The sequence below is a fragment of the Pholcus phalangioides genome, unplaced genomic scaffold, assembly GCF_987345545.1.
Source record: "Pholcus phalangioides strain wild (caught in Gottingen) unplaced genomic scaffold, Ppha-v1.0 ptg000009l_1, whole genome shotgun sequence".
NCBI classification, from domain to species: domain Eukaryota; kingdom Metazoa; phylum Arthropoda; class Arachnida; order Araneae; family Pholcidae; genus Pholcus; species Pholcus phalangioides.
Window position 1 is genome coordinate 21,367,852 of NW_028301602.1, and position 108,191 is coordinate 21,476,042.

At 42.6% G+C, this 108,191-nt stretch overlaps 263 non-coding genes across 263 annotated transcripts; all 263 read left to right on the forward strand.

The window, feature by feature from the left end:
* Positions 1-23,183: 23,183 nt before the first annotated feature.
* TRNAT-UGU (transfer RNA threonine (anticodon UGU)) lies at positions 23,184-23,256 on the forward strand. Its single transcript has one exon. It is a non-coding gene; the product is annotated as a tRNA-Thr (tRNA).
* A 71-nt stretch (positions 23,257-23,327) lies between these two features.
* On the forward strand, positions 23,328-23,400 carry TRNAT-UGU (transfer RNA threonine (anticodon UGU)). The gene has a single exon. It is a non-coding gene; the product is annotated as a tRNA-Thr (tRNA).
* A 217-nt stretch (positions 23,401-23,617) lies between these two features.
* On the forward strand, positions 23,618-23,690 carry TRNAT-UGU (transfer RNA threonine (anticodon UGU)). The gene has a single exon. It is a non-coding gene; the product is annotated as a tRNA-Thr (tRNA).
* Positions 23,691-23,753: 63 nt separating this feature from the next.
* Positions 23,754-23,826, forward strand: TRNAI-UAU (transfer RNA isoleucine (anticodon UAU)). Its single transcript has one exon. It is a non-coding gene; the product is annotated as a tRNA-Ile (tRNA).
* A 343-nt stretch (positions 23,827-24,169) lies between these two features.
* On the forward strand, positions 24,170-24,238 carry TRNAT-CGU (transfer RNA threonine (anticodon CGU)). Its single transcript has one exon. It is a non-coding gene; the product is annotated as a tRNA-Thr (tRNA).
* A 73-nt stretch (positions 24,239-24,311) lies between these two features.
* TRNAT-UGU (transfer RNA threonine (anticodon UGU)) lies at positions 24,312-24,384 on the forward strand. Its single transcript has one exon. It is a non-coding gene; the product is annotated as a tRNA-Thr (tRNA).
* A 61-nt stretch (positions 24,385-24,445) lies between these two features.
* Positions 24,446-24,518, forward strand: TRNAT-UGU (transfer RNA threonine (anticodon UGU)). The gene has a single exon. It is a non-coding gene; the product is annotated as a tRNA-Thr (tRNA).
* Positions 24,519-24,722: 204 nt separating this feature from the next.
* Positions 24,723-24,795, forward strand: TRNAT-UGU (transfer RNA threonine (anticodon UGU)). The gene has a single exon. It is a non-coding gene; the product is annotated as a tRNA-Thr (tRNA).
* Positions 24,796-24,866: 71 nt separating this feature from the next.
* On the forward strand, positions 24,867-24,939 carry TRNAT-UGU (transfer RNA threonine (anticodon UGU)). Its single transcript has one exon. It is a non-coding gene; the product is annotated as a tRNA-Thr (tRNA).
* A 469-nt stretch (positions 24,940-25,408) lies between these two features.
* Positions 25,409-25,481, forward strand: TRNAT-UGU (transfer RNA threonine (anticodon UGU)). The gene has a single exon. It is a non-coding gene; the product is annotated as a tRNA-Thr (tRNA).
* A 205-nt stretch (positions 25,482-25,686) lies between these two features.
* TRNAT-UGU (transfer RNA threonine (anticodon UGU)) lies at positions 25,687-25,759 on the forward strand. The gene has a single exon. It is a non-coding gene; the product is annotated as a tRNA-Thr (tRNA).
* Positions 25,760-25,976: 217 nt separating this feature from the next.
* TRNAT-UGU (transfer RNA threonine (anticodon UGU)) lies at positions 25,977-26,049 on the forward strand. The gene has a single exon. It is a non-coding gene; the product is annotated as a tRNA-Thr (tRNA).
* Positions 26,050-26,112: 63 nt separating this feature from the next.
* Positions 26,113-26,185, forward strand: TRNAI-UAU (transfer RNA isoleucine (anticodon UAU)). Its single transcript has one exon. It is a non-coding gene; the product is annotated as a tRNA-Ile (tRNA).
* A 343-nt stretch (positions 26,186-26,528) lies between these two features.
* On the forward strand, positions 26,529-26,597 carry TRNAT-CGU (transfer RNA threonine (anticodon CGU)). The gene has a single exon. It is a non-coding gene; the product is annotated as a tRNA-Thr (tRNA).
* A 73-nt stretch (positions 26,598-26,670) lies between these two features.
* Positions 26,671-26,743, forward strand: TRNAT-UGU (transfer RNA threonine (anticodon UGU)). Its single transcript has one exon. It is a non-coding gene; the product is annotated as a tRNA-Thr (tRNA).
* A 61-nt stretch (positions 26,744-26,804) lies between these two features.
* Positions 26,805-26,877, forward strand: TRNAT-UGU (transfer RNA threonine (anticodon UGU)). The gene has a single exon. It is a non-coding gene; the product is annotated as a tRNA-Thr (tRNA).
* A 204-nt stretch (positions 26,878-27,081) lies between these two features.
* On the forward strand, positions 27,082-27,154 carry TRNAT-UGU (transfer RNA threonine (anticodon UGU)). Its single transcript has one exon. It is a non-coding gene; the product is annotated as a tRNA-Thr (tRNA).
* Positions 27,155-27,225: 71 nt separating this feature from the next.
* TRNAT-UGU (transfer RNA threonine (anticodon UGU)) lies at positions 27,226-27,298 on the forward strand. The gene has a single exon. It is a non-coding gene; the product is annotated as a tRNA-Thr (tRNA).
* Positions 27,299-27,767: 469 nt separating this feature from the next.
* On the forward strand, positions 27,768-27,840 carry TRNAT-UGU (transfer RNA threonine (anticodon UGU)). The gene has a single exon. It is a non-coding gene; the product is annotated as a tRNA-Thr (tRNA).
* Positions 27,841-28,183: 343 nt separating this feature from the next.
* Positions 28,184-28,256, forward strand: TRNAT-UGU (transfer RNA threonine (anticodon UGU)). Its single transcript has one exon. It is a non-coding gene; the product is annotated as a tRNA-Thr (tRNA).
* A 208-nt stretch (positions 28,257-28,464) lies between these two features.
* On the forward strand, positions 28,465-28,537 carry TRNAT-UGU (transfer RNA threonine (anticodon UGU)). The gene has a single exon. It is a non-coding gene; the product is annotated as a tRNA-Thr (tRNA).
* Positions 28,538-29,152: 615 nt separating this feature from the next.
* Positions 29,153-29,225, forward strand: TRNAT-UGU (transfer RNA threonine (anticodon UGU)). Its single transcript has one exon. It is a non-coding gene; the product is annotated as a tRNA-Thr (tRNA).
* Positions 29,226-29,293: 68 nt separating this feature from the next.
* Positions 29,294-29,366, forward strand: TRNAT-UGU (transfer RNA threonine (anticodon UGU)). The gene has a single exon. It is a non-coding gene; the product is annotated as a tRNA-Thr (tRNA).
* A 198-nt stretch (positions 29,367-29,564) lies between these two features.
* TRNAK-UUU (transfer RNA lysine (anticodon UUU)) lies at positions 29,565-29,637 on the forward strand. Its single transcript has one exon. It is a non-coding gene; the product is annotated as a tRNA-Lys (tRNA).
* A 208-nt stretch (positions 29,638-29,845) lies between these two features.
* On the forward strand, positions 29,846-29,918 carry TRNAT-UGU (transfer RNA threonine (anticodon UGU)). The gene has a single exon. It is a non-coding gene; the product is annotated as a tRNA-Thr (tRNA).
* A 210-nt stretch (positions 29,919-30,128) lies between these two features.
* Positions 30,129-30,201, forward strand: TRNAT-UGU (transfer RNA threonine (anticodon UGU)). The gene has a single exon. It is a non-coding gene; the product is annotated as a tRNA-Thr (tRNA).
* Positions 30,202-30,410: 209 nt separating this feature from the next.
* On the forward strand, positions 30,411-30,483 carry TRNAT-AGU (transfer RNA threonine (anticodon AGU)). Its single transcript has one exon. It is a non-coding gene; the product is annotated as a tRNA-Thr (tRNA).
* Positions 30,484-30,550: 67 nt separating this feature from the next.
* On the forward strand, positions 30,551-30,623 carry TRNAA-UGC (transfer RNA alanine (anticodon UGC)). The gene has a single exon. It is a non-coding gene; the product is annotated as a tRNA-Ala (tRNA).
* Positions 30,624-30,695: 72 nt separating this feature from the next.
* TRNAK-UUU (transfer RNA lysine (anticodon UUU)) lies at positions 30,696-30,768 on the forward strand. The gene has a single exon. It is a non-coding gene; the product is annotated as a tRNA-Lys (tRNA).
* Positions 30,769-30,840: 72 nt separating this feature from the next.
* Positions 30,841-30,913, forward strand: TRNAT-AGU (transfer RNA threonine (anticodon AGU)). The gene has a single exon. It is a non-coding gene; the product is annotated as a tRNA-Thr (tRNA).
* Positions 30,914-31,125: 212 nt separating this feature from the next.
* On the forward strand, positions 31,126-31,198 carry TRNAT-UGU (transfer RNA threonine (anticodon UGU)). The gene has a single exon. It is a non-coding gene; the product is annotated as a tRNA-Thr (tRNA).
* A 208-nt stretch (positions 31,199-31,406) lies between these two features.
* On the forward strand, positions 31,407-31,479 carry TRNAT-UGU (transfer RNA threonine (anticodon UGU)). Its single transcript has one exon. It is a non-coding gene; the product is annotated as a tRNA-Thr (tRNA).
* Positions 31,480-31,689: 210 nt separating this feature from the next.
* Positions 31,690-31,762, forward strand: TRNAT-UGU (transfer RNA threonine (anticodon UGU)). Its single transcript has one exon. It is a non-coding gene; the product is annotated as a tRNA-Thr (tRNA).
* Positions 31,763-31,823: 61 nt separating this feature from the next.
* Positions 31,824-31,896, forward strand: TRNAT-UGU (transfer RNA threonine (anticodon UGU)). The gene has a single exon. It is a non-coding gene; the product is annotated as a tRNA-Thr (tRNA).
* A 208-nt stretch (positions 31,897-32,104) lies between these two features.
* Positions 32,105-32,177, forward strand: TRNAT-UGU (transfer RNA threonine (anticodon UGU)). Its single transcript has one exon. It is a non-coding gene; the product is annotated as a tRNA-Thr (tRNA).
* A 63-nt stretch (positions 32,178-32,240) lies between these two features.
* TRNAT-UGU (transfer RNA threonine (anticodon UGU)) lies at positions 32,241-32,313 on the forward strand. Its single transcript has one exon. It is a non-coding gene; the product is annotated as a tRNA-Thr (tRNA).
* A 347-nt stretch (positions 32,314-32,660) lies between these two features.
* Positions 32,661-32,733, forward strand: TRNAT-UGU (transfer RNA threonine (anticodon UGU)). The gene has a single exon. It is a non-coding gene; the product is annotated as a tRNA-Thr (tRNA).
* A 210-nt stretch (positions 32,734-32,943) lies between these two features.
* On the forward strand, positions 32,944-33,016 carry TRNAT-UGU (transfer RNA threonine (anticodon UGU)). The gene has a single exon. It is a non-coding gene; the product is annotated as a tRNA-Thr (tRNA).
* A 64-nt stretch (positions 33,017-33,080) lies between these two features.
* On the forward strand, positions 33,081-33,153 carry TRNAT-UGU (transfer RNA threonine (anticodon UGU)). The gene has a single exon. It is a non-coding gene; the product is annotated as a tRNA-Thr (tRNA).
* Positions 33,154-33,504: 351 nt separating this feature from the next.
* TRNAT-UGU (transfer RNA threonine (anticodon UGU)) lies at positions 33,505-33,577 on the forward strand. The gene has a single exon. It is a non-coding gene; the product is annotated as a tRNA-Thr (tRNA).
* Positions 33,578-33,786: 209 nt separating this feature from the next.
* TRNAT-AGU (transfer RNA threonine (anticodon AGU)) lies at positions 33,787-33,859 on the forward strand. Its single transcript has one exon. It is a non-coding gene; the product is annotated as a tRNA-Thr (tRNA).
* Positions 33,860-34,071: 212 nt separating this feature from the next.
* On the forward strand, positions 34,072-34,144 carry TRNAK-UUU (transfer RNA lysine (anticodon UUU)). The gene has a single exon. It is a non-coding gene; the product is annotated as a tRNA-Lys (tRNA).
* Positions 34,145-34,216: 72 nt separating this feature from the next.
* TRNAT-AGU (transfer RNA threonine (anticodon AGU)) lies at positions 34,217-34,289 on the forward strand. Its single transcript has one exon. It is a non-coding gene; the product is annotated as a tRNA-Thr (tRNA).
* Positions 34,290-34,501: 212 nt separating this feature from the next.
* TRNAT-UGU (transfer RNA threonine (anticodon UGU)) lies at positions 34,502-34,574 on the forward strand. Its single transcript has one exon. It is a non-coding gene; the product is annotated as a tRNA-Thr (tRNA).
* Positions 34,575-34,782: 208 nt separating this feature from the next.
* On the forward strand, positions 34,783-34,855 carry TRNAT-UGU (transfer RNA threonine (anticodon UGU)). The gene has a single exon. It is a non-coding gene; the product is annotated as a tRNA-Thr (tRNA).
* Positions 34,856-35,065: 210 nt separating this feature from the next.
* TRNAT-UGU (transfer RNA threonine (anticodon UGU)) lies at positions 35,066-35,138 on the forward strand. Its single transcript has one exon. It is a non-coding gene; the product is annotated as a tRNA-Thr (tRNA).
* A 61-nt stretch (positions 35,139-35,199) lies between these two features.
* On the forward strand, positions 35,200-35,272 carry TRNAT-UGU (transfer RNA threonine (anticodon UGU)). Its single transcript has one exon. It is a non-coding gene; the product is annotated as a tRNA-Thr (tRNA).
* Positions 35,273-35,480: 208 nt separating this feature from the next.
* TRNAT-UGU (transfer RNA threonine (anticodon UGU)) lies at positions 35,481-35,553 on the forward strand. The gene has a single exon. It is a non-coding gene; the product is annotated as a tRNA-Thr (tRNA).
* Positions 35,554-35,616: 63 nt separating this feature from the next.
* TRNAT-UGU (transfer RNA threonine (anticodon UGU)) lies at positions 35,617-35,689 on the forward strand. The gene has a single exon. It is a non-coding gene; the product is annotated as a tRNA-Thr (tRNA).
* Positions 35,690-36,036: 347 nt separating this feature from the next.
* Positions 36,037-36,109, forward strand: TRNAT-UGU (transfer RNA threonine (anticodon UGU)). Its single transcript has one exon. It is a non-coding gene; the product is annotated as a tRNA-Thr (tRNA).
* A 64-nt stretch (positions 36,110-36,173) lies between these two features.
* TRNAT-UGU (transfer RNA threonine (anticodon UGU)) lies at positions 36,174-36,246 on the forward strand. The gene has a single exon. It is a non-coding gene; the product is annotated as a tRNA-Thr (tRNA).
* A 70-nt stretch (positions 36,247-36,316) lies between these two features.
* Positions 36,317-36,389, forward strand: TRNAT-UGU (transfer RNA threonine (anticodon UGU)). The gene has a single exon. It is a non-coding gene; the product is annotated as a tRNA-Thr (tRNA).
* Positions 36,390-36,598: 209 nt separating this feature from the next.
* Positions 36,599-36,671, forward strand: TRNAT-UGU (transfer RNA threonine (anticodon UGU)). The gene has a single exon. It is a non-coding gene; the product is annotated as a tRNA-Thr (tRNA).
* Positions 36,672-36,736: 65 nt separating this feature from the next.
* TRNAT-UGU (transfer RNA threonine (anticodon UGU)) lies at positions 36,737-36,809 on the forward strand. The gene has a single exon. It is a non-coding gene; the product is annotated as a tRNA-Thr (tRNA).
* Positions 36,810-36,873: 64 nt separating this feature from the next.
* Positions 36,874-36,946, forward strand: TRNAT-UGU (transfer RNA threonine (anticodon UGU)). Its single transcript has one exon. It is a non-coding gene; the product is annotated as a tRNA-Thr (tRNA).
* A 488-nt stretch (positions 36,947-37,434) lies between these two features.
* On the forward strand, positions 37,435-37,507 carry TRNAT-UGU (transfer RNA threonine (anticodon UGU)). The gene has a single exon. It is a non-coding gene; the product is annotated as a tRNA-Thr (tRNA).
* A 71-nt stretch (positions 37,508-37,578) lies between these two features.
* Positions 37,579-37,651, forward strand: TRNAT-UGU (transfer RNA threonine (anticodon UGU)). The gene has a single exon. It is a non-coding gene; the product is annotated as a tRNA-Thr (tRNA).
* A 217-nt stretch (positions 37,652-37,868) lies between these two features.
* On the forward strand, positions 37,869-37,941 carry TRNAT-UGU (transfer RNA threonine (anticodon UGU)). The gene has a single exon. It is a non-coding gene; the product is annotated as a tRNA-Thr (tRNA).
* A 193-nt stretch (positions 37,942-38,134) lies between these two features.
* TRNAT-UGU (transfer RNA threonine (anticodon UGU)) lies at positions 38,135-38,206 on the forward strand. The gene has a single exon. It is a non-coding gene; the product is annotated as a tRNA-Thr (tRNA).
* A 65-nt stretch (positions 38,207-38,271) lies between these two features.
* Positions 38,272-38,344, forward strand: TRNAT-UGU (transfer RNA threonine (anticodon UGU)). The gene has a single exon. It is a non-coding gene; the product is annotated as a tRNA-Thr (tRNA).
* A 71-nt stretch (positions 38,345-38,415) lies between these two features.
* On the forward strand, positions 38,416-38,488 carry TRNAT-UGU (transfer RNA threonine (anticodon UGU)). The gene has a single exon. It is a non-coding gene; the product is annotated as a tRNA-Thr (tRNA).
* Positions 38,489-38,705: 217 nt separating this feature from the next.
* Positions 38,706-38,778, forward strand: TRNAT-UGU (transfer RNA threonine (anticodon UGU)). Its single transcript has one exon. It is a non-coding gene; the product is annotated as a tRNA-Thr (tRNA).
* Positions 38,779-39,123: 345 nt separating this feature from the next.
* Positions 39,124-39,196, forward strand: TRNAT-AGU (transfer RNA threonine (anticodon AGU)). The gene has a single exon. It is a non-coding gene; the product is annotated as a tRNA-Thr (tRNA).
* Positions 39,197-39,408: 212 nt separating this feature from the next.
* Positions 39,409-39,481, forward strand: TRNAK-UUU (transfer RNA lysine (anticodon UUU)). The gene has a single exon. It is a non-coding gene; the product is annotated as a tRNA-Lys (tRNA).
* Positions 39,482-39,553: 72 nt separating this feature from the next.
* On the forward strand, positions 39,554-39,626 carry TRNAT-AGU (transfer RNA threonine (anticodon AGU)). The gene has a single exon. It is a non-coding gene; the product is annotated as a tRNA-Thr (tRNA).
* A 212-nt stretch (positions 39,627-39,838) lies between these two features.
* On the forward strand, positions 39,839-39,911 carry TRNAT-UGU (transfer RNA threonine (anticodon UGU)). The gene has a single exon. It is a non-coding gene; the product is annotated as a tRNA-Thr (tRNA).
* A 208-nt stretch (positions 39,912-40,119) lies between these two features.
* Positions 40,120-40,192, forward strand: TRNAT-UGU (transfer RNA threonine (anticodon UGU)). Its single transcript has one exon. It is a non-coding gene; the product is annotated as a tRNA-Thr (tRNA).
* Positions 40,193-40,402: 210 nt separating this feature from the next.
* TRNAT-UGU (transfer RNA threonine (anticodon UGU)) lies at positions 40,403-40,475 on the forward strand. Its single transcript has one exon. It is a non-coding gene; the product is annotated as a tRNA-Thr (tRNA).
* Positions 40,476-40,536: 61 nt separating this feature from the next.
* TRNAT-UGU (transfer RNA threonine (anticodon UGU)) lies at positions 40,537-40,609 on the forward strand. Its single transcript has one exon. It is a non-coding gene; the product is annotated as a tRNA-Thr (tRNA).
* A 208-nt stretch (positions 40,610-40,817) lies between these two features.
* TRNAT-UGU (transfer RNA threonine (anticodon UGU)) lies at positions 40,818-40,890 on the forward strand. The gene has a single exon. It is a non-coding gene; the product is annotated as a tRNA-Thr (tRNA).
* Positions 40,891-41,237: 347 nt separating this feature from the next.
* Positions 41,238-41,310, forward strand: TRNAT-UGU (transfer RNA threonine (anticodon UGU)). The gene has a single exon. It is a non-coding gene; the product is annotated as a tRNA-Thr (tRNA).
* A 64-nt stretch (positions 41,311-41,374) lies between these two features.
* Positions 41,375-41,447, forward strand: TRNAT-UGU (transfer RNA threonine (anticodon UGU)). Its single transcript has one exon. It is a non-coding gene; the product is annotated as a tRNA-Thr (tRNA).
* Positions 41,448-41,517: 70 nt separating this feature from the next.
* Positions 41,518-41,590, forward strand: TRNAT-UGU (transfer RNA threonine (anticodon UGU)). The gene has a single exon. It is a non-coding gene; the product is annotated as a tRNA-Thr (tRNA).
* A 209-nt stretch (positions 41,591-41,799) lies between these two features.
* Positions 41,800-41,872, forward strand: TRNAT-UGU (transfer RNA threonine (anticodon UGU)). Its single transcript has one exon. It is a non-coding gene; the product is annotated as a tRNA-Thr (tRNA).
* Positions 41,873-41,936: 64 nt separating this feature from the next.
* On the forward strand, positions 41,937-42,009 carry TRNAT-UGU (transfer RNA threonine (anticodon UGU)). Its single transcript has one exon. It is a non-coding gene; the product is annotated as a tRNA-Thr (tRNA).
* A 488-nt stretch (positions 42,010-42,497) lies between these two features.
* On the forward strand, positions 42,498-42,570 carry TRNAT-UGU (transfer RNA threonine (anticodon UGU)). The gene has a single exon. It is a non-coding gene; the product is annotated as a tRNA-Thr (tRNA).
* A 64-nt stretch (positions 42,571-42,634) lies between these two features.
* TRNAT-UGU (transfer RNA threonine (anticodon UGU)) lies at positions 42,635-42,707 on the forward strand. The gene has a single exon. It is a non-coding gene; the product is annotated as a tRNA-Thr (tRNA).
* Positions 42,708-42,778: 71 nt separating this feature from the next.
* Positions 42,779-42,851, forward strand: TRNAT-UGU (transfer RNA threonine (anticodon UGU)). Its single transcript has one exon. It is a non-coding gene; the product is annotated as a tRNA-Thr (tRNA).
* A 217-nt stretch (positions 42,852-43,068) lies between these two features.
* On the forward strand, positions 43,069-43,141 carry TRNAT-UGU (transfer RNA threonine (anticodon UGU)). Its single transcript has one exon. It is a non-coding gene; the product is annotated as a tRNA-Thr (tRNA).
* Positions 43,142-43,334: 193 nt separating this feature from the next.
* TRNAT-UGU (transfer RNA threonine (anticodon UGU)) lies at positions 43,335-43,406 on the forward strand. Its single transcript has one exon. It is a non-coding gene; the product is annotated as a tRNA-Thr (tRNA).
* A 65-nt stretch (positions 43,407-43,471) lies between these two features.
* TRNAT-UGU (transfer RNA threonine (anticodon UGU)) lies at positions 43,472-43,544 on the forward strand. The gene has a single exon. It is a non-coding gene; the product is annotated as a tRNA-Thr (tRNA).
* A 71-nt stretch (positions 43,545-43,615) lies between these two features.
* On the forward strand, positions 43,616-43,688 carry TRNAT-UGU (transfer RNA threonine (anticodon UGU)). The gene has a single exon. It is a non-coding gene; the product is annotated as a tRNA-Thr (tRNA).
* A 346-nt stretch (positions 43,689-44,034) lies between these two features.
* TRNAT-UGU (transfer RNA threonine (anticodon UGU)) lies at positions 44,035-44,107 on the forward strand. Its single transcript has one exon. It is a non-coding gene; the product is annotated as a tRNA-Thr (tRNA).
* A 65-nt stretch (positions 44,108-44,172) lies between these two features.
* On the forward strand, positions 44,173-44,245 carry TRNAT-UGU (transfer RNA threonine (anticodon UGU)). The gene has a single exon. It is a non-coding gene; the product is annotated as a tRNA-Thr (tRNA).
* A 205-nt stretch (positions 44,246-44,450) lies between these two features.
* TRNAT-UGU (transfer RNA threonine (anticodon UGU)) lies at positions 44,451-44,523 on the forward strand. Its single transcript has one exon. It is a non-coding gene; the product is annotated as a tRNA-Thr (tRNA).
* A 484-nt stretch (positions 44,524-45,007) lies between these two features.
* On the forward strand, positions 45,008-45,080 carry TRNAT-UGU (transfer RNA threonine (anticodon UGU)). The gene has a single exon. It is a non-coding gene; the product is annotated as a tRNA-Thr (tRNA).
* Positions 45,081-45,151: 71 nt separating this feature from the next.
* Positions 45,152-45,224, forward strand: TRNAT-UGU (transfer RNA threonine (anticodon UGU)). Its single transcript has one exon. It is a non-coding gene; the product is annotated as a tRNA-Thr (tRNA).
* A 217-nt stretch (positions 45,225-45,441) lies between these two features.
* TRNAT-UGU (transfer RNA threonine (anticodon UGU)) lies at positions 45,442-45,514 on the forward strand. Its single transcript has one exon. It is a non-coding gene; the product is annotated as a tRNA-Thr (tRNA).
* A 201-nt stretch (positions 45,515-45,715) lies between these two features.
* TRNAT-UGU (transfer RNA threonine (anticodon UGU)) lies at positions 45,716-45,787 on the forward strand. Its single transcript has one exon. It is a non-coding gene; the product is annotated as a tRNA-Thr (tRNA).
* Positions 45,788-46,133: 346 nt separating this feature from the next.
* TRNAT-UGU (transfer RNA threonine (anticodon UGU)) lies at positions 46,134-46,206 on the forward strand. The gene has a single exon. It is a non-coding gene; the product is annotated as a tRNA-Thr (tRNA).
* A 499-nt stretch (positions 46,207-46,705) lies between these two features.
* TRNAT-UGU (transfer RNA threonine (anticodon UGU)) lies at positions 46,706-46,778 on the forward strand. The gene has a single exon. It is a non-coding gene; the product is annotated as a tRNA-Thr (tRNA).
* Positions 46,779-47,124: 346 nt separating this feature from the next.
* On the forward strand, positions 47,125-47,197 carry TRNAT-UGU (transfer RNA threonine (anticodon UGU)). Its single transcript has one exon. It is a non-coding gene; the product is annotated as a tRNA-Thr (tRNA).
* A 201-nt stretch (positions 47,198-47,398) lies between these two features.
* On the forward strand, positions 47,399-47,471 carry TRNAT-UGU (transfer RNA threonine (anticodon UGU)). The gene has a single exon. It is a non-coding gene; the product is annotated as a tRNA-Thr (tRNA).
* Positions 47,472-47,824: 353 nt separating this feature from the next.
* TRNAT-UGU (transfer RNA threonine (anticodon UGU)) lies at positions 47,825-47,897 on the forward strand. Its single transcript has one exon. It is a non-coding gene; the product is annotated as a tRNA-Thr (tRNA).
* A 63-nt stretch (positions 47,898-47,960) lies between these two features.
* TRNAT-UGU (transfer RNA threonine (anticodon UGU)) lies at positions 47,961-48,033 on the forward strand. The gene has a single exon. It is a non-coding gene; the product is annotated as a tRNA-Thr (tRNA).
* Positions 48,034-48,241: 208 nt separating this feature from the next.
* TRNAT-UGU (transfer RNA threonine (anticodon UGU)) lies at positions 48,242-48,314 on the forward strand. The gene has a single exon. It is a non-coding gene; the product is annotated as a tRNA-Thr (tRNA).
* Positions 48,315-48,386: 72 nt separating this feature from the next.
* On the forward strand, positions 48,387-48,459 carry TRNAT-UGU (transfer RNA threonine (anticodon UGU)). The gene has a single exon. It is a non-coding gene; the product is annotated as a tRNA-Thr (tRNA).
* A 201-nt stretch (positions 48,460-48,660) lies between these two features.
* On the forward strand, positions 48,661-48,733 carry TRNAT-UGU (transfer RNA threonine (anticodon UGU)). Its single transcript has one exon. It is a non-coding gene; the product is annotated as a tRNA-Thr (tRNA).
* A 499-nt stretch (positions 48,734-49,232) lies between these two features.
* TRNAT-UGU (transfer RNA threonine (anticodon UGU)) lies at positions 49,233-49,305 on the forward strand. Its single transcript has one exon. It is a non-coding gene; the product is annotated as a tRNA-Thr (tRNA).
* Positions 49,306-49,366: 61 nt separating this feature from the next.
* On the forward strand, positions 49,367-49,439 carry TRNAT-UGU (transfer RNA threonine (anticodon UGU)). The gene has a single exon. It is a non-coding gene; the product is annotated as a tRNA-Thr (tRNA).
* Positions 49,440-49,647: 208 nt separating this feature from the next.
* TRNAT-UGU (transfer RNA threonine (anticodon UGU)) lies at positions 49,648-49,720 on the forward strand. The gene has a single exon. It is a non-coding gene; the product is annotated as a tRNA-Thr (tRNA).
* A 347-nt stretch (positions 49,721-50,067) lies between these two features.
* Positions 50,068-50,140, forward strand: TRNAT-UGU (transfer RNA threonine (anticodon UGU)). The gene has a single exon. It is a non-coding gene; the product is annotated as a tRNA-Thr (tRNA).
* Positions 50,141-50,630: 490 nt separating this feature from the next.
* On the forward strand, positions 50,631-50,703 carry TRNAT-UGU (transfer RNA threonine (anticodon UGU)). The gene has a single exon. It is a non-coding gene; the product is annotated as a tRNA-Thr (tRNA).
* Positions 50,704-50,767: 64 nt separating this feature from the next.
* On the forward strand, positions 50,768-50,840 carry TRNAT-UGU (transfer RNA threonine (anticodon UGU)). Its single transcript has one exon. It is a non-coding gene; the product is annotated as a tRNA-Thr (tRNA).
* A 71-nt stretch (positions 50,841-50,911) lies between these two features.
* On the forward strand, positions 50,912-50,984 carry TRNAT-UGU (transfer RNA threonine (anticodon UGU)). Its single transcript has one exon. It is a non-coding gene; the product is annotated as a tRNA-Thr (tRNA).
* Positions 50,985-51,201: 217 nt separating this feature from the next.
* Positions 51,202-51,274, forward strand: TRNAT-UGU (transfer RNA threonine (anticodon UGU)). Its single transcript has one exon. It is a non-coding gene; the product is annotated as a tRNA-Thr (tRNA).
* A 193-nt stretch (positions 51,275-51,467) lies between these two features.
* On the forward strand, positions 51,468-51,539 carry TRNAT-UGU (transfer RNA threonine (anticodon UGU)). Its single transcript has one exon. It is a non-coding gene; the product is annotated as a tRNA-Thr (tRNA).
* Positions 51,540-51,604: 65 nt separating this feature from the next.
* Positions 51,605-51,677, forward strand: TRNAT-UGU (transfer RNA threonine (anticodon UGU)). Its single transcript has one exon. It is a non-coding gene; the product is annotated as a tRNA-Thr (tRNA).
* A 71-nt stretch (positions 51,678-51,748) lies between these two features.
* On the forward strand, positions 51,749-51,821 carry TRNAT-UGU (transfer RNA threonine (anticodon UGU)). Its single transcript has one exon. It is a non-coding gene; the product is annotated as a tRNA-Thr (tRNA).
* A 346-nt stretch (positions 51,822-52,167) lies between these two features.
* On the forward strand, positions 52,168-52,240 carry TRNAT-UGU (transfer RNA threonine (anticodon UGU)). Its single transcript has one exon. It is a non-coding gene; the product is annotated as a tRNA-Thr (tRNA).
* A 65-nt stretch (positions 52,241-52,305) lies between these two features.
* On the forward strand, positions 52,306-52,378 carry TRNAT-UGU (transfer RNA threonine (anticodon UGU)). Its single transcript has one exon. It is a non-coding gene; the product is annotated as a tRNA-Thr (tRNA).
* A 205-nt stretch (positions 52,379-52,583) lies between these two features.
* On the forward strand, positions 52,584-52,656 carry TRNAT-UGU (transfer RNA threonine (anticodon UGU)). Its single transcript has one exon. It is a non-coding gene; the product is annotated as a tRNA-Thr (tRNA).
* A 484-nt stretch (positions 52,657-53,140) lies between these two features.
* Positions 53,141-53,213, forward strand: TRNAT-UGU (transfer RNA threonine (anticodon UGU)). Its single transcript has one exon. It is a non-coding gene; the product is annotated as a tRNA-Thr (tRNA).
* Positions 53,214-53,284: 71 nt separating this feature from the next.
* Positions 53,285-53,357, forward strand: TRNAT-UGU (transfer RNA threonine (anticodon UGU)). Its single transcript has one exon. It is a non-coding gene; the product is annotated as a tRNA-Thr (tRNA).
* A 217-nt stretch (positions 53,358-53,574) lies between these two features.
* TRNAT-UGU (transfer RNA threonine (anticodon UGU)) lies at positions 53,575-53,647 on the forward strand. The gene has a single exon. It is a non-coding gene; the product is annotated as a tRNA-Thr (tRNA).
* A 201-nt stretch (positions 53,648-53,848) lies between these two features.
* TRNAT-UGU (transfer RNA threonine (anticodon UGU)) lies at positions 53,849-53,920 on the forward strand. The gene has a single exon. It is a non-coding gene; the product is annotated as a tRNA-Thr (tRNA).
* Positions 53,921-54,266: 346 nt separating this feature from the next.
* Positions 54,267-54,339, forward strand: TRNAT-UGU (transfer RNA threonine (anticodon UGU)). Its single transcript has one exon. It is a non-coding gene; the product is annotated as a tRNA-Thr (tRNA).
* A 499-nt stretch (positions 54,340-54,838) lies between these two features.
* TRNAT-UGU (transfer RNA threonine (anticodon UGU)) lies at positions 54,839-54,911 on the forward strand. The gene has a single exon. It is a non-coding gene; the product is annotated as a tRNA-Thr (tRNA).
* Positions 54,912-55,257: 346 nt separating this feature from the next.
* TRNAT-UGU (transfer RNA threonine (anticodon UGU)) lies at positions 55,258-55,330 on the forward strand. The gene has a single exon. It is a non-coding gene; the product is annotated as a tRNA-Thr (tRNA).
* A 201-nt stretch (positions 55,331-55,531) lies between these two features.
* TRNAT-UGU (transfer RNA threonine (anticodon UGU)) lies at positions 55,532-55,604 on the forward strand. The gene has a single exon. It is a non-coding gene; the product is annotated as a tRNA-Thr (tRNA).
* Positions 55,605-55,957: 353 nt separating this feature from the next.
* On the forward strand, positions 55,958-56,030 carry TRNAT-UGU (transfer RNA threonine (anticodon UGU)). The gene has a single exon. It is a non-coding gene; the product is annotated as a tRNA-Thr (tRNA).
* A 63-nt stretch (positions 56,031-56,093) lies between these two features.
* Positions 56,094-56,166, forward strand: TRNAT-UGU (transfer RNA threonine (anticodon UGU)). The gene has a single exon. It is a non-coding gene; the product is annotated as a tRNA-Thr (tRNA).
* Positions 56,167-56,374: 208 nt separating this feature from the next.
* TRNAT-UGU (transfer RNA threonine (anticodon UGU)) lies at positions 56,375-56,447 on the forward strand. The gene has a single exon. It is a non-coding gene; the product is annotated as a tRNA-Thr (tRNA).
* Positions 56,448-56,519: 72 nt separating this feature from the next.
* On the forward strand, positions 56,520-56,592 carry TRNAT-UGU (transfer RNA threonine (anticodon UGU)). The gene has a single exon. It is a non-coding gene; the product is annotated as a tRNA-Thr (tRNA).
* Positions 56,593-56,793: 201 nt separating this feature from the next.
* Positions 56,794-56,866, forward strand: TRNAT-UGU (transfer RNA threonine (anticodon UGU)). Its single transcript has one exon. It is a non-coding gene; the product is annotated as a tRNA-Thr (tRNA).
* Positions 56,867-57,227: 361 nt separating this feature from the next.
* Positions 57,228-57,300, forward strand: TRNAT-UGU (transfer RNA threonine (anticodon UGU)). Its single transcript has one exon. It is a non-coding gene; the product is annotated as a tRNA-Thr (tRNA).
* A 338-nt stretch (positions 57,301-57,638) lies between these two features.
* TRNAT-UGU (transfer RNA threonine (anticodon UGU)) lies at positions 57,639-57,711 on the forward strand. Its single transcript has one exon. It is a non-coding gene; the product is annotated as a tRNA-Thr (tRNA).
* Positions 57,712-57,782: 71 nt separating this feature from the next.
* Positions 57,783-57,855, forward strand: TRNAT-UGU (transfer RNA threonine (anticodon UGU)). Its single transcript has one exon. It is a non-coding gene; the product is annotated as a tRNA-Thr (tRNA).
* Positions 57,856-58,636: 781 nt separating this feature from the next.
* Positions 58,637-58,709, forward strand: TRNAT-UGU (transfer RNA threonine (anticodon UGU)). The gene has a single exon. It is a non-coding gene; the product is annotated as a tRNA-Thr (tRNA).
* A 65-nt stretch (positions 58,710-58,774) lies between these two features.
* Positions 58,775-58,847, forward strand: TRNAT-UGU (transfer RNA threonine (anticodon UGU)). The gene has a single exon. It is a non-coding gene; the product is annotated as a tRNA-Thr (tRNA).
* A 71-nt stretch (positions 58,848-58,918) lies between these two features.
* Positions 58,919-58,991, forward strand: TRNAT-UGU (transfer RNA threonine (anticodon UGU)). The gene has a single exon. It is a non-coding gene; the product is annotated as a tRNA-Thr (tRNA).
* A 919-nt stretch (positions 58,992-59,910) lies between these two features.
* On the forward strand, positions 59,911-59,983 carry TRNAT-UGU (transfer RNA threonine (anticodon UGU)). The gene has a single exon. It is a non-coding gene; the product is annotated as a tRNA-Thr (tRNA).
* A 71-nt stretch (positions 59,984-60,054) lies between these two features.
* Positions 60,055-60,127, forward strand: TRNAT-UGU (transfer RNA threonine (anticodon UGU)). The gene has a single exon. It is a non-coding gene; the product is annotated as a tRNA-Thr (tRNA).
* Positions 60,128-60,617: 490 nt separating this feature from the next.
* On the forward strand, positions 60,618-60,690 carry TRNAT-UGU (transfer RNA threonine (anticodon UGU)). Its single transcript has one exon. It is a non-coding gene; the product is annotated as a tRNA-Thr (tRNA).
* A 208-nt stretch (positions 60,691-60,898) lies between these two features.
* On the forward strand, positions 60,899-60,971 carry TRNAT-UGU (transfer RNA threonine (anticodon UGU)). The gene has a single exon. It is a non-coding gene; the product is annotated as a tRNA-Thr (tRNA).
* A 209-nt stretch (positions 60,972-61,180) lies between these two features.
* TRNAT-UGU (transfer RNA threonine (anticodon UGU)) lies at positions 61,181-61,253 on the forward strand. The gene has a single exon. It is a non-coding gene; the product is annotated as a tRNA-Thr (tRNA).
* A 65-nt stretch (positions 61,254-61,318) lies between these two features.
* Positions 61,319-61,391, forward strand: TRNAT-UGU (transfer RNA threonine (anticodon UGU)). The gene has a single exon. It is a non-coding gene; the product is annotated as a tRNA-Thr (tRNA).
* Positions 61,392-61,462: 71 nt separating this feature from the next.
* On the forward strand, positions 61,463-61,535 carry TRNAT-UGU (transfer RNA threonine (anticodon UGU)). Its single transcript has one exon. It is a non-coding gene; the product is annotated as a tRNA-Thr (tRNA).
* Positions 61,536-62,454: 919 nt separating this feature from the next.
* On the forward strand, positions 62,455-62,527 carry TRNAT-UGU (transfer RNA threonine (anticodon UGU)). Its single transcript has one exon. It is a non-coding gene; the product is annotated as a tRNA-Thr (tRNA).
* A 71-nt stretch (positions 62,528-62,598) lies between these two features.
* On the forward strand, positions 62,599-62,671 carry TRNAT-UGU (transfer RNA threonine (anticodon UGU)). The gene has a single exon. It is a non-coding gene; the product is annotated as a tRNA-Thr (tRNA).
* Positions 62,672-63,161: 490 nt separating this feature from the next.
* Positions 63,162-63,234, forward strand: TRNAT-UGU (transfer RNA threonine (anticodon UGU)). Its single transcript has one exon. It is a non-coding gene; the product is annotated as a tRNA-Thr (tRNA).
* Positions 63,235-63,442: 208 nt separating this feature from the next.
* On the forward strand, positions 63,443-63,515 carry TRNAT-UGU (transfer RNA threonine (anticodon UGU)). Its single transcript has one exon. It is a non-coding gene; the product is annotated as a tRNA-Thr (tRNA).
* A 209-nt stretch (positions 63,516-63,724) lies between these two features.
* On the forward strand, positions 63,725-63,797 carry TRNAT-UGU (transfer RNA threonine (anticodon UGU)). Its single transcript has one exon. It is a non-coding gene; the product is annotated as a tRNA-Thr (tRNA).
* A 65-nt stretch (positions 63,798-63,862) lies between these two features.
* On the forward strand, positions 63,863-63,935 carry TRNAT-UGU (transfer RNA threonine (anticodon UGU)). The gene has a single exon. It is a non-coding gene; the product is annotated as a tRNA-Thr (tRNA).
* A 71-nt stretch (positions 63,936-64,006) lies between these two features.
* TRNAT-UGU (transfer RNA threonine (anticodon UGU)) lies at positions 64,007-64,079 on the forward strand. Its single transcript has one exon. It is a non-coding gene; the product is annotated as a tRNA-Thr (tRNA).
* Positions 64,080-64,425: 346 nt separating this feature from the next.
* Positions 64,426-64,498, forward strand: TRNAT-UGU (transfer RNA threonine (anticodon UGU)). Its single transcript has one exon. It is a non-coding gene; the product is annotated as a tRNA-Thr (tRNA).
* A 65-nt stretch (positions 64,499-64,563) lies between these two features.
* TRNAT-UGU (transfer RNA threonine (anticodon UGU)) lies at positions 64,564-64,636 on the forward strand. Its single transcript has one exon. It is a non-coding gene; the product is annotated as a tRNA-Thr (tRNA).
* Positions 64,637-64,707: 71 nt separating this feature from the next.
* TRNAT-UGU (transfer RNA threonine (anticodon UGU)) lies at positions 64,708-64,780 on the forward strand. Its single transcript has one exon. It is a non-coding gene; the product is annotated as a tRNA-Thr (tRNA).
* A 919-nt stretch (positions 64,781-65,699) lies between these two features.
* On the forward strand, positions 65,700-65,772 carry TRNAT-UGU (transfer RNA threonine (anticodon UGU)). Its single transcript has one exon. It is a non-coding gene; the product is annotated as a tRNA-Thr (tRNA).
* A 71-nt stretch (positions 65,773-65,843) lies between these two features.
* Positions 65,844-65,916, forward strand: TRNAT-UGU (transfer RNA threonine (anticodon UGU)). Its single transcript has one exon. It is a non-coding gene; the product is annotated as a tRNA-Thr (tRNA).
* Positions 65,917-66,406: 490 nt separating this feature from the next.
* TRNAT-UGU (transfer RNA threonine (anticodon UGU)) lies at positions 66,407-66,479 on the forward strand. The gene has a single exon. It is a non-coding gene; the product is annotated as a tRNA-Thr (tRNA).
* A 208-nt stretch (positions 66,480-66,687) lies between these two features.
* TRNAT-UGU (transfer RNA threonine (anticodon UGU)) lies at positions 66,688-66,760 on the forward strand. The gene has a single exon. It is a non-coding gene; the product is annotated as a tRNA-Thr (tRNA).
* A 209-nt stretch (positions 66,761-66,969) lies between these two features.
* Positions 66,970-67,042, forward strand: TRNAT-UGU (transfer RNA threonine (anticodon UGU)). Its single transcript has one exon. It is a non-coding gene; the product is annotated as a tRNA-Thr (tRNA).
* A 65-nt stretch (positions 67,043-67,107) lies between these two features.
* On the forward strand, positions 67,108-67,180 carry TRNAT-UGU (transfer RNA threonine (anticodon UGU)). Its single transcript has one exon. It is a non-coding gene; the product is annotated as a tRNA-Thr (tRNA).
* A 71-nt stretch (positions 67,181-67,251) lies between these two features.
* On the forward strand, positions 67,252-67,324 carry TRNAT-UGU (transfer RNA threonine (anticodon UGU)). Its single transcript has one exon. It is a non-coding gene; the product is annotated as a tRNA-Thr (tRNA).
* A 346-nt stretch (positions 67,325-67,670) lies between these two features.
* On the forward strand, positions 67,671-67,743 carry TRNAT-UGU (transfer RNA threonine (anticodon UGU)). Its single transcript has one exon. It is a non-coding gene; the product is annotated as a tRNA-Thr (tRNA).
* Positions 67,744-67,808: 65 nt separating this feature from the next.
* On the forward strand, positions 67,809-67,881 carry TRNAT-UGU (transfer RNA threonine (anticodon UGU)). Its single transcript has one exon. It is a non-coding gene; the product is annotated as a tRNA-Thr (tRNA).
* A 71-nt stretch (positions 67,882-67,952) lies between these two features.
* On the forward strand, positions 67,953-68,025 carry TRNAT-UGU (transfer RNA threonine (anticodon UGU)). The gene has a single exon. It is a non-coding gene; the product is annotated as a tRNA-Thr (tRNA).
* Positions 68,026-68,944: 919 nt separating this feature from the next.
* Positions 68,945-69,017, forward strand: TRNAT-UGU (transfer RNA threonine (anticodon UGU)). The gene has a single exon. It is a non-coding gene; the product is annotated as a tRNA-Thr (tRNA).
* A 71-nt stretch (positions 69,018-69,088) lies between these two features.
* TRNAT-UGU (transfer RNA threonine (anticodon UGU)) lies at positions 69,089-69,161 on the forward strand. Its single transcript has one exon. It is a non-coding gene; the product is annotated as a tRNA-Thr (tRNA).
* A 489-nt stretch (positions 69,162-69,650) lies between these two features.
* Positions 69,651-69,723, forward strand: TRNAT-UGU (transfer RNA threonine (anticodon UGU)). Its single transcript has one exon. It is a non-coding gene; the product is annotated as a tRNA-Thr (tRNA).
* A 208-nt stretch (positions 69,724-69,931) lies between these two features.
* On the forward strand, positions 69,932-70,004 carry TRNAT-UGU (transfer RNA threonine (anticodon UGU)). Its single transcript has one exon. It is a non-coding gene; the product is annotated as a tRNA-Thr (tRNA).
* A 209-nt stretch (positions 70,005-70,213) lies between these two features.
* Positions 70,214-70,286, forward strand: TRNAT-UGU (transfer RNA threonine (anticodon UGU)). The gene has a single exon. It is a non-coding gene; the product is annotated as a tRNA-Thr (tRNA).
* Positions 70,287-70,351: 65 nt separating this feature from the next.
* TRNAT-UGU (transfer RNA threonine (anticodon UGU)) lies at positions 70,352-70,424 on the forward strand. Its single transcript has one exon. It is a non-coding gene; the product is annotated as a tRNA-Thr (tRNA).
* Positions 70,425-70,495: 71 nt separating this feature from the next.
* TRNAT-UGU (transfer RNA threonine (anticodon UGU)) lies at positions 70,496-70,568 on the forward strand. The gene has a single exon. It is a non-coding gene; the product is annotated as a tRNA-Thr (tRNA).
* A 346-nt stretch (positions 70,569-70,914) lies between these two features.
* Positions 70,915-70,987, forward strand: TRNAT-UGU (transfer RNA threonine (anticodon UGU)). Its single transcript has one exon. It is a non-coding gene; the product is annotated as a tRNA-Thr (tRNA).
* A 65-nt stretch (positions 70,988-71,052) lies between these two features.
* Positions 71,053-71,125, forward strand: TRNAT-UGU (transfer RNA threonine (anticodon UGU)). The gene has a single exon. It is a non-coding gene; the product is annotated as a tRNA-Thr (tRNA).
* A 71-nt stretch (positions 71,126-71,196) lies between these two features.
* On the forward strand, positions 71,197-71,269 carry TRNAT-UGU (transfer RNA threonine (anticodon UGU)). The gene has a single exon. It is a non-coding gene; the product is annotated as a tRNA-Thr (tRNA).
* Positions 71,270-72,188: 919 nt separating this feature from the next.
* On the forward strand, positions 72,189-72,261 carry TRNAT-UGU (transfer RNA threonine (anticodon UGU)). Its single transcript has one exon. It is a non-coding gene; the product is annotated as a tRNA-Thr (tRNA).
* Positions 72,262-72,332: 71 nt separating this feature from the next.
* TRNAT-UGU (transfer RNA threonine (anticodon UGU)) lies at positions 72,333-72,405 on the forward strand. Its single transcript has one exon. It is a non-coding gene; the product is annotated as a tRNA-Thr (tRNA).
* A 490-nt stretch (positions 72,406-72,895) lies between these two features.
* Positions 72,896-72,968, forward strand: TRNAT-UGU (transfer RNA threonine (anticodon UGU)). The gene has a single exon. It is a non-coding gene; the product is annotated as a tRNA-Thr (tRNA).
* Positions 72,969-73,176: 208 nt separating this feature from the next.
* TRNAT-UGU (transfer RNA threonine (anticodon UGU)) lies at positions 73,177-73,249 on the forward strand. The gene has a single exon. It is a non-coding gene; the product is annotated as a tRNA-Thr (tRNA).
* A 354-nt stretch (positions 73,250-73,603) lies between these two features.
* On the forward strand, positions 73,604-73,676 carry TRNAT-UGU (transfer RNA threonine (anticodon UGU)). The gene has a single exon. It is a non-coding gene; the product is annotated as a tRNA-Thr (tRNA).
* Positions 73,677-74,457: 781 nt separating this feature from the next.
* Positions 74,458-74,530, forward strand: TRNAT-UGU (transfer RNA threonine (anticodon UGU)). The gene has a single exon. It is a non-coding gene; the product is annotated as a tRNA-Thr (tRNA).
* Positions 74,531-74,595: 65 nt separating this feature from the next.
* On the forward strand, positions 74,596-74,668 carry TRNAT-UGU (transfer RNA threonine (anticodon UGU)). The gene has a single exon. It is a non-coding gene; the product is annotated as a tRNA-Thr (tRNA).
* A 63-nt stretch (positions 74,669-74,731) lies between these two features.
* TRNAT-UGU (transfer RNA threonine (anticodon UGU)) lies at positions 74,732-74,804 on the forward strand. Its single transcript has one exon. It is a non-coding gene; the product is annotated as a tRNA-Thr (tRNA).
* A 64-nt stretch (positions 74,805-74,868) lies between these two features.
* TRNAT-UGU (transfer RNA threonine (anticodon UGU)) lies at positions 74,869-74,941 on the forward strand. The gene has a single exon. It is a non-coding gene; the product is annotated as a tRNA-Thr (tRNA).
* Positions 74,942-75,294: 353 nt separating this feature from the next.
* Positions 75,295-75,367, forward strand: TRNAT-UGU (transfer RNA threonine (anticodon UGU)). Its single transcript has one exon. It is a non-coding gene; the product is annotated as a tRNA-Thr (tRNA).
* A 65-nt stretch (positions 75,368-75,432) lies between these two features.
* On the forward strand, positions 75,433-75,505 carry TRNAT-UGU (transfer RNA threonine (anticodon UGU)). The gene has a single exon. It is a non-coding gene; the product is annotated as a tRNA-Thr (tRNA).
* A 64-nt stretch (positions 75,506-75,569) lies between these two features.
* On the forward strand, positions 75,570-75,642 carry TRNAT-UGU (transfer RNA threonine (anticodon UGU)). Its single transcript has one exon. It is a non-coding gene; the product is annotated as a tRNA-Thr (tRNA).
* Positions 75,643-75,995: 353 nt separating this feature from the next.
* Positions 75,996-76,068, forward strand: TRNAT-UGU (transfer RNA threonine (anticodon UGU)). The gene has a single exon. It is a non-coding gene; the product is annotated as a tRNA-Thr (tRNA).
* Positions 76,069-76,132: 64 nt separating this feature from the next.
* TRNAT-UGU (transfer RNA threonine (anticodon UGU)) lies at positions 76,133-76,205 on the forward strand. Its single transcript has one exon. It is a non-coding gene; the product is annotated as a tRNA-Thr (tRNA).
* A 71-nt stretch (positions 76,206-76,276) lies between these two features.
* On the forward strand, positions 76,277-76,349 carry TRNAT-UGU (transfer RNA threonine (anticodon UGU)). Its single transcript has one exon. It is a non-coding gene; the product is annotated as a tRNA-Thr (tRNA).
* Positions 76,350-76,566: 217 nt separating this feature from the next.
* On the forward strand, positions 76,567-76,639 carry TRNAT-UGU (transfer RNA threonine (anticodon UGU)). The gene has a single exon. It is a non-coding gene; the product is annotated as a tRNA-Thr (tRNA).
* A 63-nt stretch (positions 76,640-76,702) lies between these two features.
* Positions 76,703-76,775, forward strand: TRNAT-UGU (transfer RNA threonine (anticodon UGU)). The gene has a single exon. It is a non-coding gene; the product is annotated as a tRNA-Thr (tRNA).
* Positions 76,776-76,840: 65 nt separating this feature from the next.
* On the forward strand, positions 76,841-76,913 carry TRNAT-UGU (transfer RNA threonine (anticodon UGU)). Its single transcript has one exon. It is a non-coding gene; the product is annotated as a tRNA-Thr (tRNA).
* A 63-nt stretch (positions 76,914-76,976) lies between these two features.
* On the forward strand, positions 76,977-77,049 carry TRNAT-UGU (transfer RNA threonine (anticodon UGU)). Its single transcript has one exon. It is a non-coding gene; the product is annotated as a tRNA-Thr (tRNA).
* Positions 77,050-77,113: 64 nt separating this feature from the next.
* On the forward strand, positions 77,114-77,186 carry TRNAT-UGU (transfer RNA threonine (anticodon UGU)). Its single transcript has one exon. It is a non-coding gene; the product is annotated as a tRNA-Thr (tRNA).
* A 208-nt stretch (positions 77,187-77,394) lies between these two features.
* TRNAT-UGU (transfer RNA threonine (anticodon UGU)) lies at positions 77,395-77,467 on the forward strand. The gene has a single exon. It is a non-coding gene; the product is annotated as a tRNA-Thr (tRNA).
* Positions 77,468-78,104: 637 nt separating this feature from the next.
* Positions 78,105-78,177, forward strand: TRNAT-UGU (transfer RNA threonine (anticodon UGU)). Its single transcript has one exon. It is a non-coding gene; the product is annotated as a tRNA-Thr (tRNA).
* A 71-nt stretch (positions 78,178-78,248) lies between these two features.
* On the forward strand, positions 78,249-78,321 carry TRNAT-UGU (transfer RNA threonine (anticodon UGU)). Its single transcript has one exon. It is a non-coding gene; the product is annotated as a tRNA-Thr (tRNA).
* Positions 78,322-78,811: 490 nt separating this feature from the next.
* On the forward strand, positions 78,812-78,884 carry TRNAT-UGU (transfer RNA threonine (anticodon UGU)). The gene has a single exon. It is a non-coding gene; the product is annotated as a tRNA-Thr (tRNA).
* Positions 78,885-79,092: 208 nt separating this feature from the next.
* Positions 79,093-79,165, forward strand: TRNAT-UGU (transfer RNA threonine (anticodon UGU)). Its single transcript has one exon. It is a non-coding gene; the product is annotated as a tRNA-Thr (tRNA).
* A 209-nt stretch (positions 79,166-79,374) lies between these two features.
* Positions 79,375-79,447, forward strand: TRNAT-UGU (transfer RNA threonine (anticodon UGU)). The gene has a single exon. It is a non-coding gene; the product is annotated as a tRNA-Thr (tRNA).
* Positions 79,448-79,656: 209 nt separating this feature from the next.
* Positions 79,657-79,729, forward strand: TRNAT-UGU (transfer RNA threonine (anticodon UGU)). Its single transcript has one exon. It is a non-coding gene; the product is annotated as a tRNA-Thr (tRNA).
* Positions 79,730-80,510: 781 nt separating this feature from the next.
* On the forward strand, positions 80,511-80,583 carry TRNAT-UGU (transfer RNA threonine (anticodon UGU)). The gene has a single exon. It is a non-coding gene; the product is annotated as a tRNA-Thr (tRNA).
* A 65-nt stretch (positions 80,584-80,648) lies between these two features.
* On the forward strand, positions 80,649-80,721 carry TRNAT-UGU (transfer RNA threonine (anticodon UGU)). Its single transcript has one exon. It is a non-coding gene; the product is annotated as a tRNA-Thr (tRNA).
* A 63-nt stretch (positions 80,722-80,784) lies between these two features.
* Positions 80,785-80,857, forward strand: TRNAT-UGU (transfer RNA threonine (anticodon UGU)). Its single transcript has one exon. It is a non-coding gene; the product is annotated as a tRNA-Thr (tRNA).
* Positions 80,858-80,921: 64 nt separating this feature from the next.
* Positions 80,922-80,994, forward strand: TRNAT-UGU (transfer RNA threonine (anticodon UGU)). Its single transcript has one exon. It is a non-coding gene; the product is annotated as a tRNA-Thr (tRNA).
* Positions 80,995-81,347: 353 nt separating this feature from the next.
* TRNAT-UGU (transfer RNA threonine (anticodon UGU)) lies at positions 81,348-81,420 on the forward strand. Its single transcript has one exon. It is a non-coding gene; the product is annotated as a tRNA-Thr (tRNA).
* A 65-nt stretch (positions 81,421-81,485) lies between these two features.
* Positions 81,486-81,558, forward strand: TRNAT-UGU (transfer RNA threonine (anticodon UGU)). Its single transcript has one exon. It is a non-coding gene; the product is annotated as a tRNA-Thr (tRNA).
* A 208-nt stretch (positions 81,559-81,766) lies between these two features.
* TRNAT-UGU (transfer RNA threonine (anticodon UGU)) lies at positions 81,767-81,839 on the forward strand. The gene has a single exon. It is a non-coding gene; the product is annotated as a tRNA-Thr (tRNA).
* A 64-nt stretch (positions 81,840-81,903) lies between these two features.
* On the forward strand, positions 81,904-81,976 carry TRNAT-UGU (transfer RNA threonine (anticodon UGU)). The gene has a single exon. It is a non-coding gene; the product is annotated as a tRNA-Thr (tRNA).
* A 64-nt stretch (positions 81,977-82,040) lies between these two features.
* On the forward strand, positions 82,041-82,113 carry TRNAT-UGU (transfer RNA threonine (anticodon UGU)). Its single transcript has one exon. It is a non-coding gene; the product is annotated as a tRNA-Thr (tRNA).
* A 353-nt stretch (positions 82,114-82,466) lies between these two features.
* Positions 82,467-82,539, forward strand: TRNAT-UGU (transfer RNA threonine (anticodon UGU)). The gene has a single exon. It is a non-coding gene; the product is annotated as a tRNA-Thr (tRNA).
* Positions 82,540-82,603: 64 nt separating this feature from the next.
* TRNAT-UGU (transfer RNA threonine (anticodon UGU)) lies at positions 82,604-82,676 on the forward strand. Its single transcript has one exon. It is a non-coding gene; the product is annotated as a tRNA-Thr (tRNA).
* A 71-nt stretch (positions 82,677-82,747) lies between these two features.
* TRNAT-UGU (transfer RNA threonine (anticodon UGU)) lies at positions 82,748-82,820 on the forward strand. Its single transcript has one exon. It is a non-coding gene; the product is annotated as a tRNA-Thr (tRNA).
* A 217-nt stretch (positions 82,821-83,037) lies between these two features.
* TRNAT-UGU (transfer RNA threonine (anticodon UGU)) lies at positions 83,038-83,110 on the forward strand. The gene has a single exon. It is a non-coding gene; the product is annotated as a tRNA-Thr (tRNA).
* Positions 83,111-83,173: 63 nt separating this feature from the next.
* Positions 83,174-83,246, forward strand: TRNAT-UGU (transfer RNA threonine (anticodon UGU)). Its single transcript has one exon. It is a non-coding gene; the product is annotated as a tRNA-Thr (tRNA).
* Positions 83,247-83,311: 65 nt separating this feature from the next.
* On the forward strand, positions 83,312-83,384 carry TRNAT-UGU (transfer RNA threonine (anticodon UGU)). Its single transcript has one exon. It is a non-coding gene; the product is annotated as a tRNA-Thr (tRNA).
* A 63-nt stretch (positions 83,385-83,447) lies between these two features.
* Positions 83,448-83,520, forward strand: TRNAT-UGU (transfer RNA threonine (anticodon UGU)). The gene has a single exon. It is a non-coding gene; the product is annotated as a tRNA-Thr (tRNA).
* A 64-nt stretch (positions 83,521-83,584) lies between these two features.
* Positions 83,585-83,657, forward strand: TRNAT-UGU (transfer RNA threonine (anticodon UGU)). The gene has a single exon. It is a non-coding gene; the product is annotated as a tRNA-Thr (tRNA).
* A 63-nt stretch (positions 83,658-83,720) lies between these two features.
* Positions 83,721-83,793, forward strand: TRNAT-UGU (transfer RNA threonine (anticodon UGU)). Its single transcript has one exon. It is a non-coding gene; the product is annotated as a tRNA-Thr (tRNA).
* Positions 83,794-83,865: 72 nt separating this feature from the next.
* TRNAT-UGU (transfer RNA threonine (anticodon UGU)) lies at positions 83,866-83,938 on the forward strand. The gene has a single exon. It is a non-coding gene; the product is annotated as a tRNA-Thr (tRNA).
* A 64-nt stretch (positions 83,939-84,002) lies between these two features.
* On the forward strand, positions 84,003-84,075 carry TRNAT-UGU (transfer RNA threonine (anticodon UGU)). Its single transcript has one exon. It is a non-coding gene; the product is annotated as a tRNA-Thr (tRNA).
* Positions 84,076-84,146: 71 nt separating this feature from the next.
* Positions 84,147-84,219, forward strand: TRNAT-UGU (transfer RNA threonine (anticodon UGU)). The gene has a single exon. It is a non-coding gene; the product is annotated as a tRNA-Thr (tRNA).
* A 217-nt stretch (positions 84,220-84,436) lies between these two features.
* On the forward strand, positions 84,437-84,509 carry TRNAT-UGU (transfer RNA threonine (anticodon UGU)). The gene has a single exon. It is a non-coding gene; the product is annotated as a tRNA-Thr (tRNA).
* A 490-nt stretch (positions 84,510-84,999) lies between these two features.
* TRNAT-UGU (transfer RNA threonine (anticodon UGU)) lies at positions 85,000-85,072 on the forward strand. Its single transcript has one exon. It is a non-coding gene; the product is annotated as a tRNA-Thr (tRNA).
* Positions 85,073-85,137: 65 nt separating this feature from the next.
* Positions 85,138-85,210, forward strand: TRNAT-UGU (transfer RNA threonine (anticodon UGU)). The gene has a single exon. It is a non-coding gene; the product is annotated as a tRNA-Thr (tRNA).
* A 63-nt stretch (positions 85,211-85,273) lies between these two features.
* TRNAT-UGU (transfer RNA threonine (anticodon UGU)) lies at positions 85,274-85,346 on the forward strand. The gene has a single exon. It is a non-coding gene; the product is annotated as a tRNA-Thr (tRNA).
* Positions 85,347-85,410: 64 nt separating this feature from the next.
* Positions 85,411-85,483, forward strand: TRNAT-UGU (transfer RNA threonine (anticodon UGU)). Its single transcript has one exon. It is a non-coding gene; the product is annotated as a tRNA-Thr (tRNA).
* A 489-nt stretch (positions 85,484-85,972) lies between these two features.
* Positions 85,973-86,045, forward strand: TRNAT-UGU (transfer RNA threonine (anticodon UGU)). The gene has a single exon. It is a non-coding gene; the product is annotated as a tRNA-Thr (tRNA).
* Positions 86,046-86,109: 64 nt separating this feature from the next.
* TRNAT-UGU (transfer RNA threonine (anticodon UGU)) lies at positions 86,110-86,182 on the forward strand. Its single transcript has one exon. It is a non-coding gene; the product is annotated as a tRNA-Thr (tRNA).
* A 71-nt stretch (positions 86,183-86,253) lies between these two features.
* Positions 86,254-86,326, forward strand: TRNAT-UGU (transfer RNA threonine (anticodon UGU)). The gene has a single exon. It is a non-coding gene; the product is annotated as a tRNA-Thr (tRNA).
* A 217-nt stretch (positions 86,327-86,543) lies between these two features.
* On the forward strand, positions 86,544-86,616 carry TRNAT-UGU (transfer RNA threonine (anticodon UGU)). The gene has a single exon. It is a non-coding gene; the product is annotated as a tRNA-Thr (tRNA).
* A 490-nt stretch (positions 86,617-87,106) lies between these two features.
* TRNAT-UGU (transfer RNA threonine (anticodon UGU)) lies at positions 87,107-87,179 on the forward strand. The gene has a single exon. It is a non-coding gene; the product is annotated as a tRNA-Thr (tRNA).
* A 65-nt stretch (positions 87,180-87,244) lies between these two features.
* Positions 87,245-87,317, forward strand: TRNAT-UGU (transfer RNA threonine (anticodon UGU)). The gene has a single exon. It is a non-coding gene; the product is annotated as a tRNA-Thr (tRNA).
* A 63-nt stretch (positions 87,318-87,380) lies between these two features.
* TRNAT-UGU (transfer RNA threonine (anticodon UGU)) lies at positions 87,381-87,453 on the forward strand. Its single transcript has one exon. It is a non-coding gene; the product is annotated as a tRNA-Thr (tRNA).
* Positions 87,454-87,517: 64 nt separating this feature from the next.
* On the forward strand, positions 87,518-87,590 carry TRNAT-UGU (transfer RNA threonine (anticodon UGU)). The gene has a single exon. It is a non-coding gene; the product is annotated as a tRNA-Thr (tRNA).
* Positions 87,591-88,079: 489 nt separating this feature from the next.
* Positions 88,080-88,152, forward strand: TRNAT-UGU (transfer RNA threonine (anticodon UGU)). Its single transcript has one exon. It is a non-coding gene; the product is annotated as a tRNA-Thr (tRNA).
* A 64-nt stretch (positions 88,153-88,216) lies between these two features.
* On the forward strand, positions 88,217-88,289 carry TRNAT-UGU (transfer RNA threonine (anticodon UGU)). The gene has a single exon. It is a non-coding gene; the product is annotated as a tRNA-Thr (tRNA).
* Positions 88,290-88,360: 71 nt separating this feature from the next.
* Positions 88,361-88,433, forward strand: TRNAT-UGU (transfer RNA threonine (anticodon UGU)). The gene has a single exon. It is a non-coding gene; the product is annotated as a tRNA-Thr (tRNA).
* Positions 88,434-88,650: 217 nt separating this feature from the next.
* Positions 88,651-88,723, forward strand: TRNAT-UGU (transfer RNA threonine (anticodon UGU)). Its single transcript has one exon. It is a non-coding gene; the product is annotated as a tRNA-Thr (tRNA).
* A 498-nt stretch (positions 88,724-89,221) lies between these two features.
* Positions 89,222-89,294, forward strand: TRNAT-UGU (transfer RNA threonine (anticodon UGU)). The gene has a single exon. It is a non-coding gene; the product is annotated as a tRNA-Thr (tRNA).
* A 490-nt stretch (positions 89,295-89,784) lies between these two features.
* Positions 89,785-89,857, forward strand: TRNAT-UGU (transfer RNA threonine (anticodon UGU)). Its single transcript has one exon. It is a non-coding gene; the product is annotated as a tRNA-Thr (tRNA).
* A 65-nt stretch (positions 89,858-89,922) lies between these two features.
* On the forward strand, positions 89,923-89,995 carry TRNAT-UGU (transfer RNA threonine (anticodon UGU)). The gene has a single exon. It is a non-coding gene; the product is annotated as a tRNA-Thr (tRNA).
* A 63-nt stretch (positions 89,996-90,058) lies between these two features.
* TRNAT-UGU (transfer RNA threonine (anticodon UGU)) lies at positions 90,059-90,130 on the forward strand. The gene has a single exon. It is a non-coding gene; the product is annotated as a tRNA-Thr (tRNA).
* A 64-nt stretch (positions 90,131-90,194) lies between these two features.
* On the forward strand, positions 90,195-90,267 carry TRNAT-UGU (transfer RNA threonine (anticodon UGU)). The gene has a single exon. It is a non-coding gene; the product is annotated as a tRNA-Thr (tRNA).
* Positions 90,268-90,893: 626 nt separating this feature from the next.
* TRNAT-UGU (transfer RNA threonine (anticodon UGU)) lies at positions 90,894-90,966 on the forward strand. The gene has a single exon. It is a non-coding gene; the product is annotated as a tRNA-Thr (tRNA).
* Positions 90,967-91,037: 71 nt separating this feature from the next.
* On the forward strand, positions 91,038-91,110 carry TRNAT-UGU (transfer RNA threonine (anticodon UGU)). Its single transcript has one exon. It is a non-coding gene; the product is annotated as a tRNA-Thr (tRNA).
* A 217-nt stretch (positions 91,111-91,327) lies between these two features.
* On the forward strand, positions 91,328-91,400 carry TRNAT-UGU (transfer RNA threonine (anticodon UGU)). Its single transcript has one exon. It is a non-coding gene; the product is annotated as a tRNA-Thr (tRNA).
* Positions 91,401-91,890: 490 nt separating this feature from the next.
* On the forward strand, positions 91,891-91,963 carry TRNAT-UGU (transfer RNA threonine (anticodon UGU)). Its single transcript has one exon. It is a non-coding gene; the product is annotated as a tRNA-Thr (tRNA).
* Positions 91,964-92,028: 65 nt separating this feature from the next.
* TRNAT-UGU (transfer RNA threonine (anticodon UGU)) lies at positions 92,029-92,101 on the forward strand. The gene has a single exon. It is a non-coding gene; the product is annotated as a tRNA-Thr (tRNA).
* A 63-nt stretch (positions 92,102-92,164) lies between these two features.
* On the forward strand, positions 92,165-92,237 carry TRNAT-UGU (transfer RNA threonine (anticodon UGU)). The gene has a single exon. It is a non-coding gene; the product is annotated as a tRNA-Thr (tRNA).
* A 64-nt stretch (positions 92,238-92,301) lies between these two features.
* On the forward strand, positions 92,302-92,374 carry TRNAT-UGU (transfer RNA threonine (anticodon UGU)). Its single transcript has one exon. It is a non-coding gene; the product is annotated as a tRNA-Thr (tRNA).
* Positions 92,375-92,863: 489 nt separating this feature from the next.
* Positions 92,864-92,936, forward strand: TRNAT-UGU (transfer RNA threonine (anticodon UGU)). Its single transcript has one exon. It is a non-coding gene; the product is annotated as a tRNA-Thr (tRNA).
* Positions 92,937-93,000: 64 nt separating this feature from the next.
* TRNAT-UGU (transfer RNA threonine (anticodon UGU)) lies at positions 93,001-93,073 on the forward strand. Its single transcript has one exon. It is a non-coding gene; the product is annotated as a tRNA-Thr (tRNA).
* Positions 93,074-93,144: 71 nt separating this feature from the next.
* TRNAT-UGU (transfer RNA threonine (anticodon UGU)) lies at positions 93,145-93,217 on the forward strand. Its single transcript has one exon. It is a non-coding gene; the product is annotated as a tRNA-Thr (tRNA).
* A 217-nt stretch (positions 93,218-93,434) lies between these two features.
* Positions 93,435-93,507, forward strand: TRNAT-UGU (transfer RNA threonine (anticodon UGU)). The gene has a single exon. It is a non-coding gene; the product is annotated as a tRNA-Thr (tRNA).
* Positions 93,508-93,852: 345 nt separating this feature from the next.
* Positions 93,853-93,925, forward strand: TRNAT-UGU (transfer RNA threonine (anticodon UGU)). Its single transcript has one exon. It is a non-coding gene; the product is annotated as a tRNA-Thr (tRNA).
* A 65-nt stretch (positions 93,926-93,990) lies between these two features.
* On the forward strand, positions 93,991-94,063 carry TRNAT-UGU (transfer RNA threonine (anticodon UGU)). The gene has a single exon. It is a non-coding gene; the product is annotated as a tRNA-Thr (tRNA).
* A 64-nt stretch (positions 94,064-94,127) lies between these two features.
* On the forward strand, positions 94,128-94,200 carry TRNAT-UGU (transfer RNA threonine (anticodon UGU)). Its single transcript has one exon. It is a non-coding gene; the product is annotated as a tRNA-Thr (tRNA).
* Positions 94,201-94,547: 347 nt separating this feature from the next.
* TRNAT-UGU (transfer RNA threonine (anticodon UGU)) lies at positions 94,548-94,620 on the forward strand. The gene has a single exon. It is a non-coding gene; the product is annotated as a tRNA-Thr (tRNA).
* A 209-nt stretch (positions 94,621-94,829) lies between these two features.
* On the forward strand, positions 94,830-94,902 carry TRNAA-UGC (transfer RNA alanine (anticodon UGC)). Its single transcript has one exon. It is a non-coding gene; the product is annotated as a tRNA-Ala (tRNA).
* A 64-nt stretch (positions 94,903-94,966) lies between these two features.
* Positions 94,967-95,039, forward strand: TRNAT-UGU (transfer RNA threonine (anticodon UGU)). The gene has a single exon. It is a non-coding gene; the product is annotated as a tRNA-Thr (tRNA).
* A 344-nt stretch (positions 95,040-95,383) lies between these two features.
* On the forward strand, positions 95,384-95,456 carry TRNAT-UGU (transfer RNA threonine (anticodon UGU)). Its single transcript has one exon. It is a non-coding gene; the product is annotated as a tRNA-Thr (tRNA).
* Positions 95,457-95,803: 347 nt separating this feature from the next.
* TRNAT-UGU (transfer RNA threonine (anticodon UGU)) lies at positions 95,804-95,876 on the forward strand. Its single transcript has one exon. It is a non-coding gene; the product is annotated as a tRNA-Thr (tRNA).
* Positions 95,877-96,085: 209 nt separating this feature from the next.
* Positions 96,086-96,158, forward strand: TRNAA-UGC (transfer RNA alanine (anticodon UGC)). Its single transcript has one exon. It is a non-coding gene; the product is annotated as a tRNA-Ala (tRNA).
* A 64-nt stretch (positions 96,159-96,222) lies between these two features.
* TRNAT-UGU (transfer RNA threonine (anticodon UGU)) lies at positions 96,223-96,295 on the forward strand. The gene has a single exon. It is a non-coding gene; the product is annotated as a tRNA-Thr (tRNA).
* A 63-nt stretch (positions 96,296-96,358) lies between these two features.
* TRNAT-UGU (transfer RNA threonine (anticodon UGU)) lies at positions 96,359-96,431 on the forward strand. Its single transcript has one exon. It is a non-coding gene; the product is annotated as a tRNA-Thr (tRNA).
* A 354-nt stretch (positions 96,432-96,785) lies between these two features.
* On the forward strand, positions 96,786-96,858 carry TRNAT-UGU (transfer RNA threonine (anticodon UGU)). The gene has a single exon. It is a non-coding gene; the product is annotated as a tRNA-Thr (tRNA).
* Positions 96,859-96,922: 64 nt separating this feature from the next.
* On the forward strand, positions 96,923-96,995 carry TRNAT-UGU (transfer RNA threonine (anticodon UGU)). Its single transcript has one exon. It is a non-coding gene; the product is annotated as a tRNA-Thr (tRNA).
* Positions 96,996-97,060: 65 nt separating this feature from the next.
* Positions 97,061-97,133, forward strand: TRNAT-UGU (transfer RNA threonine (anticodon UGU)). Its single transcript has one exon. It is a non-coding gene; the product is annotated as a tRNA-Thr (tRNA).
* Positions 97,134-108,191: the final 11,058 nt, after the last annotated feature.

The window sequence follows — 108,191 nt, forward strand, 5'->3', positions numbered from 1 at the left end:
AAAGGATTTCGAATTTTATGGATACCATAACAGAAAAACTACGGGAGTCATGAAATAGAACACCAGAGAATTAACGGAAAAGTTAATGAAAACCAGGATATAGAAAAACCACGGTAATCATAACATACTACGGTAAGTATATCGTAAAAGTATCACGAAAACCTGATATTGAAAGACCACGGAAACCATAACATATAGAGACCACGGGAATCATGACATACAAAGATCACCGCAACTATAATAGAAAATGACCACGAAAACCATAACATGTAGACAGACCACCGGAACTGTATCAGAAAGGATCACGAAAACCAGGATACAGAAAGACCAAAGCAACCATAACATAGAGACCTCCAAAAGGGTATCGGAAAAGGATCACGGAAAATGATTTAAAAAGCCCACGAGAACCATAACATAGAGGTCTTTCTATATATAGAGGGGGGGGGGAACTGTATCAGAAGACCACCGAAACTATGCCAGAAAAAGATCACGAAAACCAGGACAGCATGACCACGGTAAAAGTAACAGAATGACTACCGGAACTACATCAGAAATGCATCACGAAAACCAGGATATAGCGAAACCACGGGAACCATAATATAGAAAGATTACATAGAAAGACCACCGGATACAGCAACAAGATATAGAAAGATCACGGGAACCATAACATAGAGAGTTCACCGGAACTGTATCAGGAAAGGATCACGAAAATTAGGATATAGGGACCAAGGTGATTATAACATAAAGAGACCACCGGTAGTGCATCGGAAAACAATCACGAAAATAATGATTTAAAAAGACCACGTGAAGCATAACATAGACAACTGGAACTATATCAGAAAAGGATTACGAAAACCAGGATATTGAAAGACTACGGGAATCTAAGATATATATATATACATATAGAGAGAGAGAGAGACCACCGGAACTGTATCAGAAAAGGGAGAGAGAGAGAGAGAGAGAGAGAGAGAGAGATAGACGGGAGCCGTATCTCAGAAAATCAGAAAAAGGGCTTTCTATGCCATGGTAACCATGGCATAAAAAGCCCAACGGAAGTATATCGGAAAATTAACAGAAAATACAAGGTTATCGAAAGAGCGCAGTAACGATAACATAGAGACCACTGCAACTGAATCAGAAAAAGGATCACCAACACAATATGTAGAAAGACCACGGCAATCTAACATAGAGAGAGGCCACCGAAGCCATATCGCCAAAGGGACAAGAAAACCAAGATATACGAAGACGACAGAGGAAACCTTACATCGAGAGACCACGGGAATCATAACATAGATATACCACCGGAACTGTATGAGAAAAGTATCATGAAAACCATAATATAGGAAGACCACGGCAACCATAGCATAGAAACTACTGGAAATATATCGGAAAAGGATCACGAAGACCGATATAGAAAGACCACGGGAACTATATCGCAAAAGGATCACGGAAACCAGGATATATAAAGATCACGAGAACCATAACAGAGACACGACCGGAAATACACCGAAGAGCCAAAAAAAACTGGTACACCTGCCTAATATCGTGTAATGGCCCCGCGAGCACGCAGAAGTGTCGCAACACGACGTATCATGGACTCGACTAATGTCTGAAGTAGTGCTGAAGGTAATTGACACCATGAATCCTGCAGGGCTGTCCATAAATCCGTAGGAGTAAGAGAGGGTGGAGATCTCTTCTGAACAGCGCGTTGCAAGGCATCCCAGATATGTTCAATAATGTTCATGTCTGGGGATTTTGGTGGCCAGCGGAAGTGTCTAAAGTCAGAAGAGTGTTCCTGGAGCCACTTTGTAGCAATTCTGGACGTGTGGGGTGTCGCATTGTCCTGCTGAAATTGTCCAAGTCCGTCGGAATGCACAATGGACATGAATGGGTGCAGGTGATCAGACAGGATGCTTACGTACCTGTCACCTGTCAGAGTCGTATCTAGACGTATCAGGGGTCCCATATCACGCCAACTGCACACGCCCCATACCATCACAGAGCCTCCACCAGCTTGAACAGTTCCCTGTTGACATGTAGGGTCCATGGATTCATGAGGTTGTCTCCGTACCCGTACACGTCCATCAGCTCGAAGCAATTGGAACCGAGACTCGTCAGACCAGGCAACGTGTTTCCAGTCCTCAACAGTCCAATGTCGGTGTTGTCGGGCCCAGGCAAGGCATAAAGCTTTGTGCCGTGCAGTCATCAAGGGTACACGAGTGGGCCTTCGGCTCCGAAAGCCCATATCGATGATGTTTCGGTGAATGGTTCGCACGCTGACACTTGTTGATGGCCCAGCATTGAAATCTGCAGCAATTTGCGGAAGATGTGACGTCTGTCACGTTCAATGATTCTCGTTAGTCCCGTTCTTGCATGATCTTTTTCCGGCCGCAGCGATGTCGTAGATTTAATTTTTTACCGGATTCCCGATATTCACGGTACATTCGTGAAATGGTCGTACGTGAAAATCCAAATTTCATCGCTACCTCGGAGATGCTATGTCCCATCTCTCGTGCGCCGACTATAACACCACGTTCAAACTCACTTAAATCTCGATAACCTGCCATTGTAGCAGCAGTAACTGATCTAACAACTATGCCAGACACTTGTTATGTTATATAGGCGTTGCCGACCGTAGCGCCGTACTCTGATTGGTTCCATATCTCTTTATTTGCATACGCATGCCTGTACCAGTTTTTTTGGCTCTTCAGTTTATATCAGAATAGGATCACGAGAACCATAGGTGACAATATAACCGATAGTATAATCAGAGTTGTAGCTCTGATAATTTGATTATTTTTCTACGGTTATTTTCTATACACTAGGGCTAATTAAAATTAAACCGGGACCTACAATTTGTTACCGATTCCGAACGGCAGCCTTTTTTCTTATACACACCGCGAGGTTGGTGCGCTAATCCCTCGGTGTGAGACACCCTGCTGTAGTAATCTTTTCCTGCGGTCACATAACCGTTTCTGTTGTACTCCCGCGTCAAGAGAGAAACCATAACATATAGAAAGAACATGGGAATCATGACATAGGAAGATCACCGGAATTATAACAGAAAATGATCAGCGGAACTATAACATATAGAGAGACCACCGGAACTGTATCAGAAAGTGATCACGAAAACCAGGATACAAAGACGAAATACCATAACATAGAGACACCACGGGAATTGTATCAGAAGACCACCGGAACTATGTCAGAAAAGGATAACGAAAACCTGGATATTAAAATACCATAAGAACCAGAATATAGAGAGACCACCGGAACTGTATCAGAAAAGGATCACGAAAACCAGCGAAGAGAAAGACCACAGCAACCTCAACATAGAAAGACCACGGCAACCTCAACATAGAAAGACCACGGCAACCTCAACATAGAAAGACCACGGTAACCGTAACATAAAAGAGACCACCGGAGCTGTATCAGAAAAGGATCGCGAAAATCATCACATAGAAAGACCATAGTAACCATGACATGAAAAAAGATCACCGGAAGTGTATATGAAAAGGATTACGAAAACAGTAATTCAAAAAGACCACGAGAACCAGATCATAGAAAGACCACCGGAACCATATCGGAAAATGAACAGAAAATAAAAGGTTATCGAAAGACCACGGTGACGCTAATATAGAGAAACCGCTGGAACTGTATCAGAAAAGGATCACGAATACAAGATATAGAACCATATCGCAAAAAGAACACGAAAACCAGGATATAGGTCACCGGAACTATATTGGAAAATGACAAAAATTAGGATATAGAAAGACCACGGTAACCATACCATAGTGAGACCACGGGAACTGTATGAAAAAAGGATCACGGAAACCGGGATATAGAAAGATCACAGGAAACCTCACATAAACCGAGATATAGAAAGACCACGGCAACCATAACATGCAGAGACCACCGAAACTATATCGGAAAAGGATCACGAAAACCATAGGTGACAATATAACTCGATAGTATAATCGGTGTTATAGCTGTAATGATTTGATTATTTTTGTATGGTCATTTTCTGTATACGAAGGCTAATTAGACCGGGACGTACAAGTTATTACGGATTCAGAACGGCAGTATTTTTTCTTATACACGCCGAGAGGTTGGTGCGCTAATCCCTCGGTGTGGCACCCTGCGGCAATCTTTTTCTGTGGCCATATATCATCGTTTCTTTTGTACCCCGCGTCAGAGAAGTTTCTGACAAGGACGAACCCCGGGTATTGAACTCGCGACACCTCTAAAAACATTCTTTGATACTTTAGGAGAGTAACTTATCGACCAGGGCTTCCGCGCCGGTTTTAGCTGTGAAGAAAATATTAAAACTTATGTAAGTTATCGCTATAAATCCATCGAGACTGAACTCGGCCTTTTCGCTCTACCGCAATTTACTGTCATTAACGAATTGGGTTGGAAATGAAGGCGCTATCTATCGGGGGTTGCCTCAAGCTTGTTTTACGGAAAGTATCTTGTTCTATATTCTTCTTCACCCTTTCGTCTTTCAAAGTAGCATTATACGGCAAACGTAATTATACCATCTAAAACAGAGGTGTTAGACTTAATTGGATCTTGGGCCATTTGCTTCAAAATGATCTCTCAACTGGCCACCAATTATTAAAAAATCGGATAATTAATAGCAAAAATTTGATAATTAAAATTTGATTATCAGCAATCAAAAATCAATTATAACCACTAAAAAAACTGTTCAATTGGAATGGAACGGAAGTGAAAGCTTTATAAAATAAACCACATATAAAGTTACTACTACTTCACCACACACCAAAAACTCCGGCCTTTTCGCTCTACCGCAATTTACTGTCATTAACGAATTGGGTTGGAAATGAAGGCGCTATCTATCGGGGGTTGCCTCAAGCTTGTTTTAGGGAAAGTATCTTGTTCTATATTCTTCTCCAGGTTAGAATCTGGGACCTGCAGGAAACCTTCAATGTGATAGACGAGAATCTTACCACCATGCCACTCGGGTGTTAAAATTAATTACTACTACCTACCTGCCAAAAATAATTGAGAATATGTATTCTCTAGATGGTTTTTGAGACAGCCTGTGCAAAGGCTGGGCAGCGACGAAAACGTTCAATTCTGGTCTGGGGGTCAATTATACTCATAAACTTGCAGTGCATGGAAAAATATTCGTTATTAGTAAAATATTAAGCTGATCTTTCCCTTAAAGCTTGACATTTAAGTCATTCAAATGTCTGTAGCAGTTTTACCACATTTAACAGTTAAAAATAAGAGAATTTTTTTTTAACTTTATGAAAAGACAATCAACGAATTTCTGTGTAATAAGGTAGGCCTCAACCCACGAAATTTCTCTTTACGTTTTAGAGAAATAGACGGAATAACAACTATACTTGGGGCCTATGGACTGGATGAAGTTCAAAGTGTTCGTCCCAGGCTTTAGAATACAAAATGCAACTTATTTCCAACTCTTTCCATCAAAGGACTTGCTGATAAATGGCGTGGATACATTCCCTTTTCAAATTCGCTGCAAGTCTTGAAGCAAAATTTGCATTTTTGTCAGACATTGCTGACGAACTATTCGTTCTCACTGCTACGCTCATAAGAGATTGGTATTTTCTCCCAAGTGCATAATCTGATGCAGTTTTGCCGCGACGTCGGAAATACCTTCCTCTTTTGTGGTTTCATTGACGGAAAAGATTTCTGAAAATTCTTCAGTGATGTTCATATTAGAACATAGAAACAGCCATTTTGAGCCACGTCCATGAACACCCGGAATTTCGTCGGGCACTACTGAAAAGCAATGTACATTTGAGGATATTACTTCCAACTGGTTATGCAAATTATCAACATTGCGGCTATTCTTTCGACCTCCAAATAAGCCACACCCACACTCGTGTCAAAATTGGCCCAATAGTCATTCGCAAATATATGTTCCAATATTTGCCTTTACCCAATGCAAAGAAGCAGCAGCGGCATAGACTGAATACACACTAGCCCAGCTTCATATTCCTTGGTGAATATTTATCAAGAACAGAACCTTTTTATCCAGAACACTCTTCATGTTGTGACTGAGGCACCACAATGCGGTGTTTGCATTACATACCCTCAATATCCAGCTTTCACCATCTACTGGTGCAAATGTGCTATTTAAGCCATGACTTTTATGTAAATTTATAAAATTTTGCTTCCATTTTTCAAAGCTCTCACCCAAAAGGGATTAAAGCATTTAAAGTGCACTATGATAGCCATGACAATGTGGGATCATGCCTTCCCAGTATCAACAACTACAAAATTTTTTGTATGTCATCACAGTTTTGTCTACATTTGTACATCTTCTAGATGCTCTGTATTCAATATTATATTCATATCCCAAATTTTTTACTGCGACTATAACTCATATGAGACTCGGAACTCCAGGATCATCCACATTTATCTTATTATTTCCAAGAAAACCGAAAAGAAAGCAGAAGTGTCTTATCAAAGGAATCTTATCAGGGCCAATCGCAATTTGCGATAACATATTTATACATAATCCTAATTTTAATATTATATAAAATATCTTGATATTTGCTAATATATTGTATTTACATATACGTTCATCATATTGCATACACATTTTAATTATATTTTTATTACAATCATATTTCTATTTTGAGAATATCTTTCTATGTACAACCCTAAGAGACTCCCACATCTTGTGGAGGCCTATGCTCTATTTTGTGTAATTATTGTACTTTATCGTCGTTAAGGGAGAAAATTACTATTTACAAGTTGTGTAATTTGTATGTTAGAGGCCGGTAAAATTGGGTCCAGACATCGTGAGTAAATTCGTAGGACTTCTTAGCCTAAGGTATTCTTCACTTCTGTAAGATGATATGTTATTAAGATGTTCTCACTCAGTTGTTAAGTTGTTCAAAGAGGTTTCTTGAAATCTTCTGGATGAAATCGAAAACCATTTCAGTTTTTGTGTCTCTTATATGACGGTTACGTATAAACCAAATTGCTTCAAGCACGTTGCGCAAAAATTTGTTTTGCTCACGCTCTATTTGTATGATGCTTGCATCCGACGTGAAAAATGTTCTTCGACCAATGTATTTCAAGGCGGATTGGAAGTTCAAGAAGAAAGGCTGCACCTTTGACTTGGGTCGGAAGCTGGACCAGCCTTCCACTTCAACACCTTCCAGCCACCAACATTTGATAATCATTGCCAATGGTAGAGCTGCGCATGGAACGTATTGGCCAGATTTGACACGAGTGTAGCCATGGCTATACAAAAATGTCATGAAATGCTTGCACATATTTAAGACAGACATTTTCTGCAGCATTTATCATCCATTCCTTCACCAAGAAACCGTCGCTGAAAGACGGAATGTTCCGCGAAGACGTAGTTTGTATCATATATGTAGAGGTTCTTAATGCCGTTTTTTGGGGTATATTCTTCACAATTTTTAATAACAAAATTGTTTATTTTATAGTTAGTTTTTTCAATTAAAAAAAACAATAATTTTTTTATCTTGTTGAAATTTTATTAGTTTCTTCTGAGGACGCATGCATCCCACAGGACCCAAGTTTGACACCCCCGGTCTAAATGAAACATTACATAGTTTAATGAGGATTAAAATTTAATTAAGGATCTAAATGAAACATTAGATGTTAACTGATTATACTGAAAAGAATGCAACTGAATCAACTGAATATTGATTGAGCTAAATACAACCGATTATACTTAAGTATTCGTGATTTAAAATAGAAGGGGAAAAAACCCCCGAAAAACCTATATTTTATCGTAAAATGATTTGGATCCCTTTTTTATGATCTTTTGTGATGATTACGATCGCTTATAATCGACACGATCCCTGAGACAACTAAGGCTTATGAATTTTTACATCGAGAAAATGTTCATGTTAAAAGACCACATTCATTTCGAACATTTACTATTGACCTAATGATTAATTGAGGCAAATATTATTATCCAGTATGAGACTTACTTCACCCGAGGTTACGAGCCGCGTTCCCCAGACTCATAACGGAACACAGGAAATGAAGTTCAATTCATTATGCATCGCATAATGCTAGTAAACAAGAGCTTAAATAAAGACCGACGTACAGGAAAATCTCTAGGCATCCAATCATCCAAGGAAATCACACATACACGTGGATCCATGTATACATACAAAACACACGGAGAAGCCGGATCATAATAAATTTATCGATACCCTAAAGATATTACGCTTTCCTACTCTTCTGTGGACACGTATTCATAAATAATCCGACGCGACCCATAACTTCGAACGGAAGGAAGGCTGGTACGCAATATTTGCGGCACCACTCTTAGTAACAGATTGGCCGAAATGTCCCGTAATTCTGATGTCACGACGCCGTTACTGTGCTGCAGGCGTTTATAAGATTACGTCGGTGGAACGTCGAGAGTTTCACCTAAAGTGCGTCGGAATTATAATTCGTACACGATTCACGAAATTATATGAGTTTGAAGAGACGTTCAAGTAATGGTATTAAGAAGAAAAATTTGAATTAATATTTTGAGAAACCAAATAATCAGCATATATACAGGGTGAAAAGCTACCAGCACGCACTGCATTTTATAGGCGAACCGTTGATCCTAGAAGCATACTTCCAACTGGAAAAAGTATCCAAATAACATGCAGACTTCAGACACGTCATTCATATTGCAAAACGTTGTATATTTATGAAAAAAAAAATTTTTGTATGATCACCCTGTCTTGAAAAACCCAGTTAGAAAGTTGTTGCCGCCCTGTCTCTTTTGAAGCCACAAAAAAAGTTCCTCGTTTCCAACTCTAATTTAATAAATTTTTCCGAAAACCCTCGAAGTAACCCCCTATTCCACGAATTCTGAAATTGTAACCCCGATATAATTTTCATTTAACAAACTTTACGACCATACCCCGATATGATGAGCTCCTATTTAACAAATTCTTTGATTTAATGAATTTGTTATTTTGTAATGTTTTGTTCGCATGCAACGAGACCCCCCAAAATAACCAATTCTACAATAAGACACCGATATAATTAACACTTATTTGATGGACTCTACAATTGAATCTTGATATAACAAACTCTTATTTATGAATTTTCACGATTGAACCCGATTATAATGAACTTTTTAGTTAACAAATTTCGCTATCATACACCGATATTACAGGTAAGTACCGATATTACTTGTAAGAACCATTTAATCAAATTGTCATTGCGTATAATTTTTTTTAGTATTTCTCGAATTTTTTTAACGACACTTGGGTATTATGCATAATCGCCGGTAAAACTGATAAATTTATCAAACTTACCAAGACGATTGGAGATTATGCATAATAACTAGATTTATCTTATCGTAACGTATATCATGAATTTGTGCCGAGAAGCGTCACATTTTATTTATTTCCGAAAGGAGGCTGAAGGAAATGAATCACAATTTTCTTGGCAGTTCTGACATTCATGGTTTTTCTTTTCCTTTACCCTCTTGGTATTTCTCGTAAATTTTACTTTTTCTTATCCTTAGGAAATGCCGAGAACATGAGCAGCACATTCGTCAATTTCGTCTGACACAACGCATTTTTTTTCTCGTGTAATTGAGTGACGTTTATATGTGAGTGCACACATGTATCTTTCCAACTTTCTAAAGAAAGTGTTAAAGCTATTATTTTTTCGAATATAAATAGCTTAAAAATATTTACTTTCATGGTCGAAAAAAAGATCTTATGCAATAATATATTTTTCGAAGACGTTGAAACAGTGGTGGTTGCTATCAGTGTCGTAACTAGGCAGGTGCAACAGGTGAACCGACAGACCAGTCACGACCCAGGCTCTGTCCCTCCAGGGATATAAGCCTTTTACCCTTGCGGGTTGGGTCGCGCTGGAGAGGGTGCAACAGGTGAACCCGCACAGGACCTACTTGTAAGGGGGGGGGCCCAGAATTGGCCAGAGGGGACCTAAATGCAAATTCTTGCAGCGGGCACATGAATAGCTCGTTACGGCTCTGGTCGCTATTATAGAAAAGGCAGGGATTATGGAATAGTCGGGTAATATAGAATACCGGGGTTTTCGGGCCTTCAGGGGGATTACCGCTAAATGGAATAGTAATACACGACTTCAAAGTGTTCCCCTGATGTTGTAGAGAAGGTGTACTCAACCTTTCGGACACGGTGGGTCAAACTAAAATTCCCACAAAGTCCGCAAGCCGCCAACTCATGTAATTTAGTGACATCTTAATAGAAGGAGTCAGTGGGGTTCCGAGTTGAACAGGGACAAAAATAATTGAAGATTTTATTTGTTCTGAAATTATTTCTTTTATTCATTATCAATTTCGATTAGTTCTTAAATTTTTTTTTTCATTAATTCTTGAATTTTTTTGATCAATTCTTGATTTTTTTGATCAATTCTTGATTTTGTTGATTAATTCTTGATTTTTCTGATTAATTTCGGATTAAACTAATTAATAGTGAGATTAATTTCAATCTGAAGTCACTTTAAAGATGATTCTTTAATTACTTATTTCCGTAAATTCTGAAATTATTTTCTTTCTGAATATATCTTGAAGTAATCTTTTTCAATAATTATTTAATTACTCTTTTATTGATTGTGAAGTAATTTCTATCAGATATAATCTATAATTTACTATCTACATCTACAGTATAGTACTATATTACATCTATAATTTACTATTAGAAGTTACGAAATTACTTCCCTCATTGGGTTATGAGTAATTTTTTCATTAATTCTGTGAATATTGGATTAAAAAATTCAAAAATTATCTACTTTAAGTAACTCGAAATTTTGATTAATTCTGGAATTATTTCATTCATTTATACTGGAATCATTTTACACCTTTTTTCTCAGACGTGACATTTATTTTTAAACACGATGCACTTGAAGAGCTTATTTCAATATTATCAAAAGGAATATTTCCACTTTCACTAAACTTGCAGTAGAAATAAAAAACTTACTCCCGCGGAATAAGTTTGTGGAAAACTTTTTGAATGAAGTTGTTTCATTCTTTTACTTAGTCCAGGACCTTTTACCTTTACACTGCTCTCTCATCATTAACACAAGAAACACGATCATTCTACAGTAGAACCTTCCATAACGGATACTTTTGAATTACGTCGACGGGAATAAATGCAATTTACTATCAATTAACACACACTCCTCGTTAGCGGACAAATTTTCAGTCCCATGGGTGTCCGTCATTGAGAGGTTCTACCAAAAAATACCGAACTGGCTGGACGATGAACGCAGTGGGTATGTTCCCGTTTGGTAGAAACGACTAACTTTACACTGCATATTGTATAATCCGATGGAGCTCATTCCAAAGATTCAGAAACCGTTGAAAAATGAATTTAGAAAATAAGAAAAAAAAATGGAAATTTGTTCCTTTTTGGAAAAAAGGCTGCTCACAAACACATGCAGTATAAAGACAAGATCCCAAAATTTTGTGAAAATAAAGGTTTCAGGTTTCTATCATGTTTTAAATTGTAGTAATCGAAAAAATAATAATAGTATATTCCATGTTACCCACACTTCCTATATATAGACAACTATTTTTTTCCTATGTTGATCTGCTCAATGATTACTATGCGACGAAAGTCCCAGAATCTTGGATAAAACTAAGAAAACGCTTTGGTGACTTGATAGAGTGTTCGGTGATGGTGCGAAATTAATTGGGCGGAAAGCTTTCCCGAGTTATTTGATGACTTCCGGTCTTGAGATAAGTACGACTTTTGTGACCATTAGTTATCAGTTTGGTGAAGAACTAAAGAGAACGAGAAGAAAATAATAATAGGAGTAGCGGAGCGTTTAACCGAGTGACATTCGCCATTTGAATTTACAGCGATGAAATCCGTGCAAAAGTTTGTTTTATTTAGACATGTTTACGAGTTGGTCTTCATTTAAATCTTTTGAGCTGTGCTAATAACTGTCTCTTTACGTGGAATAGACTTACCAGATATTTTTAGGAAACTGTGAGCTCTTATTTTTCTATTTATATCAGGGGGTCTTCAACGCATGGCCATCGGGCCACATTTGGCTCTCGGAGATTTTTTGTCGTGCTCGCCTATCATTTAATGGTTGAAATCATTGAAAGACGACTAATCCCAGAACTAATGAAGGAATTTTATAATTCATGAGAAACACGATGAAAGAAATTATTCTAGAATACATGAGAGGAATACTGTAATTCTAGAACAAATGAAAGAATTCTAGAATAAATGGAGGAAATAAATTTAGAATTATTGAAAGAAATAATTCTAGAATATTGATGGAAATACAGAATTACTGGAAGAAATAATTTTAAAATTTTTGTAACAAATAATTTCAGAATTAGCGAAAAAAAAACTTATCAATCAATGACAGAAACAATTTCACAATAAAAAACTCATAATAAAGCAATAGTTATAACTCTCAGTTATAACGTCATCGGGAATTCCACGAAATACTGTTGTTATAGCCGAAGTGTGGTTATAACTGAATTTGACGTTTCTAAGACATTTTAAGCATGAAAAATATAATCGGATGCAATAAAATATAAGACATGAAGCTGTTTCATTATGATTAGGGGTGACCATATTTTAACTAGAAAAAAAATGGAATTTGGTCAATAGTTTCATTTTATGATGAAAGGGTTCAATAAGAAGGATTTTTTTTCGAAATTTGACTCCTAAGGGGGGTTATAAGGGAGTTCAAGGGTTATGTACAGATATCACGCCGAGCCGAAACTGCTTAAACTATAAATATTAAATTTGGTCAGTAGTTTTATTTCATGATGTATAAACTCAATTCCGCCTAAGGGGTGTCAGAAGGGGTGTTCAAGGTTATGCACAGAAATTATGCTGAGCCGAAACCGCTGAATCAATAAATATGAAATTTGGCCAATAGTTTCATTTTATCCTGACCGTTCCAGAACTTACAAGACACTCTGTATATGAATATGTTATTAAGTTGCACTCCTCTTTACCATAAGTCTTCTATATATTCATCAGTAGTAGAATAGAATACATAGTGTAGAATAGAAGAATACAATAATAAATACAATATAACAATATAGAGAACATCATGCACGCACCAATTTGCGACGGGCCAGCCACAGTCCGAATTGCAGAAATGATTCGAACTTTGGCTGGCCATTTCGCGAAGTGGCTGGAAATCCCTGGTTAAAGATCGATATGCTGATGCGAGACGACCCGGCAAGAGCCAAATTTATATTTTTAATCGCCAACGTGTGATACATGGCTATATGTAGTATCTGTATTGGATTAGCTCCATGTGACGAGAGGGGGAAAAAAAGTGAAACTTTGAGAAAAACTATAAAAATAATTGTACGAACATAAAGTTTTTTCTGCTAAATTTTGCAAGGAAAAAATTATTACCCCATCGGGACTGCGGTCTGATGGGTTGCCATAACTAACGTGGCCATAACTATCACGAAAAACTACGTAAATTTGGCGATGATTCCGAATCACGACTTGGTTATCGGCCAGGAATAAACGACCACTTCTCGAACTGGCCAGCCAGTGTCCGAATTTCAGACGTTGGCTGGGTCAATATTTAACGAAATTTTCCGATTCCCAAAGTGGACGTGCCCGTCTCGAATTGTCCAATTTTGGGCTTTGGCAGTAACATATACGTATAATGAAATGAAGTTTTCAACTTCGTATAGGTACAATTTTTAACTTGAAGAAATTTTTTTCATTAAAAACTACTGCTATTTTAGTGTACATGCACCTCGAAACATTCCTCGGGGAATTTCTAATACAAATTGTAAAAAATTATGAGAATATATAATGAACTGTCCATAAAAAATTATGGTTGTCTTGTCTAAGTATGGATAGCTTCTCAATTCATCCTCTTGGTAAGTTTTTTTTCTCCTACTGTTGTATTTATATAATAATAATCATGTTAATAAAGAATTTGATAATAATTAACATCTACCAGTTCCGTAAATATAATAATAGTAATAATAAATACAATAATTTCCCTTCTTCTAATACAGTTTAAATTTCACGTGATACAGTTTCATGTAGGATATATACTATTTTGAACTAAACTCTCCTCTATATATATATTGAATCCCGTCTGATATACGAGAGATCTCGGATACACTTTTGACCATATAATTAGAATAAAATCATCACTTGAATAGAGAAAGGAACCATTGACTTTATTAGAACTATTGATTGTAAAAATTTCATCCATATTTTCAAACATCCGAATATATCTTTTATCATCAATAGTTCTAATGTTACAGTTTTCGAAGTGTTTCAGCACACGGAAACAAATTTTCATGAAATCCCGAGCGGGGCAATCCCATCGACAGTCACCATGGGTTTATATTGAATATATTTGGCAATAAATGATGAGCGTATGAAGATGTTCAAAGCCAATTTTGTATTTTCTAGACGGTGTTTCATGTAGATCTTCATATCTCTAGTATCCGTGAATTTCAGGACTTAGACATGATCCCTTCCAAATATTGTACATTTCAGGGAAAGAAGCCCACTGAATTCTGTGTAAACAATGCAACACATCGTGCATCTAAGCTGTGTATAGTGAGAATTTTTGAAGCGGAGTTGCATTAAATCCAATTTATATCATGGTCCTTAAGAGTCCTACCATTTCATTCACTGTTATAGAGTGCACGTGGTTGGATGTACGCTTGCTTGAAAGAGAATTTATCCTTAAATCTCAAAATATACTTAAAACATAGAGTACAACAATTTATCGACACGTGACAAATCACATACATAAGTTATGTTTCACGAATGTTGTTTTGTAGTAAAAATGCACTTCAAGATTACATTGTCATTTTTCATGATAAATATGAAGACAGAAAAAACCCAAATATTTGGATGCTGTTTATAACGATAACCGACTTCCAAGAAAAACACGATTTAAAATTGGGAAAATATGGAAACTACAGGAAAAAAGTATGTATTAGAGAATTTTGGTATACTATAGAACTGTTTCTTTAAATATTTTTTTTCTTAAGAAATTTTCTTTTAAATTTTATTATAAATCTTTATTTTCTGGAGCCAACGACTCGGAAATTAATTTTTGGATATCTTTCAATGAATAGTAAACTCTCAGTGAACTTTCAATAGCAAGTAAACTCCGGAAATACTAGAAGCAAAAATTTCTAGCATTTGCTCGTATCAACCGTTGCTCGTAGAACCGACAAAATGATGAAATGAAGTTTTCAACTTCTTCGTAGATAGAATTTTTAATTGGAAATTTTTGTTTTCAGAAAAACCATTACTAGCGATCACACATGCACCTTAACATTGTTGTATAATATAAACATTACTATTATATTAACTTATATAAACATTACTCGGGGAATTTCTAGCAAATTTCTCATGCGAATTGTGGAAGAAATTGTGCGGAACACTGATTGTACTTCTAAAACTGTTTTATATATTGCCAATATTGGAAACCACCGTTGCAGAATATTGCAAACGATATGTTCCACTCCTCCATAATACAACAATGTAATTAATGATTATGAACATTATAATGTTCAATGAAGAAAGGTTTAGTTCCGATCGCTCCTGCAGGACTAGTGTGCAGCGCTTCCTATCGACAAAAATTCGAACAATTCTTTCTGAATAAAAAGAAACCCCTTCAAACCGCATTCAAATACAGTCGAATGCCGTTATAACGAACTCCAGGAGACCAGAGAAATCACTTAGTTGTAACGAAATTTCGTTATTATGAAGGAATTCTAAATTTTTACAGTGTTCCTATGTAAAATTATATGAAGCGTTAGAAAAGTTTTCGTTAAAACGAAATTTTCGCTGTAGCGTTATTCGTTAAAACGAAATTCGACTGTATACCAATTCCTTGAATTTTTTGACATTTTAAACTAACCTCGTCAAACCTCGTTACAATGATACTCGATATAATGATAAATCCCTCTACAACGATATTCTTTCGAATCTTGTTTAGAATAGCAAAATCCTTTCCTCAATCACTTCTGTCCGTTGAATTCCACTCGATACAACGATATCCTTTACTACGATAAATCCTTCTATAACGATATTTTTAGGAGATTTTTGAAAAACTGCCATACACCAACGGTATTTTTTTTATAATTTTCTCAAATTCATTTTGAATTTAATTTAAACTTGGTCCACTAATTTCATTCTTCTTAAGGCGTCTAATAGCATCGGTAAATTTTCACCTTAGGATCAGCGAAATTGTTATGGAAGTTATCGCTATTGTTAATATCTGTGTAAGATACAAAAATGCAATGCGGTCAACAACTTTACAAGGGCGATGCCTCATACGGAATTTTATCAATCAACTAATGAATTAGAATTTCCGCTTCGAGTAAATGCATAAAAACACATTATCTGATGGTGCTAATGACGCCGATTTGGAAAAGATAACAACAATATCATAACTTTGATGACATGCGATGATAATGTTGCCTCTCGATATAACGATAATCCCTCAACATGAATGTTTTCTTGGTCCACAGAGTACCGTTATATCAATGTTTCAGTGTATTTGCGAATTTTGTATTTGCGCAGGGTTTCCATTATGGGAAACCCTGTATATGACATATGGTATCTAGCTGAAAAAAGAGAAATACATTCTGAGTACACTTGGTTGTGCATAACACCGAATGAAGAAAACAAACTGCATTGGATAATTCGATGAAAAAAACGCAATGAAAATGTAAGAAAACTTGAAAAAAAGAGATCAATAGTAAAAAATAAGGAAAGCATGCTATTTTATTTTCTTTCGAAATGTGATTGAAAAAAAAAATAAGAAAGTTTTCTGGGCAAACTATTTGCGTTTAATGAGCCGTAGTATGATTTGATTGATTAAGGAAACTCATGTCGGAGAAATCACGATCACAAAACAGCCAACTTACAGCATTCGTAGTACATTCGGGATTACTCTTTTTGCTCTCCTTTATCCTTTTTATTTATTTTTCCTCTTTCATTCATTTAGTTAGATCCTTGAAGATCAATATTTTTCCCTGCCCAATTCTGGTTATTTTTCTGTTGATGATAGGAAAAAAAGAAATTTTAAGTTAAGGAATTTCGTGTTTTACATCAAGTTACTTGTTTGAAGAAATCGGTTCTTATCTGTTTCATGATTGTTTTTTTTTTGATTTTGAGAAAGATTAAGAGATATTGAAAATTATTCGAAATTTAAAGTTTAAATTTTTAATTCAATTTTTGTTTTCTCTTTGTACAAGGTGTCCGTAAAATTGCAAATAGTTGGAGAATTCATAAAAATTGAAGGAAATGGCATATTTCAATGCAGTTTACGAAAACCTTTCTCACGAAGGGGAAATTATTTGTTTTGTACAGAAAAGAATAGAATTTTTGTCGATAGAGGATGCCTGGCAGAAGTGATTGAACCTGAACTTTTCTTCAATCTCTTCTGTGTTTGAAACGTTCGCGAAGGTTAAGCTGGTGATTCGTGACTGAGGTAAAACAACTTCATCGACAGTGCTTTAACCATAAATGTCAACATCAAAATGAAAAGCTTGTGTAAGCGCCAGTAACAGGAAAATTCAGAAATGAGCTGTTTATGGTACATCTTACATTTTATTTCGCATATTTACAATGATTTGCTTTCATGTAGCGTCCTCTCTTGACAAAAATTGAACGAATTTTTTCCTCACCAAAAATAAAAACCCCTTTCGTAAGAATAACCTTTTTTTTGCAAACCGCACTCAAATATACAAATTTTTTCGATTTTTATGAATTTTTGAACTATTTATGAATTTATGGGCACTGTATATTGGGATATTCAGTTGTCCTGATATTCAGACGTATCAAATCAAAGTATTAACTGATATTAAATTTGATCAATATTTTTGTTGTTATTAAATCAACGGAAATTCCCGGCACTGCCTGGATTTTCTATATAGTACTGTATTTAGAGTCAGATAATGAGGGGAGGGGCTCTGTATTAACAGTGTTAAAGTACAAGGTCATATAAGTAAAATTCCCTGTTCGGAGCTGTGCACAATTATTCGCCAGAGAGAGAGATCCCTACATCTCTGATTATCTTTACGAAGGAGTAGGGAGAGGAAATAAAGTCCCGTCCTTCCGTATTCGCGCGGGTTACGTTCGACAGATGACCGCGAATACGGAAAATGCACAAATTACCCGAGCTCTAAAATTTTGTTCTTAGGCATCTCATTTTTACAGTATTTGCTCTGTATGGAAGTAGAAGTAGGGATGGGGGGGGGGGGTTCAATGTTTCAAACCGATGCTTCTTTGGAAAGAAAAATTCCTTTAAAAAATTTTCTATATGTGAAGAACATGCTACAGACGTGTCTATTTGATGGAAACAATCCATTGCCGATTTAAACTTACAAATCCTTTGCTATATTGCTCATAATGAACGTGTCTTCTGATTCTCAGTATTTGCATATTAAATAATCACAATTATAGTGTACAAGTTGCACTACATAACTTACATATTTTTTTCATCATACCCACGGAAAAATATCACTTTCAGCATGAGAGACATGGGGATTCAGGGCTATATAGTAGCACGTGAAACTACAGCAAGAGCTGATGGAATATGAAGTTCTCATTTCCTGATATATTTGACTGTAGACTCATTAATGACGTAATAACAGGAAACCACATCAATGAAGCTAACCTTTGCCAATATTTCGAATTTTCCTTGCCAGTTTTCACATTTAGAAACATTTAAATAACAGTCTCGTATAAATACTTTCAAAAGCAACAGGGAAACGTTCAAGAAGAATTTTTTAAATGTTTATTTAACACGTACAACTTATATTTTGTTCCAATACGAGAATTACTACCTCAACAGTGTCTTCCAAAAAAACTGTAAATAACAAACTGTAATATAAATAAGAATAAATGTAAATATATGAATACGAAAACTGTAAATAAGAAATCCGCGAATACCGATACCGACTGTTTACAGAAAATAAATAGATTTCTACATTTATCATTTTGTTTTCTATGTGAATTATAGTACAAATGGAAATTTTTTATCGATACGTGAAAAATATGCTCATGCTTCATGACAGGGTATTTGAATATCTCCAGGAGAACCATGTACATTGTACTTTCTTCATTACAGATTGGAGGTCTTCAGCGTATGGCCTCGGAGCTTGTTGCCGTTGCTCTTCCACAAGAAGGCAATTAATTATGAAAATGTTTTAAAACACATTCGTAAAAAATTAATTTGAAAATAATTTGAATGAGTAAGAAATAATTCGCAGAATATTGGTGAGAGAGATAATTTAATAATTAATCTCAGAAATTATTGCCGAATTAATGCGAGAAAAAATTCAAAACTTAATGGAAGAAATAATTTCCTAATTTAAAAAACTCATAACTCATGAAAAAAATTCCATCCAAAAAAAATTATTTCATAATCACTCCTGAAAAAGATTTCAGAATTGATGAAAGAAATATTTATTTTTCAAGAATTAATGGGAGGGAAATAATTCTATAATTTATATAAAATTGATATTCACTACACTAAAAAAATAATTATAGCATAATTAAAATTTATCAATTATTCAAGGAACTGCTGGTCTTAATTAGGGGATCTGAACATGGGCCCACTCTTTGACGAACAGACTGTGAGATTCATTGAGTCTTTTCTGAATCAACATTTCTTAATCAACATACCATGTTACAAATCTAAATAACGGAACATAACTTGTGTGTTGGCCTGCGGGCTTCATGGAATTTTTCAATTTCCATGTTTAAAAGTCATTAACCATTTCAGCAGCAATCACGAGATATCTCGTCAAACGTGATCTGATGTATTTCAGTCACTCCGAAATATCTCAGCTTCTAAAAACGCCTTCAAGTTGATTTTACACTAAAACATGTGTGTTTTCCATTTCCCCCGTGCAATAAATCAACTGCCAGTGGGCAGAGCCAGCTCTTGTTCAAGGTTAGGTAAGAGAAAGTGAGAGAAAAATAAATCGTGTTTTTCCCCCTCCCTTTTTTTCAGCACTGTAAAGAAATATACGCTCAGGACAAATAATATATAAAAGGTTTTTTTTAAAAAAAAAAAATATTTCTTTTCTTAGAAAGCCACATATACCATGACAGTCGTTTTTGTATCATAGTGAGGGAAATAAAAATGATGGGAGGAATAGATTTTTTCTTGTTCGGGGGGGGGGGGGGCAGTTACCAGCTCGCAAGGGGCCGTGCAAGTATTACGTAAGCAAATTTTTAGCCATTTTTGACCCCCCCCCCCCCCCGTCAGCAAAATTTCGTCATCAGCTCTGCCCCTCTCAATCCTAACTCATATTTTCATAAAGGGTGGTTGCTGACGTAAGCATTGTCCTACCCCCTCCCCCCTTGTCATCAAAAGTCAGCAAATCGGAAACCCCCCTCCCTCCCCATTGATGATGACGTAATACTTGAACGGCCCCAATCGGAAAAAACAATCTTTTTGGAAAATAGGTGGCAATTTGTGAAGGTTTCGCAATTTCAAATGTGGCAGTTATAATGCGGATCAGGAAAATTTAAAAACTACTTAAAGGAATAAGAAACTGACCAGTGAAATTAGGTTGATTTCTACTGTCGAACTAAACTATTTCAGTATTTTTTCGGACTTATCGCCACTTTACTGCGAAAAAAAAATCAGGAATTATGGAACTTTGAACATAAAACCCATGCCTATATATAAATCATTCTATTTCTTATCATATATTCGATTTACTTCGTTTTACGGTATTATATGCGACACGAAAATAAAATGCGAAAGAATATTATCTCAAGATTTATTCACCTCTAATTACTATCAAACGTGGGAGGCTGAAAAACAAATGGAAATAAAAATCTTTTCTTCGATTATATTCGTACTTAAATAAGATTTCTAATTTATGCTTCTTTGATATTTTATGAAAAAAAACAATTGGCTATATTTTTGTATTTCAAAGCTTTTTTTTTTTATTTTCAAATATTTTCATCAAAAGATTTATGATTATATGCTTAGAAGAAAATTATTTCTTAAAAAAAAATCTTTAAGAGTGCAGCAGATATATCGCAAATGTTTTTCTTTTCGGTGAATAAAATAGTCAAACTCACCCTCCCACCATTAAAGTATTACGTGATTTTTTTTCCTGTTTGTATTAAATCTTGAATTTATTCATTTTTTAGTGAATTTCTGATGAATATGATATTTAGGGAGTATTTTTTTCGACGCTTTTGTATTATAATCTTTTCCATCTTAAACTTATGATTATAAAAAGGAGGAATTGAAAAGGATTTTTTTAAAATATCATTATATCAAGATTTATTTGAAGCTTTAAAAATTTGAAAATTCTTTTTGGGTTATTGATATTGATATAATTCTCAAAATAATGAAAAACATTTTTCCTAAAAACAATAAAATTAAACAAGACATTTCATAACTGTGAATTATCATTAGTATTCTAATAATGTTGCAGAATAAGATGTTGATAATTTATGAAACAAAGTAAACTTTTATTAGAATAAATGATATGATGATGATAATTCGGGGGTATAAGGATAATACAGTCTGTTTATGATTATGCAAAGTTATTGTTGCGTAAATATATATATCATTCATTAATTTTAGGTTGGTTATAAAATTTCCGGATAACGAGATCTATATATTTTTGGTCACACCTACAGGACGCCTGGTTAACACGAGAGTTCATGATTTTGGCATACAAATATTACATCTGTAGCTAGTTTATTTGTTTCATACTTGATTTTGAAATAATCATCAACAAAAACGGAAATCACAAAGAACTATATTCATCAATGTTTGAACATGTTAGTGGATTTGCTAATGTCTTCAGAAAAATCATGAATTAGAAACAAGGACTTACCGGGCGGTGATTGACTGCGGTCTTATCGTATTTAGCGTTTCACCCGTATCTTCAGAGGTGAAAGTATTCTGAAGATGCTCGATACAGCTTCGACTGACACGTTAGTAATGATTAGAAGACCACGGCAAAATAGTTCGGGAAGTCCCTGTTTTCAATGGGGCACCCACCAGAGAAGCCTGCAACAAAGAAAAAAACGATGTTTATCGTGATGTCTCTCCCACTTTCAGAAATATTATCTCAGATTCAACTTGTGATCACAAACATCCAATTATGTAACTAACTCTTTGACTACCTACCGTGAAATCAAAACCACGAAATTTTGAAATATCCTCTCTCCTAAATCAGTCGAAACTTCGTTAATCTTAAAACCTCCGACTCAGGCATAACTTCCCCCTTGATATTACCTCCGAAATTAATCAGGATTTTGCATATGTTTTCTCCATCAACTACACTTCAATACACTTTTTCTGAACCCAAAATTAATTGAATCCCAATTCTACTTGGACCAGATGGAGTCCCAAAACATACCCTCAAATTCTGCGGACATGAAATTTCTACCTATTCCATTACTTTCTACGTCTCATTGAATGCACCTAACTTGCCCACTGAATGGAACATTAATAAGATAATAACAATACATAAAACCATCCCAATCCCCCCCCCCTAATTTCAGACTAATTGCAATCAGGTCCACATGCTGCAAGCTTTTTGAACTCATAGTTGCAGAGGAAATACGCACGCTTAGATTTGATTAACTTTTTCCGGTCACTGATGTATTCTTTAACGCTACAGAATGTCGCCATTATAGCTCAGTGGTTACAGCTCAAGTCTTGTAACCAAGAGACAAAGTTCGACTTTCACAGCTGGCATTCGTTTACAGATTATTCGTCTCGTTTAGCGGTCAATAATTCGTTCTTGCATGCTGTAAAATGCCACCGTCATAATTGAGCACTATTCATTTAAAACAGGGATCGTGAGTTCGTTTCTCATTATTGGTTTTTAACCGTTTGCAAAATTTACTTCTTTTATAACGGTCACTGATGAGATCCTGTCCGTCGTGCAATATCGCCATCATAGCACAACGGTAAGAGCACTGGTCTTAAAAACCCGGAGTCGGAAGTTCGATGCTCACGAGTAGCTATTTTCGTTTGCAAATTTTTATTCTTTTATAACGGTCACTGATGAGTTTTTGCACATAGTCGACAATTGCCATCGTAGTTCAGCGGTTAGAGCACTGATCTTGTAAACCAGGGGTCGTAAGTTCGATTCTAACTGGTAGCTTTTATTTCTCGTTTGCAAACTTTTCATTTTTTATAAAAGGCATTGATGAGTATCGTGCAATGTCGCCATCGTAGCTCAGCGGTTAGAGCACTGGCCTTGTAAACCAGCGGTCGTGAGTTCGATTCGCACTGGTGGCTTTTTTGCCCGTTTGCTAATATTTCGTATTTCATGAAGGTCATTGATGAGTCCTTGTCATCCGGGCAATGTCGCCATCATAGCTCAGCGGTTAGAGCACTGGTCTTGTAAACCAGGGGTCGTGAGTTCGATTCTCACTGGTGGCTGTTTTTGCCCGTTTGCAAACTTTTCGTATTTTATGAAGGTCATTGATGAGTTCTTGTCCATTGTGCAATGTTGCCATCATAGCTGAGTGGTTGGAGCACTTGTCTTGTTAACCAGTGGTCATGAGTTCGATTCACGCTGTTGGATATTTTTGCCCGTTTGCGAAGTTTTCGTTTTTCATGAAGGTCATTGATGAGTCCTTGTCCTCCGAGCAATGTTGGCATCATAGCTAAATGGTTAAAGCACTGGTCTTGTAAACCAGGGGTCGTGAGTTCGATTCTCACTGGTGGCTTTTTTGCCCGTTCGCTAATTTTTCGTGTTTCATGAAGGTCATTGATGAGTATCGTGCAATGCTGCCATCGTAGCTCAGCGGACATAGCACTGGTCTTATAAACCAGGGGTCGTGAGTTCGATTCTCACTGGTGGCTTTTATGCCCGTTTTCAAATTTTTCGTTTTTCATGAAGGTCATTAATGAATATCGTGTAATATCGCCATCATAGCTCAGCGGTTCGAGCACTGGTCTTGTAAACTACCGGTCGTGAGTTCGATTCTCACTGTTGGCTTTCTGCGTTTGCAAACTTTTTGTTTTTCATGAAGGTCATTGATGAGTCCTTGTCCATTGTGCAATGTTGCCATCATAGTTCAGTGGTTAGAGCACTGGTCTTGTTAACCAAGGGTCGTGAGTTCGAATTTCTCTGGTGGCGTTTATTCCCGTTTGCAAACTGTTCGTTTTTCATGAAGGTCATTGATGAGTATCGTGCAATGTCGCCACCATAGCTCAGCGGTTAGAGCACTGGTCTCGTAAACCAGCGTCGTGAGTTCGAGTCTCGCTGTAGGTTTTTTTTCCCCCGTTTGCAAACTTTTCGTTTTTCATGAAGGTCATTGATGAGTCCTTGTCCTCCGGGCATAGTCGCCATCATAGCTCAGCGGTTAGAGCGCTGGTCTTGTAAACCAGCGGTCGTGAGTTCGATTCACACTGGTGGCTTTTTGCGTTTGCAAGCTTTTCGTTTTTCATGAAGGTCATTGATGAGTACTTGTGCAATGTCGCCATCATAGCTCAGCGGTTCGAGCACTGGTCTTGTAAACTAGCGGTCGTGAGTTCGATTCTCACTGTTGGCTTTCTGCGTTTGCAAGCTTTTCGTTTTTCATGAAGGTCATCGATGAGTCCTTGTACTCCGGGCAATGTTGCCATCATAGTTCAGTGGTTAGAGCTCTTTTCTTGTAAACTAGGGGTCGTGAGTTCGATTCTCACTGGTGGCTTTTTTGCCCGTTTGCTAATTTTTCGTTTTTCATGAAGGCCATTGATGAGTATCGTGCAATTCCGCCATCATAGCTCAACGGTTAGAGTACTGGTCTTGTAAACCAGCAGTCGTGAGTTCGATTCTCACTGGTGGCTTTTTTGCCCGTTTGCTAATATTTCGTCTTTCATGAAGGTCATTGATGAGTCCTTGTCCTCCGGGCAATGTCGCCATCATAGCTCAACGGCTAGAGCACTGGTCTTGTAAACCAGGGGTCGTGAGTTCGATTCTCACTGGTGGCTGTTTTTGCCCGTTTGCAAACTTTTCGTATTTTATGAAGGTCATTGATGAGTCCTTGTCCATTGTGCAATGTTGCCATCATAGCTGAGTGGTTGGAGCACTTGTCTTGTTAACCAGTGGTCATGAGTTCGATTCACGCTGTTGGATTTTTTTGCCCGTTTGCAAAGTTTTCGTTTTTCATGAAGGTCATTGATGAGTCCTTGTCCTCCCAACAATGTTGGCATCATAGCTCAGCGGTTCAGGGGTCGTGAGTTCGATTCTCAGTGGTGGCTTTTTTGCCTGTTCGCTAATTTTTCGTGTTTCATGAAGGTCATTGATGAGTATCGTGCAATGTTGCCATCATAGCTCAGCGGACATAGCACTGGTCTTGTAAACCAGGGGTCGTGAGTTCGTTTCTCATTGGTGGCTTTTATGCCCGTTTGCAAATTTTTCGTTTTTCATGAAGGTCATTGATGAGTATCGTGTAATGTCGCCATCATAGCTCAGCGGTTCGAGCACTGGTCTTGTAAACCAGCGGTCGTGAGTTCGATTCTCACTGGTGGATTTTTGAGTTTGCAAGCTTTTCGTTTTCCATGAAGGTCATTGATGAGTATCGCGCAATGTTGCCGTCGTAGCTCAGCGGTTAGAGCACTGGCCCTGTAAACCTGAGGTCGTGAGTTCGATTCTCGCTGTTGGATTTTTTCGCCTGTTTGCAAACTTTTCGTTTTTCATGAAGGTCATTGATGAGTCCTTGTCCTCCGGGCAATGTCGCCATCATAGCTCAGCGGTTAGAGCACTGGTCTTGTAAACCAGGGGTCGTGAGTTCGATTCTCACTGGTGGCTGTTTTTGCCCGTTTGCAAACTTTTCGTATTTTATGAAGGTCATTGATGAGTTCTTGTCCATTGTGCAATGTTGCCATCATAGCTGAGTGGTTGGAGCACTTGTCTTGTTAACCAGTGGTCATGAGTTCGATTCACGCTGTTGGATATTTTTGCCCGTTTGCGAAGTTTTCGTTTTTCATGAAGGTCATTGATGAGTCCTTGTCCTCCGAGCAATGTTGGCATCATAGCTAAATGGTTAAAGCACTGGTCTTGTAAACCAGGGGTCGTGAGTTCGATTCTCACTGGTGGCTTTTTTGCCCGTTCGCTAATTTTTCGTGTTTCATGAAGGTCATTGATGAGTATCGTGCAATGCTGCCATCATAGCTCAGCGGACATAGCACTGGTCTTATAAACCAGGGGTCGTGAGTTCGATTCTCACTGGTGGCTTTTATGCCCGTTTTCAAATTTTTCGTTTTTCATGAAGGTCATTAATGAATATCGTGTAATATCGCCATCATAGCTCAGCGGTTCGAGCACTGGTCTTGTAAACTACCGGTCGTGAGTTCGATTCTCACTGTTGGCTTTCTGCGTTTGCAAACTTTTTGTTTTTCATGAAGGTCATTGATGAGTCCTTGTCCATTGTGCAATGTTGCCATCATAGTTCAGTGGTTAGAGCACTGGTCTTGTTAACCAAGGGTCGTGAGTTCGAATTTCTCTGGTGGCGTTTATTCCCGTTTGCAAACTGTTCGTTTTTCATGAAGGTCATTGATGAGTATCGTGCAATGTCGCCACCATAGCTCAGCGGTTAGAGCACTGGTCTCGTAAACCAGCGTCGTGAGTTCGAGTCTCGCTGTAGGTTTTTTTTCCCCCGTTTGCAAACTTTTCGTTTTTCATGAAGGTCATTGATGAGTCCTTGTCCTCCGGGCATAGTCGCCATCATAGCTCAGCGGTTAGAGCGCTGGTCTTGTAAACCAGCGGTCGTGAGTTCGATTCTCACTGGTGGCTTTTTGCGTTTGCAAGCTTTTCGTTTTTCATGAAGGTCATTGATGAGTACTTGTGCAATGTCGCCATCATAGCTCAGCGGTTCGAGCACTGGTCTTGTAAACTAGCGGTCGTGAGTTCGATTCTCACTGTTGGCTTTCTGCGTTTGCAAGCTTTTCGTTTTTCATGAAGGTCATCGATGAGTCCTTGTACTCCGGGCAATGTTGCCATCATAGTTCAGTGGTTAGAGCTCTTTTCTTGTAAACTAGGGGTCGTGAGTTCGATTCTCACTGGTGGCTTTTTTGCCCGTTTGCTAATTTTTCGTTTTTCATGAAGGCCATTGATGAGTATCGTGCAATTCCGCCATCATAGCTCAACGGTTAGAGTACTGGTCTTGTAAACCAGCAGTCGTGAGTTCGATTCTCACTGGTGGCTTTTTTGCCCGTTTGCTAATATTTCGTCTTTCATGAAGGTCATTGATGAGTCCTTGTCCTCCGGGCAATGTTGCCATCATAGCTCAACGGCTAGAGCACTGGTCTTGTAAACCAGGGGTCGTGAGTTCGATTCTCACTGGTGGCTGTTTTTGCCCGTTTGCAAACTTTTCGTATTTTATGAAGGTCATTGATGAGTCCTTGTCCATTGTGCAATGTTGCCATCATAGCTGAGTGGTTGGAGCACTTGTCTTGTTAACCAGTGGTCATGAGTTCGATTCACGCTGTTGGATTTTTTTGCCCGTTTGCAAAGTTTTCGTTTTTCATGAAGGTCATTGATGAGTCCTTGTCCTCCCAACAATGTTGGCATCATAGCTCAGCGGTTCAGGGGTCGTGAGTTCGATTCTCAGTGGTGGCTTTTTTGCCTGTTCGCTAATTTTTCGTGTTTCATGAAGGTCATTGATGAGTATCGTGCAATGTTGCCATCATAGCTCAGCGGACATAGCACTGGTCTTGTAAACCAGGGGTCGTGAGTTCGTTTCTCATTGGTGGCTTTTATGCCCGTTTGCAAATTTTTCGTTTTTCATGAAGGTCATTGATGAGTATCGTGTAATGTCGCCATCATAGCTCAGCGGTTCGAGCACTGGTCTTGTAAACCAGCGGTCGTGAGTTCGATTCTCACTGGTGGATTTTTGAGTTTGCAAGCTTTTCGTTTTCCATGAAGGTCATTGATGAGTATCGCGCAATGTTGCCGTCGTAGCTCAGCGGTTAGAGCACTGGCCCTGTAAATCTGAGGTCGTGAGTTCGATTCTCGCTGTTGGATTTTTTCGCCTGTTTGCAAACTTTTCGTTTTTCATGAAGGTCATTGATGAGTCCTTGTCCTCCGGGCAATGTCGCCATCATAGCTCAGCGGACAGAGCACTGGCCCTGTAAACCTGAGGTCGTGAGTTCGATTCTCACTGTTGGATTTTTTTGCCCGTTTGCAAACTTTTCGTTTTTCATGAAGGTCATTGATGAGTCCTCGTGCAACGTCGCCATCATAGCTCAGCGGTTAGAGCACTGGTCTTGTAAACCAGGGGTCGTGAGTTCGATTCTCACTGGTGGCTTTTTTTGCCCGTTTGCAAACTTTTCGTATTTTATGAAGGTCATTGATGAGTATCGTGCAATGCCGCCATCATAGCTCAACGGTTAAAGTACTGGTCTGGTAAACCAGCGGTCGTGAGTTCGATTCATACTGTTGGCTTTTTTGCCGGTTTGCTAATATTTCGTCTTTCATGAAGGTCATTGATGAGTCCTTGTCCTCCGCGTAATGTCGCCATCATAGCTCAGCGGTTAGAGCACTGGTCTTGTAAACCAGGGGTCGTGAGTTCGATTCTCACTGGTGGCTGTTTTTGCCCGTTTGCAAACTTTTCGTATTTTATGAAGGTCATTGATGAGTCCTTGTCCACTGTGCAATGTTGCCATCATAGCTGAGTGGTTGGAGCACTTGTCTTGTAAACCAGGGGTCGTGAGTTCGATTCTGACTGGTAGCTTTTTTTTGCCCGTTTGCAAACTTTTCGTATTTTATGAAGGTCATTGATGAGTCCTTGTCCACTGTGCAATGTTGCCATCATAGCTGAGTGGTTGGAGCACTTGTCTTGTTAACCCGTGGTCATGAGTTCGATTCACGCTGTTGGATTTTTTTGCCCGTTTGCAAAGTTTTCGTTTTTCATGAAGGTCATTGATGAGTCCCTGTCCTCCCAACAATGTTGGCATCATAGCTTAGCGGTTCAGGGGTCGTGAGTTCGATTCTCAGTGGTGGCTTTTTTGCCTGTTCGCTAATTTTTCGTGTTTCATGAAGGTCATTGATGAGTATCGCGCAATGTTGCCATCATAGCTCAGCGGACATAGCACTGGTCTTGTAAACCAGGGGTCGTGAGTTCGATTCTCAGTGGTGGCTTTTATGCCCGTTTGCAAATTTTTCGTTTTTCATGAAGGTCATTGATGAGTATCGTGTAATGTCGCCATCATAGCTCAGCGGTTCGAGCGCTGGTCTTGTAAACTAGCGGTCGTGAGTTCGATTCTCACTGTTGGCTTTCTGCGTTTGCAAACTTTTCGTTTTTCATGAAGGTCATTGATGAGTCCTTGTCCTCCGGGCAATGTCGCCATCATAGCTCAGCGGTTAGAGCGCTGGTCTTGTAAACCAGCGGTCGTGAGTTCAATCCTCACTGGTGGATTTTTGAGTTTGCAAGCTTTTCGTTTTCCATGAAGGTCATTGATGAGTATCGCGCAATGTTGCCGTCATAGCTCAGCGGTTAGAGCACTGGCCCTGTAAACCTTAGGTCGTGAGATCGATTCTCGCTGTTGGATTTTTTTGCCTGTTTGCAAACTTTTCGTTTTTCATGAAGGTCATTGATGAGTCCACGTGCAACGTCGCCATCATAGCTCAGCGGTTAGAGCACTGGTCTTTTAAACCAGGGGTCGTGAGTTCGATTCTCACTGGTGGCTTTTTTTGCCCGTTTGCAAACTTTTCGTATTTTATGAAGGTCATTGATGAGTATCGTGCAATGCCGCCATCATAGCTCAATGGTTAAAGTACTGGTCTGGTAAACCAGCGGTCGTGAGTTCGATTCATACTGGTGGCTTTTTTGCCGGTTTGCTAATATTTCGTCTTTCATGAAGGTCATTGATGAGTCCTTGTCCTCCGCGTAATGTCGCTATCATAGCTCAGCGGTTAGAGCACTGGTCTTGTAAACCAGGGGTCGTGAGTTCGATTCTCACTGGTGGCTGTTTTTGCCCGTTTGCAAACTTTTCGTATTTTATGAAGGTCATTGATGAGTCCTTGTCCACTGTGCAATGTTGCCATCATAGCTGAGTGGTTGGAGCACTTGTCTTGTAAACCAGGGGTCGTGAGTTCGATTCTCACTGGTAGCTTTTTTTTGCCCGTTTGCAAACTTTTCATATTTTATGAAGGTCATTGATGAGTATCGTGTAATGTCGCCATCTTAGCTCAGCGGTTAGAGCACTGGTCTTGTAAACCAGGGGTCGTGAGTTCGATTCTCACTGGTGGCTGTTTTTGCCCGTTTGCAAACTTTTCGTTTTTCATGAAGGTCATTGATGAGTCCTCGTGCAACGTCGCCATCATAGCTCAGCGGTTCGAGCACTGGTCTTGTAAACCACCGGTCGTGAGTTCGATTCATACTGGTGGCTTTTTTGCCCGTTTGCTAATATTTCGTTTTTCATGAAGGTCATTGATGAGTCCTTGTCCTCCGGGTAATGTCGCCATCATAGCTCAGCGGTTAGAGCACAGGTCTAGTAAACCAGGGGTCGTGAGTTCGATTCTCACTGGTGGCTTTTTTTTTGCCCGTTTGCAAACTTTTCGTATTTTATGAAGGTCATTGATGAGTCCTCGTGCAACGTCGCCATCATATCTCAGCGGTTTGAGCACTGGTCTTGCAAACCAGGGGTCGTGAGTTCGATTCTCACTAGTGGCTTTTTTTGCCCGTTTGCAAACTTTTCGTTTTTTATGAAGGTCATTGATGAGTCCTTGTCCATTGTGCAATGTTGCCATCATAGTTCAGTGGTTAGAGCTCTGGTCTTTTAAACCAGTGGTCGTGAGTTCGAGTCTCACTGTTGGTTTTTTTTCCCCGTTTGCAAACTTTTCGTTTTTCATGAAGGTCATTGATGAGTCCTTGTCCATTGCGCAATGTTGCTATCATAGTTCAGTGGTTAGAGCACTGGTCTAGTAAACCTGGAGTCGTGAGTTCGATTCTCACTGGTGGCTTTTTTTTTGCCCGTTTGCAAACTTTTCGTATTTTATGAAGGTCATTGATGAGTCCTCGTGCAACGTCGCCATCATAGCTCAGCGGTTCGAGCACTGGTCTTGTAAACCAGGAATCGTGAGTTCGAGTCTCGCTGTTGGTTTTTTTTCCCCGTTTGCAAACTTTTCTTTTTTCATGAAGGTCATTGATGAGTCCTTGTCCATTGTGCAATGTTGCCATCATAGTTCAGTGGTTAGAGCTCTGGTCTTGTAAACCAGGGGTCGTGAGTTCGATTCTCACTGGTGGTTTTTTTGCCCGTTTGCTAATTTTTCGTTTTTCATGAAGGTCATTGATGATTATCGCGCCATGTTGCCGTCATAGCTCAGCGGTTAGAGCACTGGCCCTGTAATCCAGAGGTCGTGAGTTCGATTCTCACTGTTGGATTTTTTTGCCCGTTTGCAAACTTTTCGTTTTTCATGAAGGTCATTGATAAGTCCTTGTCCTCCGCGCAATGTCGCCATCATAGCTCAGCGGTTAGAGCACTGGCCCTGTAAACCAGAGGTCGTGAGTTCGATTCTCACTGTTGGATTTTTTTGCCCGTTTGCAAACTTTTCGTTTTTCATGAAGGTCATTGATAAGTCCTTGTCCTCCGCGCAATGTCGCCATCATAGCTCAGCGGACAGAGCACTGGTCTTGTAAACCAGAGGTCGTGAGTTCGATTCTCACTCTTGGAATTTTTTGCCCGTTTGCAAACTTTTCGTATTTCATGAAGGTCATTGATGAGTCCCTGCTCAATGTCGCCATCATAGCTCAGCGGTTAGAGCACTGGTCTTGTAAACCAGGGGTCGTGAGTTCGATTCTCACTGGTGGCTTTTTTTGCCCGATTGCAAAATTTTCGTATTTTATGGTCATTGATGATTATCGTGCAATTTCGCCATCATAGCTCAGCGGTTAGAGCACTGGTCTTGTAAACCAGCGGTCGTGAGTTCGATTCTCCATGGTGGCTTTTTTGCCCGTTTGCTAATTTTTCGTTTTTCAAGAAGGTCATTGATGAGCACCGTGCAATGTCGCCATCATTGCTCAGCGGTTAGAGCACTGGTCTTGTAAACCAGCGGTTGTGAGTTCGGTTCTCATTAGTGGCTCCTTTTGCACGTTTGGTAATTTTTCGTTGTTCATGAAGGTCATTGATGAGTCCTTGTCGATCGGGTAATGTCGCCATCATAGCTCAGCGGTTAGAGCACTGGTATTGTAAACCAGGGGTCGTGATTTCGATTCTCACTGGTGGCTTTTTTGCCCGTTTGCTAATTTTTCGTTTTTCATGAAGGTCATTGATGAGTATTGTGCAATGTCGCCATCATAGCTCAGCGGTTAGAGCACTGGTCTTGTAAACCAGCGGTCGTGATTTCGATTCTCACTGGTGGCTTTTTTGCCCGTTTGCTGATTTTTCGTTTTTCATGAAGGTCATTGATGAGTACCGTGCAATGTTGCCATCAAAGCTCAGCGGTTAGAGCACTGGTCCTGTAAACCAGGGGGTCGTGAGTTCGATTCTCACTGTTCGATTTTTTTTGCCCGTTTGCAAACTTTTCGTTTTTCATGAAGGTCATTGATGAGTCCTTGTCCTCCGGGCAATGTTGCCATCTTAGCTCAGCGGACAGACCACTGGTCTTGTAAACCAGGGGTCGTGAGTTCAATTCTCACTGGTGGCTTTTTTGCCAGTTTGCTAATTTTTTGTTTTTCATGAAGGTCATTGATGAGTCCTCGGGCAACGTCGCCATCATAGCTCAGCGGTTAGAGCACTGCTCTTGTAAACCAGGGGTCGTGAGTTCGATTCTCACTGGTGGCTTTTTTTGCCCGTTTGCAAACTTTTCGTATTTTATGAAGGTCATTGATGAGTCCTTGTCCTCCGGGCAATGTTGCCATCTTAGCTCAGCGGTTGGAGCACTTGTCTTGTAAACCAGGGGTCGTGAGTTCGATTCTCACTGGTGGCTGTTTTTGCCCGTTTGCAAACTTTTCGTTTTTCATGAAGGTCATTGATGAGTCCTCCGGCAACGTCGCCATTATAGCTCAGCGGTTTGAGCAGTGGTCTTGTAAACCAGGGGTCGTGAGTTCGATTCTCACTGGTGGCTTTTTTTGCCCGTTTGCAATTTTTACGTATTTTATGAAGGTCATTGATGAGTATTGTGTAATGTCGCCATCATAGCTTAGCGGTTCGAGCACTGGTCTTGTAAACCAGCGGTCGTGAGTTCGATTCTCACTGTTGGCTTTCTGCGTTTGCAAACTTTTCGTTTTTCATGAAGGTCATTGATGAGTCCTTGTCCATTGTGCAATGTTGCCGTCATAGTTCAGTGGTTAGAGCACTGGCCCTGTAAACTAGAGGTCGTGAGTTCGATTCTCACTGTAGGTTTTTTTTCCCCGTTTGCAAACTTTTTGTTTTTCATGAAGGTCATTGATGAGTCCTTGTCCATTGTGGAATGTTGCCATCATAGCTGAGTGGTTGGAGCACTTGTCTTGTAAACCAGGGGTCGTGAGTTCGATTCTCACTGGTAGCTTTTTTTTGCCCGTTTGCAAACTTTTCGTATTTTATGAAGGTCATTGATGAGTATCGTGTAATGTCGCCATCTTAGCTCAGCGGTTAGAGCACTGGTCTTGTAAACCAGGGGTCGTGAGTTCGATTCTCACTGGTGGCTGTTTTTGCCCGTTTGCAAACTTTTCGTTTTTCATGAAGGTCATTGATGAGTCCTCGTGCAACGTCGCCATCATAGCTCAGCGGTTCGAGCACTGGTCTTGTAAACCACCGGTCGTGAGTTCGATTCATACTGGTGGCTTTTTTGCCCGTTTGCTAATATTTCGTTTTTCATGAAGGTCATTGATGAGTCCTTGTCCTCCGGGTAATGTCGCCATCATAGCTCAGCGGTTAGAGCACAGGTCTAGTAAACCAGGGGTCGTGAGTTCGATTCTCACTGGTGGCTTTTTTTTTGCCCGTTTGCAAACTTTTCGTATTTTATGAAGGTCATTGATGAGTCCTCGTGCAACGTCGCCATCATATCTCAGCGGTTTGAGCACTGGTGTTGCAAACCAGGGGTCGTGAGTTCGATTCTCACTAGTGGCTTTTTTTGCCCGTTTGCAAACTTTTCGTTTTTTATGAAGGTCATTGATGAGTCCTTGTCCATTGTGCAATGTTGCCATCATAGTTCAGTGGTTAGAGCTCTGGTCTTTTAAACCAGTGGTCGTGAGTTCGAGTCTCACTGTTGGTTTTTTTTCCCCGTTTGCAAACTTCTCGTTTTTCATGAAGGTCATTGATGAGTCCTTGTCCATTGTGCAATGTTGCTATCATAGTTCAGTGGTTAGAGCACTGGTCTAGTAAACCTGGAGTCGTGAGTTCGATTCTCACTGGTGGCTTTTTTTTTGCCCGTTTGCAAACTTTTCGTATTTTATGAAGGTCATTGATGAGTCCTCGTGCAACGTCGCCATCATAGCTCAGCGGTTCGAGCACTGGTCTTGTAAACCAGGAATCGTGAGTTCGAGTCTCGCTGTTGGTTTTTTTTCCCCGTTTGCAAACTTTTCTTTTTTCATGAAGGTCATTGATGAGTCCTTGTCCATTGTGCAATGTTGCCATCATAGTTCAGTGGTTAGAGCTCTGGTCTTGTAAACCAGGGGTCGTGAGTTCGATTCTCACTGGTGGTTTTTTTGCCCGTTTGCTAATTTTTCGTTTTTCATGAAGGTCATTGATGATTATCGCGCCATGTTGCCGTCATAGCTCAGCGGTTAGAGCACTGGCCCTGTAATCCAGAGGTCGTGAGTTCGATTCTCACTGTTGGATTTTTTTGCCCGTTTGCAAACTTTTCGTTTTTCATGAAGGTCATTTATAAGTCCTTGTCCTCCGCGCAATGTCGCCATCATAGCTCAGCGGTTAGAGCACTGGCCCTGTAAACCAGAGGTCGTGAGTTCGATTCTCACTGTTGGATTTTTTTGCCCGTTTGCAAACTTTTCGTTTTTCATGAAGGTCATTGATAAGTCCTTGTCCTCCGCGCAATGTCGCCATCATAGCTCAGCGGACAGAGCACTGGTCTTGTGAACCAGAGGTCGTGAGTTCGATTCTCACTCTTGGAATTTTTTGCCCGTTTGCAAACTTTTCGTATTTCATGAAGGTCATTGATGAGTCCCTGCTCAATGTCGCCATCATAGCTCAGCGGTTAGAGCACTGGTCTTGTAAACCAGGGGTCGTGAGTTCGATTCTCACTGGTGGCTTTTTTTGCCCGATTGCAAAATTTTCGTATTTTATGGTCATTGATGATTATCGTGCAATTTCGCCATCATAGCTCAGCGGTTAGAGCACTGGTCTTGTAAACCAGCGGTCGTGAGTTCGATTCTCCATGGTGGCTTTTTTGCCCGTTTGCTAATTTTTCGTTTTTCAAGAAGGTCATTGATGAGCACCGTGCAATGTCGCCATCATTGCTCAGCGGTTAGAGCACTGGTCTTGTAAACCAGCGGTTGTGAGTTCGGTTCTCATTAGTGGCTCCTTTTGCACGTTTGGTAATTTTTCGTTGTTCATGAAGGTCATTGATGAGTCCTTGTCGATCGGGTAATGTCGCCATCATAGCTCAGCGGTTAGAGCACTGGTATTGTAAACCAGGGGTCGTGATTTCGATTCTCACTGGTGGCTTTTTTGCCCGTTTGCTAATTTTTCGTTTTTCATGAAGGTCATTGATGAGTATTGTGCAATGTCGCCATCATAGCTCAGCGGTTAGAGCACTGGTCTTGTAAACCAGCGGTCGTGATTTCGATTCTCACTGGTGGCTTTTTTGCCCGTTTGCTGATTTTTCGTTTTTCATGAAGGTCATTGATGAGTACCGTGCAATGTTGCCATCAAAGCTCAGCGGTTAGAGCACTGGTCCTGTAAACCAGGGGGTCGTGAGTTCGATTCTCACTGTTCGATTTTTTTTGCCCGTTTGCAAACTTTTCGTTTTTCATGAAGGTCATTGATGAGTCCTTGTCCTCCGGGCAATGTTGCCATCTTAGCTCAGCGGACAGACCACTGGTCTTGTAAACCAGGGGTCGTGAGTTCAATTCTCACTGGTGGCTTTTTTGCCACTTTGCTAATTTTTTGTTTTTCATGAAGGTCATTGATGAGTCCTCGGGCAACGTCGCCATCATAGCTCAGCGGTTAGAGCACTGCTCTTGTAAACCAGGGGTCGTGAGTTCGATTCTCACTGGTGGCTTTTTTTGCCCGCTTGCAAACTTTTCGTATTTTATGAAGGTCATTGATGAGTAACGTGCACTGCCGCCGTCATAGCTCAGCGGTTAGAGCACTGGTCTTGTAAACCAGGGGTCGTGAGTTCGATTCTCACTGGTGGTTTTATGCCCGTTTGCTAATATTTCGTCTTTCATGAAGGTGATTGATTAGTCCTTGTCCTCCGGGCAATGTCGCCATCATAGCTCAGCGGTTAGAGCACTGGTCTTGTAAACCAGGGGTCGTGAGTTCGATTCTCACTGGTGGCTGTTTTTGCCCGTTTGCAAACTTTTCGTATTTTATGAAGGTCATTGATGAGTTCTTGTCCACTGTGCAACGTTGCCATCATAGCTGAGTGGTTGGAGCACTTGTCTTGTAAACCAGGGGTCGTGAGTTCGATTCTCACTGGTGGCTTTTTTTGCCCGTTTGCAAACTTTTCGTATTTTATGAAGGTCATTGGTGAGTATCGTGTAATGTCGCTATCATAGCTCAGCGGTTAGAGCACTGGTCTTGTAAACCAGGGGTCGTGAGTTCGATTCTCACTGGTGGCTGTTTTTGCCCGTTTGCAAACTTTTCGTTTTTCATGAAGGTCATTGATGAGTCCTCCGGCAACGTCGCCATTATAGCTCAGCGGTTTGAGCAGTGGTCTTGTAAACCAGGGGTCGTGAGTTCGATTCTCACTGGTGGCTTTTTTTGCCCGTTTGCAATTTTTACGTATTTTATGAAGGTCATTGATGAGTATTGTGTAATGTCGCCATCATAGCTTAGCGGTTCGAGCACTGGTCTTGTAAACCAGCGGTCGTGAGTTCGATTCTCACTGTTGGCTTTCTGCGTTTGCAAACTTTTCGTTTTTCATGAAGGTCATTGATGAGTCCTTGTCCATTGTGCAATGTTGCCGTCATAGTTCAGTGGTTAGAGCACTGGCCCTGTAAACTAGAGGTCGTGAGTTCGATTCTCACTGTAGGTTTTTTTTCCCCGTTTGCAAACTTTTTGTTTTTCATGAAGGTCATTGATGAGTCCTTGTCCATGGTGGAATGTTGCCATCATAGTTGAGTGGTTAGAGCTCTGGTCTTGTAAACCAGAGGTCGTGAGTTCGATTCTCACTCTTGGATCTTTTTGCCCGTTTCCAAACTTTTCGTTTTTCATGAAGGTCATTGATGAGTCCTTGCTCAATGTCGCCATCATAGCTGAGCGGTTAGAGCACTGGTCTTGTAAACCAGGGGTCGTGAGTTCGATTCTCACTGGTGGGTTTTTTTGCCCGTTTGCAAACTTTTCGTATTTTATGAAGGTCATTGATGAGTATCGTGCAATGCCGCCATCATAGCTCAACGGTTAGAGTACTGGTCTTGTAAACAAGCGGTCGTGAGTTCGATTCTCACTGGTGGCTTTTTTGCCCGTTTGCTAATATTTCGTCTTTCATGAAGGTCATTGATGAGTCCTTGTCCTCCGGGCAATGTCGCCATCATAGCTCAGCGGTTAGAGCACTGGTCTTGTAAACCAGGGATCGTGAGTTCGATACTTACTGGTGGCTGTTTTTGCCCGTTTGCAAACTTTTCGTATTTTATGAAGGTCATTGATGAGTCCTTGTCCATTGTGCAATGTTGCCATCATAGCTGAGTGGTTGGAGCACTTGTCTTGTTAACCAGTGGTCATGAGTTCGATTCACGCTGTTGGATTTTTTTGCGTGTTTGCAAAGTTTTTGTTTTTCATGAAGGTCATTGATGAGTCCTTGTCCTCCGAACAATGTTGGCATCATAGCTCAGCGGTTAAAGCACTGGTCTTGTAAACCAGGGGTCGTGAGTTCGATTCTCACTGGTGGCATTTTTGCCCCTTTGCTAATTTTTCGATTTTCATGAAGGTCATTGATGAGTATCGCGTAATGTTGCCGTCATAGCTCAGCGGTTGGAGCACTTGTCTTGTAAACGTGAGTTCGATTCTCACTGTTGGATTTTTTTGCCCGTTTGCAAAATTTTCCTTTTTCATGAAGGTCATTGATGAGTCCTCGTGCAACGTCGCCATCATAGCTCAGCGGTTAGAGCACTGGTCTTGTAAACCAGGGGTCGTGAGTTCGATTCTCACTGTGGCTTTTTTTGCCCGTTTGCAAACTTTTCGTATTTTATGAAGGTCAGTGATGAGTCCTCGTGCAACGTCGCCATCATAGCTCAGCGGTTAGAGCACTGGTCTTGTAAACCAGGGGTCGTGAGTTCGATTCTCACTGGTGGCTTTTTTGCCCGTTTGCTAATATTTCGTCTTTCATGAAGGTCATTGATGAGTCCTTGTATTCCGGGCAATGTCGCCATCATAGCTGAGCGGTTAGAGCACTGGTCTTGTAAACCAGGGGTCGTGAGTTCGATTCTCACTGGTGGCTGTTTTTGCCCGTTTGCAAACTTTTCGTATTTTATGAAGGTCATTGATGAGTCCTTGTCCATTGTGCAATGTTGCCATCATAGCTGAGTGGTTGGAGCACTTGTCTTGTTAACCAGTGGTCATGAGTTCGATTCACGCTGTTGGATTTTTTTGCGTGTTTGCAAAGTTTTCGTTTTTCATGAAGGTCATTGATGAGTCCTTGTCCTCCGAACAATGTTGGCATCATAGCTCAGCGGTTAAAGCACTGGTCTTGTAAACCAGGGGTCGTGAGTTCGATTCTCACTGGTGGCTTTTTTGCCCCTTTGCTAATTTTTCGATTTTCATGAAGGTCATTGATGAGTATCGCGCAATGTTGCCGTCATAGCTCAGCGGTTGGAACACTTGTCTTGTAAACCTGAGGTCGTGAGTTCGATTCTCACTGTGTGATTTTTTTGCCCTTTTGCAAACTTTTCTTTTTTCATGAAGGTCATTGATGAGTCCTCGTGCAACGTCGCCATCATAGCTCAGCGGTTCGAGCACTGGTCTTGTAAACCACCGGTCGTGAGTTCGATTCATACTGGTGGCTTTTTTGCCCGTTTGCTAATATTTCGTTTTTCATGAAGGTCATTGATGAGTCCTTGTCCTCCGGGTAATGTCGCCATCATAGCTCAGCGGTTAGAGCACAGGTCTAGTAAACCAGGGGTCGTGAGTTCGATTCTCACTGGTGGCTTTTTTTTTGCCCGTTTGCAAACTTTTCGTATTTTATGAAGGTCATTGATGAGTCCTCGTGCAACGTCGCCATCATCTCTCAGCGGTTTGAGCACTGGTCTTGCAAACCAGGGGTCGTGAGTTCGATTCTCACTAGTGGCTTTTTTTGCCCGTTTGCAAACTTTTCGTTTTTTATGAAGGTCATTGATGAGTCCTTGTCCATTGTGCAATGTTGCCATCATAGTTCAGTGGTTAGAGCTCTGGTCTTTTAAACCAGTGGTCGTGAGTTCGAGTCTCACTGTTGGTTTTTTTTCCCCGTTTGCAAACTTTTCGTTTTTCATGAAGGTCATTGATGAGTCCTTGTCCATTATGCAATGTTGCTATCATAGTTCAGTGGTTAGAGCACTGGTCTAGTAAACCTGGAGTCGTGAGTTCGATTCTCACTGGTGGCTTTTTTTTTGCCCGTTTGCAAACTTTTCGTATTTTATGAAGGTCATTGATGAGTCCTCGTGCAACGTCGCCATCATAGCTCAGCGGTTCGAGCACTGGTGTTGTAAACCAGGAATCGTGAGTTCGAGTCTCGCTGTTGGTTTTTTTTCCCCGTTTGCAAACTTTTCGTTTTTCATGAAGGTCATTGATGAGTCCTTGTCCATTGTGCAATGTTGCCATCATAGTTCAGTGGTTAGAGCTCTGGTCTTGTAAACCAGGGGTCGTGAGTTCGATTCTCAATGGTGGTTTTTTTGCCCGTTTGCTAATTTTTCGTTTTTCATGAAGGTCATTGATGATTATCGCGCCATGTTGCCGTCATAGCTCAGCGGTTAGAGCACTGGCCCTGTAATCCAGAGGTCGTGAGTTCGATTCTCACTGTTGGATTTTTTTGCCCGTTTGCAAAATTTTCGTTTTTCATGAAGGTCATTGATAAGTCCTTGTCCTCCGCGCAATGTCGCCATCATAGCTCAGCGGTTAGAGCACTGGCCCTGTAAACCAGAGGTCGTGAGTTCGATTCTCACTGTTGGATTTTTTTGCCCGTTTGCAAACTTTTCGTTTTTCATGAAGGTCATTGATAAGTCCTTGTCCTCCGCGCAATGTCGCCATCATAGCTCAGCGGACAGAGCACTGGTCTTGTAAACCAGAGGTCGTGAGTTCGATTCTCACTCTTGGAATTTTTTGCCCGTTTGCAAACTTTTCGTATTTCATGAAGGTCATTGATGAGTCCCTGCTCAATGTCGCCATCATAGCTCAGCGGTTAGAGCACTGGTCTTGTAAACCAGGGGTCGTGAGTTCGATTCTCACTGGTGGCTTTTTTTGCCCGATTGCAAAATTTTCGTATTTTATGGTCATTGATGATTATCGTGCAATTTCGCCATCATAGCTCAGCGGTTAGAGCACTGGTCTTGTAAACCAGCGGTCGTGAGTTCGATTCTCCATGGTGGCTTTTTTGCCCGTTTGCTAATTTTTCGTTTTTCAAGAAGGTCATTGACGAGCACCGTGCAATGTCGCCATCATTGCTCAGCGGTTAGAGCACTGGTCTTGTAAACCAGCGGTTGTGAGTTCGGTTCTCATTAGTGGCTCCTTTTGCACGTTTGGTAATTTTTCGTTGTTCATGAAGGGCATTGATGAGTCCTTGTCGATCGGGTAATGTCGCCATCATAGCTCAGCGGTTAGAGCACTGGTATTGTAAACCAGGGGTCGTGATTTCGATTCTCACTGGTGGCTTTTTTGCCCGTTTGCTGATTTTTCGTTTTTCATGAAGGTCATTGATGAGTACCGTGCAATGTTGCCATCAAAGCTCAGCGGTTAGAGCACTGGTCCTGTAAACCAGGGGGTCGTGAGTTCGATTCTCACTGTTCGATTTTTTTTGCCCGTTTGCAAACTTTTCGTTTTTCATGAAGGTCATTGATGAGTCCTTGTCCTCCGGGCAATGTTGCCATCTTAGCTCAGCGGACAGACCACTGGTCTTGTAAACCAGGGGTCGTGAGTTCAATTCTCACTGGTGGCTTTTTTGCCAGTTTGCTAATTTTTTGTTTTTCATGAAGGTCATTGATGAGTCCTCGGGCAACGTCGCCATCATAGCTCAGCGGTTAGAGCACTGCTCTTGTAAACCAGGGGTCGTGAGTTCGATTCTCACTGGTGGCTTTTTTTGCCCGTTTGCAAACTTTTCGTATTTTATGAAGGTCATTGATGAGTAACGTGCACTGCCGCCGTCATAGCTCAGCGGTTAGAGCACTGGTCTTGTAAACCAGGGGTCGTGAGTTCGATTCTCACTGGTGGTTTTTTGCCCGTTTGCTAATATTTCGTCTTTCATGAAGGTCATTGATTAGTCCTTGTCCTCCGGGCAATGTCGCCATCATAGCTCAGCGGTTAGAGCACTGGTCTTGTAAACCAGGGGTCGTGAGTTCGATTCTCACTGGTGGCTGTTTTTGCCCGTTTGCAAACTTTTCGTATTTTATGAAGGTCATTGATGAGTTCTTGTCCACTGTGCAACGTTGCCATCATAGCTGAGTGGTTGGAGCACTTGTCTTGTAAACCAGGGGTCGTGAGTTCGATTCTCACTGGTGGCTTTTTTTGCCCGTTTGCAAACTTTTCGTATTTTATGAAGGTCATTGGTGAGTATTGTGTAAAGTCGCTATCATAGCTCAGCGGTTAGAGCACTGGTCTTGTAAACCAGGGGTCGTGAGTTCGATTCTCACTGGTGGCTTTTTTTGCCCGTTTGCAATTTTTACGTATTTTATGAAGGTCATTGATGAGTATTGTGTAATGTCGCCATCATAGCTTAGCGGTTCGAGCACTGGTCTTGTAAACCAGCGGTCGTGAGTTCGATTCTCACTGTTGGCTTTCTGCGTTTGCAAACTTTTCGTTTTTCATGAAGGTCATTGATGAGTCCTTGTCTATTGTGCAATGTTGCCGTCATAGTTCAGTGGTTAGAGCACTGGCCCTGTAAACTAGAGGTCGTGAGTTCGATTCTCACTGTAGGTTTTTTTTCCCCGTTTGCAAACTTTTTGTTTTTCATGAAGGTCATTGATGAGTCCTTGTCCATTGTGCAATGGTGCCATCATAGTTGAGTGGTTAGAGCTCTGGTCTTGTAAACCAGAGGTCGTGAGTTCGATTCTCACTCTTGGATCTTTTTGCCCGTTTCCAAACTTTTCGTTTTTCATGAAGGTCATTGATGAGTCCTTGCTCAATGTCGCCATCATAGCTGAGCGGTTAGAGCACTGGTCTTGTAAACCAGGGGTCGTGAGTTCGATTCTCACTGGTGGGTTTTTTTGCCCGTTTGCAAACTTTTCGTACTTTATGAAGGTCATTGATGAGTATCGTGCAATGCCGCCATCATAGCTCAACGGTTAGAGTACTGGTCTTGTAAACCAGCGGTCGTGAGTTCGATTCTGACTGGTGGCTTTTTTTGTCCGTTTGCAAACTTTTCGTATTTTATGAAGGTCATTGATGAGTATCGTGCAATTCCGCCATCATAGCTCAACGGTTAGAGTACTGGTCTTGTAAACAAGCGGTCGTGAGTTCGATTCTCACTGGTGGCTTTTTTGCCCGTTTGCTAATATTTCGTCTTTCATGAAGGTCATTGATGAGTCCTTGTCCTCCGGGCAATGTCGCCATCATAGCTCAGCGGTTAGAGCACTGGTCTTGTAAACCAGGGATCGTGAGTTCGATACTTACTGGTGGCTGTTTTTGCCCGTTTGCAATCTTTTCGTATTTTATGAAGGTCATTGATGAGTCCTTGTCCATTGTGCAATGTTGCCATCATAGCTGAGTGGTTGGAGCACTTGTCTTGTTAACCAGTGGTCATGAGTTCGATTCACGCTGTTGGATTTTTTTGCGTGTTTGCAAAGTTTTTGTTTTTCATGAAGGTTATTGATGAGTCCTTGTCCTCCGAACAATGTTGGCATCATAGCTCAGCGGTTAAAGCACTGGTCTTGTAAACCAGGGGTCGTGAGTTCGATTCTCACTGGTGGCATTTTTGCCCCTTTGCTAATTTTTCGATTTTCATGAAGGTCATTGATGAGTATCGCGTAATGTTGCCGTCATAGCTCAGCGGTTGGAGCACTAGTCTTGTAAACGTGAGTTCGATTCTCACTGTTGGATTTTTTTGCCCGTTTGCAAAATTTTCTTTTTTCATGAAGGTCATTGATGAGTCCTCGTGCAACGTCGCCATCATAGCTCAGCGGTTAGAGCACTGGTCTTGTAAACCAGGGGTCGTGAGTTCGATTCTCACTGTGGCTTTTTTTGCCCGTTTGCAAACTTTTCGTATTTTATGAAGGTCAGTGATGAGTCCTCGTGCAACGTCGCCATCATAGCTCAGCGGTTAGAGCACTGGTCTTGTAAACCAGGGGTCGTGAGTTCGATTCTCACTGGTGGCTTTTTTGCCCGTTTGCTAATATTTCATCTTTCATGAAGGTCATTGATGAGTCCTTGTCCTCCGGGCAATGTCGCCATCATAGCTCAGCGGTTAGAGCACTGGTCTTGTAAACCAGGGGTCGTGAGTTCGATTCTCACTGGTGGCTGTTTTTGCCCGTTTGCAAACTTTTCGTATTTTATGAAGGTCATTGATGAGTATTGTGCAATGCCGCCATCATAGCTCAACGGTTAGAGTACTGGTCTTGTAAACCAGCGGTCGTGAGTTCGATTCATACTGGTGGCTGTTTTTGCCCGTTTGCAAACTTTTCGTATTTTATGAAGTTCATTGATGAGTCCTTGTCCATTGTGCAATGTTGCCATCATAGCTGAGTGGTTGGAGCACTTGTCTTGTAAACCAGGGGTCGTGAGTTCGATTCTCACTGGTGGCTTTTTTTGCCCGTTTGCAAACTTTTCGTATTTTATGAAGGTCATTGGTGAGTATCGTGTAATGTCGCCATCATAGCTCAGCGGTTAGAGCACTGGTCTTGTAAACCAGGGGTCGTGAGTTCGATTCTCACTGGTGGCTGTTTTTGCCCGTTTGCAAACTTTTCGTTTTTCATGAAGGTCATTGATGAGTCCTCCGGCAACGTCGCCATTATAGCTCAGCGGTTTGAGCACTGGTCTTGTAAACAAGGGGTCGTGAGTTCGATTCTCACTGGTGGCCTTTTTTGCCCGTTTGCAATTTTTTCGTATTTTATGAAGGTCATTGATGAGTATTGTGTAATGTCGCCATCATAGCTTAGCGGTTCGAGCACTGGTCTTGTAAACCAGCGGTCGTGAGTTCGATTCTAACTGTTGGCTTTCTGCGTTTGCAAACTTTTCGTTTTTCATGAAGGTCATTGATGAGTCCTTGTCCAGTGCGCAATGTTGCCGTCATAGTTCAGTGGTTAGAGCACTGGCCCTGTAAACCAGAGGTCGTGAGTTCGATTCTCACTGTTGGTTTTTTTTCCCCGTTTGCAAACTTTTTGTTTTTCATGAAGGTCATTGATGAGTCCTTGTCCATTGTGCAATGTTGCCATCATAGTTCAGTGGTTAGAGCTCTGGTCTTGTAAACCAGAGGTCGTGAGTTCGATTCTCACTCTTGGATTTTTTTGCCCGTTTGCAAACTTTTCGTTTTTCATGAAGGTCATTGATGAGTCCTTGCTCAGTGTCGCTATCATAGCTGAGCGGTTAGAGCACTGGTCTTTTAAACCAGGGGTCGTGAGTTCGATTCTCACTGGTGGGTTTTTTTGCCCGTTTGCAAACTTTTCGTATTTTATGAAGGTCATTGATGAGTATCGTGCAATGCCGCCATCATAGCTCAACGGTTAGAGTACTGGTCTTTTAAACCAGCGGTCGTGAGTTCGATTCTGACTGGTGGGTTTTTTTGCCCGTTTGCAAACTTTTCGTATTTTATGAAGGTCATTGATGAGTATCGTGCAATGCTGTCATCATAGCTCAACGGTTAGAGTACTGGTCTTGTAAACCAGCGGTCGTGAGTTCGATTCTCACTGGTGGCTTTTTTGCCCGTTTGCTAATATTTCGTCTTTCATGAAGGTCATTGATGAGTCCTTGTCCTCCGGGCAATGTAGCCATCATAGCTCAGCGGTTAGAGCACTGGTCTTGTAAACCAGGGATCGTGAGTTCGATTCTCACTGGTGGATGTTTTTGCCCGTTTGCAAACTTTTCGTATTTTATGAAGGTCATTGATGAGTCCTTGTCCATTGTGCAATGTTGCCATCATAGCTGAGTGGTTGGAGCACTTGTCTTGTTAACCAGTGGTCATGAGTTCGATTCACGCTGTTGGATTTTTTTGCGTGTTTGCAAAGTTTTCGTTTTTCATGAAGGTCATTGATGAGTCCTTGTCCTCCGAACAATGTTGGCATCATAGCTCAGCGGTTAAAGCACTGGTCTTGTAAACCAGGGGTCATGAGTTCGATTCTCACTGGTGGCTTTTTTGCCCCTTTGCTAATTTTTCGATTTTCATGAAGGTCATTGATGAGTATCGCGCAATGTTGCCGTCATAGCTCAGCGGTTGGAGCACTTGTCTTGTAAACCTGAGGTCGTGAGTTCGATTCTCACTGTTGGATTTTTTTGCCCGTTTGCAAACTTTTCTTTTTTCATGAAGGTCATTGATGAGTCCTCGTGCAACGTCGCCATCATAGCTCAGCGGTTAGAGCACTGGTCTTGTAAACCAGGGGTCGTGAGTTCGATTCTCACTGTGGCTGTTTTTGCCCGTTTGCAAACTTTTCGTATTTTATGAAGTTCATTGATGAGTCCTTGTCCACTGTGCAATGTTGCCATCATAGCTGAGTGGTTGGAGCACTTGTCTTGTAAACCAGGGGTCGTGAGTTCGATTCTCACTGGTGGCTTATTTGCCCGTTTGCTAATTTTTGGTTTTTCATGAAGGTCATTGATGAGTATCGCGCTATGTTGCCATCATAGCTCAGCGGTTAGAGCACTGGCCCTGTAAACCAGAGGTCGTGAGCTCAGTTCTCACTGTTGGATTTTTTTGCCCGTTTGCAAACTTTTCGTTTTTCATGAAGGTCATTGATGAGTTCTCGTGCAACGTCGCCATCATAGCTCAGCGGTTAGAGCACTGGTCTTGTAAACCAGGGGTCGTGAGTTCGATTCTCACTGGTGGCTGTTTGTGCCCGTTTGCAAACTTTTCGTATTTTATGAAGGTCATTGATGAGTCCTTGTTTATTGCGCAATGTTGCCATCATAGTTGAGTGGTTGGAGCACTTGTCTTGTTAACCAGTGGTCATGGGTTCGATTCACGCTGTTGGATTTTTTTGCCCGTTTGCAAAGTTTTCGTTTTTCATGAAGGTCATTGATGAGTCCTTGTCCTCCGAACAATGTTGGCATCATAGCTCAGCGGTTAAAGCACTGGTCTTGTAAACCAGGGGTCGTGAGTTCGATTCATACTGGTGGCTGTTTTTGCCCGTTTGCAAACTTTTCGTATTTTATGAAGTTCATTGATGAGTCCTTGTCCACTGTGCAATGTTGCCATCATAGCTGAGTGGTTGGAGCACTTGTCTTGTAAACCAGGGGTCGTGAGTTCGATTCTCACTGGTGGCTTTTTTTGCCCGTTTGCAAACTTTTCGTATTTTATGAAGGTCATTGGTGAGTATCGTGTAATGTCGCCATCATAGCTCAGCGGTTCGAGCACTGGTCTTGTAAATCAGGGGTCGTGAGTTCGATTCTCACTGGTGGCTGTTTTTGCCCGTTTGCAAACTTTTCGTATTTTATGAAGGTCATTGATGAGTCCTTGTTTATTGCGCAATGTTGCCATCATAGCTGAGTGGTTGGAGCACTTGTCTTGTTAACCAGTGGTCATGAGTTCGATTCTCACTGGTGGCTTTTTTGCCCGTTTGCAAAGTTTTCGTTTTTCATGAAGGTCATTGATGAGTATCGCGCTATGTTGCCATCATAGCTCAGCGGTTAGAGCACTGGCCCTGTAAACCAGAGGTCGTGAGCTCAGTTCTCACTGTTGGATTTTTTTGCCCGTTTGCCAACTTTTCGTTTTTCATGAAGGTCATTGATGAGTCCTCGTGCAACGTCGCCATCATAGCTCAGCGGTTAGAGCACTGGTCTTGTAAACCAGGGGTCGTGAGTTCGATTCTCACTGGTGGCTTTTTTTGCCCGTTTGCTAATATTTCGTTTTTCATGAAGGTCATTGATGATTATCGCGCCATGTTGCCGTCATAGCTCATCGGACATAGCACTGGTCTTGTAAACCAGGGGTCGTGAGTTCGTTTCTCACTGGTGGCTTTTATGCCCGTTTGCAAATTTTTCGTTTTTCATGAAATGACATTGATGAGTATCGCGTAATGTCGCCATCATAGCTCAGCGGTTCGAGCCCTGGTCTTGTAAATCAGGGGTCGTGAGTTCGATTCTCACTGGTGGCTTTTTTTGCCCGTTTGCAAACTTTTCGTATTTTATGAAGGTCATTGATGAGTATCATGCAATGCCGCCATCATAGCTCAACGGTTAGAGTACTGGTCTTGTAAACCAGCGGTCCTGAGTTCGATTCATACTGGTGGCTTTTTTGCCCGTTTGCTAATATTTCGTCTTTCATGAAGGTCATTGATGAGTCCTTGTCCACTGTGCAATGTTGCCATCATAGCTGAGTGGTTGGAACACTTGTCTTGTAAACTTGAGGTCATGAGTTCGATTCTCAAAGTTGGATTTTATTGCCCGTTTGCAAACTTTTCGTTTTTCATGAAGGTCATTGATGAGTCCTTGTCCTCCGGGAAATGTCGCCATCATAGCTCAGCGGACAGAGCACTGGTCTTGTAAACCAGGGGTCGTGAGTTCGATTCTCACTGGTGGTTTTTCGGCCCGTTTGCTAATTTTTTGTTTTTTATGAAGGTCATTGATGAGTATCGTGCAATGTTGCCATCATAGCTCAGCGGTTAGAGCACTGGTCTTGTAAATCAGGGGTCGTGAGTTCGATTCTCACTGGTGGCTTTTTTTGCCCGTTTGCAAACTTTTCGTATTTTATGAAGGTCATTGATGAGTATCGTGCAATTCCGCCATTATGGCTCAACGGTTAGAGTACTGGTCTTGTAAACCAGCGGTCGTGAGTTCGATTCATACTGGTGGCTTTTTTGCCCGTTTGCTAATATTTCGTCTTTCATGAAGGTCATTGATGAGTCCTTGTCCTCCGGGTAATGTCGCCATCATAGCTAAGCGGTTAGAGCACTGGTCTTGTAAACCAGGGGTCGTGAGTTCGATTCTCACTGGTGGCTGTTTTTGCCCGTTTGCAAACTTTTCGTTTTTCATGAAGGTCATTGATGAGTCCTTGTCCTCCGGGCAATGTCGCCATCATAGCTCAGCGGACAGAGCACTGGTCTTGTAAACCAGGGGTCGTGAGTTCGATTCTCACTGGTGGCTTATTTGCCCGTTTGCTAATTTTTGGTTTTTCATGAAGGTCATTGATGAGTATCGCGCTATGTTGCCATCATAGCTCAGCGGTTAGAGCACTGGCCCTGTAAACCAGAGGTCGTGAGCTCAGTTCTCACTGTTGAATGTTTTTGCCAGTTTGCAAACTTTTCGTTTTTCATGAAGGTCATTGATGAGTTCTCGAGCAACGTCGCCATCATAGCTCAGCGGTTAGAGCACTGGTCTTGTAAACCAGGGGTCGTGAGTTCGATTCTCACTGGTGGCTTTTTTGCCCGTTTGCTAATATTTCGTCTTTCATGAAGGTCATTGATGAGTCCTTGTCCTCCTGGCAATGTAGCCATCATAGCTCAGCGGTTAGAGCACTGGTCTTGTAAACCACGGATCGTGAGTTCGATTCTCACGGGTGGATGTTTTTGCCCGTTTGCAAACTTTTCGTATTTTATGAAGGTCATTGATGAGTCCTTGTCCATTGTGCAATGTTGCCATCATAGCTGAGTGGTTGGAGCACTTGTCTTGTTAACCAGTGGTCATGAGTTCGATTCACGATGTTGGATTTTTTTGCGTGTTTGCAAAGTTTTCGTTTTTCATGAAGGTCATTGATAAGTCCTTGTCCTCCGCGCAATGTCGCCATCATAGCTCAGCGGACAGAGCACTGGTCTTGTAAACCAGAGGTCGTGAGTTCGATTCTCACTCTTGGAATTTTTTGCCCGTTTGCAAACTTTTCGTATTTCATGAAGGTCATTGATGAGTCCCTGCTCAATGTCGCCATCATAGCTCAGCGGTTAGAGCACTGGTCTTGTAAACCAGGGGTCGTGAGTTCGATTCTCACTGGTGGCTTTTTTTGCCCGATTGCAAAATTTTCGTATTTTATGGTCATTGATGATTATCGTGCAATTTCGCCATCATAGCTCAGCGGTTAGAGCACTGGTCTTGTAAACCAGCGGTCGTGAGTTCGATTCTCCATGGTGGCTTTTTTGCCCGTTTGCTAATTTTTCGTTTTTCAAGAAGGTCATTGACGAGCACCGTGCAATGTCGCCATCATTGCTCATCGGTTAGAGCACTGGTCTTGTAAACCAGCGGTTGTGAGTTCGGTTCTCATTAGTGGCTCCTTTTGCACGTTTGGTAATTTTTCGTTGTTCATGAAGGTCATTGATGAGTCCTTGTCGATCGGGTAATGTCGCCATCATAGCTCAGCGGTTAGAGCACTGGTATTGTAAACCAGGGGTCGTGATTTCGATTCTCACTGGTGGCTTTTTTGCCCGTTTGCTGATTTTTCGTTTTTCATGAAGGTCATTGATGAGTACCGTGCAATGTTGCCATCAAAGCTCAGCGGTTAGAGCACTGGTCCTGTAAACCAGGGGGTCGTGAGTTCGATTCTCACTGTTCGATTTTTTTTGCCCGTTTGCAAACTTTTCGTTTTTCATGAAGGTCATTGATGAGTCCTTGTCCTCCGGGCAATGTTGCCATCTTAGCTCAGCGGAAAGACCACTGGTCTTGTAAACCAGGGGTCGTGAGTTCAATTCTCACTGGTGGCTTTTTTGCCAGTTTGCTAATTTTTTGTTTTTCATGAAGGTCATTGATGAGTCCTCGGGCAACGTCGCCATCATAGCTCAGCGGTTAGAGCACTGCTCTTGTAAACCAGGGGTCGTGAGTTCGATTCTCACTGGTGGTTTTTTGCCCGTTTGCTAATATTTCGTCTTTCATGAAGGTCATTGATTAGTCCTTGTCCTCCGGGCAATGTCGCCATCATAGTTCAGTGGTTAGAGCACTGGCCCTGTAAACTAGAGGTCGTGAGTTCGATTCTCACTGTAGGTTTTTTTTCCCCGTTTGCAAACTTTTTGTTTTTCATGAAGGTCATTGATGAGTCCTTGTCCATTGTGCAATGGTGCCATCATAGTTGAGTGGTTAGAGCTCTGGTCTTGTAAACCAGAGGTCGTGAGTTCGATTCTCACTCTTGGATCTTTTTGCCCGTTTCCAAACTTTTCGTTTTTCATGAAGGTCATTGATGAGTCCTTGCTCAATGTCGCCATCATAGCTGAGCGGTTAGAGCACTGGTCTTGTAAACCAGGGGTCGTGAGTTCGATTCTCACTGGTGGGTTTTTTTGCCCGTTTGCAAACTTTTCGTACTTTATGAAGGTCATTGATGAGTATCGTGCAATGCCGCCATCATAGCTCAACGGTTAGAGTACTGGTCTTGTAAACCAGCGGTCGTGAGTTCGATTCTGACTGGTGGCTTTTTTTGTCCGTTTGCAAACTTTTCGTATTTTATGAAGGTCATTGATGAGTATCGTGCAATTCCGCCATCATAGCTCAACGGTTAGAGTACTGGTCTTGTAAACAAGCGGTCGTGAGTTCGATTCTCACTGGTGGCTTTTTTGCCCGTTTGCTAATATTTCGTCTTTCATGAAGGTCATTGATGAGTCCTTGTCCTCCGGGCAATGTCGCCATCATAGCTCAGCGGTTAGAGCACTGGTCTTGTAAACCAGGGATCGTGAGTTCGATACTTACTGGTGGCTGTTTTTGCCCGTTTGCAATCTTTTCGTATTTTATGAAGGTCATTGATGAGTCCTTGTCCATTGTGCAATGTTGCCATCATAGCTGAGTGGTTGGAGCACTTGTCTTGTTAACCAGTGGTCATGAGTTCGATTCACGCTGTTGGATTTTTTTGCGTGTTTGCAAAGTTTTTGTTTTTCATGAAGGTCATTGATGAGTCCTTGTCCTCCGAACAATGTTGGCATCATAGCTCAGCGGTTAAAGCACTGGTCTTGTAAACCAGGGGTCGTGAGTTCGATTCTCACTGGTGGCATTTTTGCCCCTTTGCTAATTTTTCGATTTTCATGAAGGTCATTGATGAGTATCGCGTAATGTTGCCGTCATAGCTCAGCGGTTGGAGCACTTGTCTTGTAAACGTGAGTTCGATTCTCACTGTTGGATTTTTTTGCCCGTTTGCAAAATTTTCTTTTTTCATGAAGGTCATTGATGAGTCCTCGTGCAACGTCGCCATCATAGCTCAGCGGTTAGAGCACTGGTCTTGTAAACCAGGGGTCGTGAGTTCGATTCTCACTGTGGCTTTTTTTGCCCGTTTGCAAACTTTTCGTATTTTATGAAGGTCAGTGATGAGTCCTCGTGCAACGTCGCCATCATAGCTCAGCGGTTAGAGCACTGGTCTTGTAAACCAGGGGTCGTGAGTTCGATTCTCACTGGTGGCTTTTTTGCCCGTTTGCTAATATTTCATCTTTCATGAAGGTCATTGATGAGTCCTTGTCCTCCGGGCAATGTCGCCATCATAGCTCAGCGGTTAGAGCACTGGTCTTGTAAACCAGGGGTCGTGAGTTCGATTCTCACTGGTGGCTGTTTTTGCCCGTTTGCAAACTTTTCGTATTTTATGAAGGTCATTGATGAGTATTGTGCAATGCCGCCATCATAGCTCAACGGTTAGAGTACTGGTCTTGTAAACCAGCGGTCGTGAGTTCGATTCATACTGGTGGCTGTTTTTGCCCGTTTGCAAACTTTTCGTATTTTATGAAGTTCATTGATGAGTCCTTGTCCGTTGTGCAATGTTGCCATCATAGCTGAGTGGTTGGAGCACTTGTCTTGTAAACCAGGGGTCGTGAGTTCGATTCTCACTGGTGGCTTTTTTTGCCCGTTTGCAAACTTTTCGTATTTTATGAAGGTCATTGGTGAGTATCGTGTAATGTCGCCATCATAGCTCAGCGGTTAGAGCACTGGTCTTGTAAACCAGGGGTCGTGAGTTCGATTCTCACTGGTGGCTGTTTTTGCCCGTTTGCAAACTTTTCGTTTTTCATGAAGGTCATTGATGAGTCCTCCGGCAACGTCGCCATTATAGCTCAGCGGTTTGAGCACTGGTCTTGTAAACAAGGGGTCGTGAGTTCGATTCTCACTGGTGGCCTTTTTTGCCCGTTTGCAATTTTTTCGTATTTTATGAAGGTCATTGATGAGTATTGTGTAATGTCGCCATCATAGCTTAGCGGTTCGAGCACTGGTCTTGTAAACCAGCGGTCGTGAGTTCGATTCTAACTGTTGGCTTTCTGCGTTTGCAAACTTTTCGTTTTTCATGAAGGTCATTGATGAGTCCTTGTCCATTGCGCAATGTTGCCGTCATAGTTCAGTGGTTAGAGCACTGGCCCTGTAAACCAGAGGTCGTGAGTTCGATTCTCACTGTTGGTTTTTTTTCCCCGTTTGCAAACTTTTTGTTTTTCATGAAGGTCATTGATGAGTCCTTGTCCATTGTGCAATGTTGCCATCATAGTTCAGTGGTTAGAGCTCTGGTCTTGTAAACCAGAGGTCGTGAGTTCGATTCTCACTCTTGGATTTTTTTGCCCGTTTGCAAACTTTTCGTTTTTCATGAAGGTCATTGATGAGTCCTTGCTCAGTGTCGCTATCATAGCTGAGCGGTTAGAGCACTGGTCTTTTAAACCAGGGGTCGTGAGTTCGATTCTCACTGGTGGGTTTTTTTGCCCGTTTGCAAACTTTTCGTATTTTATGAAGGTCATTGATGAGTATCGTGCAATGCCGCCATCATAGCTCAACGGTTAGAGTACTGGTCTTTTAAACCAGCGGTCGTGAGTTCGATTCTGACTGGTGGGTTTTTTTGCCCGTTTGCAAACTTTTCGTATTTTATGAAGGTCATTGATGAGTATCGTGCAATGCTGTCATCATAGCTCAACGGTTAGAGTACTGGTCTTGTAAACCAGCGGTCGTGAGTTCGATTCTCACTGGTGGCTTTTTTGCCCGTTTGCTAATATTTCGTCTTTCATGAAGGTCATTGATGAGTCCTTGTCCTCCGGGCAATGTAGCCATCATAGCTCAGCGGTTAGAGCACTGGTCTTGTAAACCAGGGATCGTGAGTTCGATTCTCACTGGTGGATGTTTTTGCCCGTTTGCAAACTTTTCGTATTTTATGAAGGTCATTGATGAGTCCTTGTCCATTGTGCAATGTTGCCATCATAGCTGAGTGGTTGGAGCACTTGTCTTGTTAACCAGTGGTCATGAGTTCGATTCACGCTGTTGGATTTTTTTGCGTGTTTGCAAAGTTTTCGTTTTTCATGAAGGTCATTGATGAGTCCTTGTCCTCCGAACAATGTTGGCATCATAGCTCAGCGGTTAAAGCACTGGTCTTGTAAACCAGGGGTCATGAGTTCGATTCTCACTGGTGGCTTTTTTGCCCCTTTGCTAATTTTTCGATTTTCATGAAGGTCATTGATGAGTATCGCGCAATGTTGCCGTCATAGCTCAGCGGTTGGAGCACTTGTCTTGTAAACCTGAGGTCGTGAGTTCGATTCTCACTGTTGGATTTTTTTGCCCGTTTGCAAACTTTTCTTTTTTCATGAAGGTCATTGATGAGTCCTCGTGCAACGTCGCCATCATAGCTCAGCGGTTAGAGCACTGGTCTTGTAAACCAGGGGTCGTGAGTTCGATTCTCACTGTGGCTGTTTTTGCCCGTTTGCAAACTTTTCGTATTTTATGAAGTTCATTGATGAGTCCTTGTCCACTGTGCAATGTTGCCATCATAGCTGAGTGGTTGGAGCACTTGTCTTGTAAACCAGGGGTCGTGAGTTCGATTCTCACTGGTGGCTTATTTGCCCGTTTGCTAATTTTTGGTTTTTCATGAAGGTCATTGATGAGTATCGCGCTATGTTGCCATCATAGCTCAGCGGTTAGAGCACTGGCCCTGTAAACCAGAGGTCGTGAGCTCAGTTCTCACTGTTGGATTTTTTTGCCCGTTTGCAAACTTTTCGTTTTTCATGAAGGTCATTGATGAGTTCTCGTGCAACGTCGCCATCATAGCTCAGCGGTTAGAGCACTGGTCTTGTAAACCAGGGGTCGTGAGTTCGATTCTCACTGGTGGCTGTTTGTGCCCGTTTGCAAACTTTTCGTATTTTATGAAGGTCATTGATGAGTCCTTGTTTATTGCGCAATGTTGCCATCATAGTTGAGTGGTTGGAGCACTTGTCTTGTTAACCAGTGGTCATGGGTTCGATTCACGCTGTTGGATTTTTTTGCCCGTTTGCAAAGTTTTCGTTTTTCATGAAGGTCATTGATGAGTCCTTGTCCTCCGAACAATGTTGGCATCATAGCTCAGCGGTTAAAGCACTGGTCTTGTAAACCAGGGGTCGTGAGTTCGATTCATACTGGTGGCTGTTTTTGCCCGTTTGCAAACTTTTCGTATTTTATGAAGTTCATTGATGAGTCCTTGTCCACTGTGCAATGTTGCCATCATAGCTGAGTGGTTGGAGCACTTGTCTTGTAAACCAGGGGTCGTGAGTTCGATTCTCACTGGTGGCTTTTTTTGCCCGTTTGCAAACTTTTCGTATTTTATGAAGGTCATTGGTGAGTATCGTGTAATGTCGCCATCATAGCTCAGCGGTTCGAGCACTGGTCTTGTAAATCAGGGGTCGTGAGTTCGATTCTCACTGGTGGCTGTTTTTGCCCGTTTGCAAACTTTTCGTATTTTATGAAGGTCATTGATGAGTCCTTGTTTATTGCGCAATGTTGCCATCATAGCTGAGTGGTTGGAGCACTTGTCTTGTTAACCAGTGGTCATGAGTTCGATTCTCACTGGTGGCTTTTTTGCCCGTTTGCAAAGTTTTCGTTTTTCATGAAGGTCATTGATGAGTATCGCGCTATGTTGCCATCATAGCTCAGCGGTTAGAGCACTGGCCCTGTAAACCAGAGGTCGTGAGCTCAGTTCTCACTGTTGGATTTTTTTGCCCGTTTGCAAACTTTTCGTTTTTCATGAAGGTCATTGATGAGTCCTCGTGCAACGTCGCCATCATAGCTCAGCGGTTAGAGCACTGGTCTTGTAAACCAGGGGTCGTGAGTTCGATTCTCACTGGTGGCTTTTTTTGCCCGTTTGCTAATATTTCGTTTTTCATGAAGGTCATTGATGATTACCGCGCCATGTTGCCGTCATAGCTCATCGGACATAGCACTGGTCTTGTAAACCAGGGGTCGTGAGTTCGTTTCTCACTGGTGGCTTTTATGCCCGTTTGCAAATTTTTCGTTTTTCATGAAATGACATTGATGAGTATCGCGTAATGTCGCCATCATAGCTCAGCGGTTCGAGCCCTGGTCTTGTAAATCAGGGGTCGTGAGTTCGATTCTCACTGGTGGCTTTTTTTGCCCGTTTGCAAACTTTTCGTATTTTATGAAGGTCATTGATGAGTATCATGCAATGCCGCCATCATAGCTCAACGGTTAGAGTACTGGTCTTGTAAACCAGCGGTCCTGAGTTCGATTCATACTGGTGGCTTTTTTGCCCGTTTGCTAATATTTCGTCTTTCATGAAGGTCATTGATGAGTCCTTGTCCACTGTGCAATGTTGCCATCATAGCTGAGTGGTTGGAACACTTGTCTTGTAAACTTGAGGTCATGAGTTCGATTCTCAAAGTTGGATTTTATTGCCCGTTTGCAAACTTTTCGTTTTTCATGAAGGTCATTGATGAGTCCTTGTCCTCCGGGAAATGTCGCCATCATAGCTCAGCGGACAGAGCACTGGTCTTGTAAACCAGGGGTCGTGAGTTCGATTCTCACTGGTGGTTTTTCGGCCCGTTTGCTAATTTTTTGTTTTTTATGAAGGTCATTGATGAGTATCGTGCAATGTTGCCATCATAGCTCAGCGGTTAGAGCACTGGTCTTGTAAATCAGGGGTCGTGAGTTCGATTCTCACTGGTGGCTTTTTTTGCCCGTTTGCAAACTGTTCGTATTTTATGAAGGTCATTGATGAGTATTGTGCAATGCCGCCATTATGGCTCAACGGTTAGAGTACTGGTCTTGTAAACCAGCGGTCGTGAGTTCGATTCATACTGGTGGCTTTTTTGCCCGTTTGCTAATATTTCGTCTTTCATGAAGGTCATTGATGAGTCCTTGTCCTCCGGGTAATGTCGCCATCATAGCTAAGCGGTTAGAGCACTGGTCTTGTAAACCAGGGGTCGTGAGTTCGATTCTCACTGGTGGCTGTTTTTGCCCGTTTGCAAACTTTTCGTTTTTCATGAAGGTCATTGATGAGTCCTTGTCCTCCGGGCAATGTCGCCATCATAGCTCAGCGGACAGAGCACTGGTCTTGTAAACCAGGGGTCGTGAGTTCGATTCTCACTGGTGGCTTATTTGCCCGTTTGCTAATTTTTGGTTTTTCATGAAGGTCATTGATGAGTATCGCGCTATGTTGCCATCATAGCTCAGCGGTTAGAGCACTGGCCCTGTAAACCAGAGGTCGTGAGCTCAGTTCTCACTGTTGAATGTTTTTGCCAGTTTGCAAACTTTTCGTTTTTCATGAAGGTCATTGATGAGTTCTCGAGCAACGTCGCCATCATAGCTCAGCGGTTAGAGCACTGGTCTTGTAAACCAGGGGTCGTGAGTTCGATTCTCACTGGTGGCTTTTTTGCCCGTTTGCTAATATTTCGTCTTTCATGAAGGTCATTGATGAGTCCTTGTCCTCCTGGCAATGTAGCCATCATAGCTCAGCGGTTAGAGCACTGGTCTTGTAAACCACGGATCGTGAGTTCGATTGTCACGGGTGGATGTTTTTGCCCGTTTGCAAACTTTTCGTATTTTATGAAGGTCATTGATGAGTCCTTGTCCATTGTGCAATGTTGCCATCATAGCTGAGTGGTTGGAGCACTTGTCTTGTTAACCAGTGGTCATGAGTTCGATTCACGATGTTGGATTTTTTTGCGTGTTTGCAAAGTTTTCGTTTTTCATGAAGGTCATTGATGAGTCCTTGTCCTCCGAACAATGTTGGCATCATAGCTCAACGGTTAAAGCACTGGTCTTGTAAACCAGGGGTCGTGAGTTCGATTCTCACTGGTGGCTTTTTTGCCCCTTTGCTAATTTTTCGATTTTCATGAAGGTCATTGATGAGTATCGCGCAATGTTGCCGTCATAGCTCAGCGGTTGGAGCACTTGTCTTGTAAACGTGAGGTCGTGAGTTCGATTCTCACTGTTGGAATTTTTTGCCCGTTTGCAAACTTTTCTTTTTTCATGAAGGTCATTGATGAGTCCTCGTGCAACGTCGTCATCATAGCTCAGCGGTTAGAGCACTGGTCTTGTAAACCAGGGGTCGTGAGTTCGATTCTCACTGCTGCTTTTTTTGCCCGTTTGCAAACTTTTCGTATTTTATGAAGGTTAGTGATGAGTCCTCGTGCAACGTCGCCATCATAGCTCAGCGGTTAGAGCACTGGTCTTGTAAACCAGGGGTCGTGAGTTCGATTCTCACTGGTGGCTTTTTTGCCCGTTTGCTAATATTTCGTCTTTCATGAAGGTCATTGATGAGTCCTTGTCCTCCGGGCAATGTCGCCATCATAGCTCAGCGGTTAGAGCACTGGTCTTGTGAACCAGGGGTCGTGAGTTCGATTCTCACTGGTGGCTGTTTTTGCCCGTTTGCAAACTATTCGTATTTTATGAAGGTCATTGATGAGTCCTTGTTTATTGTGCAATGTTGCCATCATAGCTGAGTGGTTGGAGCACTTGTCTTGTTAACCAGTGGTCATGAGTTCGATTCACGCTGTTGGATTTTTTTGCCCGTTTGCAAAGTTTTCGTTTTTCATGAAGGTCATTGATGAGTCCTTGTCCTCCGAACAATGTACACATCATAGCTCAGCGGTTAAAGCACTGCTCTTGTGAACCAGGGGTCGTGAGTTCGATTCATACTGGTGGCTGTTTTTGCCCGTTTGCAAACTTTTCGTATTTTATGAAGTTCATTGATGAGTCCTTGTCCACAGTGCAATGTTGCCATCATAGCTGAGTGGTTGGAGCACTTGTCTTGTAAACCAGGGGTCGTGAGTTCGATTCTCACTGGTGGCTTTTTTTGCCCGTTTGCAAACTGTTCGTATTTTATGAAGGTCATTGATGAGTATTGTGCAATGCCGCCATCATAGCTCAACGGTTAGAGTACTGGTCTTGTAAACCAGCGGTCGTGAGTTGGATTCATACTGGTGGCTGTTTTTGCCAGTTTGCAAACTTTTCGTATTTTATGAAGTTCATTGATGAGTCCTTGTCCATTGTGCAATGTTGCCATCATAGCTGAGTGGTTGGAGCACTTGTCTTGTAAACCAGGTGTCGTGAGTTCGATTCTCACTGGTGGCTTTTTTTGCCCGTTTGCAAACTTTTCGTATTTTATGAAGGTCATTGGTGAGTATCGTGTAATGTCGCCATCATAGCTCAGCGGTTAGAGCACTGGTCTTGTAAACCAGGGGTCGTGAGTTCGATTCTCACTGGTGGCTGTTTTTGCCCGTTTGCAAACTTTTCGTTTTTCATGAAGGTCATTGATGAGTCCTCGTGCAACGTCGCCATCATAGCTTAGCGGTTAGAGCACTGGCCCTGTAAACCTGAGGTCGTGAGTTCGATTCTCACTGGTGGCTTTTTTGCCCGTTTGCTAATATTTCGTCTTTCATGAAGGTCATTGATGAGTCCTTGTCCTCCGGGCAATGTCGCCATCATAGCTCAGCGGTTAGAGCACTGGTCTTGTAAACCAGGGGTCGTGAGTTCGATTCTCACTGGTGGCTGTTTTTGCCCGTTTGCAAACTTTTCGTATTTTATGAAGGTCATTGATGAGTCCTTGTTTATTGTGCAACGTTGCCATCATAGCTGAGTGGTTGGAGCACTTGTCTTGTTAACCAGTGGGCATGAGTTCGATTCACGCTGTTGGATTTTTTTGCCCGTTTGCAAAGTTTTCGTTTTTCATGAAGGTCATTGATGAGTCCTTGTCCTCCGAACAATGTTGGCATCATAGCTCAGCGGTTAAAGCACTGGTCTTGTAAACCAGGGGTCGTGAGTTCGATTCATACTGGTGGCTGTTTTTGCCCGTTTGCAAACTTTTCGTATTTTATGAAGTTCATTGATGAGTCCTTGTCCACTGTGCAATGTTGCCATCATAGCTGAGTGGTTGGAGTACTTGTCTTGTAAACCAGGGGTCGTGAGTTCGATTCTCACTGGTGGCTTTTTTTGCCCGTTTGCAAACTTTTCGTATTTTATGAAGGTCATTGATGAGTATTGTGCAATGCCGCCATCATAGCTCAACGGTTAGAGTACTGGTCTTGTAAACCAGCGGTCGTGAGTTCGATTCATACTGGTGGCTGTTTTTGCCCGTTTGCAAACTTTTCGTATTTTATGAAGTTCATTGATGAGTCCTTGTCCACTGTGCAATGTTGCCATCATAGCTGAGTGGTTGGAGCACTTGTCTTGTAAACCAGGGGTCGTGAGTTCGATTCTCACTGGTGGCTTTTTTTGCCCGTTTGCAAACTTTTCGTATTTTATGAAGGTCATTGGTGAGTATCGTGTAATGTCGCCATCATAGCTTAGCGGTTAGAGCACTGGCCCTGTAAACCTGAGGTCGTGAGCTCAGTTCTCACTGTTGAATTTTTTTGCCCGTTTGCAAACTTTTCGTTTTTCATGAAGGTCATTGATGAGTTCTCGAGCAACGTCGCCATCATAGCTCAGCGGTTAGAGCACTGGTCTTGTAAACCAGGGTTCGTGAGTTCGATTCTCACTGGTGGCTTTTTTGCCCGTTTGCTAATATTTCGTCTTTCATGAAGGTCATTGATGAGTCCTTGTCCTCCGGGCAATGTCGCCATCATAGCTCAGCGGCTAGAGCACTGGTCTTGTAAACCAGGGGTCGTGAGTTCGATTCTCACTGGTGGCTGTTTGTGCCCGTTTGCAAACTTTTCGTATTTTATGAAGGTCATTGATGAGTCCTTGTTTATTGCGCAATGTTGCCATCATAGCTGAGTGGTTGGAGCACTTGTCTTGTTAACCAGTGGTCAGGAGTTCGATTCACGCTGTTGGATTTTTTTGCCCGTTTGCAAAGTTTTCGTTTTTCATGAAGGTCATTGATGAGTCCTTGTCCTCCGAACAATGTTGGCATCATAGCTCAGCGGTTAAAGCACTGGTCTTGTAAACCAGGGGTCGTGAGTTCGATTATCAGTGGTGGCTTTTTTGCCTGTTCGCTAATTTTTCGTGTTTCATGAAGGTCATTGATGAGTATCGTGCAATGTTGCCATCATAGCTCAGCGGACATAGCACTGGTCTTGTAAACCAGGGGTCGTGAGTTCGTTTCTCACTGGTGGCTTTTATGCCAGTTTGCAAATTTTTCGTTTTTCATGAAATGTCATTGATGAGTATCGTGTAATGTCGCCATCATAGCTCAGCGGTTCGAGCCCTGGTCTTGTAAATCAGGGGTCGTGAGTTCGATTCTCACTGGTGGCTTTTTTTGCCCGTTTGCAAACTTTTCGTATTTTATGAAGGTCATTGATGAGTATCATGCAATGCCGCCATCATAGCTCAACGGTTAGAGTACTGGTCTTGTAAACCAGCGGTCGTGAGTTCGATTCATACTGGTGGCTTTTTTGCCCGTTTGCTAATATTTCGTCTTTCATGAAGGTCATTGATGAGTCCTTGTCCTCCGAGTAATGTTGCCATCATAGCTCAGCGGTTAGAGCACCGGTCTTGTATACCAGGGGTCGTGAGTTCGATTCTCACTGGTGGCTGTTTTTGCCAGTTTGCAAACTTTTCGTATTTTATGAAGTTCATTGATGAGTCCTTGTCCATTGTGCAATGTTGCCATCATAGCTGAGTGGTTGGAGCACTTGTCTTGTAAACCAGGGGTCGTGAGTTCGATTCTCACTGGTGGCTTTTTTTGCCCGTTTGCAAACTTTTCGTATTTTATGAAGGTCATTGGTGAGTATCGTGTAATGTCGCCATCATAGCTCAGCGGTTAGAGCACTGGTCTTGTAAACCAGGGGTCGTGAGTTCGATTCTCACTGGTGGCTGTTTTTGCCCGTTTGCAAACTTTTCGTTTTTCATGAAGGTCATTGATGAGTCCTCGTGCAACGTCGCCATCATAGCTTAGCGGTTAGAGCACTGGCCCTGTAAACCTGAGGTCGTGAGTTCGATTCTCACTGGTGGCTTTTTTGCCCGTTTGCTAATATTTCGTCTTTCATGAAGGTCATTGATGAGTCCTTGTCCTCCGGGCAATGTCGCCATCATAGCTCAGCGGTTAGAGCACTGGTCTTGTAAACCAGGGGTCGTGAGTTCGATTCTCACTGGTGGCTGTTTTTGCCCGTTTGCAAACTTTTCGTATTTTATGAAGGTCATTGATGAGTCCTTGTTTATTGTGCAACGTTGCCATCATAGCTGAGTGGTTGGAGCACTTGTCTTGTTAACCAGTGGTCATGAGTTCGATTCACGCTGTTGGATTTTTTTGCCCGTTTGCAAAGTTTTCGTTTTTCATGAAGGTCATTGATGAGTCCTTGTCCTCCGAACAATGTTGGCATCATAGCTCAGCGGTTAAAGCACTGGTCTTGTAAACCAGGGGTCGTGAGTTCGATTCATACTGGTGGCTGTTTTTGCCCGTTTGCAAACTTTTCGTATTTTATGAAGTTCATTGATGAGTCCTTGTCCACTGTGCAATGTTGCCATCATAGCTGAGTGGTTGGAGTACTTGTCTTGTAAACCAGGGGTCGTGAGTTCGATTCTCACTGGTGGCTTTTTTTGCCCGTTTGCAAACTTTTCGTATTTTATGAAGGTCATTGATGAGTATTGTGCAATGCCGCCATCATAGCTCAACGGTTAGAGTACTGGTCTTGTAAACCAGCGGTCGTGAGTTCGATTCATACTGGTGGCTGTTTTTGCCCGTTTGCAAACTTTTCGTATTTTATGAAGTTCATTGATGAGTCCTTGTCCACTGTGCAATGTTGCCATCATAGCTGAGTGGTTGGAGCACTTGTCTTGTAAACCAGGGGTCGTGAGTTCGATTCTCACTGGTGGCTTTTTCTGCCCGTTTGCAAACTTTTCGTATTTTATGAAGGTCATTGGTGAGTATCGTGTAATGTCGCCATCATAGCTTAGCGGTTAGAGCACTGGCCCTTTAAACCTGAGGTCGTGAGCTCAGTTCTCACTGTTGAATTTTTTTGCCCGTTTGCAAACTTTTCGTTTTTCATGAAGGTCATTGATGAGTTCTCGAGAATCGTCGCCATCATAGCTCAGCGGTTAGAGCACTGGTCTTGTAAACCAGGGTTCGTGAGTTCGATTCTCACTGGTGGCTTTTTTGCCCGTTTGCTAATATTTCGTCTTTCATGAAGGTCATTGATGAGTCCTTGTCCTCCGGGCAATGTCGCCATCATAGCTCAGCGGCTAGAGCACTGGTCTTGTAAACCAGGGGTCGTGAGTTCGATTCTCACTGGTGGCTGTTTGTGCCCGTTTGCAAACTTTTCGTATTTTATGAAGGTCATTGATGAGTCCTTGTTTATTGCGCAATGTTGCCATCATAGCTGAGTGGTTGGAGCACTTGTCTTGTTAACCAGTGGTCATGAGTTCGATTCACGCTGTTGGATTTTTTTGCCCGTTTGCAAAGTTTTCGTTTTTCATGAAGGTCATTGATGAGTCCTTGTCCTCCGAACAATGTTGGCATCATAGCTCAGCGGTTAAAGCACTGGTCTTGTAAACCAGGGGTCGTGAGTTCGATTCTCAGTGGTGGCTTTTTTGCGTGTTCGCTAATTTTTCGTGTTTCATGAAGGTCATTGATGAGTATCGTGCAATGTTGCCATCATAGCTCAGCGGACATAGCACTGGTCTTGTAAACCAGGGGTCGTGAGTTCGTTTCTCACTGGTGGCTTTTATGCCCGTTTGCAAATTTTTCGTTTTTCATGAAATGTCATTGATGAGTATCGTGTAATGTCGCCATCATAGCTCAGCGGTTCGAGCCCTGGTCTTGTAAATCAGGGGTCGTGAGTTCGATTCTCACTGGTGGCTTTTTTTGCCCGTTTGCAAACTTTTCGTATTTTATGAAGGTCATTGATGAGTATCATGCAATGCCGCCATCATAGCTCAACGGTTAGAGTACTGGTCTTGTAAACCAGCGGTCGTGAGTTCGATTCATACTGGTGGCTTTTTTGCCCGTTTGCTAATATTTCGTCTTTCATGAAGGTCATTGATGAGTCCTTGTCCTCCGGGTAATGTTGCCATCATAGCTCAGCGGTTAGAGCACCGGTCTTGTAAACCAGGGGTCGTGAGTTCGATTCTCACTGGTGGCTGTTTTTGCCAGTTTGCAAACTTTTCGTATTTTATGAAGTTCATTGATGAGTCCTTGTCCATTGTGCAATGTTGCCATCATAGCTGAGTGGTTGGAGCACTTGTCTTGTAAACCAGGGGTCGTGAGTTCGATTCTCACTGGTGGCTTTTTTTGCCCGTTTGCAAACTTTTCGTATTTTATGAAGGTCATTGGTGAGTATCGTGTAATGTCGCCATCATAGCTCAGCGGTTAGAGCACTGGTCTTGTAAACCAGGGGTCGTGAGTTCGATTCTCACTGGTGGCTGTTTTTGCCCGTTTGCAAACTTTTCGTTTTTCATGAAGGTCATTGATGAGTCCTCGTGCAACGTCGCCATCATAGCTTAGCGGTTAGAGCACTGGCCCTGTAAACCTGAGGTCGTGAGTTCGATTCTCACTGGTGGCTTTTTTGCCCGTTTGCTAATATTTCGTCTTTCATGAAGGTCATTGATGAGTCCTTGTCCTCCGGGCAATGTCGCCATCATAGCTCAGCGGTTAGAGCACTGGTCTTGTAAACCAGGGGTCGTGAGTTCGATTCTCACTGGTGGCTGTTTTTGCCCGTTTGCAAACTTTTCGTATTTTATGAAGGTCATTGATGAGTATTGTGCAATGCCGCCATCATAGCTCAACGGTTAGAGTACTGGTCTTGTAAACCAGCGGTCGTGAGTTGGATTCATACTGGTGGCTGTTTTTGCCCGTTTGCAAACTTTTCGTATTTTATGAAGTTCATTGATGAGTCCTTGTCCATTGTGCAATGTTGCCATCATAGCTGAGTGGTTGGAGCACTTGTCTTGTAAACCAGGTGTCGTGAGTTCGATTCTCACTGGTGGCTTTTTTTGCCCGTTTGCAAACTTTTCGTATTTTATGAAGGTCATTGGTGAGTATCGTGTAATGTCGCCATCATAGCTCAGCGGTTAGAGCACTGGTCTTGTAAACCAGGGGTCGTGAGTTCGATTCTCACTGGTGGCTGTTTTTGCCCGTTTGCAAACTTTTCGTTTTTCATGAAGGTCATTGATGAGTCCTCGTGCAACGTCGCCATCATAGCTTAGCGGTTAGAGCACTGGCCCTGTAAACCTGAGGTCGTGAGTTCGATTCTCACTGGTGGCTTTTTTGCCCGTTTGCTAATATTTCGTCTTTCATGAAGGTCATTGATGAGTCCTTGTCCTCCGGGCAATGTCGCCATCATAGCTCAGCGGTTAGAGCACTGGTCTTGTAAACCAGGGGTCGTGAGTTCGATTCTCACTGGTGGCTGTTTTTGCCCGTTTGCAAACTTTTCGTATTTTATGAAGGTCATTGATGAGTCCTTGTTTATTGTGCAACGTTGCCATCATAGCTGAGTGGTTGGAGCACTTGTCTTGTTAACCAGTGGTCATGAGTTCGATTCACGCTGTTGGATTTTTTTGCCCGTTTGCAAAGTTTTCGTTTTTCATGAAGGTCATTGATGAGTCCTTGTCCTCCGAACAATGTTGGCATCATAGCTCAGCGGTTAAAGCACTGGTCTTGTAAACCAGGGGTCGTGAGTTCGATTCATACTGGTGGCTGTTTTTGCCCGTTTGCAAACTTTTCGTATTTTATGAAGTTCATTGATGAGTCCTTGTCCACTGTGCAATGTTGCCATCATAGCTGAGTGGTTGGAGTACTTGTCTTGTAAACCAGGGGTCGTGAGTTCGATTCTCACTGGTGGCTTTTTTTGCCCGTTTGCAAACTTTTCGTATTTTATGAAGGTCATTGATGAGTATTGTGCAATGCCGCCATCATAGCTCAACGGTTAGAGTACTGGTCTTGTAAACCAGCGGTCGTGAGTTCGATTCATACTGGTGGCTGTTTTTGCCCGTTTGCAAACTTTTCGTATTTTATGAAGTTCATTGATGAGTCCTTGTCCACTGTGCAATGTTGCCATCATAGCTGAGTGGTTGGAGCACTTGTCTTGTAAACCAGGGGTCGTGAGTTCGATTCTCACTGGTGGCTTTTTCTGCCCGTTTGCAAACTTTTCGTATTTTATGAAGGTCATTGGTGAGTATCGTGTAATGTCGCCATCATAGCTTAGCGGTTAGAGCACTGGCCCTTTAAACCTGAGGTCGTGAGCTCAGTTCTCACTGTTGAATTTTTTTGCCCGTTTGCAAACTTTTCGTTTTTCATGAAGGTCATTGATGAGTTCTCGAGCAACGTCGCCATCATAGCTCAGCGGTTAGAGCACTGGTCTTGTAAACCAGGGTTCGTGAGTTCGATTCTCACTGGTGGCTTTTTTGCCCGTTTGCTAATATTTCGTCTTTCATGAAGGTCATTGATGAGTCCTTGTCCTCCGGGCAATGTCGCCATCATAGCTCAGCGGCTAGAGCACTGGTCTTGTAAACCAGGGGTCGTGAGTTCGATTCTCACTGGTGGCTGTTTGTGCCCGTTTGCAAACTTTTCGTATTTTATGAAGGTCATTGATGAGTCCTTGTTTATTGCGCAATGTTGCCATCATAGCTGAGTGGTTGGAGCACTTGTCTTGTTAACCAGTGGTCATGAGTTCGATTCACGCTGTTGGATTTTTTTGCCCGTTTGCAAAGTTTTCGTTTTTCATGAAGGTCATTGATGAGTCCTTGTCCTCCGAACAATGTTGGCATCATAGCTCAGCGGTTAAAGCACTGGTCTTGTAAACCAGGGGTCGTGAGTTCGATTCTCAGTGGTGGCTTTTTTGCGTGTTCGCTAATTTTTCGTGTTTCATGAAGGTCATTGATGAGTATCGTGCAATGTTGCCATCATAGCTCAGCGGACATAGCACTGGTCTTGTAAACCAGGGGTCGTGAGTTCGTTTCTCACTGGTGGCTTTTATGCCCGTTTGCAAATTTTTCGTTTTTCATGAAATGTCATTGATGAGTATCGTGTAATGTCGCCATCATAGCTCAGCGGTTCGAGCCCTGGTCTTGTAAATCAGGGGTCGTGAGTTCGATTCTCACTGGTGGCTTTTTTTGCCCGTTTGCAAACTTTTCGTATTTTATGAAGGTCATTGATGAGTATCATGCAATGCCGCCATCATAGCTCAACGGTTAGAGTACTGGTCTTGTAAACCAGCGGTCGTGAGTTCGATTCATACTGGTGGCTTTTTTGCCCGTTTGCTAATATTTCGTCTTTCATGAAGGTCATTGATGAGTCCTTGTCCTCCGGGTAATGTTGCCATCATAGCTCAGCGGTTAGAGCACCGGTCTTGTAAACCAGGGGTCGTGAGTTCGATTCTCACTGGTGGCTGTTTTTGCCAGTTTGCAAACTTTTCGTATTTTATGAAGTTCATTGATGAGTCCTTGTCCATTGTGCAATGTTGCCATCATAGCTGAGTGGTTGGAGCACTTGTCTTGTAAACCAGGGGTCGTGAGTTCGATTCTCACTGGTGGCTTTTTTTGCCCGTTTGCAAACTTTTCGTATTTTATGAAGGTCATTGGTGAGTATCGTGTAATGTCGCCATCATAGCTCAGCGGTTAGAGCACTGGTCTTGTAAACCAGGGGTCGTGAGTTCGATTCTCACTGGTGGCTGTTTTTGCCCGTTTGCAAACTTTTCGTTTTTCATGAAGGTCATTGATGAGTCCTCGTGCAACGTCGCCATCATAGCTTAGCGGTTAGAGCACTGGCCCTGTAAACCTGAGGTCGTGAGTTCGATTCTCACTGGTGGCTTTTTTGCCCGTTTGCTAATATTTCGTCTTTCATGAAGGTCATTGATGAGTCCTTGTCCTCCGGGCAATGTCGCCATCATAGCTCAGCGGTTAGAGCACTGGTCTTGTAAACCAGGGGTCGTGAGTTCGATTCTCACTGGTGGCTGTTTTTGCCCGTTTGCAAACTTTTCGTATTTTATGAAGGTCATTGATGAGTATTGTGCAATGCCGCCATCATAGCTCAACGGTTAGAGTACTGGTCTTGTAAACCAGCGGTCGTGAGTTGGATTCATACTGGTGGCTGTTTTTGCCCGTTTGCAAACTTTTCGTATTTTATGAAGTTCATTGATGAGTCCTTGTCCATTGTGCAATGTTGCCATCATAGCTGAGTGGTTGGAGCACTTGTCTTGTAAACCAGGTGTCGTGAGTTCGATTCTCACTGGTGGCTTTTTTTGCCCGTTTGCAAACTTTTCGTATTTTATGAAGGTCATTGGTGAGTATCGTGTAATGTCGCCATCATAGCTCAGCGGTTAGAGCACTGGTCTTGTAAACCAGGGGTCGTGAGTTCGATTCTCACTGGTGGCTGTTTTTGCCCGTTTGCAAACTTTTCGTTTTTCATGAAGGTCATTGATGAGTCCTCGTGCAACGTCGCCATCATAGCTTAGCGGTTAGAGCACTGGCCCTGTAAACCTGAGGTCGTGAGTTCGATTCTCACTGGTGGCTTTTTTGCCCGTTTGCTAATATTTCGTCTTTCATGAAGGTCATTGATGAGTCCTTGTCCTCCGGGCAATGTCGCCATCATAGCTCAGCGGTTAGAGCACTGGTCTTGTAAACCAGGGGTCGTGAGTTCGATTCTCACTGGTGGCTGTTTTTGCCCGTTTGCAAACTTTTCGTATTTTATGAAGGTCATTGATGAGTCCTTGTTTATTGTGCAACGTTGCCATCATAGCTGAGTGGTTGGAGCACTTGTCTTGTTAACCAGTGGTCATGAGTTCGATTCACGCTGTTGGATTTTTTTGCCCGTTTGCAAAGTTTTCGTTTTTCATGAAGGTCATTGATGAGTCCTTGTCCTCCGAACAATGTTGGCATCATAGCTCAGCGGTTAAAGCACTGGTCTTGTAAACCAGGGGTCGTGAGTTCGATTCATACTGGTGGCTGTTTTTGCCCGTTTGCAAACTTTTCGTATTTTATGAAGTTCATTGATGAGTCCTTGTCCACTGTGCAATGTTGCCATCATAGCTGAGTGGTTGGAGTACTTGTCTTGTAAACCAGGGGTCGTGAGTTCGATTCTCACTGGTGGCTTTTTTTGCCCGTTTGCAAACTTTTCGTATTTTATGAAGGTCATTGATGAGTATTGTGCAATGCCGCCATCATAGCTCAACGGTTAGAGTACTGGTCTTGTAAACCAGCGGTCGTGAGTTCGATTCATACTGGTGGCTGTTTTTGCCCGTTTGCAAACTTTTCGTATTTTATGAAGTTCATTGATGAGTCCTTGTCCACTGTGCAATGTTGCCATCATAGCTGAGTGGTTGGAGCACTTGTCTTGTAAACCAGGGGTCGTGAGTTCGATTCTCACTGGTGGCTTTTTTTGCCCGTTTGCAAACTTTTCGTATTTTATGAAGGTCATTGGTGAGTATCGTGTAATGTCGCCATCATAGCTTAGCGGTTAGAGCACTGGCCCTGTAAACCTGAGGTCGTGAGCTCAGTTCTCACTGTTGAATTTTTTTGCCCGTTTGCAAACTTTTCGTTTTTCATGAAGGTCATTGATGAGTTCTCGAGCAACGTCGCCATCATAGCTCAGCGGTTAGAGCACTGGTCTTGTAAACCAGGGTTCGTGAGTTCGATTCTCACTGGTGGCTTTTTTGCCCGTTTGCTAATATTTCGTCTTTCATGAAGGTCATTGATGAGTCCTTGTCCTCCGGGCAATGTCGCCATCATAGCTCAGCGGCTAGAGCACTGGTCTTGTAAACCAGGGGTCGTGAGTTCGATTCTCACTGGTGGCTGTTTGTGCCCGTTTGCAAACTTTTCGTATTTTATGAAGGTCATTGATGAGTCCTTGTTTATTGCGCAATGTTGCCATCATAGCTGAGTGGTTGGAGCACTTGTCTTGTTAACCAGTGGTCAGGAGTTCGATTCACGCTGTTGGATTTTTTTGCCCGTTTGCAAAGTTTTCGTTATCATGAAGGTCATTGATGAGTCCTTGTCCTCCGAACAATGTTGGCATCATAGCTCAGCGGTTAAAGCACTGGTCTTGTAAACCAGGGGTCGTGAGTTCGATTCTCAGTGGTGGCTTTTTTGCCTGTTCGCTAATTTTTCGTGTTTCATGAAGGTCATTGATGAGTATCGTGCAATGTTGCCATCATAGCTCAGCGGACATAGCACTGGTCTTGTAAACCAGGGGTCGTGAGTTCGTTTCTCACTGGTGGCTTTTATGCCCGTTTGCAAATTTTTCGTTTTTCATGAAATGTCATTGATGAGTATCGTGTAATGTCGCCATCATAGCTCAGCGGTTCGAGCCCTGGTCTTGTAAATCAGGGGTCGTGAGTTCGATTCTCACTGGTGGCTTTTTTTGCCCGTTTGCAAACTTTTCGTATTTTATGAAGGTCATTGATGAGTATCATGCAATGCCGCCATCATAGCTCAACGGTTAGAGTACTGGTCTTGTAAACCAGCGGTCGTGAGTTCGATTCATACTGGTGGCTTTTTTGCCCGTTTGCTAATATTTCGTCTTTCATGAAGGTCATTGATGAGTCCTTGTCCTCCGAGTAATGTTGCCATCATAGCTCAGCGGTTAGAGCACCGGTCTTGTAAACCAGGGGTCGTGAGTTCGATTCTCACTGGTGGCTGTTTTTGCCAGTTTGCAAACTTTTCGTATTTTATGAAGTTCATTGATGAGTCCTTGTCCATTGTGCAATGTTGCCATCATAGCTGAGTGGTTGGAGCACTTGTCTTGTAAACCAGGGGTCGTGAGTTCGATTCTCACTGGTGGCTTTTTTTGCCCGTTTGCAAACTTTTCGTATTTTATGAAGGTCATTGGTGAGTATCGTGTAATGTCGCCATCATAGCTCAGCGGTTAGAGCACTGGTCTTGTAAACCAGGGGTCGTGAGTTCGATTCTCACTGGTGGCTGTTTTTGCCCGTTTGCAAACTTTTCGTTTTTCATGAAGGTCATTGATGAGTCCTCGTGCAACGTCGCCATCATAGCTTAGCGGTTAGAGCACTGGCCCTGTAAACCTGAGGTCGTGAGTTCGATTCTCACTGGTGGCTTTTTTGCCCGTTTGCTAATATTTCGTCTTTCATGAAGGTCATTGATGAGTCCTTGTCCTCCGGGCAATGTCGCCATCATAGCTCAGCGGTTAGAGCACTGGTCTTGTAAACCAGGGGTCGTGAGTTCGATTCTCACTGGTGGCTGTTTTTGCCCGTTTGCAAACTTTTCGTATTTTATGAAGGTCATTGATGAGTATTGTGCAATGCCGCCATCATAGCTCAACGGTTAGAGTACTGGTCTTGTAAACCAGCGGTCGTGAGTTGGATTCATACTGGTGGCTGTTTTTGCCCGTTTGCAAACTTTTCGTATTTTATGAAGTTCATTGATGAGTCCTTGTCCATTGTGCAATGTTGCCATCATAGCTGAGTGGTTGGAGCACTTGTCTTGTAAACCAGGTGTCGTGAGTTCGATTCTCACTGGTGGCTTTTTTTGCCCGTTTGCAAACTTTTCGTATTTTATGAAGGTCATTGGTGAGTATCGTGTAATGTCGCCATCATAGCTCAGCGGTTAGAGCACTGGTCTTGTAAACCAGGGGTCGTGAGTTCGATTCTCACTGGTGGCTGTTTTTGCCCGTTTGCAAACTTTTCGTTTTTCATGAAGGTCATTGATGAGTCCTCGTGCAACGTCGCCATCATAGCTTAGCGGTTAGAGCACTGGCCCTGTAAACCTGAGGTCGTGAGTTCGATTCTCACTGGTGGCTTTTTTGCCCGTTTGCTAATATTTCGTCTTTCATGAAGGTCATTGATGAGTCCTTGTCCTCCGGGCAATGTCGCCATCATAGCTCAGCGGTTAGAGCACTGGTCTTGTAAACCAGGGGTCGTGAGTTCGATTCTCACTGGTGGCTGTTTTTGCCCGTTTGCAAACTTTTCGTATTTTATGAAGGTCATTGATGAGTCCTTGTTTATTGTGCAACGTTGCCATCATAGCTGAGTGGTTGGAGCACTTGTCTTGTTAACCAGTGGTCATGAGTTCGATTCACGCTGTTGGATTTTTTTGCCCGTTTGCAAAGTTTTCGTTTTTCATGAAGGTCATTGATGAGTCCTTGTCCTCCGAACAATTTTGGCATCATAGCTCAGCGGTTAAAGCACTGGTCTTGTAAACCAGGGGTCGTGAGTTCGATTCATACTGGTGGCTGTTTTTGCCCGTTTGCAAACTTTTCGTATTTTATGAAGTTCATTGATGAGTCCTTGTCCACTGTGCAATGTTGCCATCATAGCTGAGTGGTTGGAGTACTTGTCTTGTAAACCAGGGGTCGTGAGTTCGATTCTCACTGGTGGCTTTTTTTGCCCGTTTGCAAACTTTTCGTATTTTATGAAGGTCATTGATGAGTATTGTGCAATGCCGCCATCATAGCTCAACGGTTAGAGTACTGGTCTTGTAAACCAGCGGTCGTGAGTTCGATTCATACTGGTGGCTGTTTTTGCCCGTTTGCAAACTTTTCGTATTTTATGAAGTTCATTGATGAGTCCTTGTCCACTGTGCAATGTTGCCATCATAGCTGAGTGGTTGGAGCACTTGTCTTGTAAACCAGGGGTCGTGAGTTCGATTCTCACTGGTGGCTTTTTTTGCCCGTTTGCAAACTTTTCGTATTTTATGAAGGTCATTGGTGAGTATCGTGTAATGTCGCCATCATAGCTTAGCGGTTAGAGCACTGGCCCTGTAAACCTGAGGTCGTGAGCTCAGTTCTCACTGTTGAATTTTTTTGCCCGTTTGCAAACTTTTCGTTTTTCATGAAGGTCATTGATGAGTTCTCGAGCAACGTCGCCATCATAGCTCAGCGGTTAGAGCACTGGTCTTGTAAACCAGGGTTCGTGAGTTCGATTCTCACTGGTGGCTTTTTTGCCCGTTTGCTAATATTTCGTCTTTCATGAAGGTCATTGATGAGTCCTTGTCCTCCGGGCAATGTCGCCATCATAGCTCAGCGGCTAGAGCACTGGTCTTGTAAACCAGGGGTCGTGAGTTCGATTCTCACTGGTGGCTGTTTGTGCCCGTTTGCAAACTTTTCGTATTTTATGAAGGTCATTGATGAGTCCTTGTTTATTGCGCAATGTTGCCATCATAGCTGAGTGGTTGGAGCACTTGTCTTGTTAACCAGTGGTCATGAGTTCGATTCACGCTGTTGGATTTTTTTGCCCGTTTGCAAAGTTTTCGTTTTTCATGAAGGTCATTGATGAGTCCTTGTCCTCCGAACAATGTTGGCATCATAGCTCAGCGGTTAAAGCACTGGTCTTGTAAACCAGGGGTCGTGAGTTCGATTCTCAGTGGTGGCTTTTTTGCGTGTTCGCTAATTTTTCGTGTTTCATGAAGGTCATTGATGAGTATCGTGCAATGTTGCCATCATAGCTCAGCGGACATAGCACTGGTCTTGTAAACCAGGGGTCGTGAGTTCGTTTCTCACTGGTGGCTTTTATGCCCGTTTGCAAATTTTTCGTTTTTCATGAAATGTCATTGATGAGTATCGTGTAATGTCGCCATCATAGCTCAGCGGTTCGAGCCCTGGTCTTGTAAATCAGGGGTCGTGAGTTCGATTCTCACTGGTGGCTTTTTTTGCCCGTTTGCAAACTTTTCGTATTTTATGAAGGTCATTGATGAGTATCATGCAATGCCGCCATCATAGCTCAACGGTTAGAGTACTGGTCTTGTAAACCAGCGGTCGTGAGTTCGATTCATACTGGTGGCTTTTTTGCCCGTTTGCTAATATTTCGTCTTTCATGAAGGTCATTGATGAGTCCTTGTCCTCCGGGTAATGTTTCCATCATAGCTCAGCGGTTAGAGCACCGGTCTTGTAAACCAGGGGTCGTGAGTTCGATTCTCACTGGTGGCTGTTTTTGCCAGTTTGCAAACTTTTCGTATTTTATGAAGTTCATTGATGAGTCCTTGTCCATTGTGCAATGTTGCCATCATAGCTGAGTGGTTGGAGCACTTGTCTTGTAAACCAGGGGTCGTGAGTTCGATTCTCACTGGTGGCTTTTTTTGCCCGTTTGCAAACTTTTCGTATTTTATGAAGGTCATTGGTGAGTCCTCGTGCAACGTCCCCATCATAGCTTAGCGGTTAGAGCACTGGCCCTGTAAACCTGAGGTCGTGAGTTCGATTCTCACTGGTGGCTTTTTTGCCCGTTTGCTAATATTTCGTCTTTCATGAAGGTCATTGATGAGTCCTTGTCCTCCGGGCAATGTCGCCATCATAGCTCAGCGGTTAGAGCACTGGTCTTGTAAACCAGGGGTCGTGAGTTCGATTCTCACTGGTGGCTGTTTTTGCCCGTTTGCAAACTTTTCGTATTTTATGAAGGTCATTGATGAGTCCTTGTTTATTGTGCAACGTTGCCATCATAGCTGAGTGGTTGGAGCACTTGTCTTGTTAACCAGTGGTCATGAGTTCGATTCACGCTGTTGGATTTTTTTGCCCGTTTGCAAATTTTTCGTTTTTCATGAAGGTCATTGATGAGTCCTTGTCCTCCGAACAATGTTGGCATCATAGCTCAGCGGTTAAAGCACTGGTCTTGTAAACCAGGGGTCGTGAGTTCGATTCATACTGGTGGCTGTTTTTGCCCGTTTGCAAACTTTTCGTATTTTATGAAGTTCATTGATGAGTCCTTGTCCACTGTGCAATGTTGCCATCATAGCTGAGTGGTTGGAGCATTTGTCTTGTAAACCAGGGGTCGTGAGTTCGATTCTCACTGGTGGCTTTTTTTGCCCGTTTGCAAACTTTTCGTATTTCATGAAGGTCATTGATGAGTATTGTGCAATGCCGCCATCATAGCTCAACGGTTAGAGTACTGGTCTTGTAAACCAGCGGTTGTGAGTTCGATTCATACTGGTGGCTGTTTTTGCCCGTTTGCAAACTTTTCGTATTTTATGAAGTTCATTGATGAGTCCTTGTCCACTTTGCAATGTTGCCATCATAGCTGAGTGGTTAGAGCACTTGTCTTGTAAACCATGGGTCGTGAGTTCGATACTCACTGGTGGCTTTTTTTGCCCGTTTGCAAACTTTTCGTATTTTATGGAGGTCATTGGTGAGTATCGTGTAATGTCGCCATCATAGCTCAGCGGTTAGAGCACTGGTCTTGTAAACCAGGGGTGGTGAGTTCGATTCTCACTGGTGGCTGTTTTTGTCCGTTTGCAAACTTTTCGTTTTTCATGAAGGTCATTGATGAGTCCTCGTGCAACGTCGCCATCATAGCTCTGCGGTTTGAGCACTGGTCTTGTAAACCAGGGGTCGTGAGTTCGATTCTCACTGGTGGCTTTTTTCCCCGTTTGCTAATTTTTCGTTTTTCATGAAGGTCATTGATGAGTATTGTGCAATGTCGCCATCATTGCTCAGCGGTTAGAGCACTGGTCTTGTAAACCAGGGGTCGTGAGTTCGATTCTCACTGGTGGCTGTTTTTGCCCGTTTGCAAACTTTTCGTATTTTATGAAGGTCATTGATGATTATCGCGCAATTTCGCCATCATAGCTCAGCGGTTAGAGCACTGGTCTTGTAAACCAGCGGTTGTGAGTTCGGTTCTCATTGGTGGCTCCTTTTGCACGTTTGGTAATTTTTCGTTGTTCATGAAGGTCATTGACGAGTCCTTGTCGATCGGGTAATGTCGCCATTCTAGCTCAGCGGTTAGGGCACTGGTCTTGTAAACCAGGGGTCGTGATTTCGATTCTCACTGGTGGTTTTTTTGCCCGTTTGCTAGTTTTTCGTTTTTCATGAAGGTCATTGATGAGTATTGTGCAATGTCGCCATCGTTGCTCAACGGTTAGAGCACTGGTCTTGTAAACCAGCGGTTGTGAGTTCGATTCTCATTGGTGGCTCCTTTTGCATGTTTGCTAATTTTTGGTAGTTTATGATGGTCATTGATGAATCCTTGTCCATCGTGCAATGTTGCCATCATAGCTGAGTGGTTAGAGCGCTGGTTTTGTAAATCAGGGGTCGTGAGTTCGATTCTCACTGGTGGCTGTTTTTGTCCGTTTGCAAACTTTTCGTTTTTCATGAAGGTCATTGATGAGTCCTCGTGCAACGTCGCCATCATAGCTCAGCGGTTTGAGCACTGGTCTTGTAAACCAGGGGTCGTGAGTTCGATTCTCACTGGTGGCTGTTTTTGCCCGTTTGCAAACTTTTCGTATTTTATGAAGGTCATTGATGATTATCGCGCAATTTCGCCATCATAGCTCAGCGGTTAGAGCACTGGTCTTGTAAACCAGCGGTTGTGAGTTCGGTTCTCATTGGTGGCTCCTTTTGCACGTTTGGTAATTTTTCGTTGTTCATGAAGGTCATTGACGAGTCCTTGTCGATCGGGTAATGTCGCCATTCTAGCTCAGCGGTTAGGGCACTGGTCTTGTAAACCAGGGGTCGTGATTTCGATTCTCACTGGTGGTTTTTTTGCCCGTTTGCTAGTTTTTCGTTTTTCATGAAGGTCATTGATGAGTATTGTGCAATGTCGCCATCGTTGCTCAACGGTTAGAGCACTGGTCTTGTAAACCAGCGGTTGTGAGTTCGATTCTCATTGGTGGCTCCTTTTGCATGTTTGCTAATTTTTGGTAGTTTATGATGGTCATTGATGAATCCTTGTCCATCGTGCAATGTTGCCATCATAGCTGAGTGGTTAGAGCGCTGGTTTTGTAAATCAGGGGTCGTGAGTTCGATTCTCACTGGTGGCTTTTTTTGCCAGTTTGCAAACTTTTCGTGTTTTATGAAGGTCATTGATGAGTATCGTGCAATGCCGCCATCATAGTTCAACGGTTAGAGCACTGGTCTTGTAAACCAGGGGTCGTGAGTTCGATTCTCACTGGTGGCTTTTTTGCCCGTTTGCTAATATTTCGTCTTTCATGAAGGTCATTGATGAGTCCTTGTCCTCCGGGTAATGTCGCCATCATAGCTCAGCGGTTAGAGCACTCGTCTTGTAAACCAGGGGTCGTGAGTTCGATTCTCACTGGTGGCTGTGTTTGCCCGTTTGCAAACTTTTCGTATTTTATGAAGTTCATTGATGAGTCCTTGTCCACTGTGCAATGTTGCCATCATAGCTGAGTGGTTGGAGCACTTGTCTTGTAAACCTGAGGTCGTGAGTTCGATTCTCACTGTTGGATTTTTTTGCCCGTTTGCAAACTTTTCGTTTTTCATGAAGGTCATTGATGAGTCCTTGTCCTCCGTGCAACGTCGCCATCGTAGCTCAGCGGACAGAGCACTGGTCTTGTAAACCGGGGGTCGTGAGTTCGATTCTCACTGGTGGCTTTTTTGCCCGTTTACTAATTTTTGGTTTTTCATGAAGGTCATTGATGAGTATCGTGTAATGTCGCCATCATAGCTCATCGGTTAGAGCACTGGTCTTGTAAACCAGGGGTCGTGAGTTCGATTCTCACTGGTGGCTGTTTTTGTCCGTTTGCAAACTTTTCGTTTTTCATGAAGGTCATTGATGAGTCCTCGTGCAACGTCGCCATCATAGCTCAGCGGTTTGAGCACTGGTCTTGTAAACCAGGGGTCGTGAGTTCGATTCTCACTGGTGGCTTTTTTGCCCGTTTGCTAATTTTTCGTTTTTCATGAAGGTCATTGATGAGTATTGTGCAATGTCGCCATCATTGCTCAGCGGTTAGAGCACTGGTCTTGTAAACCAGGGGTCGTGAGTTCGATTCTCACTGGTGGCTGTTTTTGCCCGTTTGCAAACTTTTCGTATTTTATGAAGGTCATTGATGATTATCGTGCAATTTCGCCATCATAGCTCAGCGGTTAGAGCACTGGTCTTGTAAACCAGCGGTCGTGAGTTCGATTCTCACTGGTGGCTTTTTTGCCCGTTTGCTAATTTTTCGTTTTTCATGAAGGTCATTGATGAGTATTGTGCAATGTCGCCATCATTGCTCAGCGGTTAGAGCACTGGTCTTGTAAACCAGCGGTTGTGAGTTCGGTTCTCATTGGTGGCTCCTTTTGCACGTTTGGTAATTTTTCGTTGTTCATGAAGGTCATTGACGAGCCCTTGTCGATCGGGTAATGTCGCCATTTTAGCTCAGCGGTTAGGGCACTGGTCTTGTAAACCAGGGGTCGTGAGTTCGATTCTCACTGGTGGCGGTTTTTGCCCGTTTGCAAAATTTTCGTATTTTATGAAGGTCATTGATGAGTCCTTGTTTATTGTGCAACGTTGCCATCATAGCTGAGTGGTTGGAGCACTTGTCTTGTTAACCAGTGGTCATGAGTTCGATTCACGCTGTTCGATTTTTTTGCCCGTTTGCAAAGTTTTCGTTTTTCATGAAGGTCATTGATGAGTCCTTGTCCTGCGAATAATGTTGGCATCATAGCTCAGCGGTTAAAGCACTGGTCTTGTAAACCAGGGGTCGTGAGTTCGATTCATACTGGTGGCTGTTTTTGCCCGTTTGCAAACTTTTCGTATTTTATGAAGTTCATTGATGAGTCCTTGTCCACTGTGCAATGTTGCCATCATAGCTGAGTGGTTGGAGTACTTGTCTTGTAAACCAGGGGTCGTGAGTTCGATTCTCACTGGTGGCTTTTTTTGCCCGTTTGCAAACTTTTCGTATTTTATGAAGGTCATTGGTGAGTATCGTGTAATGTCGCCATCATAGCTTAGCGGTTAGAGCACTGGCCCTTTAAACCTGAGGTCGTGAGCTCAGTTCTCACTGTTGAATTTTTTTGCCCGTTTGCAAACTTTTCGTTTTTCATGAAGGTCATTGATGAGTTCTCGAGCAACGTCGCCATCATAGCTCAGCGGTTAGAGCACTGGTCTTGTAAACCAGGGTTCGTGAGTTCGATTCTCACTGGTGGCTTTTTTGCCCGTTTGCTAATATTTCGTCTTTCATGAAGGTCATTGATGAGTCCTTGTCCTCCGGGCAATGTCGCCATCATAGCTCAGCGGCTAGAGCACTGGTCTTGTAAACCAGGGGTCGTGAGTTCGATTCTCACTGGTGGCTGTTTGTGCCCGTTTGCAAACTTTTCGTATTTTATGAAGGTCATTGATGAGTCCTTGTTTATTGCGCAATGTTGCCATCATAGCTGAGTGGTTGGAGCACTTGTCTTGTTAACCAGTGGTCATGAGTTCGATTCACGCTGTTGGATTTTTTTGCCCGTTTGCAAAGTTTTCGTTTTTCATGAAGGTCATTGATGAGTCCTTGTCCTCCGAACAATGTTGGCATCATAGCTCAGCGGTTAAAGCACTGGTCTTGTAAACCAGGGGTCGTGAGTTCGATTCTCAGTGGTGGCTTTTTTGCGTGTTCGCTAATTTTTCGTGTTTCATGAAGGTCATTGATGAGTATCGTGCAATGTTGCCATCATAGCTCAGCGGACATAGCACTGGTCTTGTAAACCAGGGGTCGTGAGTTCGTTTCTCACTGGTGGCTTTTATGCCCGTTTGCAAATTTTTCGTTTTTCATGAAATGTCATTGATGAGTATCGTGTAATGTCGCCATCATAGCTCAGCGGTTCGAGCCCTGGTCTTGTAAATCAGGGGTCGTGAGTTCGATTCTCACTGGTGGCTTTTTTTGCCCGTTTGCAAACTTTACGTATTTTATGAAGGTCATTGATGAGTATCATGCAATGCCGCCATCATAGCTCAACGGTTAGAGTACTGGTCTTGTAAACCAGCGGTCGTGAGTTCGATTCATACTGGTGGCTTTTTTGCCCGTTTGCTAATATTTCGTCTTTCATGAAGGTCATTGATGAGTCCTTGTCCTCCGGGTAATGTTTCCATCATAGCTCAGCGGTTAGAGCACCGGTCTTGTAAACCAGGGGTCGTGAGTTCGATTCTCACTGGTGGCTGTTTTTGCCAGTTTGCAAACTTTTCGTATTTTATGAAGTTCATTGATGAGTCCTTGTCCATTGTGCAATGTTGCCATCATAGCTGAGTGGTTGGAGCACTTGTCTTGTAAACCAGGGGTCGTGAGTTCGATTCTCACTGGTGGCTTTTTTTGCCCGTTTGCAAACTTTTCGTATTTTATGAAGGTCATTGGTGAGTATCGTGTAATGTCGCCATCATAGCTCAGCGGTTAGAGCACTGGTCTTGTAAACCAGGGGTCGTGAGTTCGATTCTCACTGGTGGCTGTTTTTGCCCGTTTGCAAACTTTTCGTTTTTCATGAAGGTCATTGATGAGTCCTCGTGCAACGTCCCCATCATAGCTTAGCGGTTAGAGCACTGGCCCTGTAAACCTGAGGTCGTGAGTTCGATTCTCACTGGTGGCTTTTTTGCCCGTTTGCTAATATTTCGTCTTTCATGAAGGTCATTGATGAGTCCTTGTCCTCCGGGCAATGTCGCCATCATAGCTCAGCGGTTAGAGCACTGGTCTTGTAAACCAGGGGTCGTGAGTTCGATTCTCACTGGTGGCTGTTTTTGCCCGTTTGCAAACTTTTCGTATTTTATGAAGGTCATTGATGAGTCCTTGTTTATTGTGCAACGTTGCCATCATAGCTGAGTGGTTGGAGCACTTGTCTTGTTAACCAGTGGTCATGAGTTCGATTCACGCTGTTGGATTTTTTTGCCCGTTTGCAAATTTTTCGTTTTTCATGAAGGTCATTGATGAGTCCTTGTCCTCCGAACAATGTTGGCATCATAGCTCAGCGGTTAAAGCACTGGTCTTGTAAACCAGGGGTCGTGAGTTCGATTCATACTGGTGGCTGTTTTTGCCCGTTTGCAAACTTTTCGTATTTTATGAAGTTCATTGATGAGTCCTTGTCCACTGTGCAATGTTGCCATCATAGCTGAGTGGTTGGAGCATTTGTCTTGTAAACCAGGGGTCGTGAGTTCGATTCTCACTGGTGGCTTTTTTTGCCCGTTTGCAAACTTTTCGTATTTCATGAAGGTCATTGATGAGTATTGTGCAATGCCGCCATCATAGCTCAACGGTTAGAGTACTGGTCTTGTAAACCAGCGGTTGTGAGTTCGATTCATACTGGTGGCTGTTTTTGCCCGTTTGCAAACTTTTCGTATTTTATGAAGTTCATTGATGAGTCCTTGTCCACTTTGCAATGTTGCCATCATAGCTGAGTGGTTAGAGCACTTGTCTTGTAAACCATGGGTCGTGAGTTCGATACTCACTGGTGGCTTTTTTTGCCCGTTTGCAAACTTTTCGTATTTTATGGAGGTCATTGGTGAGTATCGTGTAATGTCGCCATCATAGTTCAGCGGTTAGAGCACTGGTCTTGTAAACCAGGGGTCGTGAGTTCGATTCTCACTGGTGGCTGTTTTTGTCCGTTTGCAAACTTTTCGTTTTTCATGAAGGTCATTGATGAGTCCTCGTGCAACGTCGCCATCATAGCTCTGCGGTTTGAGCACTGGTCTTGTAAACCAGGGGTCGTGAGTTCGATTCTCACTGGTGGCTTTTTTCCCCGTTTGCTAATTTTTCGTTTTTCATGAAGGTCATTGATGAGTATTGTGCAATGTCGCCATCATTGCTCAGCGGTTAGAGCACTGGTCTTGTAAACCAGGGGTCGTGAGTTCGATTCTCACTGGTGGCTGTTTTTGCCCGTTTGCAAACTTTTCGTATTTTATGAAGGTCATTGATGATTATCGCGCAATTTCGCCATCATAGCTCAGCGGTTAGAGCACTGGTCTTGTAAACCAGCGGTTGTGAGTTCGGTTCTCATTGGTGGCTCCTTTTGCACGTTTGGTAATTTTTCGTTGTTCATGAAGGTCATTGACGAGTCCTTGTCGATCGGGTAATGTCGCCATTCTAGCTCAGCGGTTAGGGCACTGGTCTTGTAAACCAGGGGTCGTGATTTCGATTCTCACTGGTGGTTTTTTTGCCCGTTTGCTAGTTTTTCGTTTTTCATGAAGGTCATTGATGAGTATTGTGCAATGTCGCCATCGTTGCTCAACGGTTAGAGCACTGGTCTTGTAAACCAGCGGTTGTGAGTTCGATTCTCATTGGTGGCTCCTTTTGCATGTTTGCTAATTTTTGGTAGTTTATGATGGTCATTGATGAATCCTTGTCCATCGTGCAATGTTGCCATCATAGCTGAGTGGTTAGAGCGCTGGTTTTGTAAATCAGGGGTCGTGAGTTCGATTCTCACTGGTGGCTGTTTTTGTCCGTTTGCAAACTTTTCGTTTTTCATGAAGGTCATTGATGAGTCCTCGTGCAACGTCGCCATCATAGCTCAGCGGTTTGAGCACTGGTCTTGTAAACCAGGGGTCGTGAGTTCGATTCTCACTGGTGGTTTTTTTGCCCGTTTGCTAGTTTTTCGTTTTTCATGAAGGTCATTGATGAGTATTGTGCAATGTCGCCATCGTTGCTCAACGGTTAGAGCACTGGTCTTGTAAACCAGCGGTTGTGAGTTCGATTCTCATTGGTGGCTCCTTTTGCATGTTTGCTAATTTTTGGTATTTTATGATGGTCATTGATGAATCCTTGTCCATCGTGCAATGTTGCCATCATAGCTGAGTGGTTAGAGCGCTGGTTTTGTAAATCAGGGGTCGTGAGTTCGATTCTCACTGGTGGCTTTTTTTGCCCGTTTGCAAACTTTTCGTGTTTTATGAAGGTCATTGATGAGTATCGTGCAATGCCGCCATCATAGTTCAACGGTTAGAGCACTGGTCTTGTAAACCAGGGGTCGTGAGTTCGATTCTCACTGGTGGCTGTTTTTGCCCGTTTGCAAACTTTTCGTATTTTATGAAGGTCATTGATGATTATCGCGCAATTTCGCCATCATAGCTCAGCGGTTAGAGCACTGGTCTTGTAAACCAGCGGTTGTGAGTTCGGTTCTCATTGGTGGCTCCTTTTGCACGTTTGGTAATTTTTCGTTGTTCATGAAGGTCATTGACGAGTCCTTGTCGATCGGGTAATGTCGCCATTCTAGCTCAGCGGTTAGGGCACTGGTCTTGTAAACCAGGGGTCGTGATTTCGATTCTCACTGGTGGTTTTTTTGCCCGTTTGCTAGTTTTTCGTTTTTCATGAAGGTCATTGATGAGTATTGTGCAATGTCGCCATCGTTGCTCAACGGTTAGAGCACTGGTCTTGTAAACCAGCGGTTGTGAGTTCGATTCTCATTGGTGGCTCCTTTTGCATGTTTGCTAATTTTTGGTAGTTTATGATGGTCATTGATGAATCCTTGTCCATCGTGCAATGTTGCCATCATAGCTGAGTGGTTAGAGCGCTGGTTTTGTAAATCAGGGGTCGTGAGTTCGATTCTCACTGGTGGCTTTTTTTGCCCGTTTGCAAACTTTTCGTGTTTAATGAAGGTCATTGATGAGTATCGTGCAATGCCGCCATCATAGTTCAACGGTTAGAGCACTGGTCTTGTAAACCAGGGGTCGTGAGTTCGATTCTCACTGGTGGCTTTTTTGCCCGTTTGCTAATATTTCGTCTTTCATGAAGGTCATTGATGAGTCCTTGTCCTCCGGGTAATGTCGCCATCATAGCTCAGCGGTTAGAGCACTAGTCTTGTAAACCAGGGGTCGTGAGTTCGATTCTCACTGGTGGCTGTGTTTGCCCGTTTGCAAACTTTTCGTATTTTATGAAGTTCATTGATGAGTCCTTGTCCACTGTGCAATGTTGCCATCATAGCTGAGTGGTTGGAGCACTTGTCTTGTAAACCTGAGGTCGTGAGTTCGATTCTCACTGTTGGATTTTTTTGCCCGTTTGCAAACTTTTCGTTTTTCATGAAGGTCATTGATGAGTCCTTGTCCTCCGTGCAACGTCGCCATCGTAGCTCAGCGGACAGAGCACTGGTCTTGTAAACCGGGGGTCGTGAGTTCGATTCTCACTGGTGGCTTTTTTGCCCGTTTACTAATTTTTGGTTTTTCATGAAGGTCATTGATGAGTATCGTGTAATGTCGCCATCATAGCTCAGCGGTTAGAGCGCTGGCCCTGTAAACCAGGGGTCGTGAGTTCGATTCTCACTGGTGGCTGTTTTTGTCCGTTTGCAAACTTTTCGTTTTTCATGAAGGTCATTGATGAGTCCTCGTGCAACGTCGCCATCATAGCTCAGCGGTTTGAGCACTGGTCTTGTAAACCAGGGGCCGTGAGTTCGATTCTCACTGGTGGCTTTTTTGCCCGTTTGCTAATTTTTCGTTTTTCATGAAGGTCATTGATGAGTATTGTGCAATGTCGCCATCATTGCTCAGCGGTTAGAGCACTGGTCTTGTAAACCAGGGGTCGTGAGTTCGATTCTCACTGGTGGCTGTTTTTGCCCGTTTGCAAACTTTTCGTATTTTATGAAGGTCATTGATGATTATCGTGCAATTTCGCCATCATAGCTCAGCGGTTAGAGCACTGGTCTTGTAAACCAGCGGTCGTGAGTTCGATTCTCACTGGTGGCTTTTTTGCCCGTTTGCTAATTTTTCGTTTTTCATGAAGGTCATTGATGAGTATTGTGCAATGTCGCCATCATTGCTCAGCGGTTAGAGCACTGGTCTTGTAAACCAGCGGTTGTGAGTTCGATTCTCATTGGTGGCTCCTTTTGCACGTTTGCTAATTTTTGGTAGTTTATGATGGTCATTGATGAATCCTTGTCCATCGTGCAATGTTGCCATCATAGCTGAGTGGTTAGAGCACTGGTTTTGTAAATCAGGGGTCGTGAGTTCGATTCTCACTGGTGGCTTTTTTTGCCCGTTTGCAAACTTTTCGTGTTTTATGAAGGTCATTGATGAGTATCGTGCAATGCCGCCATCATAGTTCAACGGTTAGAGCACTGGTCTTGTAAACCAGGGGTCGTGAGTTCGATTCTCACTGGTGGCTTTTTTGCCTGTTTGCTAATATTTCTTCTTTCATGAAGGTCATTGATGAGTCCTTGTCCTCCGGGTAATGTCGCCATCATAGCTCAGCGGTTAGAGCACTGGTCTTGTAAACCAGGGGTCGTGAGTTCGATTCTCACTGGTGGCTGTGTTTGCCCGTTTGCAAACTTTTCGTATTTTATGAAGTTCATTGATGAGTCTTTGTCCACTGTGCAATGTTGCCATCATAGCTGAGTGGTTGGAGCACTTGTCTTGTAAACCTGAGGTGGTGAGTTCGATTCTCACTGTTGGATTTTTTTGCCCGTTTGCAAACTTTTCGTTTTTCATGAAGGTCATTGATGAGTCCTTGTCCTCCGTGCAATGTCGCCATCATAGCTCAGCGGACAGAGCACTGGTCTTGTAAACCGGGGGTCGTGAGTTCGATTCTCACTGGTGGCTTTTTTGCCCGTTTGCTAATTTTTGGTTTTTCATGAAGGTCATTGATGAGTATCGCGCTATGTTGCCATCATAGCTCAGCGGTTAGAGCACTGGCCCTGTAAACCAGAGGTCGTGAGTTCAATTCTCACTGTTGGATTTTTTTGCCCGTTTGCAAACTTTTCGTTTTTCATGAAGGTCTTTGATGAGTCCTTGTCCTCCGGGTAATGTCGCCATCATAGCTCAGCGGTTAGAGCACTGGTCTTGTAAATCAGGGGTCGTGAGTTCGATTCATACCGGTGGCTGTTTTTGCCCGTTTGCAAACTTTTCGTATTTTATGAAGTTCATTGATGAGTCCTTGTCCACTTTGCAATGTTGCCATCATAGCTGAGTGGTTAGAGCACTTGTCTTGTAAACCAGGGGTCGTGAGTTCGATACTCACTGGTGGCTTTTTTTGCCCGTTTGCAAACTTTTCGTATTTTATGAAGGTCATTGGTGAGTATCGTGTAATGTCGCCATCATAGCTCAGCGGTTAGAGCACTGGTCTTGTAAACCAGGGGTCGTGAGTTCGATTCTCACTGGTGGCTGTTTTTGTCCGTTTGCAAACTTTTCGTTTTTCATGAAGGTCATTGATGAGTCCTCGTGCAACGTCGCCATCATAGCTCAGCGGTTTGAGCACTGGTCTTGTAAACCAGGCGTCGTGAGTTCGATTCTCACTGGTGGCTTTTTTGCCCGTTTGCTAATTTTTCGTTTTTCATGAAGGTCATTGATGAGTATTGTGCAATGTCGCCATCATTGCTCAGCGGTTAGAGCACTGGTCTTGTAAACCAGGGGTCGTGAGTTCGATTCTCACTGGTGGCTGTTTTTGCCCGTTTGCAAACTTTTCGTATTTTATGAAGGTCATTGATGATTATCGTGCAATTTCGCCATCATAGCTCAGCGGGTAGAGCACTGGTCTTGTAAACCAGCGGTCGTGAGTTCGATTCTCACTGGTGGCTTTTTTGCCCGTTTGCTAATTTTTCGTTTTTCATGAAGGTCATTGATGAGTATTGTGCAATGTCGCCGTCATTGCTCAGCGGTTAGAGCACTGGTCTTGTAAACCAGCGGTTGTGAGTTCGGTTCTCATTGGTGGCTCCTTTTGCACGTTTGGTAATTTTTCGTTGTTCATGAAGGTCATTGACGAGTCCTTGTCGATCGGGTAATGTCGCCATTCTAGCTCAGCGGTTAGGGCACTGGTCTTGTAAACCAGGGGTCGTGATTTCGATTCTCACTGGTGGTTTTTTTGCCCGTTTGCTAATTTTTCGTTTTTCATGAAGGTCATTGATGAGCATTGTGCAATGTCGCCATCGTTGCTCAACGGTTAGAGCACTGGTCTTGTAAACCAGCGGTTGTGAGTTCGATTCTCATTGGTGGCTCCTTTTGCATGTTTGCTAATTTTTGGTAGTTTATGATGGTCATTGATGAATCCTTGTCCATCGTGCAATGTTGCCATCATAGCTGAGTGGTTAGAGCACTGGTTTTGTAAATCAGGGGTCGTGAGTTCGATTCTCACTGGTGGCTTTTTTTGCCCGTTTGCAAACTTTTCGTGTTTTATGAAGGTCATTGATGAGTATCGTGCAATGCCGCCATCATAGCTCAACGGTTAGAGCACTGGTCTTGTAAACCAGGGGTCGTGAGTTCGATTCTCACTGGTGGCTTTTTTGCCAGTTTGCTAATATTTCGTCTTTCATGAAGGTCATTGATGAGTCCTTGTCCTCCGGGTAATGTCGCCATCATAGCTCAGCGGTTAGAGCACTGGTCTTGTAAACCAGGGGTCGTGAGTTCGATTCTCACTGGTGGCTGTGTTTGCCCGTTTGCAAACTTTTCGTATTTTATGAAGTTCATTGATGAGTCCTTGTCCACTGTGCAATGTTGCCATCATAGCTGAGTGGTTGGAGCACTTGTCTTGTAAACCTGAGGTCGTGAGTTCGATTCTCACTGTTGGATTTTTTTGCCCGTTTGCAAACTTTTCGTTTTTCATGAAGGTCATTGATGAGTCCTTGTCCTCCGTGCAATGTCGCCATCATAGCTCAGCGGACAGAGCACTGGACTTGTAAACCGGGGGTCGTGAGTTCGATTCTCACTGGTGGCTTTTTTGCCCGTTTGCTAATTTTTGGTTTTTCATGAAGGTCATTGATGAGTATCGCGCTATGTTGCCATCATAGCTCAGCGGTTAGAGCACTGGCCCTGTAAACTAGAGGTCGTGAGTTCAATTCTCACTGTTGGATTTTTTTGCCCGTTTGCAAACTTTTCGTTTTTCATGAAGTTCATTGATGAGTCCTTGTCCTCCGGGTAATGTCGCCATCATAGCTCAGCGGTTAGAGCACTGGTCTTGTAAATCAGGGGTCGTGAGTTCGATTCATACCGGTGGCTGTTTTTGCCCGTTTGCAAACTTTTCGTATTTTATGAAGTTCATTGATGAGTCCTTGTCCACTTTGCAATGTTGCCATCATAGCTGAGTGGTTAGAGCACTTGTCTTGTAAACCAGGGGTCGTGAGTTCGATACTCACTGGTGGCTTTTTTTGCCCGTTTGCAAACTTTTCGTATTTTATGAAGGTCATTGGTGAGTATCGTGTAATGTCGCCATCATAGCTCAGCGGTTAGAGCACTGGTCTTGTAAACCAGGGGTCGTGAGTTCGATTCTCACTGGTGGCTGTTTTTGTCCGTTTGCAAACTTTTCGTTTTTCATGAAGGTCATTGATGAGTCCTCGTGCAACGTCGCCATCATAGCTCAGCGGTTTGAGCACTGGTCTTGTAAACCAGGCGTCGTGAGTTCGATTCTCACTGGTGGCTTTTTTGCCCGTTTGCTAATTTTTCGTTTTTCATGAAGGTCATTGATGAGTATTGTGCAATGTCGCCATCATTGCTCAGCGGTTAGAGCACTGGTCTTGTAAACCAGGGGTCGTGAGTTCGATTCTCACTGGTGGCTGTTTTTGCCCGTTTGCAAACTTTTCGTATTTTATGAAGGTCATTGATGATTATCGTGCAATTTCGCCATCATAGCTCAGCGGGTAGAGCACTGGTCTTGTAAACCAGCGGTCGTGAGTTCGATTCTCACTGGTGGCTTTTTTGCCCGTTTGCTAATTTTTCGTTTTTCATGAAGGTCATTGATGAGTATTGTGCAATGTCGCCGTCATTGCTCAGCGGTTAGAGCACTGGTCTTGTAAACCAGCGGTTGTGAGTTCGGTTCTCATTGGTGGCTCCTTTTGCACGTTTGGTAATTTTTCGTTGTTCATGAAGGTCATTGACGAGTCCTTGTCGATCGGGTAATGTCGCCATTCTAGCTCAGCGGTTAGGGCACTGGTCTTGTAAACCAGGGGTCGTGATTTCGATTCTCACTGGTGGTTTTTTTGCCCGTTTGCTAATTTTTCGTTTTTCATGAAGGTCATTGATGAGCATTGTGCAATGTCGCCATCGTTGCTCAACGGTTAGAGCACTGGTCTTGTAAACCAGCGGTTGTGAGTTCGATTCTCATTGGTGGCTCCTTTTGCATGTTTGCTAATTTTTGGTAGTTTATGATGGTCATTGATGAATCCTTGTCCATCGTGCAATGTTGCCATCATAGCTGAGTGGTTAGAGCACTGGTTTTGTAAATCAGGGGTCGTGAGTTCGATTCTCACTGGTGGCTTTTTTTGCCCGTTTGCAAACTTTTCGTGTTTTATGAAGGTCATTGATGAGTATCGTGCAATGCCGCCATCATAGCTCAACGGTTAGAGCACTGGTCTTGTAAACCAGGGGTCGTGAGTTCGATTCTCACTGGTGGCTTTTTTGCCAGTTTGCTAATATTTCGTCTTTCATGAAGGTCATTGATGAGTCCTTGTCCTCCGGGTAATGTCGCCATCATAGCTCAGCGGTTAGAGCACTGGTCTTGTAAACCAGGGGTCGTGAGTTCGATTCTCACTGGTGGCTGTGTTTGCCCGTTTGCAAACTTTTCGTATTTTATGAAGTTCATTGATGAGTCCTTGTCCACTGTGCAATGTTGCCATCATAGCTGAGTGGTTGGAGCACTTGTCTTGTAAACCTGAGGTCGTGAGTTCGATTCTCACTGTTGGATTTTTTTGCCCGTTTGCAAACTTTTCGTTTTTCATGAAGGTCATTGATGAGTCCTTGTCCTCCGTGCAATGTCGCCATCATAGCTCAGCGGACAGAGCACTGGACTTGTAAACCGGGGGTCGTGAGTTCGATTCTCACTGGTGGCTTTTTTGCCCGTTTGCTAATTTTTGGTTTTTCATGAAGGTCATTGATGAGTATCGCGCTATGTTGCCATCATAGCTCAGCGGTTAGAGCACTGGCCCTGTAAACTAGAGGTCGTGAGTTCAATTCTCACTGTTGGATTTTTTTGCCCGTTTGCAAACTTTTCGTTTTTCATGAAGTTCATTGATGAGTCCTTGTCCTCCGGGTAATGTCGCCATCATAGCTCAGCGGTTAGAGCACTGGTCTTGTAAATCAGGGGTCGTGAGTTCGATTCATACTGGTGGCTGTTTTTGCCCGTTTGCAAACTTTTCGTATTTTATGAAGTTCATTGATGAGTCCTTGTCCACTGTGCAATGTTGCCATCATAGCTGAGAGGTTGGAGCACTTGTCTTGTAAACCTGAGGTCGTGAGTTCGATTCTCACTGTTGGATTTTTTTGCCCGTTTGCAAACTTTTCGTTTTTCATGAAGGTCATTGATGAGTCCTTGTCCTCCGTGCAATGTCGCCATCATAGCTCAGCGGACAGAGCACTGGTCTTGTAAACCGGGGGTCGTGAGTTCGATTCTCACTGGTGGCTTTTTTGCCCGTTTGCTAATTTTTGGTTTTTCATGAAGGTCATTGATGAGTATCGCGCTATGTTGCCATCATAGCTCAGCGGTTAGAGCACTGGCCCTGTAAACCAGAGGTCGTGAGTTCAATTCTCACTGTTGGATTTTTTTGCCCGTTTGCAAACTTTTCGTTTTTCATGAAGGTCATTGATGAGTCCTTGTCCTCCGGGTAATGTCGCCATCATAGCTCAGCGGTTAGAGCACTGGTCTTGTAAATCAGGGGTCGTGAGTTCGATTCATACTGGTGGCTGTTTTTGCCCGTTTGCAAACTTTTCGTATTTTATGAAGTTCATTGATGAGTCCTTGTCCACTTTGCAATGTTGCCGTCATAGCTGAGTGGTTAGAGCACTTGTCTTGTAAACCAGGGGTCGTGAGTTCGATACTCACTGGTGGCTTTTTTTGCCCGTTTGCAAACTTTTCGTATTTTATGAAGGTCATTGGTGAGTATCGTGTAATGTCGCCATCATAGCTCAGCGGTTAGAGCACTGGTCTTGTAAACCAGGGGTCGTGAGTTCGATTCTCACTGGTGGCTGTTTTTGTCCGTTTGCAAACTTTTCGTTTTTCATGAAGGTCATTGATGAGTCCTCGTGCAACGTCGCCATCATAGCTCAGCGGTTTGAGCACTGGTCTTGTAAACCAGGGGTCGTGAGTTCGATTCTCACTGGTGGCTTTTTTGCCCGTTTGCTAATTTTTCGTTTTTCATGAAGGTTATTGATGAGTATTGTGCAATGTCGCCATCATTGCTCAGTGGTTAGAGCACTGGTCTTGTAAACCAGGGGCGTGAGTTCGATTCTCACTGGTGGCTGTTTTTGCGCGTTTGCAAACTTTTCGTATTTTATGAAGGTCATTGATGATTATCGTGCAATTTCGCCATCATAGCTCAGCGGTTAGAGCACTGGTCTTGTAAACCAGCGGTCGTGAGTTCGATTCTCACTGGTGGCTTTTTTGCCAGTTTGCTAATTTTTCGTTTTTCATGAAGGTCATTGATGAGTATTGTGCAATGTCGCCATCATTGCTCAGCGGTTAGAGCACTGGTCTTGTAAACCAGCGGTTGTGAGTTCGGTTCTCATTGGTGGCTCCTTTTGCACGTTTGGTAATTTTTCGTTGTTCATGAAGGTCATTGACGAGTCCTTGTCGATCGGGTAATGTCGCCATTCTAGCTCAGCGGTTAGGGCACTGGTCTTGTAAACCAGGGGTCGTGATTTCGATTCTCACTGGTGGTTTTTTTGCCCGTTTGCTAATTTTTCGTTTTTCATGAAGGTCATTGATGAGCATTGTGCAATGTCGCCATCGTTGCTCAACGGTTAGAGCACTGGTCTTGTAAACCAGCGGTTGTGAGTTCGATTCTCATTGGTGGCTCCTTTTGCATGTTTGCTAATTTTTGGTAGTTTATGATGGTCATTGATGAATCCTTGTCCATCGTGCAATGTTGCCATCATAGCTGAGTGGTTAGAGCACAGGTTTTGTAAATCAGGGGTCGTGAGTTCGATTCTCACTGGTGTCTTTTTTTGCCCGTTTGCAAACTTTTCGTGTTTTATGAAGGTCATTGATGAGTATCGTGCAATGCCGCCATCATAGCTCAACGGTTAGTGCACTGGTCTTGTAAACCAGGGGTCGTGAGTTCGATTCTCACTGGTGGCTTTTTTGCCCGTTTGCTAATATTTCGTCTTTCATGAAGGTCATTGATGAGTCCTTGTCCTCCGGGTAATGTCGCCATCATAGCTCAGCGGTTAGAGCACTGGTCTTGTAAACCAGGGGTCGTGAGTTCGATTCTCACTGGTGGCTGTGTTTGCCCGTTTGCAAACTTTTCGTATTTTATGAAGTTCATTGATGACTCCTTGTCCACTGTGCAATGTTGCCATCATAGCTGAGTGGTTGGAGCACTTGTCTTGTAAACCTGAGGTCGTGAGTTCGATTCTCACTGTTGGATTTTTTTGCCCGTTTGCAAAATTTTCGTTTTTCATGAAGGTCATTGATGAGTCCTTGTCCTCCGTGCAATGTCGCCATCATAGCTCAGCGGACAGAGCACTGGTCTTGTAAACCGGGGGTCGTGAGTTCGATTCTCACTGGTGGCTTTTTTGCCCGTTTGCTAATTTTTGGTTTTTCATGAAGGTCATTGATGAGTATCGCGCTATGTCGCCATCATAGCTCAGCGGTTAGAGCACTGGCCCTGTAAACCAGAGGTCGTGAGTTCAATTCTCACTGTTGGATTTTTTTGCCCGTTTGCAAACTTTTCGTTTTTCATGAAGGTCATTGATGAGTCCTTGTCCTCCGGGTAATGCCGCCATCATAGCTCAGCGGTTAGAGCACTGGTCTTGTAAATCAGGGGTCGTGAGTTCGATTCATACCGGTGGCTGTTTTTGCCAGTTTGCAAACTTTTCGTATTTTATGAAGTTCATTGATGAGTCCTTGTCCACTTTGCAATGTTGCCATCATAGCTGAGTGGTTAGAGCACTTGTCTTGTAAACCAGGGGTCGTGAGTTCGATACTCACTGGTGGCTTTTTTTGCCCGTTTGCAAACTTTTCGTATTTTATGAAGGTCATTGGTGAGTATCGTGTAATGTCGCCATCATAGCTCAGCGGTTAGAGCACTGGTCTTGTAAACCAAGGGTCGTGAGTTCGATTCTCACTGGTGGCTGTTTTTGTCCGTTTGCAAACTTTTCGTTTTTCATGAAGGTCATTGATGAGTCCTCCTGCAACGTCGCCATCATAGCTCAGCGGTTTGAGCACTGGTCTTGTAAACCAGGGGTCGTGAGTTCGATTCTCACTGCTGGCTTTTTTGCCCGTTTGTTAATTTTTCGTTTTTCATGAAGGTCATTGATGAGTATTGTGCAATGTCGCCATCATTGCTCAGCGGTTAGAGCACTGGTCTTGTAAACCAGGGGTCGTGAGTTCGATTCTCACTGGTGGCTGTTTTTGCCCGTTTGCAAACTTTTCGTATTTTATGAAGGTCATTGATGATTATCGTGCAATTTCGTCATCATAGCTCAGCGGTTAGAGCACTGGTCTTGTAAACCAGCGGTCGTGAGTTCGATTCTCACTGGTGGCTTTTTTGCCCGTTTGCTAATTTTTCGTTTTTCATGAAGGTCATTGATGAGTATTGTGCAATGTCGCCATCATTGCTCAGCGGTTAGAGCACTGGTCTTGTAAACCAGCGGTTGTGAGTTCGGTTCTCATTGGTGGCTCCTTTTGCACGTTTGGTAATTTTTCGTTGTTCATGAAGGTCATTGACGAGTCCTTGTCGATCGGGTAATGTCGCCATTCTAGCTCAGCGGTTAGGGCACTGGTCTTGTAAACCAGGGGTCGTGATTTCGATTCTCACTGGTGGTTTTTTTGCCCGTTTGCTAATTTTTCGTTTTTCATGAAGGTCATTGATGAGCATTGTGCAATGTCGCCATCGTTGCTCAACGGTTAGAGCACTGGTCTTGTAAACCAGCGGTTGTGAGTTCGATTCTCATTGGTGGCTCCTTTTGCATGTTTGCTAATTTTTGGTAGTTTATGATGGTCATTGATGAATCCTTGTCCATCGTGCAATGTTGCCATCATAGCTGAGTGGTTAGAGCACTGGTTTTGTAAATCAGGGGTCGTGAGTTCGATTCTCACTGGTGGCTTTTTTTGCCCGTTTGCAAACTTTTCGTGTTTTATGAAGGTCATTGATGAGTATCGTGCAATGCCGCCATCATAGCTCAACGGTTAGAGCACTGGTCTTGTAAACCAGGGGTCGTGAGTTCGATTCTCACTGGTGGCTTTTTTGCCAGTTTGCTAATATTTCGTCTTTCATGAAGGTCATTGATGAGTCCTTGTCCTCCGGGTGATGTCGCCATCATAGCTCAGCGGTTAGAGCACTGGTCTTGTAAACCAGGGGTCGTGAGTTCGATTCTCACTGGTGGCTGTGTTTGCCCGTTTGCAAACTTTTCGTATTTTATGAAGTTCATTGATGAGTCCTTGTCCACTGTGCAATGTTGCCATCATAGCTGAGTGGTTGGAGCACTTGTCTTGTAAACCTGAGGTCGTGAGTTCGATTCTCACTGTTGGATTTTTTTGCCCGTTTGCAAACTTTTCGTTTTTCATGAAGGTCATTGATGAGTCCTTGTCCTCCGTGCAATGTCGCCATCATATCTCAGCGGACAGAGCACTGGTCTTGTAAACCGGGGGTCGTGAGTTCGATTCTCACTGGTGGCTTTTTTGCCCGTTTGCTAATTTTTGGTTTTTCATGAAGGTCATTGATGAGTATCGCGCTATGTTGCCATCATAGCTCAGCGGTTAGAGCACTGGCCCTGTAAACTAGAGGTCGTGAGTTCAATTCTCACTGTTGGATTTTTTTGCCCGTTTGCAAACTTTTCGTTTTTCATGAAGGTCATTGATGAGTCCTTGTCCTCCGGGTAATGTCGCCATCATAGCTCAGCGGTTAGAGCACTGGTCTTGTAAATCAGGGGTCGTGAGTTCGATTCATACTGGTGGCTGTTTTTGCCCGTTTGCAAACTTTTCGTATTTTATGAAGGTCATTGGTGAGTATCGTGTAATGTCGCCATCAAAGCTCAGCGGTTAGAGCACTGGTCTTGTAAACCAGGGGTCGTGAGTTCGATTCTCACTGGTGGCTGTTTTTGTCCGTTTGCAAACTTTTCGTTTTTCATGAAGGTCATTGATGAGTCCTCGTGCAACGTCGCCATCATAGCTCAGCGGTTTGAGCACTGGTCTTGTAAACCAGGGGTCGTGAGTTCGATTCTCACTGGTGGCTTTTTTTGCCAGTTTGCAAACTTTTCATATTTTATGAAGGTCATTGATGAGTATCGTGTGATGTCGCCATCATAGCTCAGCGGTTCGAGCACTGGTCTTGTAAACCAGCGGTCGTGAGTTCGATTCTCACTGTTGGCTTTCTGCGTTTGCAAACTTTTCGTTTTTCATGAAGGTCATTGATGAGTCCTTGTCCATGGCGCAATGTTGCCATCATAGTTCAGTGGTTAGAGCACTGGTCTTGTTAACCAGGGGTCGTGAGTTCGAATCTCTCAGGTGGCGTTTATCCCCGTTTGCAAATTCTCCGTTTTTCATGAAGGTCATTGATGAGCATCGTGCAATGTCGCCACCATAGCTCAGCGGTTAGAGCACTGGTCTCGTAACCAGCGTCGTGAGTTCGAGTCTCACTGTTGGTTTTTTTTCCCCGTTTGCAAACTTTTTGTTTTTCATGAAGGTCATTGATGAGTCCTTGTCCATTGTGCAATGTTGCTATCATAGTTCAGCGGTTAGAGCTCTGGTCTTGTAAACCAGGGGTCGTGAGTTCGATTCTCACTGGTGGCTTTTGTGCCCGTTTGCTAATTTTTCGTTTTTCATGAAGGTCATTGATGAGTCCTTGTCCTCCGGGCAATGTCGCCATCATAGCTCAGCGGACAGAGCACTGGTCTTGTAAACCAGATGTCGTGAGTTCGATTCTCACTCTTGGATTTTTTTGCCCGTTTGCAAACTTTTCGTTTTTCATGAAGGTCATTGATGAGTCCTCGCTCAATGTCGCCATCATAGCTCAGCGGTTAGAGTACTGGTCTTGCAAACCAGGGGTCGTGAGTTCGATTCTCACTGGTGGCTTTTTTTGCCCGTTTGCAAACTTTTCGTATTTTATGAAGGTCATTGATGATTATCGTGCAATTTCGCCATCATAGCTCAGCGGTTAGAGCACTGGTCTTGTAAACCAGCGGTCGTGAGTTCGATTCTCACTGGTGGCTTTTTTGCCCGTTTGCTAATTTTTCGTTTTTCATGAAGGTCATTGACGAGTATTGTGCAATGTCGCCATCGTTGCTCAACGGTTAGAGCACTGGTCTTGTAAACCAGCGGTTGTGAGTTCGATTCTCATTGGTGGCTCCTTTTGCATGTTTGCTAATTTTTGGTAGTTTATGATGGTCATTGATGAATCCTTGTCCATCGTGCAATGTTGCCATCATAGCTGAGTGGTTAGAGCACTGGTCATGTAAACCAGGTGTCGTGATTTTGATTCTCACTGGTGGCTTTTTTGCCCATTTGCTAATTTTTCGTTTTTCATGAAGTTCATTGATGAGTACCGTGTAATGTTGCCATCATAGCTCAGCGGTTAGAGCACTGGTCTTGTAAACCAGCGGTCGTGAGTTCGATTCTCACTGTTGGCTTTCTGCGTTTGCAAACTTTTCGTTTTTCATGAAGTTCATTGATGAGTCCTTGTCCATGGCGCAATGTTGCCATCATAGTTCAGTGGTTAGAGCACTGGTCTTGTTAACCAGGGGTCGTGAGTTCGAATCTCTCAGGTGGCGTTTATCCCCGTTTGCAAATTCTCCGTTTTTCATGAAGGTCATTGATGAGCATCGTGCAATGTCGCCACCATAGCTCAGCGGTTAGAGCACTGGTCTCGTAACCAGCGTCGTGAGTTCGAGTCTCACTGTTGGTTTTTTTTCCCCGTTTGCAAACTTTTTGTTTTTCATGAAGGTCATTGATGAGTCCTTGTCCATTGTGCAATGTTGCTATCATAGTTCAGCGGTTAGAGCTCTGGTCTTGTAAACCAGGGGTCGTGAGTTCGATTCTCACTGGTGGCTTTTGTGCCCGTTTGCTAATTTTTCGTTTTTCATGAAGGTCATTGATGAGTCCTTGTCCTCCGGGCAATGTCGCCATCATAGCTCAGCGGACAGAGCACTGGTCTTGTAAACCAGATGTCGTGAGTTCGATTCTCACTCTTGGATTTTTTTGCCCGTTTGCAAACTTTTCGTTTTTCATGAAGGTCATTGATGAGTCCTCGCTCAATGTCGCCATCATAGCTCAGCGGTTAGAGTACTGGTCTTGCAAACCAGGGGTCGTGAGTTCGATTCTCACTGGTGGCTTTTTTTGCCCGTTTGCAAACTTTTCGTATTTTATGAAGGTCATTGATGATTATCGTGCAATTTCGCCATCATAGCTCAGCGGTTAGAGCACTGGTCTTGTAAACCAGCGGTCGTGAGTTCGATTCTCACTGGTGGCTTTTTTGCCCGTTTGCTAATTTTTCGTTTTTCATGAAGGTCATTGACGAGTATTGTGCAATGTCGCCATCGTTGCTCAACGGTTAGAGCACTGGTCTTGTAAACCAGCGGTTGTGAGTTCGATTCTCATTGGTGGCTCCTTTTGCATGTTTGCTAATTTTTGGTAGTTTATGATGGTCATTGATGAATCCTTGTCCATCGTGCAATGTTGCCATCATAGCTGAGTGGTTAGAGCACTGGTCATGTAAACCAGGTGTCGTGATTTTGATTCTCACTGGTGGCTTTTTTGCCCATTTGCTAATTTTTCGTTTTTCATGAAGGTCATTGATGAGTACCGTGTAATGTTGCCATCATAGCTCAGCGGTTAGAGCACTGGTCCTGTAAACTAGGGGGTCGTGAGTTCGATTCTCACTGTTGGATTTTTTTGCCCGTTTGCAAACTTTTCGTTTTTCATGAAGGTCATTGATGAGTCCTTGTCCTCCGGGCAATGTCGCCATCATAGCTCAGCGGGCAGAGCACTGGTCTTGTAAACCAGGGGTCGTGAGTTCGATTCTCACTGGTGGCTGTTTTTGCCCGTTTGCTAATTTTTTGTTTTTCATGAAGGTCATTGATGAGTATCGCGCAATGTTGCCATCATAGCTCAGCGGTTAGAGCACTGGTCTTGTAAACCAGGGGTCGTGAGTTCGATTCTCACTGGTGGCTTTTTTTGCCCGTTTGCAAACTTTTCGTATTTTATGAAGGTCATTGATGAGTCCTCGTGCAACGTCGCCATCATAGCTCAGCGGTTAGAGCACTGGTCTTGTAAACCAGGGGTCGTGAGTTCGATTCTCACTGGTGGCTTTTTTGCCCGTTTGCTAATATTTCGTCTTTCATGAAGGTCATTGATGAGTCCTTGTCCTCCGGGCAATGTCGCCATCATAGCTCAGCGGTTAGTTCACTGGTCTTGTAAACGAGGGGTCGTGAGTTCGATTCTCACTGGTGGTTTTTTTTCGCCGTTTGCAAACTTTTCGTTTTTCATGAAGGTCATTCATGAGTTCTTGTCCATCGTGTAATTTCACCATCATAGCTCAATGGTTAGAGCATTGGTCTTGTAAAACAGAGGTTGTGATTTCGATTCTCACTGGTGGCTTGTTTGCAAACTTTTCATTTTTTGTGAAGGTCATTGATGAGTCCTTGTCTATCGTGCAGTTCATTTCTCTCCGATAACTTTTTATCGTTTGCAAAATTTTCCAACGGTCACTGTTAGTTTTTATAACACACACACGGTCACTGTTGAATTCTTGCACGCTGCACAATGTCGTCATCATAGCTCAACGGTTATAGTTTTGTTAACCAGGGGCTGTGAAGTCGATTCTCAATGGTGGCTTTTATCCGTTTGCAAAATTTTTCCTCGCTGTTGAATGGGGCCTTCATAGCTTAACGGTTAGAGCACAGATCCTTTGAACTACAGGCCATGTGCTCGGTTCTCAACAGAAGCATTTTTCTTTTGCGAATTTTTTCTCTTTTTTAACGGTTGCTGACCAGTTCTTGCACGCTGTATGTTCTTGCAGTCATAGCTCAGCGGTTAGATCTCTTGTATTGTAAGCCGAGGGTCGCGCGTTCGATCCTTATTGCTGACTTTCCATTTGCAAATTTTTTGTCTTTTATAACGGTCACGGAGTTCTTGTATGTCGTTGAATGTTGTAGAATATTGTACGTCGTTGAATGTTGTAGAATATTGTACGTCGTTGAATGTTGTAGAATATTGTACGTCGTTGAATGTTGTAGAATATTGTACGTCGTTGAATGTTGTAGAATATTGTACGTCGTTGAATGTTGTAGAATATTGTACGTCGTTGAATGTTGTAGAATATTGTACGTCGTTGAATGTTGTAGAATATTGTACGTCGTTGAATGTTGTAGAATATCGTAGCTAAGCGCCTTTTTCGTTTGCAAATACTTCAACTTTTATAATGGTCACTGATGAGTTCTTGCACGTCGTATAATTTCACCATAGCTGAGTGGTTAGAGTACTGGTCTTGTAAACCAGGGGGGTCATGAATTTGGTTATCACTGTAGCTTTTGTATGCAATTTCTTTGCATTTTCGCTGACTAATTTTGCACGTTGCAGAATCTCGCCATCATAGCTTACTGTTTAGAGCACCGATCTCTGAACCAGGGGTCGTGAGCTCGATTCTCTCTGGTGGTTTTCGTTTGCAAGATTTTCCAGTTTTGTAACGATTGCTTATCAGTTCTTGCACGGTGTAGTGTGTGGGTGTCATAGCTCAGCGGATAGAGCCCTGGTGTTTTGAACCAGTGGTCGTGATTTCTATATTAGTTTAACGTATGTAAATTTTCTATAGTAAATTCAGACACATAGGAAAGAAATTTTTCAATTAATTGTTTACAGAGATATATCTAGTAAAGAAAGAGAGATTTTTTGTATAATTATGCTGAGGGAAACAAAAAAATTAGTTGCCTCCACCGGAAATTGAAATTCAGTCTTCTCGCAATTTGGACAAGCGCTCAGCATCGTCAGAATAAATTCTGTTATATAGCTATTTTAATTGTAATTTAATATATATTACCTTAAGTTATCGATTAAAATATGCTGATTAATTCAAGAATTTAAGATTAGGGGAAATGCCGGGGAGGGGTTTGAAATGTATACACCAAGGTTCATCTTAATCACAAAATTGCTTATCATCGTCCAAAATAACCATGATATGAACAAACAATATGACACAGTAAATGAAGCGAAACAAAATTTCAATAAAAAAAAATTCTAATGAAAATTAAATATGCAGAAATTTTAGTTAGCCCCGTCAAAACAAAGTAGAACCACGCAGTGAGAATAAACATCAGTGGAGTTTCACTGAGGAAATCATTGCTTGGAGTAATAGAAAAAAAAGCCATCCCTCTTAGTTCAAGGTGGAGAGGGGAAGTACTTCAAGGGAAATCTTTCTTAGGGAGAATGAAGTAGGGCGAAATTTTTAGAAGGGAGGTTGGAATGAGAAAAGTTAACCCTTTGCATTCGAAGCCTTTTTCGCTCGGACGAACTAGCAACTCGAGACGATTTTCCGCATATTTGGTGAATTTCTTACAGCTAACTTAAAATGATTTTACACACAATTTAACGTTTAAAACTTTTACATTTTAAAATTTTATATATCTTTATACTTACAAATAAAAAAAACAACAACTTGAAGAAATCAAATGGTTCTTTTTATGTCTGAAGATACTTGTGGTACAGCGGCTCTTTCCCGGGATACAAACGGTATTCTTTGCGGTATTTCTTCGGATTCTGTGCACGTTATCTATTCTGAATTTTCTGTTTCTTCTGCGGAATCGCTGTCGCTTTCGCTTTGACATTCACTACCTATTACCCTGATTTTTCGCCTTCTTACACTTCTTACTTCATCGCTATCTTCATCACTGCTTTCCTCCTTTCTATCGTCAAGTAGTCTATGCATAGACGTAATTTCGTTCTTCACATCAACGAAAAATCTAACTCATCTTCACTTGAACTGATTCCTTCATCGTATTCCATGCTTGTGGCGCTCCGTAACTATGAAAATAATATTCCTATTGCTGCGGCTGTCGAGTTCGGACTAGCGCGAAGGCGCATATATAAACTATAAATCTAAAAAACGTATTTAAGATTAAAAATTGGCAGTTGTTTTATACGCATGGTATTGTCGAATACAATCATGAAGCGATGTTGCCCAAATCAAACCTAAATAAACATTGTTACCGCTCGAATCATAGCGTCAAACCGAGTTGTGATTAAGAGTAACCTCTCGAGTTACCCCATCAACTCAAGTGGTGACCGAGAGTCACCTCTCGAGTGTAAAGGGTTAAGTTAATGTGTTTCGCTTGCATAAATGCCCGAGCCAGTTACTGGATTGTTTGCTGCAGATGTTGGTCTGGGAATGAGACTCTAGCGAGTCGTCTTCCGTGATCAGTGTATGTTGAACGGATCGTCACGGTGGTATCGGATCCTCATTGGATGGAGAGTGGTGGCCCCTTGGTGGCTCGCATTCAGGTGTGGCGACCAGTGTAAGAGGTACCGATCATCACAGTAACTGGGAGTTGAGCAGTGAAATTTGAGCGACTTGGTCACCGAAATCGAGGGAGGAGCATGTGGAAGGATTCTCATGGTCGTATCGGATCATCATAGGATGATGAGTACATATATATATATATATATATTATAGGTCCAGATGTGCCTCCTTCAGGTATGGTAGAACGCGGCTTGGTCCACAGATGCCCCCAGGTTCCGCCGTTAGAGAAGCATGGGGATGACGAGTGGTGGACGGGGGGGGGAGGGGTGTTTACTTGGTTACGGATATTATGCCGGGTTTTCTTGGGAGTAGAATTTCTGCATCGTGTGAAGATTGAAAATGCCGATTGGTTAAAATCCCGAAATTCATGTTTTTTGACCAATCAGCGTTTTCACGCTGCACACGGCGCAAAAATTCTGCTTCTAGGAAAACCCGGCTTCAGGGAGATTACGGGGAGTATTCGGACGCTTTGGCCCCGGGGTTATGTCTTTTAATTCACATCAAAACAATAGACGTGGGATGGTCAGATGACCACCCTACGTCAGGCCTTGACTGACAGATCATCCTTGGCAACGCCCCTACTTTTTCCTTTTTTTTCCAAAAAGGGGAAATGGCTGTTTTCCCGCGCTGAAAAAAAACATGTCTGAACGTGTTAGGGGCCGAATTTCGAATTTTAACAAGATTTTAATTCGCGTTGAAATTACGGATCAATTTATTTGAAAATTTGGATTTGGGTTCTTTGAATTTTTTCCCATTTTTTTAGTATCAATCACGACGTAGGGGAATGGATGTAAGGGTAAAAAAATGAGGTTTAATTTTTGCACGTGAACAAACAATACTAGGCACTAATTAAGATGATTAATGAGTAATTAATTTAGTTTTTTTAATTTAATGTTCTCTTTACACATGTTCCAATAAGTGGATTTTTATGTGTGCATGCGTAAATACGATTAATGAGTGCTAAATATAACACAATAACAATAGCATTTTACTTCAACTTTCACGGAATGCGTCATAATAGCTGCAGTTTTCTTCAACTTCACCTATATATAGGTGGGCATAATGTCATTCCATGTATGTATCGCAACAATGCATACCAATATTCTAAATTTTTAACAAATCCACGTTGTATTCACATGTTCATAATTTTTAAATTTTCCCAATTCTCTATGCAATTTACTCGACATAATATCTACAAAATATATCTCTTTCTTAGATATTTTGTAGGCTGAGAAAAACATCTCTTTGGAAAACGAAATAATATAATGTAAGGGGTGCGGTAAAAGTCCTGGACACATTTTAAATATTAATAAAAAAATCAACAAATCGACATAGAAAAGTGCGGTTTTTGCACGGAAATACTTGATATAATTTAATTATATTTTTAATATGATGTCCTAGAGTTTTTTTGACAAATTAAAAAAAATTCGCTCACTAGCACCGTAAAATACAAAAACTCGACGAAACACACAAAATGCAACGAAAACAGGGCGTTAATGCAACGAAAATTACACGTTTAGATGTAGCCCGAGGTAAAAAGGGTGCTCATATTGAATTGTAATGGTTTCTTTTAAAATTTAAATTGTCATGTGAGTACAATGAATACACTATTTGTGTTGTACTTTATGTGTGTTATGCCGAGTTTTTCGTTTTATATCGCCACATATGAGCGAAACTTGAACTTTTTTTTAATTTATCAAAAAAAGTCTAAGCAATGTCAGGGGTATTCTAGTGTAAATTACACTTTTTTAATGCTAATTAACTGATTTGTTACTAATTTTTTTGAAATGTGTCTGGTACTTCTCATTCATCCTGTATAACTCGCATATTTTATGTCATTGTCCTTACTGGTACTTCGAACTCAGCTGTAAGCTTTAGCATACCTCTTTGGATAGATTTCTGCCTACTTTTAATTGGGAAATAAAATTTACGGCTTTAATAAAAAGAAAAAAAAATCATGTATGAGAAAAGTAGAAATTAGAAGAAAAGTGTGAATAAAATTTGAATTTCTAAAGTTACATCTTTATGGCTCAAACGAAAGAGATATAGAGTCAGAAATTTCCACCAGTAAGCCTCGAAACAGATTACTTCCGTTTTGCATATTTATTCTAATGGTCTGCTAGTGTATATTGATGAGAGGGGGAAGGGGTTTCCTTTACGCCGAGAACACGATGCCCCCCCCCCAGTACGCTACTGCATTAGCCCAGAAGAAGAGTGAGCAGCGGCGGGATAGTGTATGGGGAAATTGACTCCGCCAATGACCAGGCAATCGTTATTCTGTCTTCCGAAGATAAGCCGAAAATTGATCAAACGCTCATCCTGTATTTGATGCAATGAGTGCCGAAGCACAGCTGGCCTTCCATTAATATTCTACGATGGCCTATTCCACGCTCCATTTTACCCACCATACTCTCATCCTTCCTTTCTCTACGGGGAAAGATATTCCCGGTGAAGTTTCCACCGGTTATAATTTTCAGAAATATACTGACGTGAATAGTGCTTTTGAAATAAATTGAAAGCTTTCATCCTGATGTATTTAAATACCCTTTACCGGGCGTCCATTAATTATTCATACTGTGGAGACGAATAAGCTCTTATCTTTAGCTGGGAGGGAGTAGGCGTACACAGGCAGTAATACTTTCTCGAGATAAGCGCCAACAATCACTATGAGTGATCTTTTAACCTGACCGTGATTTAGGGTCCCCCCATTAAGCTGCGATTTAAGTAAATAATCGGGAAAGTTCTTAATGCATGGAGAGAAGTACAGTCGTCGTTCTTTATAAAGACGCCCCACTCTTTCCACAGAAATCGGATGTTACACTGGAAGGTCGTTATATCGAACTTTAAAAATGAGCGTTTTAAGAGAATTCATATTTATACTGAGTGAAAAACTATGCAGTTAACGCTCGTTGTAACGATCCTCCCGCTTCCCATCGTTATACGAAAAACGGACATTGTATAAGGAGTTTTAAGTAGAAAGCTAAAAAAAGCTTCTTAACCACTTCGCGTACAAGCAGTTGGTGATAAACTTGAATGATCTGTATTGTACATCGCAATTTATAGGCGATAAATATTGTAGCCTTCTTCACACGTTGCAAAAAAGAAAGAAACGGAAAGAAAGAAAGAAAAAAAAGCAATAAGGGTGGGGGAAAGAACAATACAGGCAGTAGATAATTAGATAAGGGAGTTAGAGAGAGATAAGAGAGATGTACGGAACCTTGCTTTTTCCCCCTTGCCCACGTACTATTTTTCTCACTTAAATGTGCAGTATACAGGGTGTCCTGTAAGTGCTAGCACGGCCTATATCTCATCAATCGTCCGTCGTAGATGAATGATTCCAATTTAAAAAATACTCAACAGGTGTTCAAAAATTACCCTGTACCAGTTTTGAGAGTGAAAATACAGTGTGTAACATACTAAAAGTCGAAAATTTTATATGGTCCCCTGTGCTCTAACTCACTAGAGGGTCGTTGCCCTGTATCTGCTGAGGAAAAAAAAAACATCTTTAGTGCAATATTCACAGAGATATTCGAATTCAAAAAACAGAGGAAATGTGGGAAAGGACAGCGTTAAATGCTGGTAAAATGGTTTTACCCGCATTTAACGCTGTTCTTTCCCACATTTCCTCCGTTTTTCGAATCAAAATATCTGTAAATATTGCGCTTAGCAACATGAAATTTTTTTTGTTGGCTTCAGGGTCAGGGGACCGTTTCCTCCTCCGGCTTTTGAAAATTCACTAAAAATGGTATATATATCTACTCTATAATATAAAATCACAAACTCGGAAAGGGCCTGTTGCTAAGCAACCGAGTGACGGAAGTGGGTGAAGTTTTTGAGTGACGGAAATCTGTTACGTTTTTGTGTTACAGAAGTCGGTTACGATTTTGGGTCAAATATTCATTTAACTGTAGCACATATCGGGACCCATTTGACCCATCGGGACCATGTTATGTGCATGCACTGAGAGGCTCCTATATCCTACAGCAGAGCCCTTAGGCTGGAATTTAGATTTCGAGCCCCCAAACCAGCTTTTCAGGGGCCCCTCTGTGATTAATTTATAGTGTGAAAAATCAAAAAGTGATAAGAATCGTTGTGGCCCCTGTCAGCCCTGCCCTTGTGGGGGGGGGGTCCATGCCGAGAGGTATGTATAATATACACACAACAGCAGTGCTCCCAACACAGGGTCGGTGTTCCCGGGGGAGATTTCACGTATAAGTAAAAAGTTTTCATTTCCAGGGGGCCTTGATGGATCTCATTGTTTTCTTGCTACTTTTACGTTGAAAAATTTGCGATAGCGGAAGCAAAAGATATATCCAGTCTGGGGCCCCACCAAAAGTATGCGAATTGGTGTCCCGGGTAATTGGCTGGGGGAGGACCGACAAGCTTCCAAGTCGGGGCCCCCATGTTTACAGGTTTCATTTTGGGGGCCCTGGATGAATCTCATTCTTTTCTGTTGTAGAATTTGCGACAGCGGAAGCCCGAGATAAAGCCAGTCTGGGCCCCTCCAAAAGTATGCGAATTGGTGTCCCGGGTAATTGGTTGGGGCCCTGGATTTTATTCGTTGGTAAAACGAATACAAATGAAAATTTTTCATGGACTCGCTCCGGGGGATGACCGACAAGCTTCCAAGTCGGGGGTCCCATGTTTACAGGTTTCATTTTGGGGGCCCTGGATGAATCTCATTCTTTTCTGTTGTAGAATTTGCAATAGCCGAAGCCCAAGATAAAGCCAGTCTGGGGCCCAACCAAAAGTATGCGAATTGGTGTCCTGGGTAATTGGTTGGGGGCCCTGGATTTTATTCGTTGGTAAAACGAATACAAATGAAAATTTTTCGTGGCACTAGCTCCGGGGGATGACCGACATGCTTCCAAGTCGGGGGCCCCATGTTTACAGGTTTGATTTTGGGGGCCCTGGATTTTATTTGTTGGTAAAACGAATACAAATGAAAATTTTTCATGGCACTCGCTCCGGGGGATGACCGACAAGCCTCCAAGTCGGGGGCCCCATGTTTACAGGTTTCATTTTGGGGGCCCTGGATGAATCTCATTCTTTTCTGTTGTAGAATTTGCAACAGCGGAAGCCCCATGTTTACAGGTTTCATTTTGGGGGCCCTGGATGAATCTCATTCTTTTCTGTTGTAGAATTTGCAACAGCGGAAGCCCCATGTTTACAGGTTTCATTTTGGGGGCCCTGGATGAATCTCATTCTTTTCTGTTGTAGAATTTGCAACAGCGGAAGCCCGATATAAATCCAGTCTGGGGCCCCACCAAAAGTATGGGAATTGGTGCCCCGGGTAATTGGTTGGGGCCCTGGATTTTATTCGTTGGTAAAACGAATACAAATGAAAATTTTTCATGGCACTCCGGGGGATGACCGACAAGCTTCCAAGTCGGGGGCCCCATGTTTACAAGTTTCATTTTGGGGGACCTGGATGAATCTCATTCTTTTCTATAGTGGAATTTGCAACAGCCGAAGCCCGAGATATAGCCAGTCTGGGGCCCCACTAAAAATCTGCGTATTGTGTCCTCGCTACTGGATGTGGGGCCCTGGATTTTATTCGTTGTAAAATTGATAAAAATGAAAAATTCTCACAGGGGGGGGGGTGGTGTCCGACAAGCTTCCAGGTCAGGGCTCCATGGAAATGTTGGCAGGTTGTAATTCGGTGCCCCTGGATGTATCTCATTGATTTTTGTGGTTTAACATTGTAAAATTTGCAACACATGGGTAGCCCAAGATATATCCAGTGTGGGGCCCCACTGAAATTCAGCGAATTGAATCTGGGGACCCCCATGGGGAAGTTTTCTGGGGGTACTTGATGAATCTCATTTGTTTTTTGTTGCTTTATTATTATTTTTATTAAAATTCGCTTCTTCAATAAGCTGGTGCTTTCACACGTCCCTTCCCCTAATCCATAGCACGCTGATGAAGTGGGACGAAATAAACAAGATATGTTGGGAAGAGAAGTGGGGGGGGGGGTTGGCCGCCAAAGTATTACGCCAAAGTATATACAGTTGTACTCCCTGGATTTACAATTAGACTAGGGGGGACAGAGCCCCCCTAGTCTAATTGTAAATACAGGGAGTACATATTTTTTGGCCCCCCCGGAAAAAGTTGAAATGACGGCCCTGCCCAGGAGATACAGAGCGGGCAACAACTCTCTAACCGTATAAAAATTTTTATATTTTGATTTTGTTACTCACTACATTTTAATTCTCAAAACTTGTACAGGGTAATTTTTGAATACCCGTTGAACATTTTGTAAACTGGAATCTTACATCTACGACGAGGGTTGGGGATCATACATCGAAACGAGGATTGGGGGAGGGATGCCGTGAAGAACAGAGGAGGGGGGGGGAACACACACACAACTTGGTTTAGGGGAACACACACACAACGTAGAAGTACAATAAAGCTTCGCGATGAGAAAAAAAGAGGTTGAAGAAGCAGTCAGCTGGATTGAATTTATTCCACTTACATTTGGACCCAATATTACGTCTCCGATAGTGAAAGGGTTAAAATAATTTCATATATTGACGGAATAAAAATGAATTACATTTTCCATGTTGGTATAATGTAATGCATAATGTATAATGAAAATGTATCAAAGAATGATTAGAAAATGCTAAGAATCATATGAATACGAAAACAACAATAAAATTGTGGACAACAAAATTGGTCGTTTTATTAGATGGAATGGTCTAGATAGGTCGTTATATTGGGTAAAAATAACGTAGGATGTATAGTAAAACATTTGGGTCTTACCGTACCGGTCGTTTTAATGGAACGGTCGTAAAAACTCTTTGTTATAATGAGCGTCGATTATTGTACTAATTTAGTTACAATGTGAGAAGTTGCAATAAAATGCATCGGGTTAGAAAATAATAATGAAATTGTAATACAGTGCACACTTGCTATAACGACCGCGTGTTATTGCTACTTTTCCGTTATAAGGACTTGGTACGAGATAAGTCCCAAATTTTTTCCTGCCCATCGCACGATAATTTACCTTCCGATATAATAACCATTCAATCCAATATCCCTTATGATTCCAATCCCTGGTTGGTATTTCCTATCCTATTTTATACTAATGTTTAATTCAATACGACACCGAAGTATTCTTCTGTCCAGTCCTTTTTTTGCAAAGAAATGTGCGAAATCCGTGTTTTTCGTTTGCCAAAATTCTGTTTGATTTTGACTCTTGATGTTAGAGAAATCGGTACATAGGAGCGTGCATGTAATTGACTATTACAATTTTATGATTATATTTTAACCTGATGCATTTTTACTGCAACTGCTTACCATCTGACAAAATGAGCAGAGCTGAGTTTGGACGATGTATTGAGCTTAATGCTTTTTGTAGGTCGTCATGTGTCGTCATGTTGGATGAAAAATAATGTTCCGGAGCCTCTCACAAGCACTCGAGATGGCAAACTACGAAGCAATTCGAAAGACAACACAGATTTATTTCCCACAACAGCTGTTTATACGTATTTGCAAGCAGAGATTTTGACGAAACACGCTAAAAACAGATAGCGACTTCTTTAACATACCATTTAACACCAAAAATTTTTGTAAACATGAATGATTGTTAAGTATTTTACCCGCACGATCGTTCGAGCTCGGGCATAAAGAGATACAAAAAAGAGATCTCGTCTTCAAGGAAACTCAACAAAACTTTTCTTGGTTCTCTTCTGACGGCGCCACTACATAGGAAAAAACAAATTTCCAGAACAATCTACATGATTTGCGTGGCATCTTTACACATCTCTTGGTGCTATGAAATCGCCAAACATCGGAGCTGTCGCAAGATTTCCCAAGTTTGTTGTTAATTTAGCGAGATTTATAGAGAAATGCG